This window comes from Pimephales promelas, chromosome 23 (assembly GCF_988280905.1).
Source record: "Pimephales promelas chromosome 23, fPimPro1.hap1.1, whole genome shotgun sequence".
Classification (NCBI taxonomy): Eukaryota; Metazoa; Chordata; class Actinopteri; order Cypriniformes; family Leuciscidae; genus Pimephales; species Pimephales promelas.
This window is the reverse complement of record NC_142791.1, coordinates 17,163,474-17,285,357: the sequence shown is the minus strand read 5'-3', so window position 1 is coordinate 17,285,357 and position 121,884 is coordinate 17,163,474. Positions and strand designations below refer to the sequence as shown.

Genomic DNA, 121,884 nt, shown 5'->3' with positions numbered 1-121,884 from the left:
GTTGGCAGGATCACTGTGATTTCGTTTTCAGCTTATGTTCAAAACAATCACGTTAAGCCACTGAATTAGTTTAGTCCGGTTATACATGATACAACCGCGAACAGCGCATGTTGTCCCTGGCCTCGGTAACGAAATCTCTCATAAAGATTGGCGTCTTTAAATAGTAAAATAATTCTCCGAAAAACAGCTAGCCTCTTCGCTAACTAACACACAAAATACCATTGGAATGCTACTTCGGCCGCCTCACCGGAAGTTTCACCCACTTTATTTTTTACATGAGCGCCCCTCGGAAACTTGTGGATACTAAACAGTTCTCTTTCATAGGTTCACTCAACGCTGCGGATAGCGCAGTGGGATATTCTCTGAATATGCCGATTGTCTGAAGCCCAATAGAATCACGCCAATCCATTGGCTGATGGCGCTCGCGCAATCTGGCCCCGCCCCGACGCAATTACGTCGCATAATCATATACGCGCGTGCGCCATCTTCCCCTCAGATTTCTCTGCCTTCACGAAGCGATCACATCGCCCTTCGTCTCGGTTTTTCTAAGCCTACTTCGGATTATTCGGATTCTTGCACTTCAGCGACTGCACAAGTGGAACTCTGTTCTCCTTCCAGTGAAGCTGCAATGGAGTATCGACGTTGCTCTCCGCCATGTGCTCGCTTCATCGCAAGCGACGACCCTCACAGTAAGTGCATCAGGTGTTTGGGTTTCTCACATGCGCGCGAGGCCGTTTTGGGTTTTTCTAAATGTAAATTTTGCGATAATTTACTTCTAAAAACTCTCCGCTCTCGGCTTGCGGTTTTTGAGAAGGATTCTAAATTCGTTTCCCCCCGTCGCGCTCCCGAGGCTTCTCGAGGATCCGCGGCCTGGGGTTCGGATGTTGAGCTCGAGGATGTGGAGTTTGAGCAGACGGGCCCCGCTCTTTCTCTCCCTCCATCCCCCGAGCTCGCTCACTCGCCGGTCGAGTTTGCTCATGATTATTTGTGTCCCAGCCCGGGAGCACGCGATTCTGTTTCTTTCGGGCTGGAGGACGTCATCTTTACCGCGGCTTCCGACTCCGAGGATTTCGGGCCTGCTCTCGTCGATGACGTTATCCCGCCTAGCGGCCAGGAAACGCGGCCTACCGCGGCCTACTCTGAGCTCGTGGATGTGCTTTCGCGCGCCACGGAGAAACTCTCGATCGACTGGCCTGACGAGCCTCGCGAATCGCAGTCTTCCAAACTCGACGAGAGGTTTTTCAGTGGCCCTAATTCTAGGCCCCAACGGAGAAAATTGCCATTTTTCAATGATCTGCATCGGGAGATTTCCAGATCCTGGAAGCAGCCTTTTTCTTCGCGTCTCACTAATGCATCAGCTGCTGATTTCACCAACCTCGTGGGTTCTGTGGAACAGGGCTACTCTGCCATTCCGGCTATCGAGGATACTTTGGCCAGCCATCTTGCTCCATCGTCGGCGCCATCTTGGAGGGCACGTCCTCTCCTTCCATCGAAGGCATGTAGAACCTCTTCCTCTCTCATCGGGAAATCCTACATAGCGGCTGGTCAGGCAGGCATGACCCTTCACACCATGGCCATCCTTCAGGCCTACCAGGCCGATATCCTTAAAGAGATGGATGAGGGTAGTGGTGTCACTCCTGAGGCTGTGAAGGAGCTGCGTAAGGCCACGGATTTGGCCTTGAGGGCCACCAAACATACCGCACGTGCGGTGGGCCGCTCTATGGCTGGCGCGGTTGCTGCGGAACGCCACTTATGGCTCAACCTCACTGAAATTCGCGATAGAGATAAGGTTTTCCTCCTCGACGCCCCTATCTCTCAGTCAGGTCTGTTTGGGGAGGCGGTAAATACGGTGGTTGAGAAATTCCGCTCTTCCAAGTCTCAATCTGCCGCTTTTAAGCAGTTCATGCCCAGGAGAGTTAGGGAATCCCCCGCTCCCTCCCCTGCCCGAAGACCTAGAGAACGCTTTTCTCAGGGAGCGGAGTCCTCTTTCAGGAGGAGTGACCCAGCGCGTCCCCCACCTCCCACGGTTTGGGGAGCCAGCGGTCGCCCGTTCCCTCGTCAGCGACCTCATAAACGTGTGCAGCTGAAGCGATCCGACAAGCCGCCCGCTCCAGCTGCCTCGTCCCGCTCCTGACCCGTTGGTCGGGAAAAGGAGAGCTCCTCCACAGGCACGAGGTTGGGACAGACCGCGCAAGCGTTTCTGTCCACCTCCAACCAGCTCTCCTTTTCTTACCCTGTCTCCTTCGCCACCCTGGGTGTTTCGAAGAGCAGGCCATATTTCACCGCTTCTACGCAGCCCGGTGCGAGAGGAAGGAGACACCCTGGGTTTTCTCTCCTCTCCCCCGACACTCTCTTTGACTGCCGGTCACGTCCTCAGAAACGTTCTTCCTTTTTCTCTGGAGCAGGCAGGCCCGGTCACCCAGACCTCAGCGTTAGCACCTCTCATCGCGTGTCAGGACGCCAAGGGCTCTCCTGCACGGCCAACCTTGCAACTCCACGGCCTTCAGCACGACACCCTCACTCAGGTATGTCATTTGCATTGCAACACCCCTCTTCCTCTTTCACATTTCTTTCCAGAATGGGAGCGGTTACAAGGGGTATCGCCGTGGATTCTTCGCACAGTTCGGTTCGGCTACACTCTCCAGTTTTGCCGCAACCCCCCTCGGTTCAACGGGATTTTTCCTACTGTAGTCAACAGCGCCACTCAGGCTTCTGTGCTACAGCGGGAAATTTCTTCCCTCCTTCTCAAAGGAGCTATAGAGGAGGTTCCTGCGGAGGAAACCGAACAAGGCTTCTACAGCCGTTATTTCCTGGTTCCGAAGAAAGGCGGCGGCTTGCGTCCCATTCTAGACCTCCGCAGACTAAATTTCGCCCTCTTCAGAGGGAAATTCAAGATGTTGACGTTGAAAGCCATCATCTCTCAGATTCGACCAGGAGATTGGTTCGTGACAATAGACCTCAAGGATGCCTATTTTCACATCCAGGTCGTGCGGCGTCACAGAAAGTTCCTCAGGTTCGCCTTTGGAGGGAGGGCATTCCAGTACAAGGTCCTTCCCTTTGGCCTTGCCCTGGCACCGAGAACGTTCACGAAATGCGTGGATGCAGCACTGGCCCCCTTGCGGCTCCAGGGCATCCGCATTCTCAATTATCTGGACGACTGGCTCATTCTAGCCCAGTCCAGGGAGTTGGTTACCCACCACAGGGACACTGTTCTCCGCCATATTCAGTCTCTCGGCCTGAGGTTGAACGTGGAGAAGAGTGTTCTTACTCCAGCTCAGCACACAGTCTTCCTGGGTGTGCACATGGATTCCGTTCGTATGCAGGCCCGTTTGGCTCCTGCACGGATTTGCAGTTTGATGACATGTTTGGCCCGTTTTTCGCTTGGCCATCATGTTTCTGTGGGCACTTGCCGCAGGCTTCTGGGCTTAATGGCCGCAGCCTCCCCTGTGCTACCCCTGGGTCTGCTCCACATGAGACCCTTCCTGTGGTGGATGAAGCTCTCAGGCATCCGGCCCACTGGGTCAGCCTTTCGCCTGTTGAGGGTGTCGGGCAGTTGCTCTCGCGCCCTGTCGATTTGGCGGGACCATATCTTTCTTCAGAAAGGGGTCAGCATGGGTACGGTATTCCGTCGCCAGATGCTTACGACGGATGCCTCTCTAACCGGTTGGGGAGCAGTTTTCGAGGGCAGGCCAGCATGCGGGGTCTGGACGGGCGAGACCCTCGCTTGGCACATAAACTGCTTAGAACTGAGAGCCGTCTTCCTGGCTTTGCGTCATTTCCTCCCTTTTCTAAAGGGTCACCATGTCATTGTCAGGACGGACAACATGGCGGTAGTTTCCCATGTAAACCGGCAAGGAGGTTCTCGATCTCGCACCCTGGACAGGCATGCGCGTCATCTTCTATTATGGTCTCAGAGCAGGTTTCTTTCTCTGAGAGCGGTCCATGTCCCAGGGGTTCTGAACCTCGCAGCGGATTTTCTATCGAGGCAGAAACTCCAGTCGGGGGATTGGATGTTGAACCGTCAGACAGTTTCCCTGATCTGGGAGGTGTTCGGAAAAGCGGAGGTGGACCTCTTTGCCTCGCAGGAGTCATCCCAATGCCCGCTCTGGTTCTCCCTGAATCCTCCAGCTCCGTTGGGGATAGATGCATTCGCCCACCCTTGGCCAATGCAGAAACTCTACGCCTTCCCGCCCATCAAACTGATCCAGGCGGTCCTGGCCAGAGTGAGGGAGAGCGGAGTCCGCCTCCTTCTAGTAGCCCCATTCTGGCCGTCTCAGCCATGGTTTTCGGAGTTAATTCCTCTGCTGGAATCGCCTCCCTGGAAGATTCCAATCAGAGAGGATCTGCTTTCCCAACTTCAGGGCAGGATTTGGCATCCTCGCCCGGACATGTGGAAGCTGTACGTTTGGCCGATCAAGGGTCGTCGACTTTAGGCTTGGATCTCCCGACTGACGTTCAGGAGACCATCGCTAGTGCTAGAGCTCTTTCTACAAGGAGACTGTATTCTTCCAAATGGAAGGTTTTCGCGTCTTGGTGCTTGGCACGTGATAGGAACCCAGTTAACTGCCCTGTCGCTTCAGTGTTGGAGTTCCTGCAAGAGAGATTTTCCTCCGGGGCGGCGGCTACCACCCTCAGGGTCTATGTTGCAGCCATTGCGGCACATAGAGAGTCAGACGAGATTCCTTTGGGCAAATTGAGGTTAGTTTCGGCCTTCATGCGTGGGGTTAGGCGCCTGAAACCAGTTCGCTCCCCTAGAGTTCCCTCTTGGGATCTTTCTGTCGTCTTGGAGGGTTTAAAGGAGGCCCCCTTTGAACCCTTAGAGTCAGCTCCAGATCGGATTCTGACTCTTAAGGTGTCACTTTTGTTGGCTTTGTCTTCTTTAAAGCGGGTAGGGGACTTGCAGGCTCTTTCGGTTAGTGAGTCATGCTTAGACTTTGCTCCCGGGTTAGTCAAAGTTTCCTTGAGACCTAGGCCAGGCTATGTTCCTAAGGTTCTCTCCACAGCGTTCCGCTCTCAGGTTGTTAGCCTTAACGCTTTCCACCCTCCGCCTTTTTCCTCTGAGGAGGATAGGAAGCTTAATCTGCTCTGCCCGGTTCGGTCTTTGAAGTTTTATGTAGACCGCTCCAGCTGTTGGAGGAAATCTAACCAGCTTCTGGTTTGTTTTGGTGCTGGCCGCCGTGGGCTTGCTGCATCGAAACAGAGGATTTCTCATTGGGTCACAGAGGCGATATCGATTGCCTACCAGGCGCGTGGTTTGCCTTCGCCTCTTGGCATTAGAGCGCATTCCACCAGGAGTGTGGCATCCTCTCAAGCTCTTTTCAGGGGAGCTCTATTAGAGGACATTTGTGTTGCGGCCGGATGGTCCTCTCCGCACACTTTTGTACGTTTCTACAATTTGGATCTTGACATGACCCCGGGTTCCCAGATTCTTTCTGTTTGAGCCGTTTGTAGTCTTTATCTTTTGATACCAGTCATTGCAGCGCTCTTTGCTTGGCGAGTTTGGTATCCCGTTCCCACTGCGCTATCCGCAGCGTTGAGTGAACCTATGAAAGAGAACGTCTCTGGTTACTTACGTAACCTATGTTCTCTGAATAGGGAACGAGACGCTGCGTTAGCGGCCAAGCTCCTCGCGCTGCTGACAGTCTTCTTTTCGGCAGAGAAATCTGAGGGGAAGATGGCGCACGCGCGTATATGATTATGCGACGTAATTGCGTCGGGGCGGGGCCAGATTGCGCGAGCGCCATCAGCCAATGGATTGGCGTGATTCTATTGGGCTTCAGACAATCGGCATATTCAGAGAATATCCCACTGCGCTATCCGCAGCGTCTCGTTCCCTATTCAGAGAACATAGGTTACGTAAGTAACCAGAGACGTTTTTAGAGATAAAACTCTTTACATTTGATTATCATGAAAACAAATCTCAGAGAACGGTCGACTAGGTGCCAATGTGTTATTAGACCAAAGGTTTGCGCCGGAGTTCTCCTTTAAAGTATAAAAAATGAACACCTAAATAGGAATATAGTAATATAGTGCAAAAATAATATATAAATGAAGAGTTCAGATGCAAAAGCCTCTAAAGTGCCATTTGAAATTTTCTTCTAGAATGATCATTTTTATCAAGCTTGTATATTTAAGTTCAGTAATTTCACTTAAATGGCAATGAAGATTACCTATTAATTGTCATTTAAGTGAAATTACAGAACTTTAATATACAAGCTTGATAAAAATGATCATTCTAGAAGAAAATTTCAAATGGCACTTAGAGGCTTTTGCATCTGAACTATTCAAATAGTAAACTATAAGTATCACTATCATGACAAACAATAATGTTCACTTAAAGAAAACTATACTTCAAAGTGTACTTCATAAACTAAAATGTGCTGCAAGTGTTAAAATAATATATAATATATACTTAATATAATATACTTATAAGTTCACTTCTATTATGCAGTACAGATGAAAAACATGAACTAGTGGGACTTCTGGTTGGGCAGTGAAGCACGATGGCAGGTTAAGCTGTGAGCAGGCGCGTCGTTAGACATGGGCATTCGGGGCTTCAGCCCCGGATCTAAAAATATATATATATATATTGATCATTATTATTAAATTTTAATAATTTTGTATTTATTTTAAAAAATTACCCGCACTGATTCTTGAAACTTTGGCAAAAACATGTCCCACTAAAAAAAGTGCTAATTCTGTTGGAAATTAATAACATTTTCATGAATGAAAACAATCAAGTTTATAATCAGGGGGTCCTTTGCACATATGTAAGGTTCTTTTATAAGTTTATTTGTCATTTTTATTATTTTAATGATTATATGCTGGCCCATTGCCTACAAAATCAGCTGTCCTCAGATAGGAGATAATCATTTCAACTTGATTAAAAGAACAAAAAGGAATAATTGAATTGAATAATATATTTACCACACAAAAGAGTACATTGTAATATGTATTAAAAACTACAAGCAGTGAGTTTTGAACAATATTTACTATTATTTTGTGGTTGTTCAAAATGTGTCCCACATAATCGTCACCACCGTCAGATATTTATAAAAAGCAATAAAATCAGGCAACTACAAGGTCAACTACATTCCTCCATACCCCATTTTCAAACCTTCAGCTTTACAGCATGCTTCAAGATCACTCAAGCTCCCGTAATTTTGCTATTTTCTCTTAAACTTGTTCATATATTTGGGCACTGCTACTGTCACAACCATAACATGTCAACACCGTCTCTTTTGTATAGAAAATATTAGATTAGATTATGACATAATTGTATACTTTTTAAGAAGAGGTCTGAAGTAGCTAGCAACAGAGGGAAAACAAGATGGCTATAATGTGAACAACTCATGCATATCATGTGAAAGAGTAGGTTTTGTCACCACCGTCAGGTTTTCTATCTGACGGTGGTGACATACCGTGTGACGGTGGTGACAAAACCCCCCAAATGGTCTATAACAGAGGCTAGAATATAATTGTTGATCACAATAAATACCAATATATTATCCTGTAATGTTCCATTCACCTCTTTAATATTTTTATTTATTTAATTCCCCCTATATTTCTTCCATACAGGCTTACACTGCATGCTACTATTAGCGCGAGCGAGAGTGAGGATGTTTCCTGATGTCCTCACGGCTGTGGTTCAGCTGCAGGAATACAGCAGTTCTAATCTGAACACGTTTGATGCGATTAAATTGTGTTTCATGACGTTCATTTAGATTTTTGCCCACACTAAAAATTTGTAAAAGCCTAGCATGGATAGGAGCAGCAATAATGGGGTAAACAGAACAGAACCAACATGAATGTTTTGCAGATTATTTCAAAATTCAAAGTACAATATAATTCGAGAATTTATTCAGATTCTTGGGGAATCAGAATGTCAAGTCCTGACTGACGAGTGGAGCTGGGGAGGGTAATGAGCTCCTGAGAAACGTGATAGCTGCTGATAATACTGAAGGAGCTTATATATGTGCACTCTAAAAAATGCTGGGTTGTTTTAACCCAATTTTGGGTCAAATATGGACAAACCCGAAATGTTGGGTTAAAAATGTAATGTAAAAATTTAACCCAACGGCTGGGTTAGTCCATATTTGACCCAAAGTTGGGTTAAAACAACCCAGCATTTTTTAGAGTGTGTACAGTGATAGGCGTCATATTCCTATAGGGGGAGGTGGATCAGCTAATAGTCGGCTGATGCGAGCTTGACTAACGTGACCTGCCAGAACTAACCAGAACTAAGGATGCACATAGTGCAGCTACTGCCTACCTACACAGCACATAGTATGCACTATCCATTCCAGGCTATGCATCTCCAATGATTAAAGCCAAATGAAAATGGCATGACATAATTTAAACAAATCTAACATTCGCTGTAATTACCCCCAATTTCATAGTCATTACACTCAACTTTGACTTTATGTATTTTCGAAAGTTATGGCTAGGCAGCAGCTATCTGTAGAGGAGAGAAGGAGAAGAAACAGGGAATACCAAAAAAAGCTGAGAGAGAAAATACACAGTGAGGCAGAGTTAAATGAGGAATACCTCATAAAAGGAAAAAAAATGTTTATCACAGTGCTCAAGATTGTTATTTTTTGGACCAAAGAGTTAAATGAAGTTGTTAAGCAAGAATTGATTGACTTGAGTGGTATACATTGTGGAATTGTATGTTGTAAAGAGGCCACAGTCATCACCGTCAGATTAATGTCACCACCGTCAGTTCTAAAGTCACCACTGTCAGAGGGAGTTTTATTGGTTTTAAATGAATATACTTGAAATATGATTCTTCAGTGCTGTTGAGTTATTAAAGTAATAGTCTCTTTTAATACAAAAATATGTTTGTTAAATAAAACAACATTCATTTTTCTATTTAGGCTTAAAGTAAATGTTGTATGATGTTATATCTTTTAAAGGAGTACACGCAAAACAGTATAAAAAATGAACAAAAGTGAATATTCAACATTTAACAGCATATATGTGTACCAAGAATGCCAGATAATGATTTAAAAACTCTAAATACATATTAGACCAAACAAATAAAAAATAATTTGCTATTTATTTTGTCTGACGGTGTTGACAAAAACAAAGTGATAACTGGAGAAACAAATACAAAATGAGGAGGTTGCACCGGTGCATTGCTGGACAGCCAAGACCTTGCTTTGATGGACTTTACAGGGAGTTCAGTCTCGGAATAATGTTATTATTCCAGAATGAGTAACTGGAGGAAGAGCAAAACAAACTCCAGGACTGATCATTACATTCAAACAAACACGCTTTACCCCGTCCCTTCCTGCTGATGCTCGTAAGTATGACACTGATACACACATCCTACCCACTTCACTCAGTCTCCCAGTAACAGCATCCACACACAACACCTCGACCTGATACCACTGATCAAATCTATCAGGATGATAAGGATACGGCTGGACCGTGTCCGTGTAAGTAATCCATATGTCCCCCCCCCCAGATGGAGATAAAACACATCAGAAACAGGAGTTATGAACTAGCTGAACTGGCTCATCATTCCCCATGATCAGTTATAAAACTCTCCTTGATTTATTTCACCTTCTGCAGGATAAACTCAACTGAGGAGGATTGAACATCTACACAAACAGCATTACCAGTTTCACTTCAGAAGTTCTTTAAGTCATCTTCGTTTATATAGCGCTTTTAACAGATGCTGCTTTACCGATCAGTCCTGGAGTTTGTTTTGCTCTTCCTCCAGTTACTCATTCTGGAATAATAACATTATTCCGAGACTGAACTCCCTGTAAAGTCCATCAGCTGCTGTAGAAAAGGAGTGTGTGTGGATCACAGTGCAGGAACTCTGTCCTTCTACAGCGTCTCTGACTCTCAGCCGCTATCCAGGGTTCTGGGTTTGTGTTGTTCACACTTATTTCTAATCTTGTTCTGCAGTGTCATCTATATTCACAATAACAAAACAGGAATGCTTGTGATACTCAGAATAACTGACATAATACCTTGTGTCCCCAATTATATATCCGTACTACAACAGTCCGCTTACACATAGTTCCAATTACAGAACATGACCAAACCAACTGTCCGAAATACAAGTCAGTTCAGAGTGCAAAACAGACTCAAAATGTTGCTCTGAATGTATGTGTATAAGAGGACGAGGAAGAGCAGGTGTGCATAGTGATGTATAGGTGCATTAGGGGTTTCCCCTTCGCCTGCAGAGATGACAGTGTGTGTGTGTGTGTGATGTGGAGAAACTCCTCCGGCCGGACCAACATGAAGACGTGATGCTGAAGCAGAATCAGTCTCTCACTGACTGTGATACTGCAGTTGCACAACTCTTCTGATGTTATACTGTAACCTTTTTGGCTTTTGCAGTTGGGTTACTCTGTATTTTTACAGTATGGAAGTGGTGAATATACCGTCATTCAATAGGCCTACTGTACAATATTCAGTACAATACTACACTTGTACTCAGACAATTTATTCACCTTACTACTGTAATTTGTAATTACTATATATTTGTACAACATTTGTTTACTTTGTTTCAATATATATTTTTTTCTGTAAACTGCATGCTTCAGATTCTGTGTTCTTTTGATGTAGTGTCTAATGACTGATCTGTAGTGTCTATAATATTGACTGATGTGTGTATGATCTGAGAGTATTGTGGGATTTTGAGCACAGATTAAATGGTTTTGAGTCAATTGTTTGTTTGTAGAGTCAGAGGTTCTCTGAATGTGGTTTTAAAAACACACAAACACACACACATCTTACTGTCTATGTGAGGAGTTACAGTTTTTGTGAATTGCTAAAACACATATCTTGAAACTATTACTGACTTCCTCAGAACCTTAAACACAAACTAATGCAATGCTTCTCATGGTTATGGAGCTATAGAAGATAGTTCCTTCATCTCAAATGTATTATCTGAGATAAAGTTACTGACAAAAAGATCCCTCTCCTTTATATTGGTATCATTCTTTTAACAGTGATTAAAAATGATGTAAGGATTGTAAAAGGATTAATTCTATGTGAGGATTCATTCTATATCACATCTCTAATTACAGGATGTATGCATGTATGTGTGTACAGATGTTTGTATGTATGGGTGGATGGATTGATTGATGGATGGAAGGGTGTATGAATGGATGAATGGGTGGAGGAAAGGGTGGATGGATGAATGAATGGATCATGGATGGATTGATGAATGGATGGATGAATGGGTGGATGGATGGATGAATGGGTGGGTGGATGAAGGAATGGGTGGATGGATGTATGGATGAATCAATGGATGAATGGGTGGATGGATGAATGGGTGGGTGGATGGATGAATGGGTGGATGGATGAAGGAATGGGTGGATGGATGGATGAATGGGTGGATGGATGAATGAATGGGTGGATGGATGGATGAATGGGTGGGTGGATGGATGAATGAATGGTGGGTGGATGGATGAATGAATGGGTGGATGGATGGATGAATGGGTGGGTGGATGGATGGATGAATGGGTGGATGGATGGATGAATGAATGGGTGGATGGATGGATGAATGGGTGGGTGGATGGATGAATGAATGGGTGGATGGATGGATGAATGGGTGGGTGGATGGATGAATGGGTGGATGGATGGATGAATGAATGGGTGGATGGATGGATGAATGGGTGGGTGGATGGATGAATGGGTGGATGGATGGATGAATGGGTGGGTGGATGGATGAATGAATGGTGGGTGGATGGATGAATGAATGGGTGGATGGATGGATGAATGGGTGGGTGGATGGATGGATGAATGGGTGGATGGATGGATGAATGAATGGGTGGATGGATGGATGAATGGGTGGGTGGATGGATGAATGAATGGGTGGATGGATGAATGAATGGGTGGGTGGATGGATGAATGGGTGGGTGGATGGATGAATGGATGGATGAATGGGTGGATGGATGAAGGAATGGGTGGATGTATGGATGGATGAATGGGTGGATAAATGAATGGGTGGATGAATGGGTGGATGGATGGATGAATGGGTGGATGGATGAAGGAATGGGTGGGTGGATGGATGAATGGGTGGGTGGATGGATGGATGAATGGGTGGGTGGATGGATGAATGAATGGATGAATGGGTGGGTGGATGGATGGATGAATGGGTGGGTGGATGGATGAATGGGTGGGTGGGTGGATGGATGAAGGAATGGGTGGATGGATGAATGGATGAATGGGTGGATGGATGTATGAATGGATGAATGGATGGATGAATGAATGGGTGGATGGATGAATGAATGGGGGGATGGATGTACGGATGGATGAATGGGTGGGTGGATGAAGGAATGGGTGGATAAATGGATGGATGAATGGATGGATGGATGAATGGGTGGATGGATGAATGAATGGGTGGATAAATGGATGGATGAATGGATGGAAGAATGAATGGGTGAATGAATGGGTGGATGAATGGATGGATGAATGAATGGGTGGATGAATGGATGGATGAATGGATGGATGTATGGATGAATGAATAGTTGGATGGATGAATGAATGGGTGGGTGGATGAATGGATGGACAGAAGGGTGGCCGTCCTACTCATTTGATATTTCTTTTTTTTCCTGTATTGCATTTGTGTTTTAACCCAGTAAAATGCTACCATTTAAAACTTGACATTTTTTGAAACTAAAATTGGAATGTTCTTCAATTGTATTTGAAATTTTACTGAAGTTTCTATTTACAATGTGTTTACACTAAGTTACAAGTGTTGAACATTGTAGCCAATCATAGAGATGTTTTTTTGAGTTCTTGAATGAAATGGCTGGACACGAGTATAAATTCAAATTAAACTAATATCACTTGTTCTTTGACACGAGTTTCCTGCAAGTAGTGCCGCATCTTCACAATCTCCAGATCCAAAAACAAGTGAAGAAGCAGCAACGAATGACAGAAAATTGCTTACGCATATGTAAGCTAACGTGATCAAACATTCAACAGCATATAAATCTAAACTGCCTAATGTTACTGAATGAAATGTTCCCCATGATTGTGGCCAACCTAAGGCACACCTATGCAATAACCATGCTGTCTAAATCAGCATCTTGATATTTGACACCTGTGAGTTGGATTGATCATCTCAGCAAAGGAGAAGTGCTCACTAACACAGATTTAGACAGATTTGGGAACAATTTTTGAGAGAAACAGCTCTTTTGTAAACATAGAAAAAGTCATATCTTTGAGTTCAGCTCATGAAAAATGGGGGTAAAAATAAAAATGTTGCATTTATAATACTGTTCAGTGTATTCAACAGTATTATTGATGCGACTGCAATGACACTGTTGTATGAGAACTGAACTGAACTGTTTCCTCCAGGGCTGCTTTACAGATGAAATAATCTCATTATCACAATGTACTGAATCAACACTTAACTGAACAATGACACTATTGTCCTTTTAGAGCTGTTTTACAGCTGAACTGTGAAGCTGCATTGGAACAGTCTGTATCATCTAATCCAGTCCTTCAGCATTATTTGAGAACTACAGATGTGTGTGTTGGAGCAGGTTCGGGACAAAACTCTGCAGGATTGTGGCTCCCCTGATTTAGACCGTAGTGACAGCCAGAATTGAAACAGGTCTTAATATTTTGAGTAATGAATATCTAATAAGGTAAAATTGCGTGAGATATCCTTCCAACTTTTCTTCTGACCATATGTCACCAAATTTCAATTTATTGAATGGTTAACACCAGATCAGCTTAGCAGTTCACTGACCTTTTTTTGTTGGAAAGAATGATCTGTGAATTTATATTGGTTTTCAATGGGGGATTTGTAAATGCATTTTTTGGGAGAAAACTTTTTAGATTTTTGTTTTGGTGTGAAAATTTAGAGATAGATCCTTGGGGGTAAGATGACCCACTCATGTTTTAGATTCTACTACCTTTAGGAAATGTTGCACATACATGTCTACTAACTCTCAGCCTCAGAGCATTAGCTAAAAGTTTATTAAACTGTTAGGGGTTGGGTTAGTAGAATAAGTTCACTTATAGTTGAAATGTTACTTATAGTCAATATAATGTCAAAAGTGGACCATTCAAATAAAGTGTTACCATATTTATTATAATTGAGGGAGCTATTCTTTTTTAAACTATTTTACTAATTTCATACATCTTCTTTAGTCTTCATTATAGGCTATTAAAATGACTAGAATGCATCTCTTGTGACACTGTTATTATTTTTTTTAGTATCAAAATATACATACACACAAAAAATCTATCAACAGTGCCCTTTCTTTCAAAGTAAATTAGCAAATGTATTTGCAAATGTATTTCCTGAAACAATATATTAATTGACGCACCATCGTCATCATCCTGTGCCTGTCATGTTGCAATAAATGCAGACTGTTTTTAACAGGTTAATTAAAAACATTAGCACTATAGTGTGAATTTTATAAAATTGATTCTCAATATACATTTAGGAAACTTTATACAACTGGTAGAAAGAAGTGATGCTTTGCAGACACTTTATTACACAAATAACATTGTTACTGAAAATAGTTTTCTTGCAATAAAACCTCATTATCACAACAAATATCAGACACATCTCACATTAGCTTTGAAAACGTAGTAAATACAGCCTTAAATATGTAGTCATCTTTTTTTCTTATTCTTTTTTAAGATGCCAAAAAAAACCTAAACTCAAATCACAGTAGCAGCTCTTAAATATGTGGCACATCTGTAGTAATATATAGGTGCTGCGGAAGGCGAAACACGTAAAAGGCACAAACATACAGAAAAGTTATGACACAAAATGCCTGGATCAATTATATATTAATTGCACTGCTATCAGATTGATGAATTATTGGAAGAGATTGACTAGCTGTTCATCATTAAAACTAAATAAATAATCTACGTTTACCCTCCTGTTAAAAAAAATTATAATCAAATGTCTTTATCCTCAAAATGACCAGTGCTTTGTATCTCCACGTGGTCCCTTAAAATCATAAATTAAAGTGGCAGTCGTAGGTCTCAAAGAGAAAGTTTTCACACAGAAGATAAAATGTTTCAGCAGCCGATACAAACGATTACAGGGGTGCTTACAGTAGGTCCTGACAGCGCTAGCAGAAGACACTCTTTAGGACGTGGACGCTGGTGGAGGCGGAGCAGAGTACTCTTCGTTCTCAGAGTCGGTCCCGTCCTCTTCGTCCTTCTCCAGGTCGCTGCCTTCTGTGCTGAGCCGGTCGAAGCCGTGCCGGGTGTAGCCTTTGTGGGAGGCGAAGAAATTCCCCAAGTTCAGGCCTCCTGCAGCTTTACCTGTGGATGAGACGGACAGAAAGAGGGTTACTCAAAACCGAAAAATACAAACTAAACTGCTGAATGAGAACTAACGGACGCACAAGAACAAATCTCATTGGTTTGAACTTCCATTTACCATGTTTGATGCGCTGTGTGTATGTGCAGTGATCACTCTTTATATGGGAATAAAAGCCTAAATTCAATCTGTTCATCATGTACAGCAAGTCTCTTTTGAAGACTTGGATTATTCATATGGAATTATTTTACCTTCTCTTTATGAAAGTTTTACAGTGTCAGAGATTTGTGTGAATGATTTCAAACAAAAATGATCTTGATTTGTTTTGTGAAGATGGTTTGGAACGACATGAGAGTGAGTAAATGATGATAGAGTTTTGACTAAGTTGAATTATCCCTTTAATTTTGTAAAGTTATCACAAATCTGTTTTTTGAGAAAATCAACTGAAAAAATGATTTTAGCACAAGGCTGTAATATAACAAATATGTTCTGACTTTCACATTTTGTATAATTCTTCCAATAGTGTACTTATAAATAAGATACTTTAGTTAATATAACTGAATACTTTACTGATAGCGGTAAACTTGTCGAAAAATATGGTAAAATATAGAGTTATCTAAACCAGGGTTATAATAACTCACAAAAAAATATGGAAAAAAAAAATATTCATATTTTATTTCAGCTAGCTGACACGGCAACATTTCTCATTTTTGTTTAGTTAAAGTTAAAGTACTAAAATAATTCAAACAAACTAAAACTTCATAAAAACAGTAGATTTATTTAAAAAACTAATAAAAATTACAAAAAGTAATTTTTGAAAATATTCACATTGTAAGTGTTATTTTTTGGATTGTTACCGCAGCTTTTTTGCACATAAGAGTATATTTTGAGAAACGTTATATGTTTCATGCTAATATTTATATATCTGAAACACAAAGTAAAGATGTAAAATCAGATTGGACTTCAGCAGTGTGGTTTCGTCCCGCACTGAACCGGCCACAAGAAAGGATCCTGACACACACACATTTCTGTTTAAGAAGCAAGATGACCATGATGTCAATAATCCCTCTTACCTCTGATTTTACCCAAGATTCCACCTGTAGATCCTGATGGCTCCATCTTCACTTGACAATCTTCTTAAAAGCAGAAATGGATCAAAAACTATCCGACATACAACACATGGCATGAACAAGACTGTCATGGACAAATTCCACAATTACCACTGTACATCCTGCCCTTCCTCCAGCGGATGAAGACCCCGATGGCGATCACAAACACCAATGGGATGAGGAGCAGAGTGGTGATGACAGCAGGTGACACGCCCTGAGCGCTCTGATTGGCCACGCTCGGGAGCTTCTCCTTCTGCTGGTTCTCCTCAGGAGCTGCCAGCGGCTGCTGATGCTTTTCCTGCGCCAGCTCCTCCATCTTCTGCTCCGGCTGCTCCAGCTTCTGCACAGCGGCCACCGCAGACAGGGCTGGAAGCTTGGGCAATGGCTTCAGATTGGCCTGCACAAACGTTTCTGTTTCTAAAACACAAGAGAAGAACCAGTGGAATATTGATTACCGATTCAAGGGAATGCTTAACTGTTATGAAAACAGGTTAAATAGACTACTTTTGGTAGTTTAACCCATGAAGTCAATCATAGAATTTTAATCGTAGAATAATAATATTTTTTTATTTATATAGCGCCTTTCCAACACCCAAGTTCGCTTTATGAAGACAGATTAGGGAACAGAACCAAATAAACATTAAAGCAAAATACACATACCAAGGGCAGAAAGTATTATACAGAAGTCACTTACAAAGTTATGTTAAAAGAGGGATTTAAACATTTATCATATTAATAACAAGGTACAATGCACAGACCAATCACTGACAGGGGCGGGTGTGAGGTTTTGCGCTCGTGCACGGCTACACGCGGAGGTGGAGCAGAAGAAGCAGAAGCCAGCATCTATCAACAAACCCCTGTCAGTGATTGGTTGGAACACTATTTATTTTGGAGTGGTTTGTGAACCCAATTGTTTTTGTGTGCAGATCTCAGAGCCTAGACGCGTTTTTTGACGGCCTGATTATGGAGCGGGCAGCTAGCGGATTGTTAGGAAAGATTACATGAATGTAATCATTTATCTTTGGGCCTGAAATGGCAGATACAACCTTTAAACAAAAGAGTGGAATCAATGAGAACGCCGTATGTCGTAGAGGGCATTATCAAGTCACCATCCAAATCTATCAGTTGACCAGATGATTTAGATATCAGATTTAGAGACGATCAATATTTACCCAAGTTAAAAAGCACCTATTATGCCCCTTTTTACAAGATGTAATATTGGTCTCGGGTGTCCCCAAAATGTATTTGTGAAGTTTCAGCTCAAAATACCCCACAGTTAATTTATTATAACCATTTTAAAATGTCATTTTAGGGGCCTGTTTTAAAATGAACGGTTTTGGTCTATACCACCTTAAATGCAAATGAGCTGCATATCCCCGCCCTGCCTTTGGAGGAGGGCGTCACTTGCAGACCTATGGCAGTCGGGAAGCAGAAGGGCTGAGAGAGTGAGAAAGAGTACTCACTGTCATTCAGCCGTACATGTTTGAATTGGAATATATAAATAGTCTCTGATCAGACCCAGATGACGAAGAGACTCCGGCAGAATAAACACAAATGAGAATGGACCAGGACATCTCGGTATGGTTTTTTGATACATTTATGTACTTATAGAGTTGTAATCACGTCCCCTTTGAAATTATAGATGTGCAACACACACACACACACACAAACACACAGACACACACAAACACTAACGTTGGCGCAATTTTTTGAAACTACATACACATTCTGTGATAAAGTTTGCTACATACAAGCGAAATTACATTTATGCGAGGGACCTGTTGCGTCATGTTTACATTACTTGTCATACAGGTGCTTCTGTGGCAAATGTGAGAAGATAGTTAACTTACAGAACAACAACATATATGCAGTTTTTAATACGATTTCTTTAAATATATATATATATATATATATATATATATATATTTATAAACGTGTGATTACACACTATACAAACAAGGTTTAAATTATATACACAGACATCCTACGACGACGACAACAACTTTAGACACATTTGTTGTTGAATTAGCTGACATCGACTGAAATGACTATTTACTCAAAAATCATAACTTACACTTACTGGAGGTGACGTTGGATCGCAAACAGTAGACGACGATCTACAGTTGAGGATTAACTTTGAAGCAAGACCTGCTTTGAATTGACCCTCGTTCACAAAACAATCCGTCAGAAAATGATTTGCTCAAACATAAACTTATTCACGAAGGAAAGGCGCCACTTAAACTTCCAAAAATACAATACATCCACTGTGTTTTCAGTGGCTCTGGTGTCAGAAATAAGTGAAAACTACTATGTATGTCATTATTACATCCCATCCCACAACATAACACTTATGATTCTAGGAGACATTACCGGCTGTCGTTGAAACAATGGAGGATGATGTGTACAGATCAGGCGAGGTCTATGCCACAACCACACTGTCAATCAACCCCCTTGCTCAATTCTATGTCACAAAGAGCTGAATCTTAGAACAGCTCGTCCTGAGGCAGTGCAGATGATTTATTGAGATTGTAAAAAAACCACTGGGTGGATTTTTATCATTCTAGGGTGGTTTCGCTCACACACTGCCAACACACATTTCTGTTCAAACACCATGTAAAATTGAATTTTCCATAATAGGTGCCCTTTAAATTTAAGGTAATTTGCTCAAGCCAAAGCTTGAGTTCCTTGACACAAGTTGTTACTGTAGGCAGAGGAAACACTGAGGTGGGAGGTGTGCTAATTTAAATCTGAATGTCATCAGCATAACAGTGGAAGTTAAACAAATTAATAATTTGTCTAACATATAAATAGTGAAAAGAAGAGGGCCCAAGACAGAACCTTGAGGGACACAACTGATGGATTTGGTGGATGATTTGTGCTTCTGGTATATAACAAATTGTGGCCTCCCTGTCAAACTAATTGTTGCCTCTCTGAGGAAAACCATTCAAAGGCTGTGCCAGTAATTCCAATTGCTGAAAGCCATGACAGGAGTATTGTATCTCATGACTAACAGTGAGCTGAGGTCTAGCAGAAGGAGAGCGCCAGAATCAGAAGATAGGAGGTCATTAAGAGCCTTAACCAGGGATGTTTCAGTACTGTGTAACAGACGAAAGCCAGACTGGAAAGGTTATGTGCAGTTAAATGAGGTTCAGTGTACTTGGCCTGATGGTTGCAGGATGTGTTTGACATAAGGCTCAGAGGCACAATATGCCCTTTGTGAAGGTTTCATTGCTTCATTGATGACATACTAAGATCATTATTTCAAGAGCAGCAATGAAACCTTCACAAAGAGCATATTGTGCCTCTGAGCCTTATGTCAAACACATCCTTCAACCATCCGTGATAGGAAAGGTACACTGAACCTCATAGTCCTTTTTTAATGCAGTGTATGTGTTTCCCGCCTGTCTTGGCCAATCACAAGTAGTGTGTTTTCTCAAGTTCAGCACCAAAATGAGAGTTTAATTTAGAAATGTTTAAAATTTCCAATTGGTAAATATAAATCCCTTAAATGTAACATCAAACTTTTAGTAATTAACAAATTATTCACCAAAATTCTCTGCTCTGGTCTGAGAACTGGGATTAGCATTAGGCTAGTACAACCGCAGTTTGTATACGCTCTTGTTTCGGAAAATCAGTCTCTATGACATCACGCACATCGTTACAGACAACTAGCGCTGATTGGTCGGGAAACAACGGGTAGTCTGGCATTTCCACGACATGACAAGAATTTTGTAGTCCAAATCACACAATCTGACACAGTGATGTGACATTACCTTCAATTTCTTGAACCTCAATTCCACCTTTTTTAACGGAGCGATGTTCTGCTTCTGAAATGAGGAAAAAAAATCTTCAAGCTTAATTTTTTGATGTCAGAACAGACAAAAAGCATAGCTTTTCTCATGTAGGCCTACATATTTTTTATTTGAAATGTTATGCTGCTATGTTCACATATAGTTATATTTATTATAACTTACTTGAAGACGGAACAAACTTCATTACAGAATCTGATGCTGCGTCTCCAACAAAGACGCTCCCATCAGCTGTAACAACAATGTCATGTGGTAATTTAAATTCCTGAAGGAAAAACAGAAGGAAACGATTTCAGATTCAGAACAAAATATAACAATGGGTAAATAGATCCATAACAAGACATTCTATTTTGTTGCAGCAATACGGAATAATGCTAAAATTGCTTGTTTTTCCTCATTTGGTAAATCGCTGTGGCTGAAAGCAACTACTAAACGAATAAATGTGAATGTAAAACGTAAAGAGTAGAGAAACCTGCTATAACTAAGATATTTGCTTATTGGCATGAAAATAAATCCTAAAGAAAGATGTGAGCACTACTTCTTTATACTTGATTATACATCATCATCACTCTTCTTTAAATCAACAAAAAAGACAAGCTTTAAAGGCGCAGTAAGCGATTTCTGAGAAAAGCTGTTGATATCTAAAAGCCCTACCCAAAAGCTATCTTTATAGCTCCGCCCCCCTATTCATGAACAAGCTATGCATGGTACGCAGGCACCTCCGCCCTAATGAATGGACACACCCCCTAATGTTGATCAGCTACTTTGTTGTGTTGCTCGGTTCGATCCACTTTCAACAGAAATGGCTTATTGCAACTTTAAATCAGACACAAAGCCACAAGGTTGTCTGATGAGAATGAGAAGGCAAGAGGATGCTAGTATTCTACCAAGTGTGTCTATCTGTTCTGCATACCATTTTTCTCCCCCACCAATAAATTATATGAATTTATCCTCTTATTTGCAGACATAACGTGTCATCAGCCTCTAATCTGAACTTGTATGTTCTGCTAAAGCCTCAACCGTTTGTCACGCACCGCTTTGACCTCCACATGAAGAGTTGCAGGTAACATACACATACAAGGTCAGTCTCCGAGCGAGCGACACCCATGTAATCTAATGCAAATAATGTAATCAATGGCTGTACTTTGTACGGCCAATGAGTTGAAAAGGGTGAAACAAAGTTTTTCCTATACATGTGCTGTTAACAACTAACAACTCTCAGCAAAATCACTGCTCCCATCATGAATAGCGTTTCATGCTTGTGTTGTGCTTAGCAGGATTGTGTAAATATCAGCACCTGTGTGTCTGGACTGAAGGCATCCAGGATTTCCTTGGTTGAATAACTGATAACAAACCCTTGAAGAGGAGCAGCCGGCCCATACGGGGATTCTCCATTCACCGCGTAGATGAGACCGCCTGAAACAACACATGAGTGCATGACTGCAGAGTCTACATTACTACGCCGTTGGGTTTAGCATCAGTCATCTAAGGATTTGTATTGACATTATAGATCAAAGTCCATGTGATTTCACATGGTTAGGATTGAGATGCTCAGTGAACTATTGAGCTTTATGAAACTAATGACATTAAAGGAGCAATGTGTGATTTTTAGTGACATCTAGTGGTTCGGTTGCGAGTTTGCACCAGGTTTGCACTAAGGGCTCAGCCCACTGCTCACCCCTCCCTTTCGAAGAAGCTACGGTTGCTAAAACGGGACAAACATCTCGTCGGCTGAGACAGCAGAGAATAGCCAGAGTAAGCCAAGAGTGTGTAACATTGTCACTGTTTCTGTACCACAGTCCATTATAAACCACATCATGGATACTGTTTACAAAGCCATAGTCAGGTGAGGATCAAGGGTTTTAATATATAATTTAATATAATAATAGTAATCAGCTGATTGTCTCACAAACGTAACCAGCAGCACATTTCTCCACACATACTGTAGCAAACCCATAATACAGCGAGGGAGCAGCTATATATTTTTTCTAACAGGGTAGTAATAGTTTAGCTGGCTAATATGAGCTGTTACTGTGGCTGAGCTGGGACGCGTCCGCATCGCATGAGTCCAAAGGTCGGAAGTGCGCGCGCTGTTACAATCATGTCATCTCCGCATCCCATAGATACTATTTACTACACACAATAGGCTTTTTTCTCTGATTTTGAAAACTCTTCGTGATCGACTTTAGTGATCTAAAAGTCTCTATCGACGGCTTAGTGATTCCTGTAACGTACTGTTTTACGGTTAATGACATGAACACTAATCATCAGCTGTCTCACGAAAGTAACAGCACATCTATCCCCAACATAACAAACCCATAACACAGCGAGGGAGAACTAAGTTACATGAAACAATCCCAACTACATATTTTACACCACTCACAAGGGAAAAGTCACTACTCACGGAGTGTAAGGCTAGCTTCCAGCTTTCCGCTACTTCTCTTTCAAGGTAGTGATGAAACGCGTTCTGTAGCGCTGTTTGTTCGCGTTCGGCTACGGTAGGAATATGACGTCACAACATGGCGACCTTCATAGAAGGGGATTCCCGCGGTTATGGAGCTATTAATGTCTCATTCTAAGGTAATAAAAACATTACGGTTAATTAAGTAAGTTCTTTATACACCACTGAAAACATAGTTATGGATGTCATATTGCATTTCTGTTAATAGATACTCATCTTTTTTACACATTGCACCTTTAAAATCTACATGTTCAATCGTTCTTTATTTACTCATACCAAAGTCTTTCTTCTGCTGAACGTGAAGGGGAACATATAGCAGCAAGCGGCGATACGTGGCCAAGCATGAGAGTAGCAGATCAGTTACACAAACATTTCACCGGACATAGCATCCCTGGTGAGCATTTTAGGAAAAGCCATGAAAATCCTAATGTAGAATCATAACATAACACTGCTAATAACTGCAATATCCAGTAGGTGTCATGGTCATCCAATTAATAGGAAATTGTCAGGGCATTGGGACATTTACACATAAAGTTGTGTGTCAATGTGTCAAGGACTTCCTGAGTAGATCAAAATCCTGCAGCTTTTCTGGAATTCTAATAAGATAATCTGACACAGATTTGGTGAACGGAGGTATATTCAATGGACTTTATGCACAGCTGCACTACTTTCTGAACTTAAAGGGTTAGTTCACCCAAAAATGAAAATTAAGTCATTAATTACTCACCCCCATACTGTACCAACCCCGTAAGACCTTCGTTCGTCTTCGGAACACAAATGAAGATATTTTTGATTAAATTTGAGAGCTGTATAACTACCACATAGGCTCCTAAAGGACTGCCTCTTGACGGCCCAGAAAGTCAATGAAGAAAATGTTTAAATATCCCAAGTGACTACCGTGGCTCAACTATATGTTTATCAAGCGACGCGAATACTTTTTGTTAGAAAAAACAAACAAAAATAACGAGTTTATTCGACTATTTCTTTTCTTCCTTGTAGGCCAGAAAGAGACTTCCTTAGATTTCCACGACGCATGCGCGAGATTTGCGATCTGCTCACACCAGCTTACACTACTTCAGATCGCAATTCTCGCGCATGCGTCGTGGAAATCTAAGGAAGTCTCTTTCTGGCCTACAAGGAAGAAAAGAAATAGTCGAATAAACTTGTTATTTTTGTTTGTTTTTTCGCACAAAAAGTATTCGCGTCGCTTGATAAACATAGTTGAGCCTCGGTAGTCACTTGGGATATTTAAACATTTTCTTCATTGACTTTCTGGGCCGTCAAGAGGCAGTCCCTTAGGCAGCCAATGTGGTAGTTATACAGCTCTCAAATTTAATCAAAAATATCTTCATTTGTGTTCCGAAGACGAACGAAGGTCTTACGGGGTTGGTACAGCATGGGGGTGAGTAATTAATGACTTAATTTTCATTTTTGGGTGAACTAACCCTTTAAGCCAGCTCTTTAGCCGTTTCTCAATATGCGTACTTGTCTGTACTTGTGTTCTTGTGGACTTATGAAACGTCATCAGTCGCTGCCGAAGTACTGTTCCAATTCAAAGTTCGCATCTAGCCAAGTCCACTTTAAATCCCCAGATGTGTTCTTGATCCGCCCTGTTTACCGAGGATGCATCGAGAGGTGACTTGTGTGGACTTGAGATAGCCAGGTAACCCAGAATGCACCTCGCACCAACCAGCAAGCGTCAATCGGAGAGGAGAAAGTCCGTGAAATATCAAAATACTACTGTTATTGAGTCATGAAATGTAATTTTAAGAGTGTTTCAGGCGAGAATGTGGTTGTTTAAATCTCAAATCTGTAGTTTATTTATAAAGATAGCGCCTATCTGAAAAATGCATCTGACGTTTTCGGAGTTCTGATATCCAAGCCTTCAGCGGACACTCAGCGAGATCAACCCCGACTGGAACAGCTTATCCTCGGCTAGTGCTTCTGACGTTTGCCGCCGGCTCTGATCTCTCTAGTCTAGTGGATAAATCTTGACGTATAATTCGTCTTGTGCAAGTCTATCTTTGGTCTCATTAAACTATAGTTTGTTCCATGGCGCAAAAAAAAAAAAAAAAAAAAAAACAGTTTGAGGTTTCATGGCTATTTAACTTCAACAACTTTTTTTTATATTATCTTCACTATATGAACAATAAAATAAAATGACATAACCCTGTCTCTGTTTGATAAATGTCAATAAAAATCAATGTTTCATATTTTTAAAATGAAAACAAAAATATCATGTTCATTTTGTTATAAATATATGCAGTGAAGAGAATCGCGTTGCCTGAACCACATGGCCATTAGGCTATGTTGTTTTTTGTTAATGAAAAGAGTCAGAGGGGTGTTTTATAACATATTTCGTTTTATTGTTGACGAAAAGATGCAGAGTTGTAGCAAATTTCGTTTTATTGTTGCCTAAAATATAGAGCAGAGCGTGCTGAGTGACGCGATCAAGTACGCTCTGTTCCATTTGCAGAAGAACCGGACTTGCGTCCTCGCATCCTCGGGAGTTCGCTCTCCGGAGTCGAACTTGCAAGTCTGAACTACCAAGGACGCAAGTCCGAAGTCTGCGTACTTGGTATTGAGAAACAGCCTTTGTTTCCTGTCTGCCATTATTGGCCAAATTGATTAATCCAGGTGTGCCTGACCTCAGTAGTCATGGCAACAATAATCAGACACACCTGAATTAATCAATTTGGCCAATAATGTCAGACAGGAAACAAGGAGCTGGCTTAAGTTCAGGAAGTAGTGCAGTTGTGCAAAAAGCCCATTCAGCATCAGCTAATGAATCAGTAGGAAAAAAAAACGACGTTTCTAGACCACACAGGTCTAGAATGAATGCAACTTCGCCATTTTTGCCATGTAGAGCTAGACAGTTCGAAGCATGACTCAAGACTCCAACAAGTCTTTGTGCTTTTGGAAAAAGACACAGTTTCCAAAATTTCTCCTTTTGTGTTCCACTGAAGAAAGTTATACAGGTGTGACATGAGTACATTATGAAAAACTATTCCTGTGGCGCTGCAGTCTGATTTCAACTAGATATTTTTATGACAACGTAATAAGTCAGATTTATCATGCTCTCTGCATGCATACCTTGGACAGGCGAGTATGCGATGGCAAATACTTCTCCTCCAAACACGTCTTTTTTGATCTCCTTCACAAACTCGCCAGTCTCTGCCATGAAGCACTGAATCCGTCCGTTGTCCCGATCGGCCACACACAGCTCCCGTTTATCCGGCAGGAATGCCAGGCTGTGCGGGATCCTGAACGGGAAACGCCGCTTTCTGTCCGAGGAGCCTATGCCAGCAGCAAAAAAAAGTCTTAAGGCTAAACCATCCAAACAGTGTTCTGAATATCAACCAAATGTTGGATGTTCTGCCTTCCTGATTCAATTCTAGTTAAGCTGAATCATGACTTGCAGCAATAGCACAGTATTGTTAATTGTAAATGTTTTGTATCACTGTAATATCATGTCTGATAAAATATTGTGCAAGGTGTACCTGCTCCCCAGTGTGAGATATATTTGCCCTCTGGTGAGAACTTGAGGATCCTGGAATTGCAGTATCCGTCCGAGACGAAGATGTTTCCAGTGACAGGGTCCACGGCCACATCTGTTGGTTGGCAGAAATGATTCTTGTCGCTTCCTGGTTCAAAAGCTTCTCCCAGGACCAGAAGCTGCTGATCTGTGCCGCTACTGCTCAGCTTGAACACCTAGATATGGAGAAAGAATGCTTCAATCGCACCAACTTAAGTCCAAGTTAACAATATATATATATATATATATATATATATATATATATATATATATATATTTTATTTATTAAGTTCAGGGTTATTTTACATTTGATTACTTTCTGTACCTGAATACTTAAAAATCTTAAAACTATTTGTTTCAATCGTATATTTTTTGCAATTGGTATTTTTTAATTTGTTATTTTCTTTTAATAACTGAGTGTTCACTTGTCTTTAATAATGCTTGACATTTATATTAGTCAGGCTAGTTGTTCTTCCATGGTATTTTTAAACCAAGGGCAAACGTTCCTAATGTAAGAGTTCTTTAGCCTGCTCATTTTTGTTCTTGATATTCTGCTACAATTAAATGTACTGCAATAAGACTAAATGTGACTGATATCTAAGTTTTTGTTTTGTTTTTTTTAGCTAATTGTAATCGAAATTAGGAATCGATAAGAATCGGAATCGAAAAGCAGAATCGAAATTGTTAAAATTCAAACGATACTCAACCATTGTATCTCGCCTGAACACACCCATATTGAAAATGTGAATTTTGAAGCAGCTTATTTTTGAATAAATAAGCGTCTAATCAGTAATTAGATAAGAAAGTTTGGGATGTGAGTGTGTGCAGTTTACGCTGTAGAACACAACGTCAAAGTATTGCCAAGTACAGGATTTAAACCTCAGGAAAATCTCGAAGGAACTACCGGCAAATTAGACTTCCGAGTCCCGACGTCATCCCTGTACAACTCTATTGGTAAATGTTAAAGGGGTCATGAACTGGCTTTTTATTATATTGTTGTCTGAGGTCAACTTATGACGTTCGCTTGGTTTTTGCATTCAAAAACATCAAAATGAATAACTAATAAGCTATTTTCTACCCTAGATCTGAGCCCAGCTCAGAAACACTCGGTTTTTATTGGCATCTCGCACTGAAGACTTGGAAGTAAACGCCCTCTGCTGTGAGTGGATAACAGTTTTGCATATTATAATGAGTCCCGTCGATGCACTTGGGGGAAACTGTTTTGAAAACGTCCAATGTTGTAAAAATGGCAACCGGAATGATTCGCCCATACATGTTCGACCCAGAGTCCGTGTGTTGCAAAATTCCTGTCAGATCCAATATAGACGGCACAGCACCGTTCTTTACTCTTAATCGGTCAGCAAATCCAGTGATGAAGCGAACAGACGACAACGTTTCACCCTCATCGACTGGAACGTCATTAAAAAAAAAGTGTATCCATGCAGTCCTATTGGAATCCAGAGGAAGCTTATGCAGCGACTGTCTTCTTCCACAACCAGGCTCTGCACAATATTTGGTATTCCTCGGTAGCTGGATCCGGTTTGTCATGATGAGGTAGGCATCTATGTTATTTAGCTATGCGAGTAATGCGCGAATTGGTGGGTGGGGCTAAACCGGCCGCGTTGAAGTAGGCGTTGATCTTCTTCTGCGGGGGTGGTGTTTTATCCTCTTTGACGTCATAGTTCCCCACTTTAAAAAAACGAGTCGTTTGCGGAGCCTAGTGTCAATAAAAGCTTTTATTGGACTAATAAGGACGTTTTCAGTTTTCACTGAAACTTACAGGATATTCTTATAATATGATGACATCTTAGATGTTAAAAGCTCAAGGAAAATTTTATTTCTCAGTTCATCACCCCTTTAAAAGTGCCACAACTTCTATTGTGTATAGCAACACAAAACTAACTGAAGCTTAGTGCCAATTAAAACTAAGAGTTTCCCAATATAATATATGACTTGTACCAAACTAAGCTAATTCAGCCCACCCGCCTAAACCTGGTTTCTCTTCATTTCATTGCACCCTGTTTTCATTTGTATATTAAAGGGTTAGTTCACCCAAAAATGAAAATTAAGTCATTAATTACTCACCCCCATGCTGTACCAACCCCGTAAGACCTTCGTTCATCTTCGGAACACAAATGAAGATATTTTTGATTTAATCTGAGAGCTGGATCACTACTTCATAGACTGCCTAAGGGACTGGCCCTTGACGGCCCAGAAAGTCATTAAAGAAAATGTTTAAATATTCCATGTGCCTACAGTGGCTCAATTATAAGTTTATCAAGCGACGAGACTACTTTTTGTGCGAAAAAAACATACAAATAACGACTTTATTCGAGTATTCCATTACTTCCTTATGGGTGCATTCTTCCTTTTAAGTGCACCTTGTAGTGCGGAAAATACGGTAATTGAAAAGCGTATGTACAACGCGCGTCTTCCTCTGCTTGTAAACAGAAAGTTTTGCGCTTCCAGCTATATCAGCACATCATCTTATACGGTAGGTGGCGGTAAAACTCCTAAGCGGTGAGCAGCCGGTAACAAGAAGTAGTCGAAGAAGAACGTCGTCATCTCAGTTCTCGCGCATGCGCCCATAAGGAAGTAATGGAATAGTCGAATAAAGTCGTTATTTATGTTTTTTTTCCGCACAAAAAGTAGTCTCGTCGCTTGATAAACTTATAATTGAGCCACTGTAGGCACATGGAATATTTAAACCTTTTCTTGAATGACTTTATGGGCCGTCAAGAGCCAGTCCCTTAGGCAGTCTATGAAGTAGTGATCCAGCTCTCAGATTTAATCAAAAATATCTTCATTTGTGTTCCGAAGATGAACGAAGGTCTTACGGGGTTGGAACAGCATGGGGGTGAGTAATTAATGACTTAATTTTCATTTTTGGGTGAACTAACCCTTTAAGATATCTAGCAGTGGGGTTTCTTAAGTTCATTGGAGTGTCCTTACCTGATGAAGTGCTACATCGGTCACCCAGTAATTATCGTTCTTGTCGGTAGTTATTCCATGCGGCAAATAAAACCTGTTCAAACAAACATCTCATTAACAAGCAAAATGACTCAAAAACTAGAAAAACAGTGTTTTCACAGCTTCACTGATTATAAACGGGAGGATTCTACTCTGTCAGATTGCAGTGTGCCGCACCTGTCGACATGGTGCAATAACAGCATCTCATGATGGACTTACATATTTCTCCCTGAAGCCCTGAGCACTCGTCCTTTGACTGGATCCACCGCCATGATGGAGGGCTGCCGGATGGGGCCCAGCTGCTTCTGCTGGTACATGCCTTTCGTATTAAAGGTGCTGCAGGAGAAAAATACTTCATTATACTATAACAGCTCATTGTGGAACAAAAAAAAAAAAACCCCGAAAGAATGCCTGTGCTTTTCATGAGATAACCATAAATGCAGATGGGTGCTGTCTAGCTTCAAATATGGTTAAAAAGCACTGCCAACTTATCATTCATTTTTTTCCAAGTCCTCCAAAATTATATGAAAGATTTGTGTGAGAAAAAAAGGCTGAAGTTAAGCTGTCAAATGACATCAGGCCTGAAATATAGCACACACATCATATGAAACACTTCTATGTTACTTTTGTGTTATATTTGGAACTAAACAGCATTTCTATTGCATAGAGAATAGAAACATGGACCTTCTGCTGAAAATGTGCTCCTCAGAAAGGAGAAAGTCAGAGATCAGGACTTTGTTGAGTAAATGATGACAGATTTTTTTTTTTTTTTACTGGGTGAACTACAATAATAATTCCTCAACGTACTCCCTTCCCCATTTGTGATCTCCTCTGTGGAAAATGATCAGGTCACCCTTAGAGTTGAGAGCCAGACCAGACACCTGTCCCAACTGCAGATCCGCCTCAGGCCAGTCTGACACCTCCACCAGATGGGCACCTGCACACACACACACACACACATTTACTTTAATTCAGGTTTGGATTTGAACATGGAATGAATGAGAAATGAGAAAGAAAAAACATTTAAAATCTGAGGCTTCTAGTTTGCAACAACACAGACATCTATCGAAGCTTTTGATAGTTTTGAGCACCATTGATTCACATAAATGGCTCAGCGGACCACAAAGAGAACTGGCTCATGGGTCTTAAAAAAAATAAAAGACTTGAAAAGAATAATAATAATAATAATACATTTATTATTGATCCACATTGAATAAATAATAACCCGTAGGCAAACTAATGAAAACAGCCCCTGAATAAGTTTGTCCGGAATAATGAGCACATCAGATGGATGCATCAGTGCATCATAATCACACAGAACTGCCCCTCGACTGAGCCTGGCTTCTCCCAAAGCTTTTTATTATTCTCCATTTCTGTCAGTGATGGAGTTTGGGTTCTTGTCACGGTCAACTCTAGCTTGCTTAGTTGGGGACACTTAATATTAATATTCAGCAAAATTATAATATTAATATTCAGCAAAATGATTGATCTGCCTGCACTGACACCATTGTGTGAGAACTGAACTGAGCTGGACGATGACATCACTCTTTCTGGCAGAGCTGCTTTTAGGGATGCACTGATATGACCATTTTGACTTAAACCGATATAAACCGATATATTGGCCGATAAATCTAAATCCACATTTTTGTATAATTTTTGAGTCTGAAACAAAAGTCTCACCATAAAAACCCATGTCCCAAGCACACAATTATATATCATATATCATTATAATTTTATGTAGTCTATATGACAGCACATGTTGCACTAAACTGAATTTTCCTTTTTTGAAGTGATTCCAATCATATTTCAGACGAATCAAACCCATCATGTTGAACAGAGCGCATCTGAAGTGTCTCAGTAAAGTAAACAATACATTATTTATCGGTTTAATATGTTGGCCCGATAATGATAACATTAAAAATAGACATAAATCGTCCGATATCGATATGGTGGGTGACATATTGAGCATCCTTAGCTGATTTAAAGATGAAATGCATTAATTTAGTATTTGGAAATATTTACAATGGAAGTGAATCATTGACTTCAGCTGAACAACAGCCGAAATGCATCATTTTCCTGGTATCTCTGTAAAGCTTCTTTAAAACAATCTGTATTGTATAAAGCGTTATATAAATAAAGGCTTACACCATTAGACGCAACACAATAGAGACACTCTGCATGTGAAATATCATAAGTCAACCTGTACTCGACTTATGTATATGAACACCTTTATGAGCTGAACTCTAGTGGGAAATGAGGAATTAATGTGGATCGCAGGGCACTAAAAACGATACACTAACCACTTATACCACACTCACTTATACTTTAAACTATGCACTTAAACTATGCACTATACAGTTATACTATACACTAAGCACTTATACCACACTCACTTATACTATACCCGCACTTATGCTATAAACTATGCACTTATACGCTCACTTATACTTTAAACTATGCACTTATACTATGCACTATACAGTTATACTATACACTATGCACTTATACTGTGCACTTATACTATACACTTTTACTTTAAACTATACATTATGCACTTATACTATACACTATGCACTTATACTAAACACTTATACTATACACTATGCACTTATCTATACACTATGTACTTATACTATACTATATACTATATGCACTTATACTATACACTTATACTATACACTATGCACTTATCTATACACTATGCACTTATACTATACTATATACTATATGCACTTATACTATACACTATGCACTTTTACTATGTATGAACTATGCACTTATACTACTATATAATATGCACTTATACCATACACTAATACTATACACTATGCACTTATACTATACACTATGCACTTAGACTAAACACTTATACTATACACTATGCACTTATCTATACACTATGCACTTATACTATACTATATACTATATGCACTTATACTATACACTTTTACTATGTATGAACTATGCACTTATACTATACTATATACTATGCACTTATACTATACACTTATACACTATGCACTTATACTATACACTAATACTATACACTTATACTATACACTATGCACTTATACTATACACTAATACTATACACTATGCACTTATACTATACACTAATACTATACACTTATACTATACACTATGCACTTATACTATACACTAATACTATGCACTTATACTATACACTATGCACTTATACTATACACTAATACTATACACTTATACTATACACTATGCACTTATCTATACACTATGCACTTATACTATACTATATACTATATGCACTTATACTATACACTTTTACTATGTATGAACTATGCACTTATACTATACTATATACTATGCACTTATACTATACACTAATACTATACACTTATACTATACACTATGCAACTATACTATACACTAATACTATGCACTTATAATATACACTTTGGACTTATACACTAATAATATACACTATGCACTTATACTATGCACTTATACTATATACTAATACTATACACTAATACAATACACCATGCACTTATACTATGCACTATGTCAAGGGTTGGAAACTACGTGGAGGAATAATCATGTGACAACAGCTAAAAAGGTGTTTTTATTAAATTGAAATAAAGTCCCTCAAACTTGCATACAGATGTTCATTTTAAGATAGGAGCTATAAATAGTATTAGACTGTGAGTTAATAACCTGCCCTAGCACACAAATCTGACAAACCATTGGCGTGACCAGAGGCCCGTGCTCCTATGATTATCCCTCTGCGTGCCTGGATTGCAGACCCGTGACCTTTGTACTCAACCGTCTATTGCACTTTTGAGCTGCATTTTGTTATTTTGGTTTTTAAAGGTTATTTAGTCATTCAAGATGGTAGTCTGATTCCCCGTTCCCTCTGTTACGTAAGGAAAGCTGTGACAGCTGAGTGCAATGAAGTGTCCAAAACTTTGTTTTTCCAGTTCTTCTTTTTGGAATATCAGTGTGATCACACTACTTATACTAAAAACAGCACAGATTTAGAGGACAAGTAGGCAAACTGGGACACACCTAAGGTGTATAGTCACTTTTCAGCAGCAACGCTTCAATGTGACGACACATGTCACATTGTCAAGAAAAAAAGATGGACTGGGTGTAAATTAGTCTTTAAAAACCCTTAATTGAAAAAACTCACAAGTTTAACATCTGACCACTAAACTGCAATATATCAATAACTTGTTCTCTGTAAAAAATTATTAACCTGACAAACACCTAAAGATGTCAATGATATCTATTATTCTGCATTTACAGTGTCCCCAGAAGAAATAGTACATAAGACACACTTCAAACTAAAAAAATATTTATATATGGTCAAAAATTAAGGCAAAAAGTATTTGAGTATCTGTACTAAAAACAACATTTATCTACTTTTTTTGCATATGCCATAATTCTGCAATGGAAGAAGTCTATTAAAACAACCAGGACTCTTCCTAGAGCAGGCTGAACAATGAAACTGATGGCGAGATGGGCCTTGCTGAAAGAGGAGACCAATGGTGCGTTCATGTGCAATGGTAATTATGATAAATACCAAAAGCAGACATGGAAAATACACATGAACACCCCCTCATGTGTTATTTTCCACTGGGCAACTCGTAGAATATTTTGATGGATGAGTTGCTGAGATGAGATAAACTTGGCGACAAAATGGCGGAGAGCACCGCGAGAGTCCTGAATGGTAAACATATATATGATCTAGATATACAGCATATTATTTACCTTTTGAGTTTTGATAAATCATTTTCTTGCTGTTGCAGATGACTTAAGCAATCTAAAATAGTTTTAGCTAAATAACAGGTCTGGATCTCCATCTTTTTTACCACATTACGACAACAAAAGCACTTGAACGCAACACACTGGTAAATACCAGTTCACAAATGGAAAATTTCTTATTTTCCATAGCACGTGAACGCACCACAAGAACCTGCTGGTCACTCTGATTGAGCTCCAGAGATCACGAGTGGAGATGGGAGAAACTTGCAGATGGACAACCATCAATGCAACACTCGTCTGATCTGAGCTATACTGAAGAGTAGCCAGCTGAAAGCCTCCTCTCTGGCCGTGAGAAATTACATTGAAGGTTGACCCACCAACAGAACAAAACGTCCCTAAGCACACAGCCAAAGCAATACAAAAGTGTCTATAGGGATAACTCCCAAACAGAGCCTGGATTTGAACCCATTTTAACCCCTCTTTAGAGACTTGGCTGCCCAAGGATGGCCACCAACCAACCTGACAGAGCTTGAGAGGATCTGCTCAGAAAAATGGCAGAAAATCTCCAAATCCAGGAGTGTCAATTGCATCATAGCCAAAAAGAATTGAGGCTGCATAGTACTAAATACTGAGTTAAGGGTCTGAATATTTGTCTATGTGATTTTTCTTTTCTTTTTTATAAACGAGCAAAGTTATCGCAAAATAAGCATTTTAGGCCTGCAACATTACAAATTGTGAAAAATGAAGGTGTCTGATCGATATTAAAACGTGATGATATTTCTCGCCAAGATAAAAAGCTATCTCACAATATCAGCATTAAGGAGTTGAGTTTGAGTCTTTTACAGCTTATGATAATTCACATTCAAACTGGAACTAAAGTGACAGCATTTTTTGTCAAGATCATGCAAAATACCGGAAGTGGCAGATTCCACGGACGAGAATACATTATCAGACCGTTTTCTGAGGCTGCATGATATATTAAGACCAAAAAAAAGTAACATTATGTAGTTTTTCAACCTTCATAATATATTTCCAAGACCCTTGACGCATCTGCCATAGCAAATAACAAAATGTAACTGTTTTACGGCATATGTCACTTCCCTCACTACTTCCTCAAATTCAGATGCGAGTAACCAACCAGCGTTTGTTTTCCGTTTGCTTTTGTCATGGCCGAAGTGGTAAAAAAAATAAGAAGAGAAAGGTTTTGTCTGAGGAGACATGGAAGAGGAAAAGGCTGAGTGATAAAGCAAGAGGCCGGGCAAGGATCAATATTGGGCCAGTGTTTGAGGGGGAGGAGGGGTTCCTCAACGATGCTGACTTTGCCGTCATGCTGTTGGACTAGTAAGTATATTGCTTGCGTAGCCTACTATCTCTAGTTTTTCTAATTTGTTGTCTGCCTGGCTATGTTACGGAAACTATCTGGTGCTCCGTTTATCTTCATGAATCAAGTAATGCTAGTAGAGGAGAGAATTATCAATCTGGTAGCTAGTAAACAGTAACATGCTAGTCTAACATGTTTAGCATGCTATCGATAGCATTCTCGTTTCCGATTTGAGCATTGCAATCGATGACTTTCAAATCGCAAATGTTTGAGTTAAAAATATTAATGCCGTGCTGGATCAACAGCGAGTGTGAGCGTGAGCGTGCGCGTGCGCCAATAGGATGCGGTAGGCTAAATTATTGACGAAAGCGGTAATGGACAATTCTGCTTCCAACCAGTAGGGCGAAAGTTACTTGGTGTTGCTTTAAAAAGTCACAATAAAGCATAGTACTAATTGTGAAGACACAAACGCTGTGATTAAATTAAACATACAGTATATGCACTGTTGTATTGTTCTCATTTACATGCAAGGAGCACGTCTCAGCAGCTCCAAACTCCAGCTCAGCATCTGCTGTGAGTCTGATTATAATGTTCATCTGGGAATGCAACGTGCGCCATTTCACCAGATTTGTAACGTAATGCTAATTAAACACGCTAATACAGGAGAAAACATCAGTATGTCTCTAAATATGCAAATTGTTGTTCAATTTGAGCCAATTTCAAAATAAAAGTCTGTGTGGCAAGTATTCGCTGAGTTTTGGTTAATATTTTTCACGCGTTTCAAAAAGATGTTCACAAGCAAATAACAGTACGCTACAGTTTTGAAAATTTCCAGATACATTTTTTTTTTTTTTTTTAATGGCCGATGGTTTCTCTAAATAAGACCCTATTCCTCAGCTGGGAACGTGCAGAGCCGTTTGAAGCTCTTCATAGCACTTTGAAACTGCATTGATTTGGACTTCAAAATGTTGGTTGCAATTGAAGTCCATTGTGTGGAAAAAAATCCTGAAATATTTTCCTCAAAAAAAATAATTTCTTTTCCACTGATGAAAGAAAGACATGAACATCTTGGATAACATTGGGGTGAGGAAATTATCAGGACATTTTAATTTTGAGGTGAACTAATCCTTTAAGTTGTTACCACTGCTTCCATGCCAGCGTGTTCATCAACCCCATAGGGTTAAACCTGTGTTTTGATGTTAGAAATTAGAGTGGCAGTAGCATTTCTATCATAAAGAAGTGTCCAAATATGAAAGGTATATTTAAATGAGGTGTTGTTTGGCCACAATTGATCATGCTGTAGAGTGTAACAACAATCATATTATAATATGTAATGTACAGAAGTTGAATACTATTTATAGTGTATTACATTATGTATTTTTACAGTGCTGTTTAGTAAAACCATATGATTACGACATTTTTTTGCATTTTGTGACTTTCAGTCGAATAAAAGACTATTTTTCCAGTCATGTTTTGTCAAAACTTCTAGAAAATAGTTTTAAAACCATTCTCGTGAACCCAATAACTGAATGTTTTCCGAATGCACTTATGTATGCTTGTGTACTCAAGAACAATCGTTCAGTGAAATCAACTTCAAGGAAACCTGACCAAATTCATTGATGTCTCATCTTGCTCACAGGGGTTATATTTTGAACAACGAAATGAAAGCAGTGCATCTTGAAATCTAATCTATAGCAATTCTCATGTTTCAGATCGATCAATAGAGAATTATTAAAACCACATGCTAAAACATTACACACTCAGCCAACAATCTGCGCAACGCAACGTATAAATGATAGCAGTGAGATGGGTGAAAACAGGCATCAAAAGGAAAACCAATGGATATGTAGGAGACAAACGCTCGTCTCAGTTGACACTGTGGCCCATGAGTTGAAAGCTTACCGTCCACACAACACTTGATACATTTGCTCTTTGTTGGGGTAAAAAAACGCGGCCGAAACCCACCTTGTTGGTCCCTTTGAGCCTCCCCTGTGGCGGGTACAGTCCTGCTCCTTGAGGGGCTGACAGTGGACTCTAACTGGTGAAACTTGTGCACTCTGTCCCTCACCAGAATTGCATCCTCTTTTGTTTTGTAGCTTAAAAGTGGCCAGCCTCGGCCTTTTTTTTGCATTATGCTATCAATCTCTGCCATCAGATGTGTCTGGGCTCGGGCCGCATCTGCAGGGTTGTACTTATGCACGTGGACAACATCATCTCTCTCCCCCAGCAGTTTAGAAAGAAGGGAATAGAGGTCACCTGCACAGGAAGAAAGAGGAGGAAAAGCGGAAAGACAAAAGAGGAATGGTGGTGTGAAAAGTGAGAAAGTCCTGCAGTGGATGAAGCGAGGTTGTGCTGGTGGTGTACTACACGACGGATGGTTATACGTGTGCTATTTTTGCCTGTCCTTTACACTGGTTGCTTATCAGATTGAATGACGCCCTCTACTTTTGTAACAGGCAGACTGTGCAACATCAACAGTCTTTTATATCCTGTACCACATACAGTACATCTATTCTGATAACGACATCTGGGTGTTGTGCTCTGACACAAAACGAAAATGGTCAGAATGCTGCATTACAAACTGTTTTATGTTCATACATGTACAGTGTTTCAAATTTCAACTATTCCATTGGATACTATGTGAGCACAAAATCACCCTGCACAACAGAGATATCTGAATAAACTATTTTATAATTTAAGGCCTGTTTCACACTGCCAGTGTGCGCATCCTTGGTCCAGTGAAATGCATAAGACAGTATGTACCAGTGCCGAGCACTATCATCACTATAATATTTCGCTGTAACAGTGATCATATAAGGAAGCTAGTGAATTTACACCTTTGTATGACTATTTGTAAAGATTAAATGTCATGATGCATGCCCATACACAGACATTTGGAGGGTCAGTGGCTCAAACTGAGAAAGAGGACACCATATTTTCGTATACAACCTACTATTCTCGCATTAAAACAAACTGGTAGTCATTTATTGAGATATGATGCCTGTCCCTATATCAACAATTGCTTAATATTGAATGATATTAGTGAAATTATCCTTCACTTATTGAGTAATAGAATAGCACTGTCCATTCTAGCAATCAATTTCAAGTGTTAAGAAAAATGTCAATTGTAAGGACTTGAAAGCTTGCTAAAGTAGCTAATGCGTGTGGGAGACGCTTCAGGAAGTATAAAATGAAATTTTCAGATTACTTTATTATTTGACGTTTTCATGGAAAAGGTGACATTTCTAAGTGACCACAAACATTTTAGACAAATCAAGTTGTGATACCGAACAGGACCACATGAACACGGCAAAAAAACTAAACAAAACAACGACCACCTTGACCTGACTGCATATACCTACTACAAAACACGGATCCATTCAGAATTACTAAACACAGCAAGATCAATATGACATCATGACTTTTGCGTAAACATATCTCTACTTATTTTGAGCTATCCACGTGTATGCGTGTATGTCTACACCATTAACGTCCGAGTGATTCCGCGTGTCTGTACACGCCTTCAAATGTCCACGCGAAACGAAGCAGAATGTAGATCTACATCTGGGGAGCGATCTTTTTTTTTCCTAGGATGGTAGGGGAAGACTCATAAATGCCAATAACCCCAGTGACGGGTAGGTTTAGGGACGGGGTTGAGGTAAGTCATATATTTATATATACAGTAATAACGTTAAGTCAACGGCGTTCATAAACACGCTGAAAAGCGATTATGCGTCTTGATAGCACGCCAAAAATGGAAATACGAATTGCCGTGTCATACACACGCTACTTCATGAGATTAGTCTGGCAAGATACACATGACAAATAAATTAAAAAATGATCCTGAATGTGTATGAATGTACTAAAATGTGTCACACATTTGCACAAATACTCGTGTGTGTTTACTGTAGGACTCTATATGTCACTGCAATCATCTTTACCTCAATTGCAATCCAAAACTTTACTAGCGAGACATTGGGTTTGCTTTATTCTGCCCAGAAACGTAGTTTGCATATTCTCTGGCCATACAGCGGTGGAATGTTTTGACGTTGCGTTCAGTCTGTATTTCACACAGGACGATGCATGAGGGCTCACACTCTTCAGAAACAATCTCAGAATATGACAAAGCTCGTGTTTTAAAGCTTAGTAGACACTGGAATGAATAATTCACTGAAAACTGTTCTCTCTGCCATCTCTGATGTAATCAGCCTGGACCTCAAAGATCATTTAACTGCATAACGTAAACTAAGTTAATTGCATTAAATTAATTTAACGTGCCAAGGATTTTTAATTATTCACATGTGTTAACATATTAACGTTGACAGTCCTAATTTACAATAATTCGCCACATTTAGATATATCGCTTTTCTCTGCACTCAAGAGTGCTTTACAAAGAAGAGGGGAATCTCCTCAACCACCACCAGTGTGCAGCGCCACCTAATGATGATGCGACGGCAGCCATTCTGTGCCAGAACACACCGGCTTATTGGTGGAGAGGAGACAGTGATGAACCCAATCAGTATTTATATGGGGATGATTAGGAGGAGATGATGGACAGAGGCCAATGGGAACATTTCTCCAGATAGCCGGGGTTACAACAACTCTTTATATACACTCACCTAAAGGATTGTTAGACCCACTTTCGCCTTCAGAACTGCCTTAATTCTACGTGGCATTGATTCAACAAGGTGCTGAAAATATTCTTTAGAAATGTTGGCCCATATTGTTAGGATAGCATCTTGCAGTTGATGGAGATTTATGATATGCACATCTAGGGCATGAAGCTCCCGTTCCACCACATCCCAAAGATTCTCTTTTGGGTTGAGATCTGGTGACTGTGGCGGCCATTTTAGTAAAGTGAACTTATTGTCATGTTCAAGAAACCAATTTGAAATGATTCGAGCTTTGTGAGATGGTGCATTATTCCTGCTGGAAGTAGCCATCAGAGGATGGTTACATGGTGGCCATAAAGGGATGGACATGGTCAGAAACAATGCTCAGATAGGCCGTGGTATTTAAATGATGCCCAATTGGCATTAAGGGGCCTAAAGTGTGCCAAGAAAACATCCCCCAGACCATTACACCACCACCACCACCAGTCTGCACAGTGGTAACAAGGCATGATGGATCCATGTCCATTCTGTTTACGTAAATTCTGTAAATTCTGACTCTACCATCTGAATGTCTCAACAGAAATCGAGACTCATCAGACCAGGCAACATTTTTCCAGTCTTCAACTGTACAATTTTGGTGAGCTCTTGCAAATTGTAGCCTCTTTTTCCTATTCGTAGTGGAGATGAGTGGTACTCGGTAGGGTCCTTTGCTGTTGTAGTCCATCCGCCACAAGGTTGTGCATGTTGTGGCTTTACAAACGCTTTGCTGCATACCTCGGTTGTAACGAGTGGTTATTTCAGTCACAGCTGCTCTTCTATCAGCTTGAATCAGTCGGCCCATTCTCTTCTGACCTCTAGCATCAACAAGGCATTTTCGCCCACAGGACTCTCTTCGCCTTTTGACCCTACCATCCCAACCCTCTACCACCTACCAATCCAGGACCCTGTTTAATAGCGTGCCTCTGACCGTCACAGTGCTGAAATATTTCATCGATTTCCATTGGATCTTGGACTAACACAAACAAATACCCAGGGCCATCAGATAAGGCTGCTAAAACAAATGCTAGACATCTCTTAACTGGGCAAAAACACAACCACACAGGGTGGCTATAAATAAACCTCCAGATGCAGCCAGGTAATTGACTGGTCATGCCACAACAGTGGACGGAACAAAGCAGGACAACGCTCCACACACTCCTATACAAAATGGATAGAATACTAAACATTCAATTCATACTAATTCAGAGAAATAAGTACTTAAAAACAGCTATTCTTAATAACAGCAGTTTTTAATAACAATTATAACAACTTTTTCAATTATGTTTGGATCTATTGTCAAAACTTCAGCGGTGGTTTGGGAAGCAAGTAACACCGGTACAATTCAGTCACTGTTCAAACTGTGAGTTTTAGATTATGCAAATGAGCTCCACGTGGAGATGCTAATACATAACGTATAAATCTAGTCTGCAAAAAGCAATTAAAATTACCATGATATGCAAAAGACCAAGTCATTTTTACGATAAGACCCAATGAGATCTTAAAAAAGTTATTTTTCAACATTAGTTATTTTAGAATGAACAATACTTTTACAGCCTTTGTTAATCTTAATCAATACATTTAGATCACGTTATGTTAAAATGAGTTAATGCACTGTGAACTAACATGAATATTTTTATTAACTAACATAAAAAAATGTTAATAATGCTGTAAAAAATATATTGCTCATTGTTAGTTTATGATACTTAATAATAAATTTACCAATGTTAATAAATGAGACCTTACAGTAAAGTGTTAGCAATTTTCTTTACTGCTGTAAAGTTAAATGTAAGGACCTTTGCGATTCAATTTTACCATGGTAAAACAGAAGAAATGAAATGCAAGCTCTCAGCTTTTTGGTAAGTGAATCCTTTTAAAATTTGAACTCCAAAGAATCTTAAAAACGTTGCTGTGAAAGGAGTCATGCATTGGTACATTCATCACCAAAAAATTGAGCAATAAAAAAAAATGAAAGAAAATTGTATTCATGTCATGACACCTTTAGAACTAATCTCTGATAAACCACAACATAAACATGTCAAAGTTCATTTGCACAGCTGCCAGCCTATTCACATCAACAGTAGATCTTCATGTAACCAATAAATGGAATGATGCGTTTACCAGTTTGTCGATCCATATGCCACTTGAAACATGATTTCCTTTCTTTTATAGAACACAAAAGGAAAAATCTTGCAGAAAGTAATTTTCCATACAAATAAATGTTATTAAGCTATAAACAGGCCAAGAAATGACAAATAAATTAAGATCTGAAAATGAGTTTGAGAGCCGTGTCGGAGCAGAAGGCTTTTAGTATTTGTTTATTGTATTACATTTTTTTTATTATATTATTATGTTTATAATTATTATTTTGAATTACATTTTATTCGCAAATTATGTTGTTGTCATTTTTGTTAACTTCACTGCAGACACAGTGAAACATGTGTCTTCATGGTGTTTTTATGATGCTTTTATCGTTTTTTTATCTTTCACTGTATGGAAAAAGCAACAAAACAACAACTTTCATGTACCAATGAAAAAAGAAAGTCATGCAGGCGTGGAACAGTTTTTATTTATTTCCCAACCTTGCTCCGTTTGGATGACTCCCCTTTCTGACACTCGTTTCCAGTCTCGGAGCCTCTATTGATGAGTTGTACTAAACATCCATTGTTTTTTTACGGCAAAAGAGTGCCATTCAGCGTGTCAAATTAGATTTGTAAGGGTATTCCAGCACTGATTGTGTTTCACGACAGTCTCTCTTAGTCTTGTCTGTCTGTAATTTGAAATAATTTGTAAGCATCTTACCCTGATCCTGAACGTCCTCTTCTCTCTTGGGCTCCTGCAGCTCCAAAGACTCCACAGCATCTGTGCAAATCAAAAAAGAAATGAGAAAATGAGAATATATAGAAGAGAACAAATCAAATGAAGTACATTTCATTTGAAAACATTCTGGTTTAATGTAAAAAATAAATGAATATAATATAATATATATAGAGCAATCATACCACGATACAAGAGTTTGGTCGTACTGCCTAAATCTGGAAATGTATGTATTTGGACTGTACCTTTATGAGGAGCCGTCTCATGCCTCATGGACATCATATGGTCTGGCCTGACCGAGATGGGAGTATTGGCCTCAGAAGGGATGTTTCGGAAAAGCTCACTGCTGCCGTCATCTCCGCAGTTCATGTACGGCACAGCATGGATGTTGTCCATGTAGTACATGATGTAGAAGTTACACATCTCATCGTTGGAGGTGCCTCTGTGAAGAAAACAACAATGGGAAATGAACAAACTACCAGCACAGAACATTAAGCATGAAAATATGCAACACAACTACAGTAGCCGTTGCCTCAAATGACCCCCAAAGGCCACTGACCCTCTATATACCATAAAATGGAAAGACATTTCTCAAAAAACCTGTTAGGTTTTGATTTTGTTTTTACAACTTACGTAATAGGATAAAGATGGACTATGCAGGATTTTCAGTAAAAACAACATTCAAACTTGGCCTGTCCTTGTGGGCAGGGTCAACTGAGCCAGAAGCCACACCCCTGAGTAGGAAGCCACACCCCTTTCTCTTGACATCACATCAGGTGCCACAACACTGCGGCTGCATCTCAAGAACAGCTTCAGACTCAAGTCAGGTGTTTTTAAACAGTTACGCTAATAATTCGATGACTGGCTTTGCGATCGAGTTTAGCGATCTTCTGTCTAGCTCACTAATAAACAACAATTACGTGTCATCATAAGAACCTAGAGAACTTAGCAGAGCTACAGACACAGACGTCACACACACACACTGGCCAAAGAATGCAGCCCAGAAACACCCGAGCACAGCAAAACAAAACACAGGCGGAGGACAGCGTCTCTGATGACACAAACACCACCACACACTGCCAGTGCATCACAAGTCATAATTGAAAGGGATAATGCTTGTATGATACGATACTTTTTTTGGGGGAAAATCCTGCATTGTGCAACTTAATGGGATATCACAGGGATAACGGGATATCACAGCAGTATATTTTAGCTTTTGTTTTCAGATGCACTCCTAAATACAGAAAAAAGTCAACTTTTATGGCGATTATAGTGTGTGTTTGTATGTATGTATATATATATATATATATATATATATATATAGGAAACAGCTGTGCTGCTTAATATTTTTTTATAACCTGTGATACTTAAAAAGTAAAAAAAAAAGGGTCAGTAAGTTTTTGAATAAATGCTGTTCTTTTTACCTTTTTGTTCATCATTGAATCTTGATAAAAGTATCACATTCCAAAAAAAATATTAAGCAGCACAAATAATAAATCATAATGATTTCTGAAGGAAATATGACTCTCTGAAGATTGGAGTAATGATGCTGAAAATTCAGCTTTGATCACAGGAATAAATTACAGTATATTAAAATAGAAAACCATTATTTTAAACTGTAATAATATTTCACAATATTATATTGTTCCCTTGAGCAGAAAAGATTTCTTTCAAAAACATTAAAAATAATAGTTTCCAAACTTTTGACCTTTTGATATACCATATATTGTTTCTTAATCTTTAATCAAAATGTCATCATGTCACAACGCATTTCAACCATTCACATTCTGCAATTCTTACTTTTCACAATCTTGTCAACAACCAATGGATACATTAAGCCCTGCCCTATTTCTTTTGCCAGCTCGATAATGCATTTCACTCAGAAATTCTTCCATATACACAAGTAAAGTAAACTTCAAGCCAACTTCAAGACTAGGACAAATGCATTTATGATGTTTCCCACAATTTTTCGCACAACGACTGTCAGATCTACACAAAATTTTACACTGCACCTCAGAATTACATCAAGTTCAGTGAAATCTGATATTTTGTTGAATAATATAACACTAGATTAAACAAGACACCTTATTATTTCAAGGTTCTACAATTTAACAGGTTTAATAAGATGGTTGGTGCTTGGACTCCTAATTACACTTGTCATGGGGTGCACATACTTTTTCACAAAATTATATGTATAATGAGGCCTGTAATGTATTCATGTCTGTGTGAACATGTTTCAGTTGACAAAGACCAGACTTTAAGTCAACAACCATCTTATCGTGTGGCCTTGAGTCGGGTGTGTGGGCTTCCCGGAGATGCGTCAGTGCACTATTGTGTGCTCGCTCTGTCACCGTGGTAACAGGAATGGCAGGGCAAAGGCAAACACACGTCTGAGGAGTCACGCTCAATCGGGATATGATGAAACACACACACTTCGACGAGCTGACCTACGCAGTGTGTTTCAACTTTCATCACACACACACACACACCACCTGTCGTACCATGTGTCACTTTGTAAGATGGACGTACAGTAGTAAGACAGGTGGTCAGAGAAACAGCGACAGGAATCAACACCATGCAAACCGAGTGAAAGCAAGACGCTGGAAATGTCACCAGCATGCACACCGTCATCACTCATCTCTAGCACACTTACTGTCACCGTAACTCTACATAGGAATGAAAAATTAAAGGTGAAATCTCTTACAGAAAATCTGATGTCAATTTTCCAGTACATTTTAAACAATGTTATTAAGTTTCGAAAAAGCAGTGAGAGTCTAAATAAAACAACAACTAAAGTTAGTCGGCAAGAGCTTACCCGATTTCGGTATTAGTTGTTCTTCCTTCTCCTGTGAACATACATCGGGCTGCTAGTATGTCTCCATTTTTTACATCAATGGTATTGGTGGCTGGATAAAAAGCCTGAAGTTTAAGTTCAGGGAGGAGAAATGAAATGAAAAAGTTAGTTCAGCCAAAAATGAAAATCCTCATATATTCACCCTCACTTTTTTAATGAAACCTGTGAGATTTCTGTCTCTGACTGACCAAAAATAGCCTCAAAAAGTTCTAAAATAAACTTTAAATATAATCCAAGTCTTCTTAAGAGACACGATCGCTTGACGGACAGATTTAATTTAGGCTTTTATTCTTAAATAAACAGGCCAACACACATTATATGGTAAACAGAAGCTCAAATGTGCTTGCTTGACCAGAAATACAGTTGTGGCCAGAATTACTGGCACCCCTAGAAAATCGTATGACTAAAATATGAAGTATATTCCCATTAATATTTTTAAAACAATTAGCACACCAGTGTGAATGGGAACATGAAAATTGTCCAACCATGACTTCTTGTTTCACAGAAATATAAATATGAGAAGAAACAAAAGCCAAATTCCCTGAATCATCCATCACTAAGATGAAAACCACAGAATATATTTCTGATGCGCAGCAAAAGATTGTTGCAAAATAACAGCTAAAGCATTGAAAATTCCCATTTCCATCATAAGGGCAATAATTAAGAAGTTCCAATCAACTAAAGATGTCACGAATCTGCCTTGAAGAGGACGTGTGTCTATATCATAGTGAGGACGAGAGTTTGAGTGGCCAAAGACTCTCCAAGGATCCCAGATGGAGAACAGCAGAGATTCGTTGATTCTTGGGGTCAGAAAGCCTAAAAACCCCTACATCACCACATGGGAGGGTTTCAATAAAAATCCTCTGCGCTCATCAAAGTACAAACTCCAGCATTTTCAGTTGTCAGACACGACTGGACCTTTAAACAGGACTGGTTTCTGTGGTCAGATGAAACTAAGAAAAGAGCTTTTTGGCAGCAAACACACCAGAGGGGATTAAACGTACCCCATGCCCACGATTAAATACATCCAGGCACGTGCACACATAGACATCAAAGGGGGCTTGAGCACCTGCCCTTTTTATTGCTGGAGAGAAAGTGCCCTTTTTTTCTGGGTTGCTTTTTCATTTTATTTTTTTAAGAAAATACATATTACTATTTGCGCACAGTTTCCCTGTCAAATAAATAAATTTAATGCATAGTGTATCTAAATATCAGGTCAAGAGTTCTGAAGCGCCGATCAGAGTAAACGCGTCACCTCTAGTAAGCTCGCGCTGCCGTCTGGACTTTGAGCCGAGCGGATAAACAAATGAGTTTCGTTGTGCTTTTGCCACATAAACATTATCGAACGTTTATCGAACTCTATATTGATACCGAGTATTGACGATTTTGACTCAAACTTGATATCATTTTATCGCGAACAATTGTATAGTGATAATAAATGAATGAGCATATCAATTTAAGATGTGGCTAAATGTAATTTATGGCCTTGTATGGAAAATCCGAACGTTTTTATGAATTTGTATGGCCTAACATTCTTATTATTAAAGTTAATGACTTACATAGCTGATGCAAACAGAAACAAAATCAAAATGTGGATTTTATTTGATGATGATGCAGTTCTCCCTCAAATGTGAAGTCCATGTCACCATCAGGTTTATCAAATATGTACTTGATTGACACACTGTGGCATGGTTTCCTTTGCTGCTCTATAAACCTATGAATACTAAGGAGACCATGATTTCTGTGTGAACTGATTATTTTGTAGACATCTTTTGCAAATTAAACAATTGTATGAGTTTGAGGAAGATAAAATTAATTAACTTTTTAAATATTTTTTAAAAAAAATATTAGAGTTGTTAATATACAGTATATAGGCCTATATATATTTTTTTGTTTAAAAAAAGTAAAAAAAAATTAAAAAAAAAAATTATGAGAAGTGCCCTTTTTTCACTTGAGCCCCTGCCCCTCAAAATGTCTGTGCACGTCCCTGAATACATCGCTGGATCTTTAATTTTGTGGGTCTATTTGTTTGCTGGAGGTGCTGGACATCTTGTTCAGATACATGGTATCATGGATTCTAGCAAATACCATCAGATAAAAAAAAAAATAAAAAAAAACTGACGGCCTCCATTAGAAATCTTATAATGGGACGTGGTTGGATCTTCCATCAGGACAAAGATCTGAAACAAAATCAACACAAAAATGTGTCACTGAGCACAAAATGAAGCTTCTGCCATGACCGTCCCAGTTCCCTGAACTGAACCCTGTAGAAGATGAGTGGCTGAACTGAAGAGGAGAAGCGCCAACATGGATCTGGGAATCTGAAGGATCTGTAGAGAGTCTGTACGGAGGAATGGTCTCTGATCTCACGTCAAGTGTTCACCAAACTCATCCGGCATTATAGGAGAACTGTTATCTTGTCAAAAGGAGGTTGCAAAAAGTATTTAATAAAAGGGTGCCGATAATTATGGCCCATGTGTTTTGGAGAAAAGCATTTATGTCATAATGTAATTTACCCCCACTTTCAATAATTTTACTTTAATGAAAGGTTAGATTTTGTGATTTTTCAAAAAAAAAAAAAAAAAAATTTGATCAAAAGTATAAACAATGTAGATTTATTTTTACAGCCATCTTTGATCATATTTAGCAGGGGTGCCAATAATTCTGACCACAACCGTATCTTCATTTGTGTTTCGAAGATAAACGAAAGTCCAAGTAGAGAATATTTTACATTTTGTGCGAACTTTGTTTTTAACAAACAAATCTGCAGACTCAAAAAAAACAAAACATGTACGAGGAGCATATGAATCACAATGACATGACTGACAACCCTTATCAGTGAACCCTTCCCTCTCTAGGTGCCACATAGTAACCCATCATGCTCGACCAAGCAGAGAGGACTTGTAAAACATACCTGTGGCAACAGTGGAGACTGGCGCCCGATCTGAGTCCACTGTCCATCTCGAACCCTGTACCCACTCACAACTTTACCTGAAGCACAACACATGCAACAAGTTTTCCATTACCATGAAGTAAAAAGAGTAGACATAACAAATAAATGCAATATCTCACCAAGGCTGTGTGTGTGTGTCCTGAAGGCAAACGGATACATCGGGAAAGATGTGTAAGTGCAAGCGATGTCTGCATTGGTAACTGCGAACACCAAAAACATAAGACGTCAAAAATAACATAACATACGTTTATCAGGTGACAGCTATTGATAAACTGATCACAACATTCCAGGTAAAGCTGAGAAGTCTTTCACAAGCCCAGATGTCTATAAGCTTATTAGAGCCAAACTGGAAAATAGTTAGAATACCTTTCTTCCCTGGAGGAATGACAGTGTCCAAAGACATCATCAGGTAAATGCCAGCAATAAAGGGCTGTCTGCATAGAGGACACAACATCCATCACACGTCAAGGGATTTCAGATAAACTTGACAGTTATATGATTAAGTAAGGAATTGCTGATGACAGCACACTTCATTATTGAAAAATAATGTGCATCTGAGGAGCTAATGCAGACACAATGCAAAGAAGGACATTGTTTTTCCAGTAATTCTACAGTCTGGAGTCAATTTTATTCAACAGTTACCAAGTCTCAAGATATTTGACAGGTTTTATTAGGAATTTTTGACTTTTTAATGTAGTGTCTACCCCGATGAAGATCAGTCACCACTTAAAGCAAAGCTTATTTCGACACAGGTGCAACCACAAATGATGTCTCAGTGGGTGTTCAAATATCTATATTCAGAAGTTTATTGGATTCAGGCCGATTTACGATTAACAAACTTGAATCTTAGTTTTGTCTCTGCGTTTCGTTTCATTGTTGACTGCTATTTTAAGCCAAATTAAGTGACACATAATAATTAAGGCTTTTGTATTTATTTATTGCCATTTCATGCTAACATTGGCTAAGTTTCCTGTGGAGCTGTTCTCCCTTCCTCATTTCCTTAAAATATCAGAATTTGTATGCTTACCTTAGCTAAAGTTAGTATTCTTTGTTTTTCTAACTGCCATAGGAAAAATAGTGTAGTTGCTGTTTTTTTTTATGATTTTAGAAAATTATAATAACCTTTGATACTAAAATCTATATAGTGAATAATATGCGTCTTCTTTTCTTCCTGTGGGAGAGCAACCCAGCCAGAAACTAAAATAATTTAATATGAATTAAATGGAAATTATCTTAAATTAAATACAATTTACTATGTAACCAAAATACCAAGAATAGCCAAAGAAAAAAAAATGTACACATATTGTGTGACTTTTAATTATAAACAAGCCCGAAATACACAGGGACTCTTATTTTGAAATGTATATACTATTGCAGACTGATCCTTCAAATTCAGATGAGGGAGATAAAATATGCATTCTTACAGCTGTCTAAAACATATTACAATATAAAGACCATAAAGTAGACATTTTCATAATTCATGACTGTGAACCACTTTGATGCAATCATAGCCTTTTAAAATGTAATACATGTAATCAAATCACATTAGGCTGTATTGCGATTTACCCATCCCCCAAACATAGAATACCTTAAAATTATAATGTATAATGTTATTTCATTAACACTATACAAAGTGCATTGAGAAACAATGTTTTACTATACTTTTGTATCTTTCTTTGTGAAATTGCTTATCCAAACAGTTACTGTACGTTCACACCGCCACCGGCGAGAGCGTCAAAGTGGCCGGAAGTCATTCATTTTCATTGAGAGCCGGCGGAGAGCTCCGGCGAGAGCGGCGCGGCGCATTTCGGACGGCGAGAGCGGCGAGCAGAGTTGAAATCAGTTCAACTTTATGGTAATAAGCAATGACGCAGTTCGGCGGCAACCAATCGGAATGTAGAAGTGCTCCGTTTGAGAGAATCCCAGAGAACGCAGTCCTGTAAACTTTGGTTCCGGCCACATTAGTTCCCAAGCAAAATAGAGGAGGTTGATAATTTGAATTTGATAAGAGGGCGCGCAACATTATTTATAGGCACGATTTTCATGCTAGAACACTTTTTTTTTTAGCGAGAATGCAAATTATAATAGCACTTAACCATGAACACACAAGCCACACCACATACATATGGCTTTTAATTTGTTTATTTAGTTAGCAAACATGTCACTATAATTTTAAAGTTATTTCCATCGATCAATTTTCTGCAAAAATAACGACTGACATGCTTGTTTGCTTTGTGGCCCCTTTAAATACCATCCCCATACCAAGAGCGAATTTTGCCGCTCTCGCCGGCGGTGGTGTGAACGTACGGTTATAACTAACCCACAGACCCTCAGAAAGCTTGAATAGATGCTTTTTCCCCTCAGTGTTTCAAGGTTTCAATGGAGAATTTAGCAGATGCTCAAATTTAAACTCAAGCTATTTATTGGCACATTACAAAAATACAAAATAAATCGTGATGAATGGTGATTTATTCACAAGCTCAAAAATGTAAATTCCCTGTCTTTCATTTTGCAGTTCAATTGAAAAACAGGTTTGGAAATGTCCATGTTTGGGAGCAACAAATATGTCTAATGAATGACAAGTCACAGTTATGTTAAAATCTAGTGGCAATAACTTACGGTTTGGAAGTCATTCTTAAAGTGAGTCCTGAGCAGTCTCTATGATGATCTACAATCAAGACGAGATGAACACATTAGTCACATCTTAAGACACAGAAACAATGCATTTCATCACCGTCACAGCCATAATACAACAGTTTTCAATGGGCAGGACTGCTTAAAACAGCAGGACTAGCAGTGATTGACAGGCCTCTGGGTGGGTGCATACAGAAAATTGTCAAAATGAGAAAAGAGAGAAGTAAATAAATCATGACAAAACATGCTGATTTCACAATATTGTTGCGTTATCTCTGGATCTTCTGTATTGCTGAGCTTACCTCTGAAATTGTTGACATCACCATAATGAATTTGCAGCACAAAGTAGTTAATTCTGGTGTCTCCCCCAACTTTAAAGCCAACGTCTGCAAAAGAAGAACATTTCAGAGTTGGTTTGATTATGTTTCAGATAAGTGCATTTACTCATCGTGATCAAGTATAGGTTACACTGGCTGCTTTGAGACAGAGAGAAGCGGAGGAACGGTGAAGAGCAAGGGGAGCACCTTTAGGTAGTTTGGTTGGAGGAGCATTCCTGGCCCAGGCATACATGATCTTGGCCTGATCCCGACAGGTACCCAGCTCTCTCCCACAATCCCTGAGCAAATCAACAACAACAACAACAACAATAAAACATCAGAAATTATCCTCCAGATTAGCATTATTACTCATTTAACACATCCATTCACAATGGTAGAAAATTCCAATGCCATTGGTTGAGCCAATAATGATATGCTTAAACAAAACTATCATCAAACATACAGATGCATGATTTCATCCATAGTGTTTATTGGAAAATCCACCGGGCAGTGCAAATTATAGAAAATTATACATTACTAATTAAAGGCATAGTCCACCCAAAATGTTTAATCCTGTCATCATTTACTTACCCTCAAGTTGTTCCAAACCTGCATGAGTTTCCACAAAAGACATTTTCAAGGATGTTGATGGACAACACTGACTAGTATTTTGTTTCCTGTACGAGTCAGTGGGGTCTGTTTGTTACCCATATTCTTCAAAATGTCATCTTTTGTGTTCAGTAGAAGAGAGAAACTCATGCAGGGTTGAAACAACTTGAGGGCGAGTAAATGAAGACAGGGTTTCAATTTTTGGGTGGACTATCCCTTTAAGGTGTTACACCTTTAACAAATAAAGAATGCATATACATGTGTGTGTGTGTGTGTGTTCTTTATTTCATAAATGCATACAATAAAATGTCTATAAGTTAGCACAGATCAGATTTAACATTTGCAGACATATGAAGATTTCATCCATAATCCTCTTGGTGGGTAATGATATACGGAGATGGATTGTTTTTTAAACTGTCATTTCCAAAAACAAAACAAACAAAAAAAACACTACAATACCGTACTATGTGGTCGAAAGCTTGAAGTTTAAAGTCTGTAATTTTAATTTGGGTGTGGATATTTAATTGTATCTCCATTTTCAACATTCATTCCAACCTGAGTTCTGATTTGCACATTTTCCTGCAAATTCATTTATTCCTGACAGAAATATGTTAAAGCCCCAGATCTAATGATTTAAACACCTTATACATGATTTAAAAACCTCTATTGACAAGTTTTGAAGATGGTAGTGTATCCAAATATTTTCCCCCTCATAAACAACCCATGACCCAACAACCCATAGTCCCACAGCACTAAGGCTGCACACGTCTATTTCCAGACATTTGCTGGTTTGGCATATTAAGTAGCCTATTTCCATGCGGAGCTCCAGAAGCCTCACATCAAACACCACGAGGAGGGCCCGACAGCATCTGCATGATGAATGTTTTATACGTTCCAGAGAGAAGCTGCTGGAAATCGGATGGCATTGTTGTTCAAATGAGGCAGAGATGCGGCATATTTCAAATATATATTTAGCTTTATCAAAAAATCATTATTCACTAGCACCTTAATTTTAAGTTGCCATGTATTGAGGTTTATCGGGCGATACGTATTGAGAGATTTTAAAGTGAATGATTTCTTATCACGTAGACCATGGAAACCCCCCACCTTTCAGGTCATCTCTCAGATGCTGCTGTCGTCAAGGTGCACACGGTTGCCACGGTAACCGGCCGTTTGATCACTTTTCTATGAGGAAGGTGCTGTTGTTGCACACATTACCCAAAGAATTCAGTTTAATCTTGGTAATAATGCAGAGGTGTGACATTACAGGCTAGAGGACAACTGAGATTTGAGATTTAATGACTTGTTTTCAAAATCGTATGACTAGTTCACTAAAATAATTCACTTCTTTTAACTTTGCATTTGAGGTGAGGCTGTTATATACTGTATGTGTGCTGGAACAGACACTCATTATCATGGTAATGTTTCTTGTGCTACTAGCATCACCAAACAGAAAAACAAGAATATGAATTGTTTCCCAAAAACTCCCACATTTTGTTCCCAGACAAACAGGAACTGTAATCCCACCCGCAAACTCACTTCAGTTTAAACCATAGGCCAACATGTCAAACGCTCAAACAAAGAGATCGATGTTCTGGAAGTCCCACAAGGCCACACTGTTTACAGTCTTCAGGAACTCAGCAGTCAGTGGATTATTTACAGTTGGCTATGTACTTAAAACAGTGAGAGGAGTTACCAGGAAACAACTGAAACCGTTTTTGCCATCGTTGACGTTATTTAACAGAATTAAAATATGCATGATGAACTCGCCAAGATTTTATTTGAAAATCATTCAATATAAAGCTCAGCATTTATTTGTAATAGAAAATTCTGTATCATTGCAAAAGTCCATACTGTCACTTTTGATAAATCCTTGCTGTCCTTGCTGAATAAAAGTATTCATTTCTTAAAAATGAAGAGATTTCAACAGTAGTGATACAGCATGTATGCATATTTTTGTTTGAGCATCCCAACCAGCTTGACAATGTTATTACAGTATAGTGCCACTAACAATTGTGTCTGCAAATTAAGCGGGGGAAAATCAAGTATTGGTAACATCACATAAATAAAAATCACACACTTCCTCATTAACCAGCAGAGACACTCTGATGTCACTCACCAGTATCCTTGAGTGGCGTAAGGGGTTTTGCAGCCGTATAAAATCATGTGGTGGGCTGTGTCCATACTGGCATGGGGAACAAAGTCCACTGAGGAGAGAAAGGTTTGAAGATGAAGTCAGTAATGAAGATGGATAGGTGAGCATAAATGTATCTTGATAAATCAGCGTCATAGCATTTCTGCCCACAAACTACAGTAAAGTCAGTTCTCTTTAAAAGAGATCTCACTCGCAAAGCCGCCACAAGCTATATGACCCCGGGATCAAATTATTGGAAAAATGTTTACTCAGAAATCACTGGTGCATTACACAAATAATTACAAAGAAATGGCAAGTAACACAATGCATTAAACATGAAATATTGAAGTGAAATTTTCCAATAATCTTTGATTTATCTACAACTTCAAAACAAATCATATTTTAAGCAGCATAGGAAACCTCTGTGAAGAGTTAGAAAGGGTGAATGCTGTTTGCTTGCTGGCATAAACCACAGTAAACATCAATATGCTGTCCTAAAAGTGATGGATATCTTCAGGAAAGGCCCCTCTCTCTCTCTCTCTCTACTGTGGTTATGAATAATTGATGGGATGTTTGATTGACGGCGATAGCAAGACATCGATCAAAGAGATAATGTATCTCTCAGAAGTCTGGGTGGACCTGCTTTCCCTGAAGACCACCATAATGTAACGCAACACATTAATGAACAAAGATTACAGATTCAAAACAAGTCAGTTCCACACAACCAGTCAACAGTAAAAATTAATTAACGTTCACGATCCCTCAACTTGCTTAATTGCAAGATGGATATGGTTGAATGTAGACAAAACCCAGTAAGCGCTCGGACTGATTCAATGAGTTTATTCACTGAATGATTAGTCTGATTTATTTAAAAGAGATGGGCCGATACCGATAACCGATAATTTCTAATATTTGAAAGCAGATGACAGATACATTGGCCAATAAATCTAAATCCACGTTTCTGATTACAAAAACAAAAGTCTCACCATCCCAAGCACACAATTATAAAGTCCACTTTTCATATATGACAGGCTTGTGCTGGACGTGTTGCGCTTTACAGTATTTTCCTTTTTCAAAGTGATTTCAATCATATTTCAAGCAAATCAAACCCATCATATTGAACAGTGCACATCTGAAGTGTCTCAGCTGAAGGGAAACAATACATTATTTATCAGTTTTAATATATTGGACAAATTTTCTAATTGGGTCGATTAAAAATGATCATGTATCGGCCGATACCGATATGAAGGCCGATATTGTGCATCCCTTATTCAAAGCAGAAACTCCTGATTTTTTTTAGTCTTTCTGAATGATTCATCAAATGAGCCATTTCAGTCACTCAGAAAGAATACACCTCTTTCGCTGTGTGTTTGTTTTAGCTTGCAGCTCGCATGGACAGGACAGTTTTATAGACAGACGTCCGTTGTCTTGTTATCTCATCACATTCATTACAAACTGCAATCTCATCTCGCATTCATTTCACTTGAGAAAAATATACATTTGCTATAGCAATGGAGATTCAGAACTGCAAGAAAGACTGGCGACTGTGATAGTAACACTAATGAAAGTCTTATACTGGCTGACAAATTTATACTGGTTTAATCGGTACATCGCTTCCCCTACAATTATTAATATGTTACAAAATTATTTAGATGAAGAATATAAAAAGAATATAGTCTCTAAAACCTGAATAAACCATCATCACCCATACAGTAAATGATCAACTGTACAAGATGCACTTCTTTTACTAGGCAGTGAGTGTTGAGGTTGAACTGTAGTGGTGAATTCAACGAACACAAACAGCCTGCCATTACTCATTTTCATGGGATTTACTGGCCTGGATGACTTGTGTAAAGATCTGCTTAAGCACACAGCAGGACACGGAGACTCAGTGAGTCTCATCTAAAGACTCGCCTGAACAAGATTATACCTTTAAAGCCTGACCAGATTAAACATTCATCGAGATCACAGAAAAACAAATAACATTCAAGCTTATGATATGCAGGTTGGAGTGAATTCATATCCACTCCTTGTCCAAACATGACAGTGCATATGCACTCATAAAAATAATGGAGGCAGGTTTCAGTCGTTCTGTACTTAAGAACTCATAACTTCCTTGCTCAGTCTCAAGTCTGGTCTATTTGTAGACGGTTCATGAGGTGAGTCTTAGTTCTTGTTCTCTCATGTTTGCACCTGGATCTAAAACTGTTCATCTACTCACCTATGTAGGCCTCCCGGGACGTGGGGACAGGGACAGCCATACAGAAGTAGCTGTCAGACTGTTAACAAACAAACACATATAAGACAGTTTCTGTGAAACACACGCATTCATTGCTGGACATGTACAAAATGCATTCTAGGTCATGTTGTCATAATGGGAATATAATCATTTCCCATTGAATTTTAAGCAATATCTACAGTGTGTCTCAAATAAATTTTAGGAACAGTCATCATCTGGCCTTACAACCATATAGCTTATTGCAAAATATATACTAATACCATTTAACACAACATGCAATAATTGGCATCACATAACTTCATTACAGTGTATATGTTAGTTACACACTGTACATGTAACTAAATTATCAAAAGCAGAGTGTTATTCCATAAAACACTGGATTAAAGATGTAAATAATGTCTAAGAATTCTTATTTACAACTATATAGTATAGTAATGTAAAAAAAGTTAATAACATAATGCATATTTTTTCCAATTGTGGAACTAGATTCAGGGGAAGTATATTACATATACTGCATAAACTGTATGTTAGTATGCATAATAGCTGAATTCATTATTTTATATATATAAAATATTAATATGTATGTATATATAATACAGATTTATAGGCCATTCCAAAGCTTTAATTTTCTTGTTTTTCAACCATTTTGAGGTAGGCTTGCTTGTAACACTGTAATATGATCCTTATTTAGACAAATCCTCTCTTTCTCCAGATTCAGTGCACTCAGCACCATCAGACATCAAAAAAAAAACGTAACTTAAATCTGCAGCAATGAGTACAGCTCTATTCATTACAGAGTGTCAGGAAACACAGCCCTAGCCAAGCAGAAATACTGTTAGTACCAAGAGATAATGAATCATCTGGAGGCCATTCAAGATCAAATACAACATGTGCCTTTAGGGGCAATACTTGTCTGCTTTTTAGGGGGAAATTGTTAATTTTATGCTTTTTTGCACTATTTTGGTCTGGATTTCAAATCTTAATTATGCTTATGGCACTTAAACCGTCAAAACATTTGACTTAATTGACTAAATAAGCTTGCGCAATTAACATAATAAGAAAATGTTACGTTCATATTATGAACGCGACCGGAGACGACGGACACGCATACAGAGAGCATCAGCTTTAGTTTCTGCTCTGAAACCGCTAGATCACGCCAAACGCAGTGATCAGATCGACAAAAATACACATCTTAATACCAGGTGTAAACAGGGCCGACTGTACGTCTATGACTCATCGGTGTGTCATAAATATTCATGAGACTGTGTGTCCTTATCTTATAAAAAGGCACTTCTTTTAATTATTCAGGCGTTCCTATGACAGATGCTTTAAAATACAATGGCGTGAATATATATGTTTGACACAGAGCACAAATGCAAATGGCTGTGGATTTATTGGTGCATTAAATTACAGCTATCACAGAATGTGTGTGCATTTGTGTATTGTACAATGAGCTTACAAAATCATAATAGACCTGATCATTTTGATTCATGCAATGGTGAACTGCAGCGTATTTTGTGGTAAGCTTGAACTAAATGACAGCGTAACATATATGAGAACTAGGTTTCATTACCTTTAAAGAAATGTGCAACAAAGAAGATGTACAGAACTCTTACCTCTGTTGGAATTACTCCTGGTATGCGAATATCCAGTGAAAAATTGTACGGATTGGACAGGACAAAAGGCTGCCTGGTCCTCGAGCAGTCATTGGGCTCTGACCAGGCATGTTCCTGAAACCTGTCAGAAACAACAACAACAACAACGTGAATGTGCATTGCTATGCGGTTGCTATTACTATATGGAGCTGAGATGAATTTGAGTTTAGATATCAATTTACTAAAATGAACAACGTTTGGATGTTGAGATGTGTTGGATGTTGAGATGTGTTGGATGTTGGATTTGGATGTTGAGATGTGTTGGATGTTGGATTTGGATGACTGACTCACAAGGTCAAAACATGAAAAAATGAAACATGCATGGATGAAAAACACAATAACATGCATTTCAAAAACAGATTGAACTTTTGTTTCATGCTGATTTAAAGGAAATGAATTGCCTCACCTCTTGAACCTGTACATGGGGTTTTGGATACTGTGGCACTGACAGAAGAGCGCAAACACAAATACGCCGCACCCCAGCATGCCCATCTCTGACTGGATGGAAGAACGATCAACAACAGAACTGAAAGTAAGCCGATGCGTTATCCGCGTCAATCCTGCTCTGCCGCCATAAGCATCGGCAACACTCAGCTACTGCGACTGCTCCCGTTGTTTTCTCCTCACTTGCACAATCTCTTCAAAGAAGTGCCATAAAACCATCCACCGTCTCAGTTGCCTCCACTCTGAATGAAACCAGGGTTGTCCAGATACAGTACGACCACCAAAGGAGATGAAGAAGAAGAGGAGGAAACAGGCTTTCTGGTTCTCACGCCAGGCAGAGCATATCACAAATCAGGCTTCTCTCGCAACCTGCAAAAACAGCAGTCAAAAAAGGAGAACAAATAAATAAATAATGAAAACAGCACTTTCAGAATACGGAGCGCGAGATCGATTCTTACACGCCCTACCAACATTCATAAAATATACATGCACAGAGTCCTTCTCTAAAGAGAGAGACTGAGGGAACGGGTGGAGAGAGCACACAATAATCTAATCACAGAGGATTCCAATAACAATAGCCTCGGAGACGCAGTCAGGAGTGAAGGGGGCCTCAGCAGTCCACAGGGAACAACTGCTGGAGACGTCACTTTACTGGGAATCATGGGAGGCATCAGCTGAGTGCATCTTCAATGTGTTTACCCTGAGCGCACCATCACAATATGCCCACGTTCAGTCAGTGTCAATGGGATGCAAAAACAGACGCTACCACGCTAATCATGACTGATACCCTTTTTGCAATGACAGATGTCTCAAGATGATGAGGAAACCAAAGAAAGATAAATAAACGGCACGGGATCTTTCCCGTCTGGTTGTATTTTTTCTGCCGTTTATTTATCTTGGGAAGGCTTTCAGAAATGGGCTTACAGTCTTTCAATCTAAGCTGAACTAATCGCTGAAATAATCCTCTCGACAGACACTGTTGGAAATTAACAAATTGACAAGGAGCTGTTTGGTCTTTCTGGACCATATGATAATCAAAAAAATGTATGCACACCCAAACAGACACGGCAAATTCATATTCCTTCCCTTGGAGATTCAGAGAAATAAACTGACATGAAAAATGTCAACATTTTTAAAGAATAAAGCTCTATTCAAGCCGTTTATTAAAGTCCCCGTGAAATCAAAATTGAACCTATTTACTTTGTTAGCGCATATTACTAGTCTTGTGGTGAACAATTAATCCGTGCAAGTAAAAATATATTTAAAAAATCTGAAAAGTTACTTCCGGTCTGGAACGGTTTCTTTTTCTGATGACGTAGGTTTCACAGTTTGGGTGGGGAAACGCTTAACCACTCCCCTCAAACCGTTAGTTTGCTATGAGCGAGAGATGGAGAGGAGGAGCGCTAGAGTAAAACCCTGCCCTCTGTTCAATATTCCGTTTCACTTGGAAATACGTCACAGCACTGGAGAAAAATCGTTTGTAACTTCCGGTTCACGGGGACTTTAATGGGAACAGACCCTATTATATGTCAAAGACATTTTTACAACAAAAATTAACCATCACTAAACTTGACTATGATGGACTAACAAACTGTGTTGCATTATTTTCCTGTTATCTCTGTAAAGCTTGAAAAAAACGCTTTAAATGAAGGTGACTTGACTTGACACTGAACTCCCCAGCATAAACGCTGATAGTTATCAATAAAAGTAGGTAGTGTTAAAACAAGACATTGTACGTCCAAGTGGCATCAAATGCATTCGCCAAATCAAAGAAAACCGCAATCGCATATCTTTTGATTATCAACATACTGTAGAGCATCACTTACAGGATGATTGGAATCCATCATCCATAAAAAAAGCCTTCATTAACCATTATTAATAATAACCATTATTGTTATTATTCTCTCTTAAACCCTTTGTCAATGAAGGTTGTAGGACAATAACTGAATGGTTTGTTGTGAACTTTCCCTGCTTTAGGAACATCAATGATTATCACTGCTTTCCAAGACATTCTTTAAAGGACTGCCGTCGGTGTATGAAAGAGTGTATGAATGGGTGAATGTGAGGCAAACTGTAAAGCGCTTTGGTGGCCATTAGGTCTATGAAGGCGCTATATAAATGCAGTCCATTTACCATTTACCAAGGAAGTTCAAAACAGTACGAGGTAAACTCTTTAAAAACTGACTGTGGATGTCATCCGGACCAACAGCCATATCATGTGTTTCAGAATAGTTCATTAAACGATTAGCCTATATGAAAATACATCACCCCTCTTTTTTGCCTGAATTTCTCAAAAAGCTTGCTTAGAATAAGTGGGAAAAGGTCACTCAAACTCTTCATTAGGCTATGTTATTTAAGCCTATTCTATTTAAGCTACTGACATAATAACTGTGATATCAGTGCTGTGAGAAAAGAAAAAAAAGGTCAGCATAGAAACACATTAGCATTTAAGCCGTCACAGACTGACTCCATCTTCCATTTTATTTATAATATAAAAAAAACAGACACTGTGAAACAGAAAGCGCATGATCTATTGTGCGTTCACTAGGTATGAATCATCTCACACGCTCAAGTCTGCACGTCATCCATACCTGTTATGAAATGCAAAACTTGCAGCCTGCAATCTCAAATAATAACTGAAAAGATGCCACTGTGATCCAGGGAAACGTCTACTTTTCAGCAGACCTGATGCTTTTTACTTAAAGAGAAATCTGACCCAATCAAGTTTTGATGAGGATGGATTATGGATGGAGGGAGACAAGTACCACTCTGAGAAACAAACATCTAATGATCCCCTGCACCTTCTCGAACACACGCCATTGATCATCCAACAATTATCAATCTGCCGCACGACACAGTCTCTCAGAAGTCACAGTAAATTACCACTGACGCCATAAATCCACTCAAAGCACCGCACTATATAGAGCTGCTCTGTCACGAAGCATTCTCTCGGCATTAAACGCACCGTAACACAGGGAATAATAGTGAGGAGTCCTCTGTGAGAAGGTGAAAGACAAAAAATCATAACAGACTGCCTACCTCACTCGCTCATCAAAATAAGGTCTGAAGAACGACAGAAAATGAACTGGAGAAAGGAACTGGAGAAAAGATAGGGATAGGGATATCTGCTTCAGTGCAGCCTGACTCATTCATAGAGAGAGAGAGAGAGAGAGAGAGAGAGAGAGAGAGAGAGAGAGAGAGAGAGAGAGAGAGAGAGAGAGAGAGAGAGAGAGAGAGAGACAGTCTAGCGTGCTGGTTGACATCATCATCATCATCACACCCAAGACCTGAGGAGGTAACTATGGTAACCACTGCACGCCCACCATTTCACCATCAGTTACCATAGTTACCGTTCCCATGAGTCTCTCTCTCTCCACATTGATCCATCAGTGTTTAAGCCGCTCGCTCTCATGCGCAGAAACACACTATGAAAACAGTGGCTACGCCCATGTAGCCAGTGTTGGAGATTTACAACTGTGAGAAAAAAAAAAACTATGATGCATGATTACATGAGGAAAAACAATATTATTTAGGTCTATTACTAAAATCAAAATATGTATAAATAGCATAATGTTGGGAGAGTGACTCGGATTGCATCATTGACGATGCTTCACAGGAGTGGGCGGTTGTCGAGCTCTTTGACGCAGAATCCGTTGCTATGGTAAAAGGAGCTGGTCTCTGAACTAATGGGTAATGTAGTTCTTCACTGGGAGTTCGGTTATTGCCTTTTTTAATAAAGTTAAAATCACTCTGACTTATGGCATTTAAGTATTAATCATCACTTACTTTCAGAACTCAAGGTAGGCCTGTGTTGATACAATACAATTGGCAAGAGCTTTATTTTAAAGATGCATTTAACCATGTATTTAAATTCAAGAGCAATGTTGTGTGTTGTGTCTGAATCTTTTTCTCCTAAAATCCCAGATATATGCGATCATTTCTTTACTGTAAAACTTCCAATAAATTAAGAAACATGTAACTAATTAAATGTTAAATGGCATGGCTTAAACGCTTAATTTGGGGACTTATGTTTTTTGGGGGGCAATAATATGTGCTTTAGAAGTATTAAGCAGACAATATCATAGTAATATTCATGCTAGTAGCAACTAGTTAATAGTGAGAATTTGACCCTAAACTGAAGTGTTACCAAACATTTACATTGTGTGAAGGATGGATTAGACACATTATGTGGCACTTCATGTGACAAACACTTTATACTTTGAGTGATCAGTGATTGGAGAGACATGACTCTAGATGTTGCAAGGCAGCATTAAAGTGCCCCTATTGTGTTTTTTCAGATATTATCTTTCACGTAGTGTGTAATTTTGCTGTTTCTAAATGTCTACGACCAAAGTGCAGAGTTATTGTCTCCTAAAATAAAAAAAGATTTTCATGCAAACAACAGCTATTTTGAAACTCAAACACTGTTTCTGCAAGTTGAGACTGGAAGAGTTTGAATTACGTTATTCATGTCGAGAACCGGCTGTTTTCTGCACTGCGAATCTGCTTTGATGCACGTCCAAAAGGATGAAGAATCACACTCAAATTGATACAATAACTGACACCATCAATACTGTTCATATCTAGGGCTGCCCCATAATAGTAGACTAAATGTTAGTCGATCAAGATTTTATTAGTCAGTTGGTTAGTCGCAGAAAAAAAAAAACTCCACAGGAATTGGCGAAGTGAGGCAGTCTGTGACGGACAGATCGTTAACGGCGGGTTCTTGTGACTATTACAGTTTGTCGGGCTCTTTATCCAAACGTTTGCAATCACCCATCCGCCTCAAATATGGCTTATCATTTAAACATGAAAATAGTAGCAACTTTACATAACTCCATCATTATCCTAGATAAATGTGTGCTATTATTAGGTGCACATCCAAGTGTCTGTGCCGAGCTGAAGTATAGTGTGCTTTGATGCACAACATGGAGGCGCCACCGCAATCACTTCCTGATAACGGCGGAAAGAACTTAAAATACTCATTCCGGTCATGTAATGTATTATATACTGTACATTACATAATACACAATACAGAGTAATATAATACATCATTCAGAACATAAAGTGTCTACTTTTATTTGTGTAAACTCCAATAACAAAAAAAAATGTAGTGCTTTGTAAAATAAAGTCTCGGTGAACTTCGAGCACGGCACAAAAATGAACAGAAACTCAGTGTCCACTTCCTCACAGATATGAAAAATACATCTAGAAAGGCTTGAAATGTCTACAAATAATCTTTGCTTATGTAATCCAAATGAAAGGTGCAATTCTCTCTAAAGGTGTGTCCACTTCGGCGGAGATGAGAGTCAGCATCGTCAACTTCATCTTTGCAGCGACACTGACTCAGAAAACACTAGTTTATTAATAAATAATCAAAATGTCTTGCTATTCTTACACGTTTAGAATCATTACTTTTGGCGATACTTTACGGCAAGCTTTATGTGTGAATTTAGGTGTAATAATAGGCCAAATATTCCACCCCAGTATATATTTAAACAGTTTAATGAATGTATAAATGTGGGTTTAGTCATCTAATGGCTTAAATAAATGACTACTATTCGACTAGAAAAATCTTTAGTCGAGGACAGCCCTTTTCATATCACTGTGCATCAAGTGCTGAGGAACTGAAATTCAGATATGATAATGGTCATTTGTGTCCGACACAAACTGTGGTCAACCAATCACAACAGACTAGTTCATCTGACCAATCAGAGCAAATTGGACCAATCAAAACAGTCTGGATCATCTGACCAATCAGAGCAAATTGGACCAATCACAACAGACTGGTTCATCTGACCACAGCAAATTGGACCAATTACAACAGTCTGGGTCATCTGACCAATCAGAGCAGAGTAGACCAATCACAACAGACTGGGTCATCTGACCAATCAGAGCAGAGTAGACCCATCACAACAGACTGGGCCATCTGACCAATCAGAGCAGATTAGACCAATCACAGCAGACTGCGTCATCTAACCAATCAAGGCAGAGTAGACCAACTAAAAAATAACCAAATACACGTCACGTACTACCCTCTTAACGGTCTTAATTTTGTTCATCTTGCGCTGGTCTAACTCAAGCTGATGATAGCTACTGGCGGCGTGCATAAAGCACCATGCAAAGATAGAGATTTCCAGTTACAGATGCCACTGTTAATGCAGTAATCGTGTTAGTGCCCCTGCCCCATGATCCATTTGTGATGCGCTCTGGGAAAACCCATGACATGGTGACAATTTACCTATTACAGGTTTTGATACCAAATGAGTGCTGGTTTCAAGATACTTTTAGAGATGATGGATAACAATTTAATGAAAAATAAATTGTGACTAAAAACTGACATTTTTGATCTTCCTGAAAAGGGCCCAGCACAACATCCGACGGGTTTTCCCAGATCACATCACATTTATTCTGTGGTTTCATTTTTACTTTTAGAATAGGCCGTTTGTGTGATCAACAACATATAATAGCATAGCACTGGTATTACATAACATTCAGTGGAACATTACACTCAAAAACAGAAGTGCCACAAACTGACTACAGATTATAAACAGCCTACTACGATTTATAAATGAGCGTCATTAACATTTATTAAAAAGTATAATATTATATTTAATTTCGTATTGTCTTGTGAAGCTCCACATTCTCAATTCAGGAAATTCCCACAAATATTTATTCACTATAACATGTAAGCTAGTTTGAATATTAAGTTAATCCACAAAGATGAACAGGAGGGTATTCCAGAAAGCAGGTTAAGTTTACTCAGAGCAGCTTCTGTTCCAGCGTTCGTTTACTCCATTTACTCTATTGCTGACACTCCAGTGGCCGTGACAGATTACACATATGGTTAATAATATAGGCCTATATAACATAAAGCAATGTTTAATTTACTCAAATTTATTCTATTCTCAGTCATCTCACACATTGTGGATCTGCAAGTTTTTGTTGTTATATTTTTTATATAATGTATTTACAAGAAATGTGGAAGCAAAGTGGCTAAACATAGGCCATGTTATCTTGGCCAGTTTTTCTTAAAGTTTAATCAAGCTTTCTTTTTTAATTCATAATAAGCATTAAACCAAACATATATTTTCTATACAGTAATAAAAAAAAATGATTAAAGATTTAAAATTTAAGATTTATAAAAACAATTGCACAACTGCACAGTAGGTGGCGATATACAATAAGAATATATCAGCATTCGTCAATAAACAAAAGAAAAAGAAAGTTTTCCGTTTCCATGGTTTCCGACTCCTGGATTCGGCGCTCAGTTGAGAATGTCTTTAGGGCTTTTTACTGCGCTTAACCCCAAGTTATCGTCGTTCTAAACAACACCTTTACCCCGGTAAAGGAGCACTTCACACTTGTAATTTAGCAGCGGGGTAAGCAAAGCTTTTTACCTGGGGTTGTGAAACCCTGCTCCAGGCTTAGCACAACTTTTTACCCAGGGGGATTTGAAACCTTGCTCCAGGCTTAGCACAGGCTTTTTACCCAGGGTTATGAAACACTGCTTCAGGGTTAGCACAGCTTTTTACCCAGGGTTATGAAACACTGCTTCAGGCTTAGCACAGCTTTTTACCCAGGGTTATGAAACACTGCTCCAGGGTTATGAAACACTGCTCCAGGGTTATGAAACACTGCTCCAGGGTTATGAAACACTGCTCCAGGGTTATGAAACACTGCTCCAGGGTTAGCACAACTTTTTACTCAGGGTTATGAAACACTGCTCCAGGGTTATGAAACACTGCTCCAGGGTTAGCACAACTTTTTACTCAGGGTTATGAAACACTGCTCCAGGGTTATGAAACACTGCTCCAGGGTTATGAAACACTGCTCCAGGGTTATGAAACACTGCTCCAGGGTTATGAAACCTTGCTCCAGGGTTAGCACAGCTTTTTACCCAGGGTTATGAAACACTGCTCCAGGGTTATGAAACACTGCTCCAGGGTTATGAAACACTGCTCCAGGGTTATGAAACACTGCTCCAGGGTTATGAAACCTCGCTCCAGGCTTAGCACAACTTTTTACCCAGGGTTATGAAACACTGCTCCAGGGTTATGAAACACTGCTCCAGGGTTATGAAACCTTGCTCCAGGCTTAGCACAACTTTTTACCCAGGGTTATGAAACACTGCTCCAGGGTTATGAAACACTGCTCCAGGGTTATGAAACACTGCTCCAGGGTTATGAAACACTGCTCCAGGGTTATGAAACCTCGCTCCAGGCTTAGCACAACTTTTTACCCAGGGTTATGAAACACTGCTCCAGGGTTATGAAACACTGCTCCAGGGTTATGAAACACTGCTCCAGGGTTATGAAACCCTGCTCCAGGGTTAGCACAGCTTTTTACCCAGGGTTATGAAACACTGCTCCAGGGTTAGCACAACCTTTTACCCAGGGTTATGAAACACTGATCCAGGGTTAGCACAGCTTTTTACCCAGGGTTATGAAACACTGATCCAGGGTTATGAAACACTGCTCCAGGGTTATGAAACCTTGCTCCAGGGTTAGCACAGCTTTTTACCCAGGGTTATGAAACACTGCTCCAGGGTTAGCACAACTTTTTACCCAGGGTTATGAAACACTGCTCCAGGGTTATGAAACACTGCTCCAGGGTTATGAAACACTGCTCCAGGGTTAGCACAACTTTTTACCCAGGGTTATGAAACACTGCTCCAGGGTTATGAAACACTGCTCCAGGGTTAACACAGCTTTTTACCCAGGATTATGAAACACTGCTCCAGGCTTAGCACAACTTTTTACCAGGGTTATGAAACACTGCTCCAGGCTTAGCACAACTTTTTACCCAGGGTTATGAAACACTGCTCCAGGGTTATGAAACCTTGCTCCAGGCTTAGCACAGCTTTTTACCCAGGGTTATGAAACACTGCTCCAGGCTTAGCACAACTTTTTACCCGGGGTTATTAAACCCTGCTCCCTTGTTAATAAAGATAACCCAACAATTCCCTTTAACCCGGGATTTAAAATGACCCAGTGAGTTTCATACTCCAGGTTGACTGAGCTTACTGCAGGTTTTGAGACCTGAGAATGTGCAGCAGTACAATCGGTTCCATTACAAACAAACATCACACAGACAGACAGAGAAAAAAACAGTTAAAAGAGTAGTTTAAAAGCAGTTACATAATGTTTGATCAGCTTCCATTCGCTGGATAACTGATTTAAAATGGTCTAGAGTCAACAAATTTTCTAATTTTAATTTAGTTTGGAGGGCATTCCAATCAAACGGCGCTGCATACATAAAAGACTTCTTACCTAACTCAGTTCGCACAAAAGTGACAGAGAGAGTATAGAAGTTTTGCGAGCGAAGAGAATAATTTTTGATAATTTTCTGCTGCATAAAACAACAGAGATAAGAAGGCAACAACCCCAAAATAGCTTTATAATTAAGTACCAGTGCATTTTTCTTCTGGTGGACAGAGAAGGCCAACCTACTCTATGGTACAAGGTGCAATGGTGGGTTGAGGAATTACAATTTGATATAAACCTTAAAGTACCATGATAGACGGCATCTAAGGAAGAAAGAAGATGAGAGGGTGCAAACTGATATACAACGTCACCAAAATCAAGGACAAGGAGAAAGTAGCGAAAACTAATTTCTTTTTTACATTAAATGAAAAACAAAACTTGTTCCTATAATAAAACCCAAGCTTGATTTTTAGTTTATTCTTCAGTTGAGAACTATGAGAATACATACTGGGAACTGTATTCTGTGCGTGAATTAGAGTGATTAGCGCAACACTCTGAGCGAACTCTGTTACAATGCTAGCAGTGGGTGCGTCAGACAGAATTACAGAACGCATGGAGATGAAAAAGGTATCAAATTATCTAACTCTGAGGGATACAGTGAACAAGCTAAAGTCCCAAAAAGTTGGTGCGTTCCTTTAACAGCTACAAGCAGTGAGACATTTTTGTGTAACACCAGCTACAACCTGCACGATTTCGGCAATCCTATAAGATCATATATAGATGTTCGCTGAAAAAAGGAGGAAGCGAAAGAGGAGAATGCGATTATGACAGGCAATCTATGGTCGCAAGACCGTGACTGACAACATAAGTCTTTGAATCTCTCTCACAGTTCAAGGCACGCAGGACTGCTGTTTATGAGCCATCACAGGAATCAACAAGATTGGTCATCTTTAGTCCAGGACAACAGCACAAAATCACACACTGTGTACCGGGCATAAGATGTTTATAACCATAGATATCCATAATCAAAGGCCTTTATTATGGATATCTATGTTTAACCCTTTCTCACTTTACTGTAGAGCAGTGTTTCCCTACCCTGTTCCTCGAGGCACAGCAACAACTTAAAACAACTCCAACACACTCCTAATCAAACACACCCGATTTAACTCATCAGCTCATTAGTAGAGACCACAAGACCTGAAATGGAAGCGATCACCCAATAGCAATGTTTTTTAATCCTGGTCCTGGGATCCACTGTCTGTCTGTCTGTCTGTCTGTCTGTCTATCTGTCTCTCTCTCTCTCTCTCTCTCTCTCTCTCTCTCTCTCTCTCTCTCTCTCTCTCTCTCTCTCTCTCTCTCAACACACCTGACTCAGATCATCAGTTCATAAAGTAAGGGCTCCATCAACTCAATGTTGGCATCATCAAGGTGTGTTTAGCTAACAACATATTAAAAATTGATTCATATTTTTTTAAAATTATGGGGGACTATGGACATACAATTTTCCAGCTATGACTTCTTGTTTCACAAAAGTATAAATATGAGGAAACACAAAGGTTAAATTCACAGAATCATCAATCCCAATGAATAAAACCAAAGAATATGTTTCTGATGCACAGCAAATGATTGTTGAGCTTCACAAAATAGAAAATGACTGTAAGAAATTAGCTAAAGCATCCCCCAAATATCCCCATTTCCATCATCAGGGCAGTAAAAAGGTTCCAACTAAAGATGTTACGAATCTGCCTGGAAGAGGATGTGTCTATATTTTCTTAAAGTCGTGGGGTCATAACGCTTAAAAGCACCATGAATGTCATCACCATCTCCACATATTTTTAGAAAAATCCTCTGCACTCATCCATGAACACTAACACACTCCAGCATATTCAGCTGTCAGACACTGCAACTACTAACGGGACTGGATTCTGTGGTCAGGAAAGAGCCTTATGGCAGCAAACCCACCAGATGGGTTCGGGTCACACAGGGATAAAGAAGTACTCCATGCCCACAGTTAAAATATACTGATATATAATACTTCTGACCTCTTAACGTTAAATCTAACAAACAGTACCGTTAATCCAAAAATAATAAACGACACAATCCAATATCGATGACAAAAGGCAAGAAAATCAGTTTCAAGCCACTTTTAACGTCAGCGTGGACGATGACAATGTTTTTTTTTCTTTAATGACGATTATTTTAAATTAATTAACCTTAATAAACATTTAGAGCAACAGCTGTATCTTATCTATAACGTGTGCTCTCATTTTATAAAAGCTCGTTTTTAAAAAGTAAAGGCTTCACATCAAAGTACAATTTCGTAACAGTTGTAGTAAGTTGTTAAATCTTACATATATTCAGTTTTCAGTATGAAATCCGAAAGTATGTTGTAAATAGCTAATTTGCTTTGCTAACCGATGACGTCGTGTGAAGTTCAGTGAACTTCACTGAAACGCTTCAAAAGCCGAGAAAACACTCATATGATGCAACAACAGGCTTGTGAAAGACTTAAAAGGAACATATGATGTTTATACTTTGTTCAAAAATAACATGGCAGTTATTTACCTTATTTTTCTGTTCTTGTTTTGTCTATGGTTTTGTCATGTTCAGTGTTCAGTCAGACCAGTGTAATCGATACATGAGTTCATGAGTGGGAAAACCACGTGATAGTGTTTGGAGAGTGACATTAAAATTAAAATAGAGTCTAGACTAAGCTATACATTTAATAATTAAAATGTAAAAATAGAAAAAAAAAACGTTTTAAATTGACAAATAGACACGTTTAAATGTAAATAAATTAAAACAAAATAAATTAGTTTTAAATTGAATTTATATGCATATTTTAATAAAGTCTCATAACACGCTCTTTTGTCGCCCCCTACTAGCGTGAATATGTAAGCTTCAGATCACTGAACGAAACTATAACTTGACTATAACTCCAAACTGTTCGCCTCGAAAATAGACTAGACTAGGAAGAGAAAAGTGGCATAATGTGATTCACTCTCAAGAGCTTCGTTGCAAATAAATTGAATGCCATTTAAATTCTGTTGCTTTTATAGTAAAATAAATACAACGAACAAGCCAAAGTCTACCTAATATTTAATTCCCGTTGGTCCCAATAAAATCAAAATGTAGAATTCTTGTTGTTTTAAGGAATGCACAGTATTAATTTATCATGATTTATCAGTTCACACATTATTATTATAATTATTTAAAAAAAATAATAATAACTTCCTCTTGTATCTTTTCACTTCTCCGATGTGTTTACTGGCGTGAGGGCGGGCAACCTGTCACTCATCTGACTCACATGATGAGATACACCAATGGCAAACCCCAATCATCCAATCAAAAGAGTGCAACTGTGCCCGTGCTTTTTTTATGCGTTGATTCTGGAGGGACTTTTACTCTTCTGTTCTTGCATAGTGATATAAAATAAATAAATAAATAGTTATAAGGCATGAACCAAGCCTCACTGCAGAACATGAAATCAAGATCAAACTCCTCCCACCTTACAATATACCCAAACCTACCCAGCTCCACCCCCTGATCCCTAAACCCATCCCCAAACCTTCACCACCCATCCAACCAAACCATCACACACGCAGGACATAAGTTCTGACTGGATTGCTCCCCAGACTGTCACTATCTAACATTTGCGTCTAGTTTTTATTCGTTTCTCATCTCGTTTTTGTCTGTGAAGTTTTTTGTCTCGTTTTTTACGGCAAGTTTTGCAGACAGGCGATCCGTCTTTTTTCAATTACACCCTTGTTATTCTTTGTGTCCCCAAAATGCTCCCACACTGCTGACTTGAGGCGTTTTTTCGGTGAAAATAGAGCATCGCTGCAGTCCCTCTGCCATAGTGACTGATGAGCGCGGCACTTTGGTGTAACTTTGTTTTCGTTTTGTGTTAGTTGCCCGTGCGGAACACTCGGTGTAGCATAGTCTTTACGATTAATTAACCGTGACGTTTTAAATCGCGGTTAATTCACCTTTGGCTAAGCCACGCCCTAGAATGTAGATTGACCAATCACAGACCAGCCAAGAACCAGCTCCCACAGAGGTTCGACAGTTTTTCACAGCGCTCCATTGACTTTCAACACAGGCGTCTCATATTTTTGGTCTCGGCAGGCTATTACCGTCGAAGTTTTATCCAAAATATGGTTAAACGTTGTGCCTGGGGCATTTGCGACACAGATACGCGTTTCCCAGAGAGGTTGGAGGGGGGTGTCCGTTTTTTCCCTTCCCAAAACCGAAGTAAAATCCTGACAAGTGTCGTGTTTGGATTAAACTATGGACGTCCTCAGTCAGCTAAACCCCGCAAAGATCAACAAGCACATCTTTTTCACTTCTAACCTTACTGTGAGTGTGAAGTTATACGAGTTAGACCGTTTTATAATGTTTTAGGTTATGATTTCGGTTCTCATACCAGTTGTTGATACGCTAGCACACGCTGCTAATAAATACGTTGTACTCGTGTAGTCCGTTTGCTTTGTAATAACGATTATAGAAGTGAATAGAGACCCAGCTTTGCATGAACAGTGTTGCTCCCTGATATTGTTAGTCCCAGCCTCCGTCTCGATTAGTAGGAAATGCGGTGGTTCATTTTTTGACTGTGACCGCCTGTAACGTTATGCTTTTGCCTCTATTTTGGATGCCTTGTTGTTGATTGCGTTTCACCTGTATGTTTTGAATATAGCCTTCGAACGCATATTGCAGCCCCTTTTGCCTACTTCTATCGGACACTTTATTTGCTGCTTTTAGTGCTTTATAAAAGTTTGATAACATTTCAGCAGGAAGAGCTGTTACAGCTTAAGCCATGCAGAGCGCAGATGAAGTTTGACGGATGTAGCAACAGTACCTAAGGGGGGTGGGGCTTAGGCAAAGGTGAATTGTGAAATCCAGTAATCGCTGCATCCCTACTCACAAGTCAGGCAACCAACTGGACCTGGTTTACACATGCAACTGCATCACAGAATATATCTTGGTTAAAGGGTAACTAAACACCAAAACAACTTTTTTAGTTAATGATCTGTAAGAATGGAGCTTCATAAATGCTGTTCATTGATTCGAGTACATTTTTTGACAATTGAGTATAAAGTGTTTTGATTTTCAAATATATGGTGTAAAAACGTCTGAGTGCTGCCCTCTTCAGGTTAAACGGAAAGCTCCTGCAGTAGGGGTACTTTCTGACGTAGGGAACTCTCAAACGCCACTCTGTCACACCCTTGGTGCGAGCTCACCACGCCCTTGGCAGCCCCTGGTATAAAAGCATCTGGTTCCGTCAAAACTACTGTAGCGAGTCAGGAGTTGGATTTATGAATATTGAAAACGATCAGGATACTATAGCATATAATAGCATCTAGTTAGCATAGCATTTATATAGTTATTTAGATTATTTTTGAAAACGACCAGGATAGAGTATTGTTGCATCTATTTAGCATAGCATTATATAGATAATTTAGATTATTTTGTGTAGCTAGTAGCATAGTACAGTTAGGATAGCTTCAAGTTAGCATAGATTTATCAGTGTTTAGTACAGTGATCAGGATAGTAACAGAGGTGGACATGGGCTTCTCCACACGCAGTGCCAAACACTGCTCGTCCTGCATGGACTCCTCCACCGCAGCGGCGTCTTGATGTGAGTGATCATGGATATTTTAATCACAATTTATGGTTAGGATAAAGTTAATCCTCTAGGGTCGACAAACGAGCCGGTGCATTTTGCTGGATTTTTTCATATAGCGGCATAATATCAATAGCGTGCGCTATTGAGATCAACTCGACGACATAACTCATCAGATGCCGGTCGCGATGCGGGAGTTAAGACCGCAGTTTGAGCCAGCAGCTCGAATGGATTTGGCCCTGTGTATACATACAATTCACCCTCATCCACTTCAGGTGAAGGTGAAGGTGAGGGAGAAAAGTCCTCGACTTCAAATGGCCGCTCTGTTGCAAAGGCAGCTATTGAGTCACTCCAGACCAGTCTCGCTCTATTTTAGAGTCTGACAGCAGCTGTCACTCACGGCGGGTCTCAGGTGCACGCCCCCTAGCCCCGCTGGGGTCTGCCCATTTTTTCAGCATTTTTCAAATATTGCTAGTGGGTGGAGTCAGGCTCTGACCAGGGGTTTAGTTACCCTTTAAACCTCTCAACGTCTCAGACCATTTCCTCATTACTTTCAATCTACAACTCACTACCCATGCACCACCAACTCCCCTACCAGTTATACTTTCAGATGAAACCTGCGCTCATTTGCTCCATCACATCTCTCTTCTGCTGTGTCGTCTTCTCTTCCCTCGCAATTCTCATCTCTGGATGTGAATACTGCAACAGATACTTTCTGCTCCATTCTAACCTCTTCTTTAGACAACATCTGCCCTCTCTCCTCCAGGCCAGCAACCTCCAACCCCTGCTTATCTGAGGTTCTTCGTGAACACCGGACTTAACTCAGGGCAGCGAGTTAATGGCACAAATCAAAATACACATCTGACCTCAGTAGGTGTCAATCTCTGCTCTCTGCCTTTTCATACTGATGTTCACACCATCAAATCTTCATATTTCCACAACAAGATCAACAGCGCCTCTAACACACGTTCACTGTTCAAGACATTCAAAACTCTCATCTGTCCACCTCCACCACTCACCTCCTCGTTAACTGCTGATGATTTTGCTAAGTTTTCACTAACAAAACTACAACTGTCAGAAGTCAGTTTTTAGCTTCACTCACACAGAAGCCCAGACCAACCTCTCCCACAGCCAACAACCTTCTCTCCTCCTTCACTCCACTAACTGAGGAAGAAGTAACTAAAGTCTCCTCTCCAGTCATGCTACCACCAGACCCCATCCCCTCACACCTTCTACAAACAATAGGTGTTTCTCAATGTCAAGGATACTTCCTTGGCAGGACGGGTCCTTCCAAGTCATTTCCTTCAGAGGCTAGGCAAGGGTCCTCTTAAGCGTTCGGAGAACATGTAAATGGAACAGGCTAGCAAGTGCACGTCATTGCGTCATTACATCAGTGAAAGGTCCGCTTTGGCGCTGCAAAAATCATTGTGCTGGCGTAGGCCTACTGCACTGTTTAAATACACTTGACAGTCCTTATTTTGTCTTGTCAGTCCTCATAGAAATAAATAAATAAAGGGATAATGTATAACCAGGCGGTTGTTATAGTGAATACAACCCCGCAAACTCTAAAGCAGAGGGGTCTTGATCAGCCGGTTGTATTCGCTGTAACAACCGCCTCGCTATACATTTTCCCACTTATAACATGGCTACCTACCAAATAAATCAATAATTTGACACAAAATATTGATTTAAAAAGGAGTTTATTCATTCAAAAACGATTATATTACCGGAGTTAACAGAACTACCTCCATATAGCAACATGATCTAACGTTAGGTGTTAAAACACATGCAATTGTAAAATATGTGACCAACAAAAAAGGCTATGAAGTAAAAATTAAAAAGTTAATCACCAGTAAAAGGGAACAGCTTTAAATCCCCTCAGCAAATTTGAGCCGATATGTTAAATAGTTTAACAAACATTAAATAACTGGCTAAACTGAAATTATACTTGCTTACATTTGAAAGCATATTGCCGTTATCACTCCGACTCCGCTAACGGTCGACATTTTTTTATTTTTTGAACAAGATAGCAAAGCTGCGCATAGGATTGTGGGTGATTTAAGAGCGCGAAGGCTACACATATGCATCCTTTCCTGTGTATGGGATATTTTCCGAACGAAGGACTCAGTCCTTGGTTGAAATTCTGAGGATCCTCGACATTGGAACAGTCCTTCGACGGACGTCGATGACGTAGCATCCTAGAAATTCTGGCTTCCGAGGATCCTTCCTTGACATTGAGAAACGCCTAATATCTCCTACACTTCTTCCAGCTCTCACACACGGTCACATCATAGACAGTAAAAGAAATGGACAGAGCGATCTCATTGGAACTCCATTGAGACGATTGAAGCCCGTTTTTGGCGATTTTTAAGCACTTCCGTCCCTGACGCGCAGACTCAAACAGAACTTGACTACGTAGATGGGACGTGAGTGACCCGTCTGTCTTCTAGTGCTGTGGCATGAGAAATCTGAATCATTCCCTTCTGAAACATGCAGAGGTGGAGAGTGTGAATAGGAGCTGTCCATGAGCTAGGAGAAGGAGACACCTTTGCTAGATATTCTGATTAATTATTTTGTCATTTTGCCTCCATGTTTCCCCGATTGCGCGCAAGCTTCTTCTCCTGTCCATACGGTAATCTCTCTACTGTGCGACAGAGAGCCGCGTGGGTATGACGCAATCGTTAGCCTACTTTCACTAAAACTGCTTCTACGGGGCCATAACATAAGCTACAAGGTAATGGAGCTATTTATACATTGTCTTGTTTCTTTAGAAATAAATAAAGGACAAATGGGGTCTTCAAATACTTCAGATGTAAAGTTATTTGCTGTCAAAGTGACGCCAAAATGAATGGGAGTCAATGGGAATGCTAACGCAAGTAAAGTTCCGCTACAAGATTACAGCTCCTGCGAGGCTTCAACTTCTGGTCGATGGATTGCCCCCTTGGGTCACATGCCTGTCCTGTCCTTTCTTCTTCTTCTTCTTCTTCTTCTTCTTCTTCTTCTTCTTCATTTGGCGGTTGGCAACTATTTCTTGTGCATTACCGCCACCACAGGACTGGAGTAAGGCATAGGAGCTACTGTCTTATTCTTTACTATTATTAAAAAACAAAATATACCAGCAATTTCATACAGCTGTAAAAAAATATTGTTGGTTAACTTTAAAAAGTAAGTAACCTGGTTGCCTTAAATTTTTAAGTTCATTGAACTGGAAAAAGTAAGATTTAATCATCAGTAAGATTTAATCATCAGAAACTCAAAATTATATGTTATCTGAACTAAATAAATTATTTAAGTTGATTTGACAAAAGAAAAAATGTTGTGATTACTACACTGTAAAAAAAATAGTGTTGGTTTAACTTAAAAAAGTAAGTAACCTGGTGCCTTCAAATTTTAAGTTGATTGAACTGAAAAAAGTGAGTTAATACAATGAAGGAGATTAATTTAATCATCTGAAACTCAAAATAATAAGTTATCTCAACTAAATAAACTATTATAAAGTTGATTTGACAAAAGAAAATATGTTGTGATAACAAATCTTGAAAATATTTTTTACAGTGAAATTATTGATAAAAAAAAAAAACTTAAAAAAAAAAAAATAAACTTATTCGTATATCCTTTTTAAAAGGCCTGTACTTTTCAAACAAGAAAATAAGAGATCAAAATTCTCCCTTGAACTTCTGTTCAATACTGTTTTAGTTTCTAAAGACATTTTCTTTGCTTTCAACATAGCCTTTGCCTTGCTTCATTGTATTTCTGACAGTACATTATTACATGCTCTACTGTTTCAGGTATATTACTCTGGCAATACTCACAATTTCCATCTACATGCTTTTTTATTAAAAACATTGTACTATTCAACTTTGTATGACCCAACCTCATCCTAGTCAGCACAATTTCTTCCTGTCTTGATCTGGTTATGTGTGTTTCTTTTCCCACTTTCCCTTGTATCCTATATAGATGTCTTCCTGAGCACCCATTATCCCAGATATGTTGCCACTTTTTAATAGTTTTAGCCTTAATTATGCTTTTTATCTCTGCTTTACTGTACTTTACATCTATATCTATATTGCTTTTATCTGTTACTCTCTTTGCATGCTCATCGGCCATTTCGTTACCTTCCACTCCTATATGGGCTGGAACCCATATGAATGTCACGCTCCTTCCTGATGCTTGTATTCCATTTGCTAGCTGTAAAATTTCAATTAAAATATCTTCCCTTGAATCAGACCGATATCTGAATACTGCACATTGCTGAACTTGAATCAGAGGCAATTACTGCCTGTAGACAATTATACACTGCTAGCTCATCATTTATCCGTTTTGCCATTGCTATGCCCATCTCAGGAATTACATAAGCTACCCCTACTCTCTTCTCAGTGTTTTTAGATGCATCTGTAAAAACCTTTACACACTCTTTGTATTTTCCTGTTATATAGTTGCTTACCCCATACTTATCCACTCCATCTTTCTTCCTTACTTCCAATAGTCCTAAATCAACCTTCAATTCTTGTAACATCCACAGAGGCACGATTGGATATGTCACTGTTGGGCAGATGTTCAAAGATCCAATTCCCATGTTATTCACCTTATCTTTTATGACCCACCCACATGCCTGTCCTGTCTTGTCTTGGACTTGGGTGTTTGTTGTTTTGTACCACGTGTTCTCTTGACATTGTATACCCCGCCCATCTTGTTATCTCATTATTGGTTCATTTGCCCCACCTGTCTGTTCGTTAGCCTCCTTTGTTTGCCTCTCTATCTCCTTGTGTTCTCAGTACTGGGCTGGTTTGTTCTGTCACGGAACGGGAAAAAGGTGTGAGGACTCAAGCGCAAACAATGGGTATTTATTAAGAAAATAATAAAACAAAACTAGAACAAAAACTCCCTTGTGGGGGAAAACTAGAAAACAGGCAGGATACAAGATACACTAAAACAAGATTAAAGGAGAACTCCGGCGAACAATGAACCTTTGGTCTAATAAAACATCGGTACATAGTCAACCGTTCTCTGAGATTTGTTTTCATGATAATCGAATGTAAAGAGTTTTATTTTTAAAAACTGTTTAGCGTATAATGCTAATGGGGGCATTGACTAAGTAAAATGAAATCACTAGTTTATACCACTAACAAGGCTAATGTATTCAAAAATCAAAAAATGTATTACTTTAATATAAATAAAATATATCATCTACTCATCTATTCATTAATGCTGTGTTTTATATATAATACTTTTGTATCCATATACCACAATCCCTCAACTACACCTTTAGCTTGCATGTGAAATATTATTTTTTATGATACATTGCATTTATGCTCTAGTAGTAGGCCTTCATTTCTGTGTAAAAATTTTCAGATTTATGCCAGATTTTTATTTATTTATTATATTTATTTAACAGGGACAGTGTATGGCATGCAGCCATACCAGAATTAGCTACAAGCTAAATTTCATCTGTAGTCCCATGGGCAGGAAAGGAAAACATACAACCAACAATCCAGCAACACATATTAAACCATAAAACATCATCATACAAGCTTCATGGAACAATTGACAATCAACAGACACATATATACCATAAAAACATCACACAAATCGCCTCTCAGACAACAAGTTTCACATGATCAATGGGTACATGATTGTATAGATTTTAACCATAATTTCACTTTATATTTAAAACAATTGAATGTACTAATGTCTCTAAACTCCTTTGGGACTAAATTCCAGTGTTTAGGGGCACTGATAGAGAAGGCTGATCTGCCAAACTCGGTACGTCTGTGTTGAATGGCACAGTGGCCACTACTGGATGCCCTAGTTGTTCTCCGGCTATCTGAGAGCAATATTATTAACTCCTCTAATGGGGGCGCAGCCAAATTATTTAATACTCTGTACACTAAACAAACATTACCAAAAAATATAAAATCTTCAAAAGTAAAAAAGTTATGTTTTTGAATGATATTACAATAGTGATAACTTGATGGTTTTTTATCCAATACTTTAAGTGTTTGTTTATATAGCGTTTGTAATGGAGCAAGAATTGTTTTTCCAGTTTGTGACCAACATGTAATGCAATATGTAAAATGTGGGACAATCATTGAATACATATACAATTTAGCAGCATCTAGAGGTAACTGATTACGAATGTGTCTAAAATTTCTTAAATTAAATTTCACACAGTAGTACAAACCTGCTTTATATGTTTCTTAAAAGACAACTGTGAATTAAGAGTAACTCCCAGATATTTAAAATGTGACACAACCCGGATGTTTTCCCCATTTACAACCACATCTGGCTGATTTTCATTTTTCCTTATAGAAAAGTACAAACACACAGTTTTACTGACGTTTAGCGTCATGCAAGACCCAGAAAGCCATGTGGCAATTTTAGCCATTGCTACTGTTAATTTGGTTGCCACTTCGTGTCTGTCTCTTCCATGTGCCAGAATGACTGTGTCATCTGAATACATTAGAGTATCAACTTGAGGACATACTAATGGCAAGTCATTAACATATAGACTAAATAATAAAGGGCCTAAAACTGAGCCTTGTGGGACGCCAACAGTACAGTTACTAAAAGATGACATTTTATTCCCAACCCTGGTACTTTGTCTTCTTATGGTAAGATAGGACTCCATCCATTTCATAGCAGTATCAGAAAAATTTTAATTTGACAACTTAGACAGAAGAACATTATAATTTACTGTATCAAACGCTTTCTTCAAATCTAAAAAAAACTGCTCCCACAGCACTCCCATTGTCTAGTTTTAATTTAATTTTTTCAACAAAATAGCAAGTAGCCATTTCAGTCGAATAATTTTTTCTAAAGCCAAACTGCATCGGATGAAGTATTTGTTCAGAATTTAAACAATTTTCTAACCCTAATTTTTTTTACATTTCCCATTCATTTCACTGTGGGGTCATATTGACCCCGAAGTCCAGAAGTTTAATTTTTTTTTAAATACCTTCAGAACAACGAATAAAGCACAGTTTGTGTGTGTGTGTGTGTGTGTGTGTATAGATAGATAATGTATGAAAAGTCACAAAATCTTATTCCACTGAGATGAAGGGAACCTTTTTTTTTTATACAGAGGCTACAGAAATCCACACAAATCTAAAAGACACTCATGATCAATCACTAAAAGCAAGTTTTGACCTCCAAAATAAACTCCAATGTTAATCGACCCTCAATAGAACCACTGGCCAGTTATCTATTTATTAAACATTTTAAAGAAAGACAAATCCTCTCCAAATACAGATTAAGAGACCATGATCTAGAGAGAGGAAGACATAGACATGGACAGAGAGGGAGCAGAGGATCTGTAGACACAGTGATCTGGATGAGGAACACTTTCTGCTCTTCTGTCCCAAATAATACAAGAGAAACTTTTCTGGCCACTGAAAAGTGACACTGAAAAAAGTCCTTCTTACAGAAAATGACAGTACAGCTGCACTAGCAAATATGTGCTAGCTATTCACAACACCAGAGACAGCTAATTCATTCCAATAAAGCTAATTTGAATTGAATTGAATTAATTCTCTATTGACCCAATGTATTTATTTATTACGATTTATAAATGGGCTACATATGACATGATTTATAGCCTACTTGTTTTACTTGCTGCTTTGGCCACATTGTGTTACACACACTCTCTCTCTCAAATTTAAAATTGAGAGAGAGAGAGAGAGAGAGAGAGAGAGAGAGAGAGAGAGAGAGAGAGAGAGAGAGAGAGAGAGAGAGAGAGAGAGAGAGAGATAGATGGGCGTGTAGCTACAGGAGGACTCGTCTGTTTTCTTCTCATCTTCAGAAATATTGATGTGCGAAATGCGTTTTACACGGAAACTGTGGACGATATGCACCATAAGCGTTCTCTTGATATTCTACAAAACGACAGATATTGGCAGGAATGAAGTGCATAAGAGAACTGGATTGACAGGGTAAGGGCTCTTCTGCTGTTACTGCACATCTACTGAACGTCGAAGTCTGTGTGTGTCTCTGAACTAGGCATTCATTTATGCTGATCTATTTATTCATTTTTTTTTATCGTATTCAAGCTCACGTGCCATGCTGTTATTCCGCAAATTGATTCGCGATTCGTCTTTTGTTTGAGTTTAAACGGCCTTTTTATTCTTACATACCCAATCACTTCACTGCTGTAGGCTACACTTTCATGACTGTTTTAAAAAGTGCCCTTGTAGCTAATAATGGCACATTAAAGTAAGGCATACCATAAGTTTCATTTTAAATCATGTTTTAATAACATTACATAAAAGTTTCTAAAGAAATGCCATTAAAGTATATTTTATAAAATAGCCTAAATAGTTATAAATAAATGTTTCTCTACATTCAGCACTTGAACCTCATTTTAATGACAATAGAAGTAATTATGAAATTACAGATGTGGGTCAAATAGCCTTACTTTTATTTATTTATTTATTTATTTTTAAATATAATGCTGTTTCATTACATTAAAATAACATGCAATTATGTGTGTGAAACATCATTACAATCAGTTTGCACTTCATCCAAAGAAGTAAGCAAAAGTAGGCCTATATACTATTTATGGTAAAGCAAACTTTTCTCAAAGCCTATAGCTAAGAATAGCTTCTTTTTTAAATACACTTTGCTGTCATTGACAAATGTGATGCCTTTTTAACAGTAAAATTCAAATCAAGAATTAAAATACCCAAACACAAGTAGGCCTATAGTGTCAAATGGGGTGTTTTTGTAGGCTTTTGAAATTATGTAATGCATTTATTTGATTTTAGATTAATGTTTTAAGTTTAAAAAGCAAGGTGTTATTCACTGAAGAACTTGCTCTTGTTTTGTTTCAGGAACTATGAAAAATGTGGTCAAGTTCATACTTGCTGAAATGCCACGCTTCACATCATGATCATGAGTTGATGGTTTGAGTTCCGTGCCAAAACATCATACACATTTCGAAATAGAGGCTACTTTGTTTGTGATTTGGCTCTGACGTGTGTGTGTGTGTGTGTGTGTGCGTGCGTGTGTGTGTGTGTGTGTGTGTGTGTGTGTGTGTACGTGCGTGTATGTGAGAGTTGTGTGCGGTTAGGTAAGTGAGAGGACAGCAGACTGCTTTTGCTCATTAGATGTGGTTTCCTTCTGTTTCATGCAAAGTTGCTGCACATGGTTAAAACAGAAGTGGAAAAAAAAGACCAACAGTAAATGTCAACTGCTTTTGTGTTTCGATTTTCACGAGATACAATCGTTTGGCGTTTGTGCAGAGACAGTCTGCTCATTTGCAAACTGCAGATTTGTACAATCAACCAAACTCGTGTTCACAGTAACTTTTCCCTCACAAAAAATTATGAATATAAGTTGTTATCTTAAGTGGAAAGTTCCAGAAGAATATGATGTTTCTGTTTAAAATGTTTCTGTGTAAAATCATTCACAAAATTTTAAATAAAAATAAAGTTTATTTTTGTTACCCCGTTGCTTCCAAAATATCTTGATTCAAAAATGTTTTAATATCTGTAGCCCTAATGAAAAACTCAGAAATACTGAGACCTTTTTGCAGTGTAATGCTGTAACGGATGAAGCGGATATGGATCTAAACAAAAGCTGAATGTATTAACAAGACTAAAACAAGACTCAGGAACACAGAAACCCAATATAACAGAATCTTACAAAACCATAGACAAAGGAAAACAAGACAACTGAAACAGAGAGCTTTAAACATATACGGAGAGTGAGAACAAGAAACAGATGTGCAGGGTTATATCCTATGGTTATATCATTAGCTAAAACTGAAACTAAAACCATAAAAAAAAACTTTCACTACTTGAAATACTGAAATAAAAAAATGAAAAACTGAAATTTTCAGCAAGTTCATCCAGTGGCCATGACAGCATTTTTATTTTTGTTGAGTTGAACTACTGATTTAGTAGAGTTGATTTACTCATTTAGTATTTGCGGTTCTATGAATATGCAAATGAGCCCCATCTCCACTCACTCAGCCCAGAGATTCACTTGTTTACGATCGCACTTTGATCTGATTGGTTACAAGGTAGTGTGTGACATCAGAAACACCAGTGATTTTAAACCATGTTTTTGAGACTTTGGTTCACTTTGGTTTTAAGCAGAAAATACAAAGCAATGCTGTTGACTTAAGTCTTACTTATAGATGTATAAAATGCCAAAAATCCACTACAAAATGAATAAAACATTCAATAAAATTAAAACAGATAAAGAAAATCAAATTTAATTCAAATGATTAGCAAAAACTATTATACATAGTATATCAACTATACTAAAATAACTGATGTGTACAATCAGAATAAATAAACAAAACAAGAACACAGGAAAAGGGAATGAAATTAATACAAAGTTAGAGTCTAGAAACTACGGAAGCCCTGAACCGCAACTAAAAAAAAAAAAAAATCAGTAAAAAAAAAAAAATCTAGCATTTCGAGATTAAAGTCGAAATGTTTCGAGATTAAAGTCGAAATGTTTCGAGATTAAAGTCGAAATGTTTCGAGATTAAAGTCGAAATGTTTCCAGATTAAAGTCGAAACATTGTGCATTCATAACAGTGCGCGTCCACTGGCTCAGAGCGCGCGCGTGTCTGTGTGTGTGAAGTCGAACAGCCATGGATAAACCCAAAATAGTAGATTTTTACTTTTATCTGGGCTTTCAACAAAATTCTACACACGTCACACGTGCTATAGTGGCAGTGTTTCTGAGGTGTTTTCGTGCTCGTCTAGTCAACACTATCTGGGTCGAGAACACAACAGTAACTGTTCGGTCTCCGCGTAAATATCCAACGCACATGGCACCCTTTAACGTCTAATGAGACGCAGATATATTTGGGCAGAAGGCGCCCCCTAGTGGTCTAACCCTTACCCAACACCATACCTAAACTTAACCATTAACCGAAGCGTCTCATTAGACGTTAAAGGGTGCCATGTGCGTTGGATATTTACGCTTTTGCAAAAGCGTCCTATATGGTGCTTTGGGATGAGAACGCGTTGAAATATGCTCTGGATACACTTTAAGTGCATCATTCTGTATCCAATCATTTGGCCGGATCCTGTGATTTCCTAAGATTTAATAACCACTTATGGTTGAGGAGAGATTTTCTGATATGATTGTAAAGCACTTTGAGTGTAGGCATATGAAAGCGCTATATAAATGCCCTATTCATTCATTCATTCATTCATTCATAAAGCTGGATTTCTCCATCCAGTCTGAAAAGTGTTTTCCGTGTTGGTTTTCCTATAGGCTAAAGTCTATTCCGGCGCATTATATTTTATAACGATAAAGTAAGATAAGTAATTCAGATAAAAGTAAAAAGCTACTATTTTGTGTTTATCCATGGCAGTTCGACTTCACGCGCGCACTGTTATGAATGCACAATGTTTCGACATTATTCTCGAAACATTTCGACTTTAATCTCGAAACATTTCGACTTTAATCTCGAAACATTTCGACTTTAATCTCGAAATGCTAGATTTTTATTTTATTTTTTTACAGATTTTTTTTTTTTTACAGATTTTTTTTTTTTTTAGGTTGCGGTTCAGGGCTTCCGTAAGAAACTCTAGACGGCGCAGGCTGATTGGTCCTTCACTCAATCTGCTTGTAATTTGATCATTCTAGGGCACAGCTGATTGGTTCCTGTTGTTTCAGCAGCCAATGAGCTCACGGCTCAACCTCAAATACTTGCTCAGCATTTGCTACAGCAGTGCAGCGCTTTCAGAAACCCTCCTCCTTCCCCAGCTCCACCTGTATAGATCTGCTACGGGTAATTCACATATGCTGTATCGTTGGGGTTGAACGACTTCAGGTATTTTTCAAAGTCAACATTTATGTTTTGAAAGTCGACGTTGACCAGTCGGGGATGACATCATTGATGACAAAATAAGCCTGAACCTTGAGTTGAGACTCACACGTGGTTTGCCTTGCGCACACATATGGCATACGACACACCGCTCACATAACCGCTTATTTATCAGTTCTTTTGTCTTTGGGTCGTTATATTTCTCGCAGATTTCTGCTCGTTCTCAATCAGATACAGATAAAGTAGAACAGGAAGATTACAGGTAAATTAGAATACAGGTAACAACACTTTACAATAAGGTTCATTAGTTAACTTTAGTTACTAACATGAGCAATACATTGATACAGCAATCCACAATTACAACTAACCAAAAGCAATACATTTGCTACTATATTTGTTAATCTTTGTTAACGTTAGTTAATAAAAATACGGTTATTCATTGTTTGTTCATGTTAGTTTACAGTGCATTAACTAATATTTTAATAATCAATGTATTAGTAAATTATGAAACTAACATTAACAAAGATTAATAAATGCTGTAAAACTGCAGTTCATAATTAGTTCATGCTAATTAATGTAGTTAACTAATGAACCATATTGTAAAGTGTTACCAGATTACATTTATATGAATGCATTAGTGAAAGAGAGTGCGATTGCGTGTGACTTGCGCCTCAGCTTCCCTCTGTACACAGTTTAATCGTTTTTTCTTTCATGGGGATTTTAACGCACACATATGGTCTGGCCACGACGCACTTTCCAGAGTTTCTGAATTTGATCAACTCGTTAGATCTGAGATAATGGGTTAAAGTTAGGCCATATATTACATCTGGTTTTATCATATAACTTGCACACTCAGGACACTGTGATTTGATTAAGTAATATTTCTTTCTGATCACAAGCAGGTGTTTTTTAATGTATATTTGTTAGGAACTGAGGTCACTGTTTAAAAAAATAGATTGGAAAAATAACCCCTATTACTAATGTTGTGTTTGCAGTGTAATATAGAAGTGTCACGGTATGGTATGTTCTTGTCATGTGACTCCCTGTATTTGTCATGTGATCCTGCCATGTGTCTTGTCATTGGTTAATCTCTGTTCATTGTTTACAGAATGTCCCTTGTCATTTGTTAGTGTATTTAAGACCTCATGTTTGACATGTGTCCTTGTCAAGTTTTGTTTCTAGTATGTACAGTAATCTCTGTTTTTAAGGGGCATGTCATGTTTTTTTGCTTCATGTCATGATTTTTGCTTTCATGCAATTGATAAATAAACTGCACTTGGGTTCTCTCTACAACTTGCCTTCAGTGGATCTTTACAAGAAGTCGTTGTGAATCAACTTTATCTGAAACTTTTTCTATCTCTTTAAATGTTGATGAACATCTGAAGCAATTTGATTCCACCTTGTCTTAAAATTAGGACACTATTGCTTCTTTTAAAGCTATGAATTGTAAGCCAAACTCTCGCCATGGTTAAATGAAACAGTCCGTACTCTTAGATGAGTTGTTTGGCAAGTGAAAAGGAGACATTATGACATCTTTAGAGAATCTCTGCTAGCATTTCAGAAGGCTTCGAAAAATGCAAATTAATTTATACTGATGTGATCTCTCGCAATGCAAATAGGCCTACAATTCTATTTGCTACTATAAATTCAGCTATTAACCCTGCTCAAAGTCTGTACCCGGATCCCTCTATTTTAAGTTGCATATTTTCTTAGCTTTTTCAATGGGAACGCTCCAATATACCGCAATTACCGACGGCATCTGTACCCTTTGTTATGTGGATGTAGGAGATGAACCCAAATGCAGGCAGAGTGCGATGAAACCGAGGTTTATTGGTAACAAACAACTACAAAACCCACGAGGGGGCAAAACAGAACTGAAGGGCTGAATACCAAGACAAGGAAAATAAAGTAAACTAGAACAGGATACAGACTTGATGACTAGGAAATTAGAATAAACAGCAAACCACAACTCTTAACACGAGATACAGACTAGTACTCACAGATTGCGACACACGATGTTTGACACAAAGTTTTACAATGAACCAGCCCAGGACAGCAAACACAAGGGGATTATCCACAAGTTTCCTACGCCCCATGAGGCCTTGCGTCAAAAGTGGGCGAGTCTTCCGGTTGGAAGTAAACAAAGCGCGACTTGACATACTTCACACTCGTTCATTCAACAGTTGACAGTCATTCAAGTTATAGCGATCCAAACTAGCTAACTACTGTATGTGGGAACACAACCCCAACGAAATTCAAAAGGGTGAAATAACAGTACCTTTACCCTCCGCAGTAGTTGATTGGGAGTATTATAATAACATTATTAATAATCAATACTCATCAAGGCATGGCGACAGACAGTTGTGCGAGCTGACAAACAACTCAAATAAAAAATATACACTTAGTCATTGTGCTTTGGAGTTTATTCAAAATTATAAATGAATGTGCTGCTTGAATACATTAACTGGCACATTTGGTATTCTGTCAACACAGGCTTTGATCCCGAGTTTAGCTGTAACATCAGTAGCGATCAGCCAAACACATGCTGATAGAGTTTATAGAATATTAAGAATTTAATGAATTTAATATTAAGAATTCTATATGAATGTGTTTGACTACATGAGCACAGTGTTGAACCCAATGCCAGTCTCAGTACTGGTGCATATTCTGTAGTCACTATGCCAAACCCTGCTTCTGTTTGGACAGGAACTCTAGGGCGATCAGCACTCGACTGATGGCCAACGGCTCCGAGATGCTCTTCGGCAGTGCTGTCAGTGACCTGAGTGACCCGGGAGCGGATTGGAGGCTGAACACCACCCTTGTGACCATGATCAGGTGAGGAACCTGCACTAAATAAAAAAAAGGTTTTGTTAGGTAATCTAAAAATGCACTTAATGTGACACTTGTACGTTAATCATAGGCATAGAGTCCAGAGGGATGAGTCCCTCGTAGTGTTCAGAGGTTTTGTCAGTGTCTGTACTTTTTTTGATGAGTAAGGATTAATGGCGTAAGTTTATGAGCGGTGATATCATGCAGGGAGTCTGACATCTGACTGGACCAAAGATGGATCTTGATGTTGATTCAGATCAAGTTCAATATCTGTAAAGGTCATCAATTTTGAAACGGTTTCAATTCTTTTGTAAAGCTCTGCAGAAAACAGCTCAGTTCAACTCTCATACAACAGTGACAGTGCAGTCGGATCAATAATACTGTTGAATATTAAGTGTCCTCAACTAAACAAGCGACAGTGGCAAGACCCCAAACTTCATCAGGGACAGAAATGGAGAGGAAAACCTTGGAAAAAACCAGGACCAGTTCATCTCTGGCCAAAGTAACCAGCCTGGTGTGCTTTTGATTCAGACTGCAACACAAGTCAGATTGTCTATAACTCAGAGCAGGACATAGGTTCCCTTTTAGTGTATTCTTTTACAAGCTAGTATGGTTATGATAACCCGTTCTCATCCCAAAGTGTCATATACTGTACTGACGCTTTTGACATTTCGTCCACAAAAAAAGTGGCTACCTTTAGCGTCAATATGAGACGCGGATATATATGGGCCAGAAGGCGCCTCCTAGTAGTCTAACCCTAACCCTACCCCAGACCTAAACCTACCCATAACCGAACGAAGCTCTGTGTGTGTGTATATTGACGCTAAAGGGTGCCATGTGCGTTGGATTTAGACGAAATTTCAAAAGCATCACTATATGACGACCTAGGATGGGAACGCGTTGGTTATGAACTAATGAGAAATGTCAGCATTAGTCTGTAGGCTTAATCTTGTCCTTTTTATTTTTTTCAACACATGTAAAGGAAGGACATACTTCGCTTCTTGGATGCGGAGCGAGATGTGTCTGTTATCAAGAGCGGTTTTAAGCCGGGCGACACGTACCACTACGTTCTGGACAGACGCAGGACCTTCAATGTTTCTCAGACTCTATACAGTTTACTTCCCGAAGTCTCTCCTCTGAAGAACAAGACGTTCAGGACATGTGCTGTGGTGGGAAACTCGGGCAGCCTCCTGAAGAGCGGATGTGGGAAGGAAATAGACAAGCATGATTTTGTTATACGGTAATGCATTTCCTTCTTTGCAGTAATTGAATCATTACCGTCTTATGGCAAGGCAGACTCTATTAGGGTTTAAATGGCCATTTATCTCTCATTGTATCCGTGTTTTCACCCTGTCTTCACCTTAAATCACATTTTTGGAAACCTGAACCAGGGTCAAAAGATTAACGTCATTATAACGTTAGTATTATTGATAAGCTATTGTAGAGTTTTTAATATTTGGATTTATTTTAATAAATAGATTTTATTTTTGTATATTTTTTGTTTTTATCAAAGGTTTAGTAATTTCGTTGTGCTTTTGCCATTTTAAAGTGTGTGTGTGTGTATATATATATATATATATATATATATATATATATATTGCACTTCAATTTCTCAACAAAAATTAGACATTTTGCATTGGCCAACTGAAATAAAATAATTTGACAATTTTATATTTTATTTCATTCTAGTTTGTTTTATTGCAATTAATGAGAAGGACTTTCTTTTAAATGATTATTAAGTTTTATTTAACAACAACAAATAAGCAATCACCATAAAAGTTGTATGTACGACTTGTGCTCTATAATTCAAGTCTTCAGTAGCCAAACTATAGCTTTGTTTGATGAACATACTTTGAAGTAATTATCACAGATAATCTTTCCTTCAAATTTCATCACTCACTTTTCCTCCAGAGAGTTGAGTTGAGGCGGAAGGATGACCTCTGACGTGACATGGCTTCTCTTCTCTTATATCCAAATCCTTTTTTTTTTTTTTTTGTAAATCTCTCCATTTTAGACTTCACATTCATGACTGCCTCTTTGTCTTTGCGCTTCCACATTCACCATTTCTCACCTTCAAAAAATTGGGCACTTCTCAATTCCATTACAAATCTGGGAAAAGCCACGATATTTAGGAATAGTTCACCCAAAAATGAAAACTCTGTCATTAATTTCTCTCCCTCATATCGGTCCAAACCCGTAAGACTTCCGTTCGTCTTTGAAACACAAATGAAGATATTTTGGTAACACTTTATTTTACGACCCGCAAACAACTGTGTAAGTACACCGAAATTACGGTGTACGTTTCTGTAGTTATAGTGTACTTCCGTGTAGGTATAAGGGAACAATATGTTAAGTTTGGGGTAATAAAGGGGTAACAAGCACCACTTTAATTTACAGCCCGCAGGAGTTACACACTTACCCTGTAACTACACAGAACAAGGGGGTAACAAATGCTAACTATGTAGCAATACGAAACAACACTATTTGCACTGTAATTACAGAGAAAGGTACTGTCATCAAAAAACAAAAAAACAACAAAAAACGTTTTAATTACACAGTATATTTGCCCTGACATTTAAGTGTCATTGCAGTTCAATGAGATAAGGTGAGTACTAATTACCACATGGTACGGTCTAAATTAAAATCATAGTAGAAACAAATTATTTTGACTTTTGTAGTAATCTAGCAAGAAAAGCCAATAAATTAAATTTTATCATTATATATATATATATATATATATATATATATATATATATATACAGTATATTATGTACACAGTGTAGCTACTTATAAGTAGCCTACACTGTAGGCTACTTACAAAGTTATTTGCAGGTTGTATATCTGTTTGTTACCCCTTTATTACCCAAAACTTAACACATTGTTCCCTTGTACTTAGACGGAAGTACACTATAATTACAGAAATGTACACCGTAATTTCGGTGTACTTACACAGTTGTTTGCGGGTCGTAAAATAAAGTGTTACCGATATTTTTGATGAAATCTGAGAGGTTTCTGTCCCTCCATTGACAGCTACACAACTACCACCTGGCGCTTCAAAAGTTCAATAAAGAGATTGTAAAACAAATCAAATCCATATGAATCGAGCGGTTAATTCCAAATTTTCTGAAGAGACTCGATCGCTTTATATTATGAACAGATTTAATTTAGGGTTTTATTCACATGATTGAAACTTTGATCAACAAACATAAACCTGTCTGAGCTTCCGTTTACCACCATAAATGCCTAAATTAAATACAGTATAAAGGGATCATGTCTCTTCAGAGAATTTGGAGTAAATTTGGACCCTTTAATATAATAACCCTGATTGTGTTCGGCTGGCAGAAGAAAGTCATACACCCAGGATGGCTTGAGGGTCAGTAAATCATGGGATAATTTCATTTTTGGATGAAAACCCCTTTATGATTCACATGGTTGAATGTGATTTTGACCTCAGTCCACATTATTAAAAAGCAGTGACATCTGTGTTTATAAAATAAAGTGAGGCATATGTAATACGTATAATCTCATTTCCCACCGGTTTTCTGTGGTTCTCGCGCAGATGTAACCTCGCTCCTCTAGAGCAATTTGCAGAAGACGTGGGTTTGAGGTCGGACTTCACCACCATGAACCCGTCAGTGGTCGGGCGGGTGTACGGAGGTCTCCGGGACGAAGCGGAGTGGGGGAAGCTCCTCCTGCGCTTGCAGCAGCTGAACAGCAGCGTGCTCTGGATCCCAGCCTTCATGGTGAAGGGCGGCGAAAGGCACGTCAACGCCGTCAACCAGCTTGTCCTCAAGCACAGCCTGAGGGTGCACATGGCCTATCCCTCGTTCCGTTTCATCCACGCTGTACGAAGGTGAGTTGAACATTTCAAACTTAATTACTCCGAACATTGTGTACACACACACACAGCCAGGGGTCAAGCCTCAAACAGATAGCTATCTCAGAGGCAGGCCAGGCAGCTCCCTCCAAAAGGCACACACATAAACAGATATTACTTCATTGAAATCTGTAACTCATTCTGAAAAGAATACGATATATTCCTGCGCACCCATGTGTTGTATTATCATTTGAGTGTAATCATGACTTCTCTAGATGACTCTAATGACCTAATGTTTCAGACTGTGCATTCTACGGGTAACCAGAATCAGATGTGCGGCATATTTAGAAAGAATAATTATAAAGAATATTTATAAAGAACGGTGCTGTGCCGTCTATATTGGATCCAACTGGAATTGTGCAACACACGGACTCTGGGTCGAACATGTATGGGCGAATCATTCCGGTTGCCATTTTACAACATTGGATGTTTTCAAAACAATTTCCTCCACGTGCATCGAAAAAATATGGACGAAAATATGGACAAAGCGTCTGTGACGTCACCCATAGACTCTCTGAAGAACGGGTTTGAGGCTGTTTATGGGGGGTATGGGTGGCGCCATACTGGAAAATCTTGGGAAATACAAAATACAAAAGTTTCAGAAAGGATACAGAGGTGGTATGATGTGTTGTATCAGATCATGGCCGAGACATCATCAGCTGTCAATCAAAGTTAACCACCTTTGTCATTTGTCATACATTTTATATCTAAATATGATCTAAACTAACGAGTAAAAAAAAAAATCACCCCCCTCACAGTTGTCATATTGAAGATTACAATAAAAGTCTATGGGACCAAACTGTAAACATATGAATTTATGCTGTGAAAACGGATATTTTAACATGACGTTTATGGATATTTGCTCCCTTTTGGGGACTGGCCTCTACGGATTTGAGATGTATTGCAGTTTTTCGCACTTCCGTGTAGGCTTCATCTTTCAGATTAGAATGTTGCCGCTTGGCATCGACGAGGGAGCTGAAACTCATTATAATATGCAAAACTGTTATCCACTCACAGCAGTGGGCGTTTACTTCCAAGTCTTCAGTGTGAGACGCCCATAAAAGCCAAGCATTTTTGAGCTAGGCTGACTTCTTCATTTTGATGTTTTTGAATGTAAAAACCAAGTTCATGACCCCTTTAAGTTTTATTTTTCCTTTCGACTTTGTTCATTTCCCGAGACGGGTAAATGAACATAGCCTGAATTGTTTCTTTGGTAATTTATGTCAAAGACCTTTAAACCTTTTTCATTATATTCATTATTTGATTCTGTCTCTTGCTCATATACAGTACAAGTCTCTTTAATGTACGATCCAAAGTGCTTTAAAATTACTGTAGCTAGCAGGGCTATCTTTGTAAAACAGGAAGGTGGTGTTCATGGCCAGAAATAGCCTTTCCTGTTAATCTCTGAGATTTCTGTGTGAGAATTGATACAGATCCTAAGAGTTAATATCCTTAGAGTTGATATATAATAGACGTAATTGATATATTGATATTTAATTATAATCCTTTTTGAATAAGTAGTGATATACAATTGAGCTAATTTTAACCTGTCTGTAAAATATAGTCAACATTGACAATCAATTATAATCCTTTGTGGTTAATTGTCTGGGTGAATGAATGCAGATACGGGGAACATATTATCCCTTTTCGGTAGATTAAATAAATGTAAAGTTTTTTTTTAAATAAATGTAAATTATTAATTATTGTATAGATATTCCCCAAATTGACTAGTAATACTCAACAACTAGAAAAGGAAAGTTTGTCAAGACATACTAAAAAAGTGTAAAAAATTTGGAATTATTGAATTATTTTGAATCAAAGAGTCTCAAAAACACTGTGTGAAATCGCTGGTGTTTCTGACGTCACAAACTACCTTGTAACCAATCAGGGGTGTGTTTCTCGTACAACTATTTAGTTCGCTGCTTCACTACCATAGTACGATGCATCGTTGGAGAAATCAACTAGTCACGAATGTTTCCCGAATCCCATTGTCGCAAAGTATCGTTCAGCCACGTGGTTTCGCACGTGGTTAATAAAACTATTTGAGATCCAATTAACGCTAGATTTTTATATATATAAAATTACAGACATGTCATCTGAGGACTATTTCGAATTGTTCTCAGTTATTTTGCTTCACTAGTAGACTCAATATTTGGCTCGTTCGTATATAATAGAACACGTTCGCACATGCGCACTCTTCAAAATCGGTACTTTAAATCTTTTGAAAAACTAAAAGGCGTAAATTCCATTTGTATGTATTCTAAATAAAAGCCACTGTTAGTATTGAATGTCAGCTTGCTTATTTTGCTCAAGATAAGGATTTATTACCTCCAAATGTCATGCAATATAGAAACTATCCTTCTAACCACAGGTCGAGAGCTGTCGTTCAAACCACACAACTTTGCGATGCTGTTTGTGAATGTTCGTTGGAACGATTTTTCCGAGAAACACCGACTCGTTGAACTATGCTGATAACGATGGAACTTGCGACCATAGTTGGCTAACGATGCTTTCGGGAAACGCACCCCTGATCAACGTGTGATCGTCAACATGTGGATCTCTGAGCTGAGTGAGTGGAGGCGGGGCTCATTTGCATATTCATAGAACCGTGTACACTAAATGAGGCAATAATGTCATTTTGGTGATCAAAGATGTGTTTTCAGGGATAAAATGATTGACTACAGGGGGACTTTAACAGATTAATATAAATGTATTGAACTATTAAACATTTTCAAACCACCATAATAATCATAATGTAAATGTTATTATACTTATTACTTAACAATGTATTTTTTATCTCTTAGGTACTGGCTTACAAATAAGATAAATATCAAACGACCCTCTACTGGACTGTTGATGTACACGATGGCTACACGCTTCTGTGATGAAATCCACCTGTATGGATTCTGGCCTTTTCCAAAAGACACCGCCGGAAATCCTGTTAATTATCATTACTATGACACACTAAAATATCGGTATTTTTCCAATGCGGGTCCCCACCGCATGCCACTGGAGTTCAGGACACTCAAAAGCCTGCACAACAGGGGTGCGCTGAAACTCACAACGTCTAGATGCTCGTATTCTTGATACGCAGCTCGCGGGCGAACACTGTGACGAGTTATAAGGAGTGTGCCTTTACTGGAAACTGTGACCTGCTCATCTTAGGGGACTTTGGATTGGTTTACTATTGAAAATGTGCAATGTTTTAGAGACTGAATAATCTACTCTGGTTTCAAAATGACAGGCGAAACTTCGTGCTTTGGGTAACACTTTACTTGAAGGGGTGTTCATAAGACTGACATGACACCTTCATAATCATGACATGACTTAGCTTTATGGGTTAACATTACATACTGTCATGTGGTTGGTTTTGATATTGGCTGTCATCAGGCATTAACAGTGGTACACGTTGAATTTGTCATTAAAATGTTAAAATAATGGCTTCATGACAGCCAACGTCAAAACCAACCACCTGACAGTTTAATGTAATGTTAACCCAAAATGCTAAGTGCTTTCTTAAGTTTTATAATTAAACTGCTATGGCATGTTTATGAAATATTTATGACAGGTTGTGTTGTCTTAGTAATGTCAAATTGTCATTACAAAGACACTGACAGATTGGTTTATTTATGTCAAGTTGTCTTTCTAAAGACATCTCAAACAATGGCATATTTGCATTAAAAATGATGCTTAATGACAGTTGTCATAAACATGCATAAACCAAGCAAAGGGTCAAGTGACAAATTATTGTAAAATATCTTTTTTTATAAATTATGTTGAGTTCATAGGAACACATTTTCTGGTCCGGTGTCTAACCTTATCTTTACACCTAAAACTGACTGAATATATTACATGTATGTTGTCAAAGTCTTTTTTTAAACCAGTGTTTCTCAATCAAATGTACTGTATGTCATAATGTGTTGGCATGCGTGAAACAAATTGTTCAGGATAGTTTTGTTTTCTACTTTAATGTTGTTTTTTTATCTTTTATTTATGTTGTAATTTTTAAACAAATGCTGGGTGCATTTCTAAGTGTTTTATACTGTTTGCATTGCTGTATAATTTTTTTGAAAGCCTTAAATGGTGATTTCATTTTGCCAAATTTCTATGTGGAAATATATTTTATACAAAATCAAAAAATCGATTTGAATTTGTTGACACCTCGGATTACTTGATTTCTGATTGGCCTACATTTCAAATATTTTTAAATATTGCAATATAATCATTCTAACCTATACAAACCATTTCCACCACAGTTCTCATAATAATGACTTCCAAGTTTTATACGAACTGTTCTGGTAATAATGACTTGTCGTACTGTAACTAGCCCTGTGTTGGTCTGGCTGTCCATCCATGGTGTTTCCCTGCCTGTGACCCGAGACACGGACACACTCCAGCACCCCTGGGACACGCCGTTTGGGAATTGGTTAACAGGATTTTGGTGATCGCATGGCAAATATTCTATAAAAAGCCTAAGAATAAAAACCCAATCACATTTTCGGCTATTTTAAAATAGAATATTAATTTAAGTGAAAGGGATTCATTCCTTTTATATATTTGAATACAGTTTTTCTACACTGTAAAAAAATATCGTTGGTTTAACTTGAAGTAACATGGCTGCCTTAAAAATTTAAGTTCATTGAAATGGAAAAATTGAGTTAATACAATGATTTAATCATCAGAAACTTAAAATATTATGTTATCTGAACTATATAAATTATTTAAGTTGATTTGACAAAAGAAATAATATTTTTTTACAGTGTACATTCGCAGAAGCGCTGCATGCATGTGCATCATGTGATGATGTAGGAATCCTTATGTTCTGCTATTTGCACATGTAAAACTGTATAGTCACGAAACTTATTACAAGAACAACTTATGTGAGGTAGAAAATAAAGCAAGTCTGTATTTTGGCAAGCTTTCCTGGTAGCATAGGATATTTACATGCAATACAAGCACTTAAATGAACAGACTATATCAAATTCTTAGCTAATCATTAGGGAATATATACACTTGGTCACTTTCAATGTTTCACCAATCAGACAGCTATCCAATCATCAAATGTTAATGCATTTGAGATGGTCAGCAATCCAAGAAGTGATCCTAGTTTTGTAATAATTCTTATGCAACTGTAAACTGGAACTGAAAACAATACAAAAAGCCAGAAATATATCCTTATTTATACAAAGAATAGGAAAAATTCATAATATTGCCATACAAATAGTACAAATAAGCCAAGACAAAGCAGTAAGACATTTTACTGCGGGTTATATAAAAATGACTAAATGAAATGGAACTGATCTATACAGCAAAAACCAAGAATGTGTATTATGTACAATAGCAGTGGCGGCGACTTCACACCAGTTAGCAAATCCTGTAACATCATCAGAACTGAAATATGTGACAGAAAGGTTTACAGGAATACAGGCCTGAATGCAAAGAAACACATTACAACAATGCGTAAGTGGAACTAAAACAACATTATGATAAATTACAATATGTATAAATGAAAGAGAAAAAAGTTCAATGGGAACAAATAATTAATTCTTAAGCTCTATATAACATAAGCTTGTGTTTATGGTGTGTGGCCGAGGTCTGATGCTGATGCCTTAATTCTGTATGTACATTTTAGTATGAATTATGCTTCTATGCTTCTGGCAGCCGTCATAGCGCAGCAGGAACTGTACAGTGTCTGGTTGCCATGGCAGCTTCATGCGCTCCTGCTGCTCTGCTGAATATTACCACTTGAATATTATATATGGAGTTACACTTATTTTAGGTTTTATCATGAGTAGTCATCAGCTAAGTCCCTAAAAAATGAAGATGAAATTATTATTATTGTCAAATTGTATATGTTAAACAAATGCAGCATACGTATCACTTCAACATATGTTTATCAAAACGGTAAAGATCCTATCACATCTTATTACTTACAACTGATCTTTCTGGTTTTGTGTTTCAATGCCAGTGTGGTGTGACACAGTACGTCTGTTTACAAGGCATAGTATCTTCACCATCACCTTCACCGCTAAACTTGTTGCAAAACACCTCGTGATAAGATCTGTCTTGTTCACATTCTCGTTTCCTCAGGTGGGCGACTCATGTAGTCTTGAATTGCTTGATGCAATGGCAGCCATTTTCCTATTGAAGATTTTATTGCACTAATCCATCTAGGGAAACAGTAGAGAAAAGGATCATGTTAATTCATCAGCATGATTTCTTCTGATTCCTGCCAATTCATTACTGTTGATCATGACAGACATACCCTGACAGCAAAATAGTGTCGGCCCAGATCTGGGCCGTGTGGAATTCATGTGTACCGGATGTGGGCCGGATCTGGGCTGACACTATATGCATGCAAATTTCACAAAATATTATTCGTTAAAAACAATCGTTTCATATGGATTTTCTGAAGCTACAATATTGGGTCACTTATAAATCATCATAGTTTCAACCATTAAAACATTAATAAAGCACCACCCACACTGATATTTCAACACCAATGTTGTGTTCAGTAACTTGGCCCACCTTGATAAAGACAGCGTGGACTATCAGGTATGAAAGATACACTTGTTACCAGAGCCTTTCTAGCTTTTCATAGGTTTTGGGGAACAGTTCTTCATAAAAAAAGTTGATATACTATAAATTGTATTTCCCTGCAGTAGAGAGTCGTTCACAATCTACAGGCAATAAAGTGCTTCTCCATCGCTAAAAAACGATAGGAGACATTTGCATGTTTTATCTCCTACAGTGGACTGTAGGAAAATACAGCATATATGGTGCCGAAATATCATCCTTACCTAGTGCTCTTTTCTGTCTGATAAAGCATCCTGTTACTATTTCAGTGTGAGAAACCAAATTATTCGGTTTCAATCCTGTTGAACCGTTCAATACAGTGATTCATTCGTGAATCTGGTATTGCTAGTTCAGATTCTGAATAGTTGATAGCAAACATGATTGCTAAAATATTGTCAAGGAAAAGTATATTAAATCATCAAACATCAGACAAGCATTTATCATTAATATTTTATTGAGGTCTATAGGGGATTATCACGCTTCCGGGTTTCATGGGCGGGATTTGTCAACTTTGTGCATGTCCACTTCCGACGCAGTTCAACAATGGCTGAAACGAAGGCTAGATGTCAATGCTCTGTTCCACTTTAGGAAATCTAACCAACAACGCCAACCCTACTTAAGTTTTCATGGATTCCCGACTGAATTTAGTATAAGGAAGAAGTGGATTGAAACAGTTCGCCGGGATAAAGGTCCAAACTTCAAAACAAACTAATTTACCAGGGATGCCGTATAAATAAACTTAGTGTAATCCGTCATGAGTTCGCCAGCGGATCGGTGATTAAACGCAAGTGGCAGTGCGCAAAGATCACTGAATCCGGAAATACTATGTATCAGCGTGATAATTCCCTATTGACGCACCTGCTCGATCCAAGACCAAGATTTTCTTGATCAGGCCCACATCTGTTACACGTGGATTCAACACGGCCCAGATGAGGGCTGAAAACGTTGAGGTTACGACTGTAACCCTGGTTCCTTGTGAAGGGGAACGACACATAGCGTCTTCGTATTTATGCTATGGCGAATGCCATCAGCATGACCGGTGTCTGAGGCACTTGCAAACAAACAGCGATAGTCATTGGCAGATGGCAATCAATGACGTCACACGCGGAGCGCCCATGAATATAAAGGGATGCCTGAGTTACACGTCATTAACTCTTCTGCCGAGCCCGAGGTTTGGCAACGAGACGCGGCATCTCGTTCCTCTTCTCAGGGAACTAGTCGTACAGTCGTACCTTTCGAAGTGGAACTTGGACTCTTGTCCCTGCAGAGTTTAGCTCTAACCCTGATCAAACACACCTACCTGTGAGTTTCTACTGATCCATTAGACCATGATTAGCTTGCTCAGGTGTGTTTGATCAGGGTTCGAGCTAAACCGAGGGAACCCTGCACTACGCCATGCTGAAGGAAAGGCCTGCCTCACTATAGGCTGTGAATCCTATGCACAAACATAGTGGGCACAGCATAACATGACTCTACAAATTACTCAGCCTGAGTCAAAAGCATGTCAACCCAATGGGAACATCCCATGTGACTCACATGGTGCACTACTCCCTAAGCCAATAGTCCTAGACACCGGGAAATATCACCCAGGTGCCAAGGCAAGTCCCGGCTGTAGCCATTTCCGGCCCCAAGAGAAGAGCTCAAAGGAGAAAATCCCAACAGCCTCAGCTTATGTCAGGCAAATCCTACCAGTATTTTGACAAAGGGATCAGCCTACTGAAGGGAGCAACTACAACCTTTGGTACTACCATATCTATAGAACAGTGGAGATTTCTTTAAGACTGCAAGGGAAGCTCAGCTTCCCTTATAATGTCAAAAAAAATAATGGTCGAATGTGTACTATTGTGTTAACATTTTATTGAGTAAAAATGCGTTAGAACACGGTAATCTCGAAGACGAGTTTGTTCAGAATAAGCTACAAATAGCAAGTCAGCTGACTTGATCTCCTTCTCATGCATACCTGTAGCGCGTCACAGTGCATGCATTTTCCTATGGCATTTCCCTGTTGAAGCTCGGCGTCCATTGACTTCAATGGGGCTGCTTGAACAGTTTTTTTTCAGCGCTGTTAAACTAGACGGTCACTGGATAAATGCTGCGATTATGTCCCGCCCACGGACGCCGGGCGTCTCTGGGGTGAATAGGGAAGTGGGCTGGCCTGGCGTCCGGGCGTCCGCGTGATGATTGGAGGATTGCATCTCCTTTTGATTGACAGCGATTTCACCCAATAAAAAAAATCGCTGACGCGGACGCTAGTTTAAAGACTTCGAGCTCAGTCTCGTCGCGGATTTTGTGTGTATTTTACTCGACAGACGAACTGCTGTAACATATTTCTTAGTATTTGCAATTTTCATCAGATATTTCACAGTTCAACCTAATTCCCACATTTCTTCCGTCGATGTCAGGTGTCGTGTTACATGTGCGGGCGTGGTGTTTGAATCACGGCACATCTGTCTAGTTTGGTTTCACTTTTTTGTTGGGATTCGGACATGCATTCTCCGCGTGTTTGTTTTCGGTTGTGAGTGCACAGGATGGTCGTACTCATGCGTAACGTTAGCGTTCTGTCTTGTCGTGTTCGCTCTGTTCAGTGTGTTGTGTATTGTGTAGCACATGGTTTGTGTTTACATCGGCCGCGTGCTTTCATGTCATATTTTGTCTTGTGCTGTGTAGCTTGTGTTTTACACTAGCTGTGTGCTTTCATGTTGTCATGTTCTGTGTGAACACGTGTCTTATGAGTGTTCTCATCGTTCTTCAGGTCTCATTTTGTGTGGGCACAATTGCTATTTAATTTGTTTTATTGGTCATGTGTTTTTGTCATGTTTGTTATGAGCACATGGCTTGTGCTTGTCATGTGTTTTTCCTTGTGCCATATGTGCTTTCCTGTCATTGTGTCGACTCCCATCTTGTTTCCTGATTATTTGTTATTTTGCCCCACACTTTCCTCCCTCGTTACCTGCCTTTTTTGCTCCCAATTTATTCCCCTTGTTTTTTTGTTTTTTTTGTTTTTGTTAATCAATAAAATAAAGCCCATCAACTCTGCATCGAGTCCCCGCTCTTTTCACCATCCCCACCCCTGACAGTCGAGTTTAAAAAAAAAAGAAGAAAAAAGAGCTTCCCCTCTTTGAAAGACCAGCAGCCGCCACTGCTATAGAAGCACTTCACCAAATGGGAGGATACATCCCTTCTTCACAACCCACAACAGTTGGGCAGGGAAGTAAACGAAACAGATGGGCTCCTGTGAATTGCCAATCATAGTTCTGTTCCCCTTACACTACCCAACTTGAGCAGCTTTCTACAGGGAGCATACAATGAGCTAAGCCCCTCAGTATAGACAGTATAGGCACCGCCTTCACACTCCAGTACTGCTACTCATCCAAGGGTATACATATTACTTAGGAAAAGCAAAGGCAAACGTTTGGCCAGTAACTCTCCTCAAACCCCAGGGAAGCGGCAGGGGAGCAAGACATACTTCAAGACTCCAGTGTAACGGGAGAGAGCAGCTCATGCCCTGTCTTGCTTGAAAACACCTAAGACTGAGTTTAGACTCAAAGCTTTTGATTTGATCATTTTATGCACTTTAGTTAAAAGGAATGCACTTTTGCTAACAGCCACACTAATACTTTGCAATAAACAATAACATGGTGCTGTCTGGCTTGTGGATTGTCGATTTAAAAAAAGAATTTTGATTCAAAGCCCTATTTATTAGAAAGATTCAAATTATTATTGTCTACATCTGTATTGCAATTGGTGCAAGAAAGATTGACAAGCTCGACTTCATGAAAAAAACCTGTTTGCCATTTTCTAAACTTTTTTTGTACTATTTATTTTGTCTAAGAATATGGCATTACTGAACATTATTTAAAATCTAGTTCATTACCGTTTGTTCTCATTTGCGTTCTCTGCACAGAGGGTGAACACTTTGAACTCATCAGATGGAGGTCTGAGCTCAATCGTGGATCTTTTGGACCCCAGCGGCTGATCCTTCACCGTGTAACCGTGCAAGTAGATCCCTCCTGCAATCAGACACACAGAGCTATTAGCATAGCATAGCAAGCTACTAAAAAAAAAAAAAAAAAACTTTGCCAACTATTAACAATGTTTGAAGAAAATAAATAAAACAGTTTGTTTAATATATCCTAATCAAAAGAGAATAATTTACAGTATTTATTTGAATAAATATAATTTATTTGTGCTGGATTACAAACTGGTTTAATATTTTAAATATTAATATTTGAAGAGTTCAGATGCAAAAGCCTCTAAATGCCATTTGAAATTTTCTTCTTTAATGATGATTTTTATCAAACTTGTATATTTAAGTTCAGTAATTTCACTTAAATGGCAATGATAATTACCTATTAATTGTTATTTAAGTGATATTACTGAACTTAAATATACAAGTTTGATAAAAATCATCATTAAAGAAGAAAATTTCAAATGGCATTTAGAGGCTTTTGCATCTGAACTCTTCATTTTTAAAAAGTGGAGAGGACCGTAAAAGGAGTCGTTTGTTTGGGAGATGTTTGTTTGGGAGTAAAACTCAAAGGAAGGTGATGTGGACTGTGTAAAAATTTAGAAGCACTTTTATATCCATGTGAAACTTCATTTTAAAACTGATCCACAAAATTGAATATGAGCATGGATAAACATGCTTCTTGATCAACTCTCTAATTTGGCAACTAAAAGAAAACAGTTTTGTAAAATGTTTCACTTCAGGATCCATTAGCTCCCTAGTCATTTTATTTATTTATCTGGAGCCCTACTTTATGAAGAGATAATTCACATGTGATTTTGTTTCATTAGCAGTCGTGTAACAACATGACGGTTCAAACCACTGCGCTTTCCAGACGTACCGATGGCACAGGTTGAGCGAATGCTCGTATAGAAATAGAGGCATCCATCTTTCAGCACACAGTAGTGCTGCACCCACGAGTCCTTGCTCCGGTCCAGCTGGTGGAGCAGCCCGAGGCACTCTGGGGTCTTCACGGCCAGCGGGGGCAGGTTTGAGTTGTGCCGCGTGACGTCCACCCACACGTGATTCTGCCTCAACAATCACCATCATTAGCATTACTACCATAACAGCATCAGTCTCAATCAGTCAATGGGATTCTGTTTAGCAAGATTTATGTGTATTTACATTAACAGAGCTGTCAAGAAGAATGAAATACCAATGGTATGTGTAATAATACCACAGCAAATTCTATGTACACAAATGATTGGGAAGTTACCTGAGTAATGGGATGAACAGCTCGACCCATAGCCTCCAGCCACCTGAGAAACAAACAAGTACAAACTGCTTATTTCAAGTTAGTTGTAATTTGCCAGATGGCTTTTAGTGCGTACGTTATTAATCGCCTTACATTAAACGCCTTAATCCATTGGACAGCACAGCATTAATTCCAATTTACAATTTGAATTAACACAAAATATATATCCAGTACTAGGGGAAAAAAACAAACAAAAACCGTGCAATTTAACTAATAAGCTCACTAATTTTAATCACTGCCATAATAATGGTTTGTAAGGCTGCAATGACCACGCCACTTAAATTACACATCTGATGACATTAGAAATGACTATTGTGAAAAGCACCATACATCATACTGATTTGAATTTAGAAATAAATGAGAATATAAATAAATATACATTTACTTTGATGCAAACAGTCACTAAGATATTAAGATATTTTTTTTTTTTACATCTTGATATGGGTTAATTTTGTCTTCCTGCACTGGCAAATTCAAAAACACGTTAAATACAATTAAGTGAAAAAGTCTGCTAGTGCAGTGACACAAAATACACATTTATTGCAGTATGTCTTTTAAACAAAGTCTAAATTTCATATGCAGTTTCTTATTTGATTAAAGTTGAAAAAAAATGTGCACGCTCTCATTAATAAGGTTTTATTAATCAAAAATGTTGACAAAGTTATATCTTTAAAGGAGCCGTATGCAAGATTGTGGCCAAAACTGGTACTGCAATCACTTTCAAATTACTGTAGAGCGGTGTAAACCCCCCTTGACTCGAGGTTGCCAGATATGCTGCGGGATCCAGAAAGAACGTAGCTGCTACAAGAAGCTTCCAATGGCAAGTGATAAGTCTTACACCCTGAGTTTTTTAAGTGTTCTGTTGTGGGATGGGATGTAATAATGACATAAATAGTAGTTTTCACTTATTTCCGACATCAGAGCCACTGAAAACAAAGTGGATGTATTTATGTATATATTTTTGGAAGTTTAAGTGGCGCCTTTCCTTCGTAAATAAGTTTATGTTTGAGCGAATCATTTTCTGACTGACTGTTTTGTGAACGAGGGTCAATTCAAAGCAGGTCTTGCTTCAAAGTTAATCCGCAACTGTAGATCGTCTACTGTTTGCGATCCAACGTCACCTCCAGTAAGTGTAAGTTATGATTTTTGAGCAATTTCAGTCGATGTCAGCCAATTCAACAACAAATGCGTCTAAAGTTGTTGTCATCGTAGGATGTCTGTTTATATAATTTAAACCTTGTTTGTAAAGTGTGTAACCACACGTTTATAAATATATATTTTTAAAGATATTGTATTAAAAACTGCATATATGTTGTTCTTCTGTAAGTTAGCCATCTTCTCACATTTGCCACAGAAGCACCTGTATGACAAGTAATGTAAACATGACGCAACAGGTCCCTCGGATAAATGTAATTTCGCTTGTATGTAGCAAATTTATCACAGTATGCGTATGCAGTTTCAAAAAATTGTGCCAATGTTAGTGTTTGTGTGTGTCTGTGTGTTTGTGTGTGTGTGTGTGTGTGTGTTGCACATCCATATTTCAAAGGGGACGCGATTACAACTCTATAAGTACATAAATGTATCAAATAAGCATACCGAGACGTACTGGTCCATTCTCATTTGTGTTTATTCTTCCAAAGTCTCTTCGTCATCTGGGTCTGATCAGAGACTATTTATATATTCTGATTCAAACATGTACGGCTGAATGACATACAAAACAGCGGGTCTCTCTCTCTCAGCCCAGACTGCCATAGGCATGCAAGTGACGCCCTCATCCAAAGGCAGGGCGGGGATATGGAGCTCATTTGCATTTAAGGTGGTATACACCAAAACAGCTCATTTTAAAACAGGCCCCAAAAATGACATTTTAAAATGGTTATAATAAATTAACTGTGGGGTATTTTGAGCTGAAACTTCACAAATACATTCTGGGGACACCCAAGACCAATATTACATCTTGTAAAAAGGGGCATAATAGGTGCCCTTTAATCTCTAGTGACATATCAGGGAAAATGTATGATTAACTGAAATAAATTTCTTGCATACAGCCCCTTTAAAAAAAAAAAAAAAAAAAAAAAACTCTTAATTTCAGAAAGCACTGCATGTTCTCACCTTTTCATCTCTTGGTTTGATGTAGCATACAAGTAGTAAACTCTGTTCCCAGAGACAGGGCAGCATCTGAACACAAACGGCTTTCCTAAACTGGTGTCGGCCTCCACCTGCGCCCCTTCCAGACTCACCGCAGCCAAAGCTCGGCTCTTCCCTTCATCCTGCAGAGAAGAGGGAGGAAAACTTACTGCATGTTCAGCTTTTCCAGGTTCAACCCTTCTGGATAAAACAGAAAACTGAACGTACACGCTTGTTTCTGTAGTAGTAGAGGCAGCAGTCGTGTCGGAGCACAAACCATCTCTTCCTCCAGCCCTTCAGCAAACTGGACTGAGTCCGCTTATGCAAGTAACCCCTGCATGTTGGCCGTGGGGTGTTCGGCGCTCGACCGATATCCGAGCCAATGGTCAGAGTTAATATGTCAGGGCCTTTAAACATAAATCATGTGAAAGAAATGTAACACAAAATTAAGTTATACAATAGCATCTGCTGTTTTGCTCAGTTATGTTGAGCTCCAGCATGATTTCGCTCAAAGGCTGGAATACACTACATAACTTTTCAAATCTGAATAGTTATCAAAGTGGGCAAGCCATGTAATGCCAGAATTAAGGCTAATAACGGCTGAATGCAAACAAAAGAATAATTAGATATAAAAAGAACAATGAAGATTAGTTTTCATACCCGGGAGAGGTGTGAAAGGTTTGTCGAGTGTGAACAATAGAAACGTGAATGGGACAGTTCGCCACACTAGACATAGACAATAGAGTGCAAGTGGGTGTTTACAAGCAAATAAAATATTATTTATATTAGCATATTATCAGCCTTCTCTAAAATCTCACATGGCATGGTCTTAGAAAATGTTTCATAGTTTAAGAGACAACATCCTAAGATTCTAAATGAAGAATCTTCAGCTTCATTGTGTTTGCTACACAACATCCACGTCATATTTTTATACATTTAACATGTATATTGTTAATATATATATATTTTTATGTTTAAGATTATATATCTTATTATAGATAATAGTCTTAAACTGTAAACAACAGATTTACCAACGCATGAGTGTGCCTCCAGATATTCCACTAGGATTTAAAAATGAAAAATAACCTCTTATAATATTGTCCGAGAGTCCCGCTTACCCTGTCGTGCGAGGTCAGCTGCTTCCGAGTGTGGCACGCTGGTGACATCAATGCCGTTTACTGCCAGGACATAGTCTCCGACCTGCAGGCCTGCCTCCTCCGCTGCTCCATCTGAAGCAGAGCACAACATCTTCATCTTACGCCATCCAGCGCTCAACATTTAGAAGGTGGCTCATAACAGCACATGTTACTCAGATTCACACTGTGTGAATTCCTGCATTGCCTATCTGCGTAAGTTTGATAAGGGTTTTAGTTCGTAAGTGTGAGTAATTGATTGCAGAGGGCACAACAATAGAGCGGTTACAAGCTGGGCACGTTTTTAACAAAAGCCTTGACAGCTATCACTCTCAGAACTCAGGCTAACGTTCTGGTGAGGTTCTCTCAAAGTTATGAACAAATGTGCATCCAGTAACATTAAAGAGTAATCCACTGGTGGAGACATGAAAGTGGGTCATACTGTATATGTTGTAGAATAGTTTCATAAATTTCTAATTTGGGTCCTTCTTGGCCGATAAAAGGCAGAAAATGACTTTTTAGTGCTTCTGGATTGTAGACAACAATCCCCATAGTGCATTGCAATGCTCAGCTCCGCAGTCCACTCCCACTACTCCGCCCATCAATGTAGACTAGAGTTGAGCTCCACTCTACGCTACCGCCTGGAAATCATTTTGCACAATGAAATCAGATAATGCACGCTAATATAATATGACAACGTAAGAGCGCCAAGGCCATTAGCCAATGGATTGGCGTGATTCTATATGGGCTTCAGACAATCGGCACACTTGCTCTGACGCGTAATTTTACACGTGAAATGGAGCCAAACCTTGGAGCGTTTTGTCTTCGGCATCTTCATTAATTCCCTCACTATCAGACGTTCCGGGAGTCTTATGCATATTGACAATGGGTCCCTGATGCCCCCAAATTAGTTAAAATCTCCCGGACTCTAGAGCGAGTGAGCAAGAGTGTGCATGCGAGACAGATCAGACTGTGCTCCAAACCGTATAGTGCGCGCACGAGGGAGAAAGCGAGAGACTTTGCGTGTGTGCACCTCATGACACAGAGACTCAAGCACCGAAATTTTCGTTTTTATTAGGTCTGGTTATTACCGTTTAAGTCGGAATCGGTTTCCTATTGGCACCGCGAGTCGGTACCCAACCCAAAATGCGTATTCAGTGCCTTCGTCCATATTTTCAAAAAGTTTCTGCCGGTGAAATCAAACGCACTGCCACTGATCTGTGATAAGTCTGTTAGCGCATTAGGCCCAACCCCCTATGGGCGGGTTTGAAAGGGTGGGATCTAGTGCATGTAGTCTTTACAGAAATCCCCTACACTTCCTCCTACAATTATGTAAAATGATGATTTTTGCATCATTATAGGAGGAGGTGAAAAAGGTAAATAGCGGATTTCTCTCCTCTCAGGGGAAAATGAGAGTGTTGCATGACCATTCAATAGAATGACTGGATTGCTAACAATGGGAATCTTAATACAAATGGGTGGATTGTCCCTTTAATAGACTGTTTGTTCAAAGTTACCTGGTCCTTAGTGACGTTTGCAAAACTTAGCACAAAAACGTTATTTATAATTTTTTTCTGAAACATTTTAGTTGGACATTCATGTAACATTTTTTTTCAAACGTTGCTTACTACAGGTTTCAAAACATTCAGAGAACATTCAAAAGTTACATTCCCAAGATGATGAAATAGAAGATTCCCTTGATGTTTTCACTAATTTTTGCAAAATCAAGATTTTTTTTAAAAACATACGTTTTAAACATACAGAGAACATTCAGAATTACAATTTTCATAACTTAATGGGAACATTGGCTAAAAGTTCTTAGAACATTTTTTTTTATTTTTATTTTTTTTTGCGGAATTGAGGCTAAAAGTTGCTCTTAGTGTGGGAATTTAGAAGCAAATCTAGCTATGCGTCACTCCTAATTTTAGAATTTTTTAATTCTAAATAGCTCCTAAACCTAGTTCATCTTCTGTAAAATGACTCAAAAACTATCCAAATATTTGCCAATCCATGTCGCAACAGAGTAAACATATGAATATTACAATGACATCAACCTTTTACTTGTACATGAAACGTACAATTTATATAAAAAGCAAGAATGAAGCTCAATCCCAAGCCTAACCCTCAGCCGGGGACAAGCACATCTTACGAAATTATATTCTAATTCGCCATTTCCATTTTTTGGGTCTTCCTGGAAAGCTAATTTGCCATGATTTTAGGACAACAAACAGGAGAGCTCTTTTAGCAATCCCAAAAATCTAGAAAAACTAAAGTACATTTAGGCTACCTTTATGCATTTGGCTGATACATTAATTCACAGTGACAAACAGTGCATTCAAACTATTCCTTTTATAAAATATATTAAAAAAAAACTATAACTTACTTGTATCCACTTCAGTAACCACAATGGGTTTGGAGAACTGAATTCGGAAGCCCCAGGGATAATCGCCCATGCCTTTACCGATTTTTACTGTCCGCTCACGAACTGAAATATATAATGCATCATTAAACACTGTAAATAGCATTCTATGATGAGTTTTGGCTAGAACTGGATAGGAACCCACTTGCTGCTGGTCGGGTACAGCTGGTAAGGCAGTGTGGACCGTCATTCTGGTTAACACCATCTCCATGGTAGATCCATGATACTGAGTGAAACGTTTCTGTGTAAAATCCTCTGTCCTCAATATCTCGCATTGACATGTCCACTGAATGAGTGTCCTCAGAATTCATTGTGTCTTAATGACAGAAAAGACAAACAGATTTTTGATCAACATTTTGTTTGTCAATAGTTGTCACAATACATTTCTCGATACACAAGCCAAACTTCATATATACCAGAAAGCAGGGATATCAAACACTTTGGCTGTAAGATAAGTTCAATGTGAACTCAATGGTTACAAAGAAATCAACACCCAAAAGGAGATATAGTCCAGTAAAGCTTGCAACCAAAAAGGAGTTTGACATTCCTGACATAAATACTATGGAATGCATTTTATATAAATCAGTTTCCTGCAGAGCATTGCAGGTTGCACAGAAACTTCCTTAGAAATCAATCAGACAATTCACATATGGCAAATTAAATGATACTGTATGTAAGTGATTACCTGATTCATCTGTGATATTGCTAGTTATAGAACTCCCTCCTGCAGAACTGCGCTGTTTGCTCTCCTTGAAGAGCTTGCGTCTCTTTGCCCAGTGGTCCGAATGTTCCTCTGAATCTTTATGAGTGGACTCTGTTGGAGGCCTGAGGTGCTCTTTGACCTCTAATGAATCTATTAATGATAAACAAAAGTATAGGCTTCATTACAGGAACAGTGTAAAACCAAAGCCAACAAAACAATGTTTTTGTGGTTTTCATCTGGTTGTCATCTTCAGAACCCAGATTTTGCATTGGACATTAAGTTATGACCCAACATAGTGCCAAATTTGAGAATTATGAATATAGTGATGATAATATGCATGATCTGCATTGGCCCGAACATTATGCAAAAATATTTAAATGATGGATTTAATATGCCATTTACCATTTTGGTGTCTAAATGTCTCAAAAAATGGTTTCAGTACATTGGGGTCATCACAAACCATGAGTGTCCTTCCTGCAATTCAACCTGCATTTTATGAAGTATGGGTCAATTTTTGTACTTTGCATAGTTTTGTTAATGGTTGTTGAGGATGAGAGGGTGTCAATCGACCTGTCCATTTATTTGGCTATTTAGCTTTTGATGTTGATATTATTGGAAGAATGTCCTCTTTCAATTTAATTGAATAACTGAATCTGAACTATGCACTCTTAATTACACTTAAGAGTCGACGCAGAACACATTTATTCTGTCTGATGTGACAGGGACTGATCCAGTGTTGTTTCGTTTCATTGCTGGACATGGAATGATTTTCAGTCTTGAATTAATTAAAAATGAAGTCTTGAATTAATTAAAAACGTCTGAATGAACATTGTGATTAAGCTGGATATTTCTGTTACACCAATAAGGAGGACACTTTGCATAATTAAGTGAAGCTAGCATAAAAACATCCCAGGTTACGACTGTAACCCTGGTTCCCTGAGAAGCGGAACGAGACGTGGCGTCATGGAGTCGGTGTTCTGGGGAATGGCTTCGTTGTGACCAGTGTCTGAAGACGTGTACTCAAACACTGATGGCAGTCTATCATGTCACGATCACCCGTGAGTATAAGTAATTTAATGTTAACTTAAACATAGCATATTTTAAATAATTATTTTTTATTTACATAATTGGATAAAGTATAAAATAGTGATAATTATCTTAAAAGGAGGATACATATGCTTCTGCCTCATGGCTGCGATATGCTTCTGGCTCATGGCTGCGATAGTAGGCGGACATGATATTTCAAAACCTCCATCTGTAAGAGAGTGAACAAGTTACTGTACGTTTACACCACCACCGACTTGAGCTTCCAAAGCGGCTGGAAGTCATTTATTTTCAATGGAAGCTGGCTTTTCTCAGCTGCAAGGAGCCTCAAATCCATCAGCGTCATGTTTTGTTCAGCGGCAAGCAGTGGCAAAATCGGAATATAGATGACCAATCGGAATATAGATGACCTTCGCGCTGGCTGATTCCGGAGAAACATACAATGTAAACTTTTGTTCCTACCAAAACATTAATTCAGAGAAAATGGAAGAGAACGCCATTGCTGGGTTTCCTACAGGTTTCGTATCACTTATGACATGCCGTTGTTTGCTCATTGGGACCGCATGAGGACAACTTTTATTTGAAATATTTATGAACGCTCGTTTTAAAGCGGGAATGCAATTCATTTGCTCAAATCATTTGCGCAAATTATAAGAATAATAGCTAACTATTTTTTTCCTGACCAAATGTGACCATTGTGACTGGTAATAACAATGCTGTCATTTATAAAAGGTTTCTTCAATCTATTGCCTCTTCAATGTATTGCTTGCAACCCTATTGGGAGGAAAGTTCTTATGAGGTTGTGACCCACCGATGGAAACCAATGTTAAGAAAGCATAAATATTTCATTGCTTACTTTTTGAGGCACTTTGCCGTCGAGACAAATCATTTTGATAAAGTTTGGGTGTCATACATGCATCTGCACTTATTTTTTCCAGGGCTTCATTTGTTTGCACTTCTTCAGGCTGCTGGCTGGATGTGTCCATCTGTAAGGTCAGCTCAGAGTTTGCAGAGGTTGTGTTGGTTTGTGCTTGGGATGAACCCTGGAGCTCTTCCACAGCTTCTCTGATGCTACCCAGGTCCTCTATTGGAGACCCAGCCGGGGACTCAGTCACAGGACTCAACGTATCTTTTGAATATTCCCCTGAAATGTCCTTCTCAAGGAAGAAGCCATATTTGCCATGTAGAAATCTCTGCTCACAGTCCCCAGTGATTATCGTCATTACTGAACCTCTTCGTTTCTTTGGGGCGTCAGCCTCATCTCTGTAGCACATGATGTGATTGACACCGTTGGTTGTTCCTTCATTGATTTTTTCTTCAGAGTTGCTCAGTGAAGGTGGAATGACATGGATAAGAAGTTCCCTTTGATGGCTGTCCATGGTGTCACCGGGTGAAATCGACTCATCCAGCTCCACCATCTCGTCTTCAAAGCCACTTTCATTGACTTCATTCAGCTCAAGTTGGCCCGCTAAAGCACTGTCTTTATCAACAAGCATCAAACCAGCAGCAGCACCATCCAAACCCGGTTGGATCATCTCGTCGAACTGTGCTGTCCCATTATACTGTTCACCTCTAAAGAAGACTTCTTCTGGACTCTCATCTGACCTGAATGGGTAGAATGGGTTTTTGATTGTGCTGTAAGCCTTACATTTGGGATTAAATGAGTCAGGACCAGTCGTAGAGCTTGAGCTTGGTCTATAGCTGCTGCTACTGGAAGATTTACGGCTCCCATGTGGACGAAGTCTTTCGTCTTCGAGGTAGAATTTCCCCCTCCTCTCTGATTGAGAGGGAAGGGACTGCATGAAAAACGAAGACAGTGTGCCAGAAGAAAAGGACTCTCTGTATGAGGGAATGCTCTCTCTGGCCTGACTCATATGGTACGCCACTCCTGGGTAAGTCTTTCGTCTTTTGGGTGGTATGTCCATGTAGCCTGGAGGATCCGTTTGGGTTTCAAGGATGGCAATGCTGTTATTGCGCAAACGGGTCTTCCTTTCATGATTGTCGATGAACTTTTTAGTGAAAGACGATCTATTCATTGAAGCTCTGGGATTCATGAATAAACATTCCTGAGGACTCAAGTCGGATAGGTGTTCACAACACCTGTTGTCCACATCCAGTGTATTCTGGCATTTACATTCTTTGCACAAGGTAACCTGAGATGCTGTATCTGTGAAATTCGTGTCGTCATGGTCAATTAATTGTTCTTTGGGACTGATTTGACACGATGCAACATTTTCTGCAAGAAAATCCATTGCGCTTACATTGTCAGCAAATTCATCAGGGGGAGGGATATCCCATAATGCGTCGTTACTGAGACTGGTAGGCAGTGGCAGTGGTTTCTGACATTGCCACATATCAGAGGGTGATGAACAACAGGAAGATCCATCAACCAGTGTGAAATCAGTGTCAGTCCGGTCACCTGCGTTACCCCAACCAAAGCTATTTTTACAACAGCTTTTACGGCATTCCCCTTCTTCAGGCTCGTCCCACAAGCAATGACTCGTAGAAGCGTGTGTTTCCTCAGCATTTAGCTCTGCAATGCTAATCTTATAGATAACATTCTCTCTGTAATCCGCTCCATGTTGGTTCCATGAATAGACTGTGGGATTTTTTGAATCTTGGTGTTTTTCACTATGGCTTGTAAAATGAGTCTCTTCTATTTTATCTTTATGTTTATGAAGAACAATAGTTCTCTTGATATTTGAATCATCTGATGTCACTACTTCACTGATCTCAAGCCTCATATTTGGGGTCCCTCCCTTGACCTTAGTGGTTGTGACTGCTATCACACTACTAACCGATCCTCTTAGAGAAGCCTCATGGCATTGTTTAAACACAACTCTGGGAGAAGTCAGTCCAAAGTTATCAAAGGTCACAGAATGTGTTATTGTCAACCCTGGATCTCTGTCCACTGGTTCCAAGTCTTTTTTCTCCTTTTCTTCGAAAAAATCTTCACAACTCTCTGGTCTGTTTTCTTTCTCCGTGGTTGTAGTCTCGTTCTCTTTCTCATCTTCGGACTCTGACAATATAATCTCTTTACAGAAAGAATCAGTTTCTCCTTTCTCTGCAGCTTCCTCCCCATGAACCTCAGTGTCCACCATAGTGTGCTTTTGAAAGTTATATGGAGATATGCATTCTGTACAAAAAAGAAAAGAGGTTAAGAAATGACGCTCTTCACTGAGCATTTGCACAGATACAGACGGGAGTGTCTGAAAGCAGGCCTGTTTGTGCTTTCAAACGCTCTCGCAACCATTTTTTCAAACACTTTCAAACACTTCCGTTTGCTCTCAAATCTCAGATGCGTTGATCATTGTGGCCAATCACAGACATATCTGATGAGTGAGTGAACACAAAGGCCAATCAGAGACACTTCAGCCACACCTGTCTTGATATCTGGATGTCAATGTGAAAAGCTATAGAAACATTTATTTGAAAATGCCTCAAGGTATGTATAATGATTTTTATAATGTGTGGGTTAGTGTAATAATACTTAACTGGCCCGTTCACACCAATACTTTTAAAGATAGCTATAATGATAACTACATTAGTGTCCACACCAGTGCACAATATAATTCTGTTTATTATAAGCATGTGCTGCAGTTTCATCATCTGCCGCTTTAAATGCTTGAGCTCTTATGGATTCTGATTGTTTTTATGGTTTATCAGCTGGAAGAAATTCCTCTGAAAGTGATTCCAACATTATAATTTATCTTTGCCGTTATCATTAAAGTTGTGGTTTGAACCCTGTCATATGAAGTATATATTTATCATTATTGTTATAGTTATAGCAGGTCATTGTGAACTGCTATATTCAAAAAAATTTATTTTGTATTTCAAAAAATTTAAGTTGTTGCATTTGCTTGCATTGTAGAGATTTTTTCCATAGTGCTTTTAAGAGTACCTCTCACCCAGCAGAAACGATCATTGTATATATCATTTTTTTCCAAAGCACGTGTTTGTGTGACGGTGAGTGCTATATAAACAGTCCTAATCCGGCACCTGTTTGCAGGCTGTGCAGCTGGCATGGGTTAAGCGTGACTCAGACGGTGTTTAGAGGATTATTCTCCACACATGGCCTATAGGACCCACATGTAGATCAACACTCACGTTTACTGCTGCTGGAGCTCTTCCTCCTGCGACTGTTTCTCCTCTTCCTCTTACTCATTCTGCTGTGTGACGTGACATCTACAATCCTTTCAACTAAAACATTTAAAAACATGGACCACTTTCATCATTCATGTTATTGTTTATTTATAAATACATAGTGTTCATTGTGAATTCTTAAGACTAAACTAATTAATTAATCAAAACTAATGGTAATTTATATGACCTGAAATTGTAAAAATTTACTATTACATGTAGAACTTGTGAAAAAAATGCTAGATTAATAAATGCTTGAAAAATGATTTCTTCATACATTAAAAAATGTTCACAAATTGTATTCAGTAGTTAATTTTAAAAGAGCCGGTTACAAATTCATTTTTTAAAGTCCAAATATTCTGTGTGCTCTCTCAATTAATATAATCATAAAAAGCTGTATGCATTAAAGTCAGTCAATAAACAGACATTTCTTTGTTGGAACAGAAATCGCTCCATTAGTTCATTATTCAGGTACTTTAATTTACGATGAGAGGTGTTATGTGTCTGCCTCACAAAATATTGCAGCAAAGAGACAGCAAAGTCCTAACCTTGCCGTGACAAACTCTATACCTCGAAAGAGAAACATCCAAACAAATATATATTCTTACCTTAAGGCAGTCCGGTGTGTTTCCACAGTGGTGTCTTTAGAGAAGTAATGATGAAAAGGGGGTACTTGCTCAAACACACAGCATTAGATGATATCAGAGCACTGCTCCAGTTCTTATTGTTCTATTCTTGACATTAAGCCCAGAAGGAGCTTAATTGAACTAATCCCAAGAAGCTCTTCAAACCCAACCCTGTATCAGTGAAACTCCCTTCAGAAAGATAGATAGCCAATAGCTTCTCTCTTTCTTTGTCTTTTTTTGTTGTTGTTGCAAGAAAAAAAATAATTTCTTTATTTCATAAATAAATAAATGAACAAATGAATCAATCAAAATTGAAATAATTCACTTGTCAAATAGGCCAATGGATCGACATACATTCTTCTTCTTTTTCTTCTGCATGTTTCTAGGTTAATTTGATCCCTTTCACCTGTTGTCTTGTTAATTATTTGTTAGTTCGTTTTCCCAAGCTGTGTCTCATTTCTGATCTGTTCTGTTCAGTCTGTTCCTTGTCTGTGTGGTTGCCAGGTTGTTCTGTTTCTTGTCTAGATATTTTTCCTGAGTGTTTGGTTTCTTTTATGTTCTTTGAAAATAAAGTTAAGCTGCTGCAAGAAGATGCTGGATCCTTCCCTGCATGTGACAGAAAGACTGACCTACATTGGATCTAGAAGCAGTTAAAGTGGTCACAATAAGTCCAGTAAGTGAGATCCCTGAGCCAACCTAGTGAGTCTCCTGTCAGGATGGCCGCCATGTCAGTGTCCAGCCAAGATGGTGGCCACACCTGATTCTTCATCTCAAGATGCCTACCATTCCAAAATCCTGTCCCAAGATGGCCGCCATTCTAGAGTCTCGTTCCAAGATGGCCGCCGCCATTCCAGAGTCTCATCCCAAGATGGCTAGAGATTGTTTTCGCTTTACAGCAGCTCTAGAATGTTAGTTTTTATTGATTCACTGCATTCACTTGATGCACAAAACCTCGAAAAATGTTGAATTTTTTATTTTCTTTGTGCAAACTTCAAAAAACGCAAACCTGTGAAAAAGCTGGTGGTGTGCAAATGTTTAAAACGTTTCTAAAATATAAATAAAACGTTTGAATATGTGCGTAGGTGTGTAGTCTTTTTTTTTTTTTTTTTTTTTACAAATTGACCTATTAACAAATTACTTGTCTGGCCTTTAAAATGTATAATACAAAATTATTTATTGCTTCCACATAGCCATGTGAACTGAAATTATTTTGACAAAGTTTTATCTATACAGAAGTAAAGGGTAGGAGGTTTGGATCCGGGGCCACCTCCTAAACGGCGCCGTAGAGCCAGTCGCAGGCAGGTCGTCCCGCCCGTCCAGGCCCACGCCAAGAAGGTAAGTGTCCCCAGGACAGGCAACCCGAGATGGACCAGCGGTACCCACATTTTTTAATGAAAGAGCAGTTTCTACCATCTCTGGGTCCGAAGAGGTGGGGGAACAAAATCGTTACCACTCTCATCCTCTTCTGTCGCCAGTCGACAGCAGTGTACCCATACTCAGAATTATCATCTGCATTACACCCATCCAAGTTATTGCACACCAATTAGGAGCAGAGTAGTGATAACACAGACGTACACACACACACACACACACACACACACACACACACCACCCAAATAACGTTCTCTCTAGACCACAGCAACTTTAAAATAATATAATCATTGCTGACAAGATTTATATTTATTATTTTTAACAATGTTTTAAAGATTAATTAAACCTTTTCAATACATCTATTTATTTGTCTTAGGAGTCCACTACAAGATAAAGACTTATTATATTGGTTTTGTCAACTTTAAACTATAATATAAACACAGATACCAGAACGACCTGTTGAAAAATTGTTTGACTTCTTTAATGAAATATTTTTGCAAACTCTAAATGATATCTCACCCCAATATCCCTATTTAATAGCAAACACGTTGAAGATTAGCTGACAGAAAGTTAATTCATTAAGTGATAAGCTGTTTTTAAGCTGTTTCACGAGTTCACAGTTACAAATAATCAGATGAAGTAGGCGTATTAGGTGTGCCGTCTGAGCTCGGAAACTGGCCCAAACCCAGAGTACTCCTCCTGCATCCCAGGCTGGGACAGGAGCCAGCCGAGAGTGAGGAGTGTATGTATAAATAGGCCTTCTCTCGTGAGGAGGATTAGATGGTCAGGTAGGGCAAGAAGTCTGTAGACTTCATTGGGTTCAATGCACTTTTGATCATCAGGCATGGTGGAAAGTGTACACTCTGACTAAACAAACTGGCAAAATACAGAATGACAGGCCTAACGTGGCTAGACAGTTTATCAGCTAAAAAGTGGATTGATCTGTCATTCAATGTTCTTATCAGATATCTTGCTGAGGCAGTGTGGTGTTAAGTGTTGACTTGCTTGGTGAAAGACAATGGTCTGGAACACGGTGGGACTAAAGAGGCCAGTTCACATAAAAAATATGCAGAAGGGAGGGCTGGATTGCCAGCATCCAGACTTATTTATTTATTTTTTATTTTTTGAAAATGATAATTAAAAGTTTGCTTAATCAATTTAATTTTTTTTTAAAGGTTTTAATCAATCTGTCGAATGTTTTGATAAATGATTAAGAAGGGGGAAATTACGGATCTAAGAATTCTTAAGCACACTGTGTGTTTTCAAGAGTGCAGAATAGCTACAATATAGCCTACTCCATTTACTCCAAATACTCCAAAACGTAATAAAATTGACAGAATCTGAGAGCTGAGATTTTTTATATCATAACTAACCTGCTCTGTCTAGTCTGTCGCGGTCTGTTGGTCCCTTGGGTTCCCTTGATCGAAAAGCTATGCATTTTCCCCATAGACTTTTGGAAAATCGCAAAAAATAAGATCTGTGTTTAACAAAGAGTTGTGACCCTTACAAGTTTTGTCTATCAAGATAATCTTAAATGAATAAATTAATCCAAAATTTATTTATTTTGAAGCCTATAACGTTTTTTAAAAACACAAGCAGACACAATAAAATGTAAAAAACCACAAGCAGGTTATAACTGTGTGTCCCATGTCATAAATCAAAATGTGAAAATATTTCGAGGCTTTGTTCACCACAGACCTTATTTCAGGCGATTTAGCAAAAACCCTTTCAAAAATCCCATAGAACCAGTAGTGCTGAAATGCTAACTCTCTTCCACGTTTTGGCCTACAAAGTGTGATGGAGAGTGCCGAAGTTACACAGATACGTAACACAAATGTGTATTCCACTTTAACAGGAAGACAGGGCGGGGCATATCAAACAGCTCCTCCCCTTTTTTTAACCCTTAAGAACCCGATGTGACCTGGGTGTCACAAACACTGGTGATCATCTGACAAGGTTTTTTAAAAGCATTATACCTCATTTTCAAACCAGGAAGTCCCTAATGGACATTTACAGAACACCCAGGTTCAGTCATGTGACAATGTGTGCATTTTGTTGCTATGGTAACATTTCCAAAATGGTGGTCTGTCTGGTGTGCACATGTTGCAGTGTCATCATTTTTAAAAACACTTGTTTTTGTTTTTAAAGATATGTTTCAATCCATGCAACAATTTTAATATTTTAATAACATATCCTAGATTACACTTGACCTGATTTTAAAACGTCTTGTACAAATTGATACAAAACAAGTTTTGAAAATGTTGTGACGTATGTGTCATATTAAGAAAAATGGTAATGACTTGCTCAAATAATTTAGCTGATTCAATTATTTTTACATATTTTACATTATAAACATATTTTTACTATTACTATCTTCTCCATGGTCGAATAGCAGATAGTGCACTATATAGGGGATAGGGAGTGATTATAAATACAGAAATACACTTTTTGATTATTTTTTTCACAACTTGAAAATGTGGAAACTGAATAAAAATAAATATGGTGTTTTATACCATATGGACATTTGGGTATAAAGTGTTTTAATTCCACAATATATGAATGTAAAACAGATGTCAAAACATCTGAGTGCTGCCCTCTTCAGGTTGAATGGTGGCTACTGCAGTTGTATTTTCCTATTGGAAGTTGTGGTGCCCTGTGATGTAAGCAGGCACAAGCTAACCACACCCCTGCCTACAGAGAGATGTGTTTCAGGTGCACCCCCCCTAAAAAAAAAAAAAAAAAAAAACATCTGCAAGTCGGAGTAATAGGTATGCCGAAAGGTCTTTACAATTGTTTGCAAAAGCTGCCTTATGGTGTAGGGTTAGGGGTTAGTTTGTGTTGTTGCGGTGTGTAACTTTCACCACACCCCTATCTTTTGACACACACACATGTCCCCGACCTCCCAGCAAACACAGAGCATTCCTGAATGGTCCCATGAGGTTATTTTTTTGGGAACCAAACAAGAACGTCATAGGAAATGTTCCATGTAGGTTATTTTTAGGTTCCATTTTCATAATGTACGGAGAATGTTCCGGGAAAGTTCACTTAACCTTAAGGGAAAGTTCTATAAACGTTCTGGGAACCAAAAACTAAAATTCCCAGAACGTTCCCAGAACCTAAATTTGTTTGCTGGGCTGCAGCTTTCCCTATGCAACTACATGCTAACAAACTGTAATAGACTGTAATAGGTTAGGTTTAGGGATAGGGCTAGTATAATAAGTTGACACGTAGTTATGGTTAGCAGAATTTCTAAAGTGGACTATCAAAATAATCTAAAATGGAGCCATTCTCCTGTCAGATTTGACGTCAAAGTCATCTGATATCATTGTTGCTAGTTTTTGTTGTCTCTATGACAGCATGTTTTAGTCAGATGAATGGTGTATTGTGCTGGTGATGCTCGTCATCATGAGAGAGCTTGATGCTGGTTAAGTGCTGGCAGGTGCTCCATTATAATGTAGGACACTTGACTTGCCGATAATGAGCCTCGCGGGGTTTATTACTCTGACATGTCTAAATAGCACTGAAATTCTTCCCCCGTGCACCTTCCCCCACACACACACACACCAGCAAAATTTCTGCCCAGAGTCAAACCATTCATCAACGGTTTGAATAGATACACGCAGCTGCTAATGATCCTGACACTATTGTGTAAATACAAAGGGATTCGAAATTTCGATTGCAACCCTTAAATGTTCTTTCATGTGAAAATGATGGATTAATTTTCTAGTTAAATTCTTAAATAACTGTACGAATGTAGACATTCGATCAAATGCATAATATTATTTATTCTTGTGACCTAAAATACAATCATATAAACTTGTAGGCACACATGATGTCTATACAGGCATTTCATCAAAACAATAAAACAAATCTTTATATCAGAACTCCTACTGTATTAACAGAAACCCACTGTAAGCTTTGGGTCTTAGCAATTCCTGTACCCGTGATACACATTTTCACTAGCTACATTTGCACAGATTCTGCTATTCAAGTTAAATATCACATTTGATAAAGCTCTCCAGGACTCCACAACAGAAAATATGCAGCCGTTTACTTCACTCTAACCAGACAAGTGAGTTTCTTCTTGTAACAAATATAATATAGCACTTGAACTTGATTAATAGCTCACTGTACAGGAGCTGTCATGCTAAAACACATAATTAGAAAAGCTATCCTCTCAAAAGCACGTGTTGATATTTCACTAAATATGTGTAAACACATGTAGATGATAGATCATATTAGTTCGCTTGAAAAAACACTGCCAACTGTAATTTTGTCAGCGATTAATATTATCATATTTACCGTGTTCAAAAATGAATCTGACAATAAGTTTAACAATTACTTAATGTGACTGTGTTGTAGCTGATCTTTCCTTTCTACAGTATCCCTTCATACAAATACTGTATATTACTGGGGAAATAGTCAACTGTGTTTGGAAGAGCACATTTATGAACTCATTAATAGAAAGAAAACCTAAAATCCCTGAAAATAAAACTAAAGCTTTGATAGAATCCAATCGCAGGCATATAATAAAACTATGATAGCCGTCCTTAAAACCTTGACTGAGTTGCACAACTAACACAGTACCAACCATTTAGCTTATTTTAGTTGATTACTACTGGCTGCATGCCTTGACATGTTACCAT

General features: G+C 38.8%; 3 protein-coding genes across 10 annotated transcripts; 1 reads left to right on the top strand and 2 right to left on the bottom strand.

Annotated features, from left to right (window-relative positions):
• Positions 1-14,457: 14,457 nt before the first annotated feature.
• Positions 14,458-77,865, bottom strand: pam (peptidylglycine alpha-amidating monooxygenase). 6 transcript variants are annotated; one of them, XM_039678073.2, is made up of 26 exons: positions 77,789-77,865; positions 58,478-58,884; positions 58,033-58,153; positions 56,399-56,456; positions 54,163-54,250; positions 51,642-51,733; positions 51,420-51,503; positions 51,103-51,151; positions 48,850-48,917; positions 48,603-48,683; positions 48,445-48,521; positions 45,492-45,595; positions 42,922-43,118; positions 42,662-42,721; positions 37,176-37,466; positions 29,954-30,083; positions 29,366-29,482; positions 29,129-29,201; positions 26,142-26,352; positions 25,735-25,938; positions 21,478-21,596; positions 20,346-20,445; positions 20,145-20,198; positions 16,483-16,788; positions 16,336-16,398; positions 14,458-15,264 (listed from the first exon to the last, which is right to left on the bottom strand). In XM_039678073.2, exons 2-26 carry the CDS (start codon positions 58,561-58,563, stop codon positions 15,086-15,088), a joined length of 3,012 nt encoding a protein of 1,003 aa, XP_039534007.2. In that variant the 5' UTR covers positions 58,564-58,884; positions 77,789-77,865; the 3' UTR covers positions 14,458-15,085. The 6 variants fall into 6 exon arrangements, with proteins under 6 accessions (XP_039534007.2, XP_039534005.2, XP_039534008.2 ...); XM_039678071.2 differs by lacking the exon at positions 77,789-77,865 and adding an exon at positions 70,287-70,390; XM_039678074.2 differs by lacking the exon at positions 77,789-77,865 and adding an exon at positions 70,287-70,390 and having other exon boundaries at positions 16,336-16,395.
• A 3,216-nt stretch (positions 77,866-81,081) lies between these two features.
• st8sia4 (ST8 alpha-N-acetyl-neuraminide alpha-2,8-sialyltransferase 4) lies at positions 81,082-96,326 on the top strand. Of its 3 annotated transcripts, none has more exons than XM_039678076.2 (5): positions 81,082-81,272; positions 87,839-87,967; positions 88,944-89,201; positions 91,521-91,814; positions 94,643-96,324. In XM_039678076.2, exons 1-5 carry the CDS (start codon positions 81,151-81,153, stop codon positions 94,923-94,925), a joined length of 1,086 nt encoding a protein of 361 aa, XP_039534010.2. In that variant the 5' UTR covers positions 81,082-81,150; the 3' UTR covers positions 94,926-96,324. The 3 variants fall into 3 exon arrangements, with proteins under 3 accessions (XP_039534010.2, XP_039534012.2, XP_039534011.2); XM_039678078.2 differs by lacking the exon at positions 81,082-81,272 and adding an exon at positions 82,221-82,241 and having other exon boundaries at positions 94,643-96,326; XM_039678077.2 differs by lacking the exon at positions 81,082-81,272 and adding an exon at positions 82,226-82,247 and having other exon boundaries at positions 94,643-96,326.
• Positions 96,327-96,725: 399 nt separating this feature from the next.
• On the bottom strand, positions 96,726-116,637 carry pdzph1 (PDZ and pleckstrin homology domains 1). The gene is made up of 13 exons (XM_039678080.2): positions 115,850-116,637; positions 115,209-115,301; positions 111,958-114,237; positions 110,040-110,207; positions 109,500-109,670; positions 109,319-109,420; positions 106,921-107,031; positions 106,031-106,209; positions 105,788-105,945; positions 103,637-103,679; positions 103,262-103,448; positions 102,289-102,424; positions 96,726-98,008 (listed from the first exon to the last, which is right to left on the bottom strand). The coding sequence occupies exons 2-13, from the start codon at positions 115,264-115,266 to the stop codon at positions 97,909-97,911; spliced, it is 3,693 nt and encodes a 1,230-aa protein (XP_039534014.2). The 5' UTR covers positions 115,267-115,301; positions 115,850-116,637; the 3' UTR covers positions 96,726-97,908.
• Positions 116,638-121,884: the final 5,247 nt, after the last annotated feature.

Excerpts from the sequence above, each read along its gene's own strand:
- pdzph1 (XM_039678080.2), bottom strand. The coding sequence starts at position 115,266 with ATGAGTAAGAGGAAGAGGAGAAACAGTCGCAGGAGGAAGAGCTCCAGC. Across the intron at positions 106,210-106,920 it reads AGCTGACCTCGCACGACAGG|GCCCTGACATATTAACTCTG; the intron begins GTAAGCGGGACT and ends TTATGTTTAAAG. Across the intron at positions 105,946-106,030 it reads ACTACTACAGAAACAAGCGT|GATGAAGGGAAGAGCCGAGC; the intron begins GTACGTTCAGTT and ends TCTTCTCTGCAG.
- pam (XM_039678073.2), bottom strand. The coding sequence starts at position 58,563 with ATGGGCATGCTGGGGTGCGGCGTATTTGTGTTTGCGCTCTTCTGTCAG. Across the intron at positions 43,119-45,491 it reads ACAACTAATACCGAAATCGG|AGGCACCTCCAACGATGAGA; the intron begins GTAAGCTCTTGC and ends TTTTCTTCACAG. Across the intron at positions 16,789-20,144 it reads TGAGGTTCAAGAAATTGAAG|AAACAGAAACGTTTGTGCAG; the intron begins GTAATGTCACAT and ends CTTGTGTTTTAG.
- st8sia4 (XM_039678076.2), top strand. The coding sequence starts at position 81,151 with ATGTGCGAAATGCGTTTTACACGGAAACTGTGGACGATATGCACCATA. Across the intron at positions 87,968-88,943 it reads ACCCTTGTGACCATGATCAG|GAAGGACATACTTCGCTTCT; the intron begins GTGAGGAACCTG and ends ACACATGTAAAG. Across the intron at positions 89,202-91,520 it reads AAGCATGATTTTGTTATACG|ATGTAACCTCGCTCCTCTAG; the intron begins GTAATGCATTTC and ends GTTCTCGCGCAG.